This window comes from Ursus americanus, chromosome 7, assembly GCF_024610735.1.
Source record: "Ursus americanus isolate L20-20 chromosome 7, mUrsAme1.1.p, whole genome shotgun sequence".
NCBI classification, from domain to species: domain Eukaryota; kingdom Metazoa; phylum Chordata; class Mammalia; order Carnivora; family Ursidae; genus Ursus; species Ursus americanus.
In genome coordinates this window covers 34,391,184-34,535,362 of record NC_142133.1, presented here as the reverse complement: position 1 = coordinate 34,535,362, position 144,179 = coordinate 34,391,184, and the positions used below count along the sequence as shown (strand labels likewise).

General features: G+C 39.5%; 3 protein-coding genes and 1 pseudogene across 3 annotated transcripts; 1 reads left to right on the top strand and 3 right to left on the bottom strand.

Annotated features, from left to right (window-relative positions):
- Nucleotides 1-4,133: 4,133 nt before the first annotated feature.
- Nucleotides 4,134-14,693, bottom strand: PROKR1 (prokineticin receptor 1). The gene is made up of 2 exons (XM_045788396.2): nucleotides 14,173-14,693; nucleotides 4,134-5,512 (listed from the first exon to the last, which is right to left on the bottom strand). The coding sequence occupies exons 1-2, from the start codon at nucleotides 14,655-14,657 to the stop codon at nucleotides 4,816-4,818; spliced, it is 1,182 nt and encodes a 393-aa protein (XP_045644352.1). The 5' UTR covers nucleotides 14,658-14,693; the 3' UTR covers nucleotides 4,134-4,815.
- A 29,161-nt stretch (nucleotides 14,694-43,854) lies between these two features.
- On the bottom strand, nucleotides 43,855-125,302 carry APLF (aprataxin and PNKP like factor). The gene is made up of 10 exons (XM_045788141.2): nucleotides 124,999-125,302; nucleotides 111,189-111,260; nucleotides 102,104-102,276; nucleotides 95,237-95,384; nucleotides 94,792-94,927; nucleotides 87,491-87,675; nucleotides 73,284-73,639; nucleotides 72,501-72,626; nucleotides 53,871-53,917; nucleotides 43,855-44,373 (listed from the first exon to the last, which is right to left on the bottom strand). The coding sequence occupies exons 1-10, from the start codon at nucleotides 125,092-125,094 to the stop codon at nucleotides 44,168-44,170; spliced, it is 1,545 nt and encodes a 514-aa protein (XP_045644097.2). The 5' UTR covers nucleotides 125,095-125,302; the 3' UTR covers nucleotides 43,855-44,167.
- Nucleotides 96,562-97,503, bottom strand: LOC148109668 (small ribosomal subunit protein uS2 pseudogene; annotated as a pseudogene).
- A 232-nt stretch (nucleotides 125,303-125,534) lies between the features above and the next one.
- FBXO48 (F-box protein 48) lies at nucleotides 125,535-130,142 on the top strand. The gene is made up of 4 exons (XM_045788140.2): nucleotides 125,535-125,622; nucleotides 126,261-126,404; nucleotides 127,432-127,773; nucleotides 128,217-130,142. The coding sequence occupies exons 3-4, from the start codon at nucleotides 127,468-127,470 to the stop codon at nucleotides 128,376-128,378; spliced, it is 468 nt and encodes a 155-aa protein (XP_045644096.1). The 5' UTR covers nucleotides 125,535-125,622; nucleotides 126,261-126,404; nucleotides 127,432-127,467; the 3' UTR covers nucleotides 128,379-130,142.
- The last annotated feature ends 14,037 nt before the right edge of the window (nucleotides 130,143-144,179 follow it).

Genomic DNA, 144,179 nt, shown 5'->3' with positions numbered 1-144,179 from the left:
GCGTGGGTTTGGGTTCAAATCTCCGAGCTTCATTCACTCCTCGTGTGACCCTGCGCAACCCCTCTGAGTTGAGACTCAATTTCCTCATCTGTAAATGAGTGCCGTTCGCCCTATGGGGGAGGGCGGCTGTGAGGACGGTCTGAGACATTCCTGTGCCCTGCTTGGATCAGCCCCGACACATGGAAGATGCTCCTGGCTGCTAGTTTTCAAGTCAGCCAAATTTCTGTTCAACAGCTTCCCCTTCCAAAGCCCTTCACTGATTCTCTTCCTAATCGCGAGCGACATCCCCCACCCCATCCTACAGACCTGTTTCATGAGGCTAGTTTCTCTCTCTCCGGATGTCCCTGTGTTTTTCGGTTTTTCGGTTGCCTGTTCCAGGGATGACAATCCCTTCGTTGTGTGAGACGCCTACTCCCCCCCCCCCCCAGATCCCACCCCCGGAAAAAATCAATTTCTGTTTCCAGGAGCAGGTGAAACAGACATATCTCTTCTCCTATGGAGTATTCGCCCTCTTGCTTCTCTACACCCCACTCACCCAGTTCAAGTCCCCTCTCATCCAAAAAACTTCCACATCTCTGTCCTCACCGGCAGCAGCAGGAGGTAGGCGTCTGATGCCAAGGAACCCTCCTGAACACAGAAGCCTGCCCTCTGGCTCTGACGTTCAGCAAAGCATGGCTTCTCTCTTGTGCTTTGCTGGGGCAGGGCGGCGGCTCTCGTGAACAGCCCTGTATCTTTCCTTTTATATTCCCAGGCACCCTCAAGTGGGCAACGTAAAGAAAGAGCAGCAGTAAACGTCTTTTAGCAGTTCTTCCCTTAAAATCTCCTGATCTCCCTGTCTGTGCTGTGAGTTCCCGGGAATAAGATGAGCTAAATCTGGTTTGCAAAGGAACCAGGAATGTTTCTGCTTAACTCCTTAAGGGTCTCCAGAGAAGGGGCTGACTAATCACCTGAAGGATTCTTGGGAAAGATCCTTCCCTTCCAAAATTGATGTTTCCTGCACCCATGAAGGCTGTGGTAGAAAAACCCTGGACCCAGCCTTGGGGGCCTTGGCATCTAACCCTGGCTGTCATGGTGACCAGCTATGAGAACTTGAACCTCTCTTCTCCAGTCTGGGGTTCAGCTTCACCAACCGTAAAATGAATTTAATATTCTCACTTACGCTCCAGGCAGGAGAATTGGATTCATTCTTTGTGGATCCATTCCAAAGTGTATCAGATTTTTCAAGAAACAGGATTCATATTTAGAATTTTCTGGCTATCTCACAAATTCTTCAGCATGCTTTTCCATAAGCACAGAACTTGTTTCGTGCTTGAGGGCTTGCCATGGTGACTGCCACCTTGCCATGTTTTAGTATCTTTTTAAAAAAAAAAATTTATTTATTTGAGAGAGAGAGAGAGAGTGAGTGAGAGAGAAAGCACAATCCAGAGGTTGGGGGCAGAGAGATAGAGGGAGAAGCAGACTCCCCACTGAGCAGGGAGCCCAACACGGGGCTCGATCCCAGGACCCCAAGATCATGACCTGAGCCGAAGACAGATGCTTAAACATCAGGCCACCCAAGCGCCCCCGTTTTAATGTCTTTAAGAAATTATTTTTAAAATGTGTAATCATTAGGCAAAATTTCCAAAAGCTTTGTTGTAAATCTGCCCTTCTGTTTTGCTTTAGTTAAGGAAATGGTTTGATTTTACAAAATCACATCTTTATCCTTGTGTATATGAAGATGTGCACATCTCTTTGCATATCGGAAGTGTGTGGAGAACAGCAAAGAAACACATAAGCACCAGTGGGACCTTGCTGGGCTTCCCCTCAGCTTTTGGAGAGAACATCAGCTGGGCAGACCACCACTCAGTTCAGTGAGTCAGCCACTCATCTGAACATGGTGTGGAATCTTACGTTCATCTCCCGGTTCATTTCGCATGTGCAGACATTAAGCCTATTCAAAGGGTTAGCCTGAGCTTATGTAAGAGGCATAAACGGGTCCTCAGATTTCAAGTCTTGGCATTCAGATGCTAAAAAGCATTAATAGTTTTACCAGAGCAGACTTATAGGAAGCAGACATAAATCAGAGAAATCTCTTTAGGACAGAGAAGAGAAGTTCGAAGGCAAAAGGAGTAGGAGTTAGCTCCGTTCTCACAATTGCTGTGATCATGGAATCAGCCTGTATTCAGTGCTCACTGAAAGAAGCACCACACCAGAACTGAGGAGAGGGTGGAGAGGAGGGATGAAAATTATAGGCACACTACGGTCTGTGATTATATATGTACAATTCTTTATTTCGCTTGATCACAACACAACACTTTCATTCACTGTAAAATCACGAATAGACACAACATCTAAAAATAATACAGACGGTTAAGTAAGTGAAAAGTTGATATATTCTAGGCTGAAAAGCAAAAAGAAGTTTGGTTGTCACACATAAAAATCTCCTACTTAATAGTCGATTCTTGCTTAGCGTTTCAATGGAAAAGGTGAACAGAACAACAAATTATGTCCTTTTATTATTTTTTGGTCCAAAGCTAACGTTCCCGATTTTAGAATGTGATATGTAATTTTATAAGAAATAAGAATTGCCTTCCAGGGCATGTTGGATTTGGGCTAATAGTTTAATCAGTTTTCATTCTCTGAGAGTATTCCAATTGCAATGTAGAATAAGTCTGCTGGATGGTCAATAGGAAGAAATAAATATGGTTTTGAATGTGTCTTCCAGGGAAATACAGTAACTATTTAAAAAATGAACTTTGCTGCCAAAAATAAAGAGTTGACTGTATTTGGAGGGGAAACACCATACAAGTGTCAGTTAAATAGCCTTAGAAATGCGCTGCTCTAGAATTATTTGAGAAGAAAAGGACACGTCTGCTCTTTAGGAATACATACTCAGGAGAGTAAAAAAAAAGATTCAGAAACAGTATCACATTGCCCAGACTCATGCTGGCTGGGAACAGGCACAGGAACATGGTCAACACTTCCACAATTATTAAGATACTGTGATTCTGAAATTCCTGAAACCCTGAACTCACCTTCTGACTGGAGACACTCTGCCATTTCCTGTTATACTTTTGCCACCAAATTTCACTGCCTTGTTGTACCAGCATGTTGTTAGGAACAAAACACTTATAGCACGGCTAAGAGAGGCAAAGGAATAATTCACACAAAGAATAATGCAAAGGGGGAAATGGTAAGGTTTCTAGAAACATAAGCCAAGGTGACAAGTTCTTCCTTGTCAGGCACACTACATGCATTATTGATCCATTCCTTTGTTTACTCGTGTGGCTGGAAAGAGTTTACCCACATATTAACTCACTGGTTCTTCACAACCACCTCGTCAGGAGATATCACAGGTATTATCTTTGTCCCCTTTGAGAAGCTTTACCAAGGGTCACACAAGCGACAGAGCCAAGGCTGGATCAGATCTTCTGGTTCCACAAGTCCAAGTTCCAAAATTTGAAACACCAAGCAATGAGGGTGCACCCTCAATAAGCCTGTGGAGTCACTGAATCTCACTGGGCGCCCACCACCCATTCGTATGTCCCTGTCTTTCCTGGGTGCTCAGGGCTGTATCACCAACCTTCACCACCTGCCACCAGATCACATGGCTTCATTTACACTGAGGAGTGGAAATATGGTGGGTTATCTGTCCCAAGAGTACATCCATTTTAAAAGAAAAGCAAGTCTTATTCCAAAGGATTAATAACTGTGATGGGTTTCAGGCACTCGTAACAGACACATCTTGCCCTCAAATCGTAACAGTGAGGGTGAGAGCTGGTGGAAATGGAGAATGGCTGACCGCCATATCCATGAGGTGTTGTGTCTACTTTCAAAGACTCAATGTTTCATAAGCATGGATACAAGAGAAGGAAGAAAAGAAGGACTTAAGGGGAATCCTAATTGGTCCAAGCCAGAATAACTGAGAGGTAGAAGCAGTATCATCCTTTGACCTAGAAAATCTGAGCTCCTGCCCTGAGCCTCCCAGGCTCTCAGAGGTCTGCCATTTGCACTTCTCCCTTTGGGATGAGAAGTCCATGGAGCCAAGAGAACATACTCATCCTGAGCCTAGGCCTTCCCTGGAGCAAGTCAAGATACCCAGAACCCCTTAATACCTTGACCAAATGGCTTCCAGGGTCTATGTGGCTTCTGATGATGATGACCGTCACCATGTATGGCCACAGCCAGAAACCCAAGGGGTAGCCGTGGAGCAGTGCTGAGGAGGAGGTTTTGGCCAGAACTGGCCCATACAAAGTTGGGTGTCTATGTGCATGCACGTAAGGCTCCTCACAGTGAGAGTCAGGACCAGAGATGAGAATAGAAGGGTTGAAGAAAGAACCAGGAGCCTGTTTTGTATTCTTGTTCCAACCCCACAAATGTCAAGAGTAAACTCAAGCCTAAGGACAATTCTAGAGATGGGCTACATCAGTATCTGATGAGTAGCTGAGATGGTCAGGGACCCCATCACCCTACAAACACATGTACCACAGTCCTAGACTCCTACTTGGGTTCCCTTCTGGAAAGCCTCTCATTTCAGGCTCTCTGCACCCCAAAATTTTTCTTGGCTTGATCCCAATTTCTTTCTGCCAGTTAAATGTTGTCAACACATATGGGTTTCACCAGTGCCGACTCTGCGCAAATTAGCCATTCAGTGAATGTTGGCCCCTGGGGCTGGTATCTAGTCACATCAGTTTTAGAAATTCTGAGCTCCTGGAACACGGCGTTCACTCTGCCCTCTGCAGCAAACCAAGGGTTCTCGTTGATGGTGTGTATCCCAGGACACCGGTCAGCGTCCCCAGGCTCTGTCTTTGTTTAAACTTGGAAGGGTCCAGCAGGTTATTTCAGTCGGATGCAGTCCACCTCCTCGGTGGCCGGCAGCCCCGTGGTTTTCAGATCCAGGTCTGCGCTGGACTTACTGCCTTTGTGGGAAGACTTCCAGTGCAGCAGCACGATCTTCTTGAAGTACTTGACAGTGTTGTTCTTGACGGTCACGAAGCACAGCGTGTTGATCACGCTGTTGCTCATGGCGATGCACTCGACCACGTAGAAGGCCGTGAGGTAGTGCTTCTCCTTGACGAACACGGCGGGGAAGAAGTCGCGCACGATGGTGAAGCCGTAGAAGGGCGCCCAGCACAGCACGTAGGCCGTGAGGATCCCCATGAGCACCAGCACCGTCTTCCGGCGGCAGCGCAGCCGCTTCCGGATCTGCTCCGTCTGGAAGCCCGGCACCGCCTTGAACCAGAGCTCGCGGGAGATCCGGGCGTAGCACAGGGTCATGGTGACCACGGGGCCCACGAACTCGATGCCGAAGATGAAGAGGAAGTAGGACTTGTAGTAGAGCTGCTGGTCCACCGGCCAGATCTGGCCGCAGAAGATCTTCTCCTGGCTCTTGACGATGAACAGGACGGTCTCCGTGGTGAAGTAGGCCGACGGGATGGCGATGAGGACCGACACCACCCACACCAAGGCGATCAAGCCAGTGGCCGTTTGATACTTCATCCTGGGTCTCAGCGGGTGGACAATGGCCAGGTATCTAGAACAAGGACAGAAATAGGGTCAAGCACGGTGACGAGGACGTTCTGGGTGATGATATTGTTTGGGCAACATTAGAAGGTGCGACCGAATGGTAGGTGTGGACGAGAAAAAACGATGTGGGCTCTCAAGAAAAGCAGGCTTGAGAGCACACCCCAGTTCTACCCCTTCCTAGCTGCTGCAAACTCGGGCAGGTTTCGTTTAATCTCACTGAATCTCAGTTCTCTTACCTGCAAAAGTTAAGTTGCTTGGTTGTGCCAATGTGTACGCAATTTTTTGGCACAGTTTTAAATATGATATATACTCAATAAATGGTAACTATTATTAAATGTGGTAGTAATGCCTCCCATTGGTTTCTGGCCTGGCACTGTTCCCAGGTCCTTCCTGTTTCCAGGGCCATTCATCCTGATAACCCCACCGTTTAGAGCTAAGAGGGCCTGATAATTCCAAAGAGTGTCGGGAGAACTTGCCCTTTCCGGTGGAAGCAGTAGGCAAAGTTTTGTCTTCATTCCACATTTTTAAAAGTATTGCTCTATATGCAAAGGTGACGGAAGAGCGCGTGACCATGTACCTTATATTTCAGGTGTAAAAATGGAGCCTGGAGACAGATGAATGACTCTCTCAAAGTCATATACCCCAGGACCCTTGATAGAAAACATTTAACCCTATCTCATGGTTGATGTGAAAAATCAATCAAGAATATATATGAATGTATTTTTTTAACCACAAAGCACCAGACAGTAAAAGATATTGCTTTTGTTCTTTCCCCAAAAACCACACTGCTATTGCCATAGTGGTCCAGGAACGAAGAGAGAGCACTTTCTGGGGGATGTGAGTCATTTGTGTGGTATGAAAGCCTCCTTCCCAGAGAGCTCTGGTTTCCTGGAAGACTTTCTGTGTCTGGCAGGGGGTAGAAGTTGGAGAAGGAGCAAGATGGAGAGTGAAGTGGGCGGGAATGGCTAAACAATGCTGGAAATAAACACATTCTCACGTGTCCCTGGCTTATCCCAGGTAGAGCCAAGAGCAAATGTGAGAGAAGCCTGAGGGAAAGCCAGACTGACTCTATTTCCTTTGAAACCAATCCCTTTGAGGTCATCGTTCTTGGGATTTTGATTGGAAGAAGAAGTTCGTTCCTATTTTTTTTTCTGATTATATTCCTGCCGTTTGTGTCCCTCTTCCCCCAAACACAGGCAGCCAACACCGAGTGTCATTTGGAGAGTTCGCGGGCGTGAGATTGCTGCTCTCTTGTGGAGATGCGAGATGACGTTGATGGGTTGGGTCCGCTCTCTGTACACCCAGCTGGCTGCTTGAGTGCTCTGCCACCGGCAACAGTCCCTGTCACTCTGGCCAATCTTCCGGGCACTGAAGGTGGAATGGGACTGTTGGCAATGAGCCTGTCAATGCACGTGTATGGGCCCTTCATAAGGACGGCAGTGCTCCCACTATACAGAGTGCACCAAACTCGCTCGGATTCGTAACAAACACTAAGAGTTAGTATCTTTGCTCTCACTCGCTCCCTCCCTCTTTATCTGTCCCACCATGTTCTAGTGATTACTCCGTCAAAGAATATTTCTATACTATATGGATTTTCACTATATACTTCTATCCCTTCCTTTCTCAATGGCAACTTCCTCAGTCTCTGTGATGTTTCAAGGTCAGAGTGTTTTTTTTCAATGAACAAGCAGGAGAGGATGCCGACCTAGGAGTCAGAAGACCAAGAATCTAATTCCAGCTTTGCCACATACTTGATAAGTGAATTTGAGTCATTTTTCTTAGCCCTGTGGGCTCAACTTACTCATCTGTAGCATGGGAATATCACCTGCCTCGCCAGCCTCACAGAGATACTGCGCGGCTCGTTAGACACTGTGAGATAGGGCAACTATAGGACTCCATAAAAATCTGCTCTTTGCTCCTTTTCCTGCTTCTGTTCTTGCTGGGAACTGCACCCCCACGTTACACACGCCTCATAATGCCAAAAGTATATGTCCCCTTGGAAGGGACAAGGAGTTAATGATTTCTTTAGAATAGATACCACCTAAGGAAAGACCAGGTGAGAATGACCCGACGAAGCCATCATATGCATATTCCAGACCACCAGCTCCAGACATCTCAACGCGAAGACCCCCGGCTCCAAGGAGTAACATGTGGGCCCTGGTCTTTGTTCTAACCAGTTCCTGGATGCCTGGGAGGACACGTATACTAGACCACAGTCCCCAAGAAAAACCCCAGACCTCGAACAAAGGAGAGATTTTCTCCTTTCCTTTCTGAGTCTCCCACTCTGTCCCTGCACTCTCTCTAAACCTTCGGTAAACTGCTTTCACCTTGTGCTGGCTTGTGTTTGCTTTCTATCCAGCGTGCAGCCAGGGACCCTCTTGGCTGGTCCTGCGGGACCCTCTCTGGGTCCTCAGACCCGGTCTGCTGGCACCAACTGCATATAAACAATCATAGGCTTCTAATTTACAAGAAATGGTTAGCAACCTAAAATGTATTTTTTTCAGAGCTATTCTGTATAAGTAGCAATTTTTTTTTTACCTGTTATTGGCAAATACTTCATTTTCAAGTTCTCTGCTACTGTCTGTTTTATTGGATCTCTTTATCTTCACATCAAAATTAATCTTCAGGGTAACCTGGGACTCCCCATCGGATGTTTATCCCATCCTGGCTCTCTCGGCCTTCACCCCGACTCCATCCCCAGGGTCAGCACTAGGAGCTGTGCAAGAGGCCCTCCCAATACATTTACCAAAAGGAAAATTGCAAAACTGTTTCAAGGATTGCCAGCAGCCTCGGCTGTGCTAAGATCACAACTCCGGAACTCTAGCATAGTAATACCTGCTTCTGTTCGTAAAGCAGCTTACAATTCACAGAGCATTTTCTTAAAGACTTTATTTATTTATTTGAGAGAGAGAACAAGCAGGGGGAGTGGCAGAAGCAGACTCCCTGCTGAACAGGGAGCCGATGCGGGACTCGATCCCCGGACCCCAGGGTCATGACCTGAGCCGAAAGCAGACGCTTAACTGACTGAACCACCCAGGCGCCCATACAGAGCATTTTTAAATGCACTTTCTCATTACATATCCCCAAGTGTATTGAATAGGTAAGAGAACAAAGATGGCCAGTTCACAAATGAGCAAGCTGAGATTTGGAGAAGTTAAATAACCTGCCAAAAGGCCACACAGCTAGAAACCGACACAACCATGATGCAGACCCAACCATATCTCGCTCCGAATCCAGTTGGGTCTCCAATCCCCCTCTTGTCCCCCTCCCTTTCCTATCAGAGCAAGCAACACCCCTTCTTCCTACCCTCCGGGCATCCTAGCAGAATCCTGCCATCCTTTTTCTCTTTTCTCTCTATCACAGTCGGTTTCTACCTATCAATGTTCCAAGGGGTCGGGCAACTGGCAGCAACTTTTCCGTACCTACGCATATGCCCTTGGCTTGCCCTATGTGTCTACCAGTATAATGGCTCAGGTCCAGATCCACTTAGAGCCAACATTGCCCAGAGCACAAAGAATGAAGGCTGCTGGACAAAGAAACATCCAGGCAGTGACTACGTGATGATGGTGGGCTGGGTGATTAAGCAAAGTGTATTTGGGCTCCCTCCATTCCCGAGGACCCAGCCCCAGATCAAACCATGGAGATGATGCTTGCAGCAGCTTCTAGGCCATTCATGAGATGATCAGGGAATTCAGAACCCGCTCCTCGGGCCAGTCAGCCCCATCAATGAGCTCACAGGACAGCATTTGTGCTTCCTAAGACTGAACACAGATACCCAAGCCTTAGCTGGCCCCGTGCAGACGAAGACAAGAGTGGTCAGTGGGCAGGCCGGCTGGCTATTTCCTCTGGATTCTGGGTAAAGAAGGGAGTGTCCCCCGGTGTCCCACATGCTCCGGGATCTATGCATTACACACTGAGGCCAGTGCAGGTGTCTCCACATCGAAGAGGGAACCCAGACCTTGGGGGACAGAGTCCTCTGATTATCTTTTTCAGCTCCCCGCTCCATCAGGTCTGACTTCTTTACCTAGATTTTGAGATCTTCTGGAATATGACCCTATCCTTTCTGATTTTGACTTTGCTTCTGTTCCTTGCCCCCGAGGATCCCACAGACCTCCCCAAGGGACCTCATACCTCAAGCATTCCCACGTCTTTTGCAAACACTGCCCTACCCTTGTGGAAAACCTCTCCTGTCCTGATTGTCATTTGCTGAAGGCCAGTTAAAAGTCCACCTCCTCCATGAAGCCTCCTTTGACTACTCTAGTACACAATGATGTCACCCTTCCGTAAATTTCATGTAGGATTTATCCTTTACTTTATGTTCTGTCTCTTAAGTGTTAGTTCCACCATCCCCCTCCCTCTCCCCGGGATGGTAAGCTCCTGGAGAGCTCAGCTCTTTTTGTAACTTTTATAACTCAGTTTCTTTTGTAACTTTTTGCTGTCAGTGAATTCTGGGCACCTAGGATTTTAGTAAAACTTCACTCTCAGCAAGTGCTTGGCCCTGGATGAATAGAAATGTAACAAGCCATCGTGACAGGTCTCAAAAAGATGGCAGCCTCTTTTAGAAAATAGGACATAAATGTGTTTACCTAGCCTGAGATTGAGAGGCCGTTGGGGACTCAATAATCATAATAAAAGGCGAAGGGATTTGAGCCTATTTTGTAGACAATGGAGTTAGTAGGGGTTTTTGAGCAAGAGAGGGGAGATGTGTACGAGACAGAAGATTAATTTAGCTGCAGCCCTGCTTTCTTCCCTCAGGCCACAGGAGCCTTTTCTCTGTTCTTAGAACACTTCATGTTTGTTCCTGTCTTGGGGCCTTTGCACTGATAATTTCCTTTGTGTGGAATGCGTTTTCCCCATCTTCACACGGCTGGCTTTTTTTTTTTTTTTTTTCCTTCAGTGTTCCCTTAAAATGCCTTCTCCTCAGCGACACTTTCCTGACAACGACGTACCTGGAGCAGCTCCCATCCTCCGTCCCTTTCAGTGTTTGTCTTTTTTGTTCAGAGCATTTCTGAAATTATTTTTGTTTGTTTGCCTGACTGTTATCTCTCTCCACTCCTGTGGGTAAAAGCCCCACGAAGGCGAGGAGATGTTTTTCTCCTGCCCCGTGGTACCCCCAGTGCTTGGACGGGTCTCTGCCACATCATAGTGGCTCTACAAAAACCCGCTGTTTGGGGGCGCCTGGGGGGCTCGGTCGGTTGGGAGTCTGCCTTCGGCCCAGGTCACGACCCCAGGGTCCTGGGATGGAGCCCGACATCAGGCTCCCGCTCAGTGGGGACCCTGCTTCTCTCTCTCCCACTACCCCTGCCCCCTGCTCGTGCACTCACACGCTCTCTCTCTCTCTCAAGTAAATAAATAAAAATCTTTAAAAAAACAAAAAGGAAAACAAAGACGCGCTGCTTGGATGAATGAGTTTAGCACAGACTGTGCGGGGAGGAGCGGTGGCAGCTCGGCAGAGCCAAGAGACACTGAACCGAGGCAAGGAGCCCAGGCAGGAGTGAACAGGGCGGAGGTGAGGCGGGTAAGCACTGACAGGTCCTGTAAACCAAGGCTTGCTGGAGGAAGGGAGAGAGAGCCGCGACAACGGAGTTGTGCTAGTGTAGCTGTCTACGAGAACCCTGGAACCAAGCTCAGAAACAGAGAAGCTAGAACGTAACTAGTTCTGTTCCGCTGTATCTTCATAGCTGCGTTTCTTAGCAACCTTGCCTTACCTTTTTTTTAACATCACATCCTAAAAACAATCACTTCAATGAAAATGAAGAGGTTAGCCACTCGAAAAGTTTCATTAGTTTACTTGGGTTTGTTTTGTTGTTCCCGGAAGGGTTAATTTAAGAATTATAAGATCCACTGTTCGCTTTTGCTTACTCTGGTTTAAGTCTTGTTCTAAACAATTACATACTTGCTTCCTTTAATCCTTTCATCCTCAAGGCAACCCGCTACCTTAGGTTTTCTTATTATTCCCATTGTACATATGAGAAAACTGAGGCAGAGGGATGGTTAAGAACTCACAGGGGGATGGGGTGCCTGGGTGGCACAGCGGTTAAGCGTCTGCCTTCGGCTCAGGGCGTGATCCCGGCGATCTGGGATCGAGCCCCACATCAGGCTCTTCTTCTATGAGCCTGCTTCTTCCTCTCCCACTCCCCCTGCATGTGTTCCCTCTCTCGCTGGCTGTCTCTATCTCTGTCGAATAAATAAATAAAATCTTTAAAAAAAAAAAAAAAGAACTCACAGGGGGCCCTGCCACTAACAGGTGCTGCAGCAGGGGTCTGAATCCTGGCAGAATAACCACTAACGCAACCCCTGCAATTTCATTAAACAAAAATAAAGGCACTTTCATAACTGGAGTGTATTTGTTAGATCGAGATAAAAATGAGTTGCCCCAAACTAACCAAATAGAACCTGAAATTCCCTGATTAAATCCTGAACAACACACAAGGCCAGTCAAAAATCAATGAGGTCCTGGGGCGCCTGGGTGGCACAGCTGTTAAGCGTCTGCCTTCGGCTCAGGCCGTGATCCCGGCGTTATGGGATCAAGCCCCACATCAGGCTCCTCTGCTATGAGCCTGCTTCTTCCTCTCCCACTCCCCCTGCTTGTGTTCCCTCTCTCGCTGGCTGTCTTTATCTCTGTCAAATAAATAAATAAAATCTTAAAAAAAAAAAAAAAATCAATGAGGTCCTGTTCCACAAAACTGAAATTAGATGGTAAAAACACATACAAATACTTTGAAGCAAAGATCACAACATCAGTAAAGGAACTTCACACCTTGGAGCAGCCCGTTAGGTGGCCAAGGCCCCTGGATGGCCTGTGTAGGCAACAGCGCTTTCCTCCAATGTCTGGCTTTAAGTCTCCAATCACAAACCCACCATAAGCCATAACAGTCCCACGTGCAGGGCATTGTTCTGCAATGAACCTTTTTATTGTATCTAAATTGCATTACACAAACGCACACTGCAAGAGAAATGCCTGCAGGATTTCAGACAAGCTGAGTTTGGTATAAATGTAGGAATCGAATGTGAAAAAATGCAATAGATGGAGGTGGGTTGATTGACACAGACATCACCTCTTACATGTTCAGAATAACCCCATGCCCCTTAACTTATCCTGGCCTCTGTCCCCCTTGAAGCCACTCCCTCCTGCCGTGTGACCCCTTCCCACAAGTGGGCCCCTGCATCGTAAAATGGATCTCGCCCAGGAAACAGGGGCCTGCCCCAAAGCAGGCACTAACCTACCCCACTTCTAGTGGCTGAGAGCACCCCCTCTGCAAAGATGTCTTGCTGGAGTGAAACTTCAGGGAAGGACCCTCTATGTTTTCAACCTCTACTTTCAGAAAGGTCAGAGACAAGGTTCCTGGAGCTCCTCCTGGAGAGCCCTGAAAGGGACTTAGGGACAGATACTCTGCTTGACTGTCCTCTTCCTGATTCACCCAGGGTCTGTTCCTGGGTGGCTAAAATGGCGTGGAGCTCCCAGACTCCTGTGGAGGACCCTGGCCAAAGTAGCCCTCTGCAAGGATGAAAACTCTGAGCACCTTCTTTCTACAGGTGACCGAGCCGGGACTCCTCGCCATTCCTTCCATGAGAAAGGAGACGAAGGCCCCAACCTTTAATGCTTTTAAAGCCAGATTTCTTCTTGAGAACAGGTTGACTCCCTGTCTTGGGTAGTGGCCTGTTTTCAGGTTATCCAATCTTTGGTTGCTCTGCCTTTGGCTTCAGAAAATAGGTTCTATCTGCTGTGCTCTTCCCTGGAACACTGCCCTGGGAGGTCCTGATGGCAAGGGGCAGGCTAAACTCCACCAGAGCCCTGAGGCCACGAAACTGGGAGGGCATCTGGGCTCCAGGCTCTCTGGGTTCAGGGAGAGAGACGGGCTGTTCAGATCCAAGTACATGGAGGCCCTGAGCCTCCGGGCAACTGTCTCTGGACTATACCATGGTGCTTCGTAAATGAGAGTAAACCTTGGGCGGAGGGGCTTGCAAAGATTGTCCTGGGGGAACAAAACCACCCTGGTCCCTTAGCACAAGCGATTGTCCTAAATGAAAGGACTACACACAACAGAAGAAAGATTTGCATAGACTGCTCTTACTGGTTTGATTTACCATCACCAGAAACAGGTCTTCCATACCGTCACATGCAAATGTATGCAAAGGAGCAAACTGATTACGCAACAGCAAAGAACACGTGAAAGTATGTTATCTTTTTTTCTTTTTGTTTTTTTCTTTTTCTTTCTTCTATTTTGTTCAAAACAAATCATCAATCTTATTTTAAAATCAACTGGTGTTGGGGGCTGGGGGAGGGCTGCTTGTACTTTGAGAAAATCTTCCTCAGGATTTCCCAGTTGACTCAAGAGGTACCCGCCTGGAACTCACACTTGTCCCCCACACCTCCTCATGCCTGTCTGTGTACCCCCAGAACTTAAGCAGTACATCTAGGAGCATGTCCAGAGCAGAGGGGTCAAAGCCTTCCCACTGCTCGGCTCTAACGAGCTCTACTTCCTCTGTCTGCCCACAGCTGGAAAACTAGCACTCTCCTTACTATCCCGCCAATGGGCCCACTTTGACCCCCCCCTGCATCCGCATGGTGGGGAACAGAGATGTCTCTCATCAGTCCCCACCTGCTGTACAGGAAGGGGCAAGTCCAACGCCCCTTTGCTATTGTCTCTGTGCCGCCTTACTCACCTGTCGATGGCGATGGCCAGCAGGGCGTTGGTGGAGACGTAGAGAGACACGGTCCGCAGGTAGTTGACAGAGGCGCACATGACGTGGCCGTGCTCCCAGGACAGCTGGCGCACCACGTAGTAGTCCATCTCGAAGGGGCAGCAGACGACGGCCACCAGGAAGTCCGAGATGGCCAGGTTGGCAATGAGCAGGTTGGTGAGGCTGCGCAGCTTCTTGTAGCGGGCCAGGGCCGCGATGAAGACGAAGTTGCCGATGCCACAGACCAGCATGATGCCCGCCAGGGCCATGCCGATGACGATCTTGGCAGCAAAGAAAGTACGGGAATTGGTCACATCCTCATCTTCATCCGAAGGCATATCATAGTCACCATAGCTGAAGTTGAATGGCAAGGAAGCAGCTTGGGCTCCATGGGGGGCAAGCACAGGAAGGAAGTTGGTGGAGGTGTTGGTGGCGTTCTCATCCGTGACCCCCGTGGTGATCTCCATCTGGCCAGGCGGTGCTCTGAGCAACCCTGCTTAGAATTCCTCTGAGGTGGTGTGTGGGAGGCTGATGTCTTCTCCCCTCTCTGCTTACACTCAGCTCTCCTTTAATGAGTTAGAATGTGTCTGCCGGCATCTTGGGGTAGAGTATCCGAGCTCCATTCTAAGCCTTTGAAAGACATACAAACAGTTGGCTACACATGTGAGCGAGCTGGCCAAATTTAATACCATCCTGTAACCCAATCAGACCCACGAGCCACCTGCTCAGAACGAACACTGAGTGATGGAGTGGAAATAAAGGAACCAGGGAGAGAAACAAATGAATAAAAACCACATACCCACTCATTCAGGGAGGGCTGGATTGCTATAGACACAACCAGGCACTGGCTCAATTTATTTCATCTCCATTGAAGATCTGAAATGTTGCAAAGGACCAAAGTTGAGTGGGGGAAGTTGAAGAATGGAAGTGACCTGCTCCAAACTCTACTTCTCTTCCGAACAGCTTGAACTTAGTCTTTGTGAAATTGTCCAGTTCTGTGGCTTAAAAGAAATTATTCTGAATGTCATCAGCCATCTATGAGACAAGCCTGTCTGCTCCCCAAGCTGGTCTCTTTCCTCTGGCAGAACATGGCTCTAAAATCCCAAAGCCTACCTGGCAGCCCCCTTTCCCCTCTCCTCCCTGGGTCTCCTGCCCCATGTCCAAGTCTGCTGTGACCCTATAGTCAGGCACAGCATTTAACAAGGCCTGTCCCCAGACAGAGGCTTCAAGGTTGAAGTCACTGCCTAAATCACGGAATGGCTTAGCGAGGGGGCTCTGGAGCAAACCCTTCCTTGACTGGTGGTGTGTCCTGAGGTAAAGACTTAAACACTCAGAGTTTCAACATCTTCCAGGCAGTAGATCAATAACATCTGTAAAGCAGGGAGCTCCCTTGAGAGGGAGGGTGTTACACCCCAGGACTGCAAAGAATTACTATTGAGTGTTCAGGCCTCCTTAGTCAGCCACAAGGAAGGGGAGGGGAATCCTGACCCAGATGACCGACGGCAGCACATGGGGAGGGGGGAACTGCACTGCTGGCTACCCAAAACCAGGAGGAACCCCTGCCCTCTGCTTGCAGTCCCAGGCCAGCCCAGACCCTGCAAACATCAGACCTCGTTGCTGAGATGTAGGAAGGCTGGGGTCTGGAGAGCATGTCCAATGTCCCGGAGAGGGCAGGCAGGCATGGGAAACCCGAGGCTCCTGGAACCCGGAGACACCTAGCAGCCCTTGTACCCTGGGAAAGCCTGCCGTCCACACTCCTCATTGGTGAGCTCTCCAGAGCCTGTCTTTGGGGGACCCGGGGTAAAGTCATTCTGCGCCCCAGTGAGGCCCAGCCACTACCTGCCTCTCTCCCCCAACTCCTCACCCCCATTTTTCTCACATTTTTCCCTTCCTCTGAGCCATCAGTTCTGTCCCGCTCAGTCCCTGCCCTTTGCCCCTGTCAGGTGTGAGCACAACCGTGAGCTGAAGGTCAGAAGGGGCCGAGTCTTGGGGTCCCCACAGGTACAGCTGCAATCCTTGGTGGGATAGTCCTCACCCCTTTCAGGCCCCGTGTGTCTCCGAGGCACGCCCCCCCCCCCCCCCCGCCCCGGGGTACTCTCCAAGCATGCTACCTGGAAGGCTCCAAATCAGGTTTTTAAAACAAAGGGTAATAAACACTTCTCCAGGCGCGGGGGGTGTTGGGAGATTTAGCACTCGGGAGAAATTGTCCTGCGATCTCTTCTTTTGTATTCTTGCCTCTTGAAGAGGAACCCCATTCCGTTCCCACCCGGTGTCCCCTGGGGCCCTGGCGTTGAGCGCTCGCCCCCTGGCCAGACCCGGCGGATCACTGGAAGCCTCTCTGCAGCCCCTGCTGAGAAGCCCTCTGGGGCTCCCAGCTTTTTCCAAGGAGTCGCGAAGGCTACTCCAAGGGCAGAGGGACGGGTAGCCCGGCTCCCGCGAGGAAATGAGCGCGAAAGCAAGTCTCTTGTAAAGCCTTCTCCCCACTCAGGACCCCTGCACCCGGCGGCCGCGCCTGCAGCGTGGGGTCCTCGGAGCATCTCTCCGGGAGTGAGCGCTCGGTACCTGCGGCATCCCGGCGGGCGGACGAAGTCCCGGTTCTGTATCCGGGCCCGAGGACACGAACTGCTGCTCCCTGAGGCCCGCAGGGACCGCACCGGTCCCCTCTCTTCCTCCTTTCCTCCGGCTTCTCTACCGGCTCGGGAGGGAGTTGCGCTCGCGCCACCGCCGCAGATCCCAGGAACGCGGGCCCCGAGGCAAGGCCACCCCCGGCCCGGGCCCGCCCCGCCCTGGCGCCCCCGCCCCCGGTGGCCGCGGGGAGCCCAGGGCACGTCCAGCTGATTAGAAGAGGCGTGCTCGGGCCGAGTCCGCAAGTCTCCCGGACGCACTGGGGGCCCGGCTTCGGGGAGGCGGAGGGGGCGGGGGGCGGGACTAGTCACGTCGGGGTCGCTGGGCAGGCGCGCGGCTGGGGACCCGGGAGTCGCGCCCGGGCGGGAGGGTCGGGGACGCAGAGACTGCAGCTGGCGGAGAGGACACGCCGGAGGCAGCCGGGCCCGGGCGGCGAGCGCTCCCCGCGCTCAAGCTCCGGAACAACCGCCGCGGGCAGTATCCGGGCGCTGGCGCTCAGCGCGGAGCTCGGCGCGGATCCGAGCCAGGAGCACCAGCCGCCCGCTGTGCCCGCCCCGGGGCCCGGGACTTGTGGGCCGGCTCACCTGGTCAGCTCCCGCCGCGGGAGAGGGCGGACACGGCCGGCTTAGCCGGTGGGATTTCAAAGAACCGGCAGGAGCCTCCCCTCCCGCCCACAGCACCGCCCTCGCTGGAGTCGCAGGGACCGACCTAAACCTCGCTCCCTCGGGCAAGCCCAGCTGCACACCAGGGTCAGCCTCTGCTCCGCAGCCTGCCCTTCTGTGTAACAGAGCCTCAGAGAACTGCTTTCCCGAAAGCAGTGAAGTGAGGGGCTGGGGACAGTGTGGATGCCGAAGAGAGGAAGGAGTCCCCCGCCCACCCGTATCTGTCCAGAAGAAGGCTAGGATGACCAGAGCCAACTTAACAGAGCACGGATCTCCTTCAAAAGTCTAGATTTCTCAAAAGTTAAATACCCTATCATCCAGAAGTTTCACTTAAAAAAAAAAGGCAGGAACTCAAATTCTTGTACATCAGTGTTCACAGCAGTATTATTCACAATAAGTCAAAAGATGGAAACAACCCAAATGTCCATCAACGGATGAACAGGTTTTGGTTTTTTTTTATACATACCTGAGAATACATGTTTTTTTAATATACATACCTGAGAATATTTCTCATCTTTAAAAAAAATAATGAAGTACAAGTGTTGGTGACGATGTGGAGACATTGGAACGCTGGTGTGCTGATGGTGGGAAGGTAAAATGAGACAGCCACTGTGAAAAACAGTATGGCAGTTCCTCAAAAGTTAAAAAATGGAATCGCCATAGGATCAGCAATTTCACTTCTGGATATACACCCAGAATCATTGAAAGCAGGGTCTCAAAGAACTACTTGTGCACCCATGTTCACAGCAGCATTATTCACCACAGCCAAAGGGTGGAAACCGCCCAAGGATGCATCAGTAGATGAATGAATAAACAAAATGTGATGTATACAATCAACGGGACAAGTCAGCCTCCGAAAGGGAGGAAGTTATGACATATGATACAATATGGATGAAACTTGAGGACATAATGCTAAGTGAAACGAGCCAGTCACAAGAAGACAAATACTGTCGAATTCTACTTATATGAGATACTGAGAGTAGTCCAAAGCAAAGAGACAGAGTGGAATGGTGGTTGCCAGTGGCTGGAGGGTTAAGGGAAGGGGGAGTGACTGTTTAATGGGTACAGAGCTTCAGTTTTGCAAGATGGAAAGAATCTTGGGCATGGATGGTGGTGATGGTCGCACAATAATGTGAGTGTGCCTGATTCGCTGAACTGTACACTTAAGGATAGTTAAGATAGTAAATGTTATGTGTATTTCACCACAATAAAAAAAATGGGGGAGAGAGGAATGAAGTATTGATTCATGCTACAATATGGGTGACTCTTGAAAACATCATGTTAAGTGAAATAAGTCAGACATAAAAAAACCAAATATGATTCCACATATGTGAGGTAGCCCGGAATAGGCAAGTTCATAGAGTCAGAAAGTAGAATGGTATGAACCAGGGGAGGGGGGATGGGAAGTTACTGTTTAGTGGATATAGAGTTTCTGTTTGAGATGATGAGGAAGTTCTGAAGATGAATGCACTTAATGTCATTGAATTGTGCACTTAAAATAGTTAAAATGATCTATAGAATAGCTCATTAGCGAGGCATCCAAGGTCAATCCCAGTTTGACCTCCAGTTGTCCACAATGGAAAGGGGGCTACTCAGGTTCCGGATCTCTACTCTTCTTTGCCACTATCAAGCCTCAGGCAAGTTCCATAAACTTTCTGGAGCTCCTTTCTTCATTTACAAAATGAGTTGAGCTTACATTGGGAAGTCACTGCCAGGTTCCAGCACTGTGTACAGTATCTTCTCCCAGGGCCCCTATCCTTCCCCGAACCCCTTCTCCTGTCATTTGCACAAATGTCACAACGCTTTCACTTCTCTGAGTCTCATGTCTCCTGGGACATGGAACATGGTAGCGGTTGAGAGAATGCCATATGGAGTCACCACCTGCCTCCTTTCCACCTAGCTCTCTACACAGGAGCTGTGTGTCCCTGGGCAATATGGTAACCAAAGCTGACCTTTCTCATTTATAAGGTACAGATGGCAATAGCTCCTGTTGCATAAGGTTGTTGTGAGGATTAAATACAGTAAAACAGGTAAAGTGTTTGACACAACGCCTGATGCTTAGCAGGAACCTGATAAATGCCAACCGTTACTATCACTCTGATTCTTCCCTATCTTGCTCCATGAGATCTTAACCAACCAATTTGCTTTCCACTTTGCACTGTTACCTGAAGAGGGGCTATGTCTCGTTCCTTTTTTGAATCCTTTCTTGCAATATTTCTCAGGCTTGCCTGATGATAGAATTTTCTGGGGTGCTAATTAAACATACTGATTCCTTGGTCCCACCCCAAACCCAGGGAAGGGGCCTAGAAATCTGTATGTTAAACGAGCACCCCAGGTGATTCTTATTATCAAATAAATCTGGGAATCCAGGGACTTAGTTCAGAGCCTGGTACAGGATAGACAAATACTGATTTGTCATTTCACACACATGTGGGCATTCCATAGAGCAAATGTCTTCTTGAATCTATTTATCTCTACTCAAAAATCAAATCAAAGCACAGAGTTATCTGTTTCAGTTACCCTGAAACCAGCACCAGAAAACAACAAACATATATTATCTCACAAAGTGTCTGACAGTCGGGAAGCTGGGAATGGCTCAGCTAGGTGGAGCCAGGCTCGGGGTCTGTCACGGGATTGGAGTCAAGCTGTGAGTCAGGGCTGCAGTCTCATCTGAAGCCTCAGCTGGACGGAGGAGTCAGTCCCAGTTTCACTCATGAGGTTGTTGTCAGGCCTCAGTTTTTCCCCGGCTGTTGCTGGAGACTTTGGTTCTTCATCATGTGAGCCTAGTGTAGGCTGCCTGAGTGACTTCACAACTTCGTAGCTGACGCCCACCCCCCCACCCCCACTTCCGTTATATGTTATTCAACACTAACAACAACCACAATAGCCCTGGTACAATGTGGGAAGAAACCACAAAAGTGTGTGAATACCAAGGGGGGGGGGGTCACTGGGGACTGATTTGGAGGCCACCTTAGGGACTGGTTACCATGCAAAACTTCAAATTTTCCTTTCCCCTTCAAAGACCTGACAAGGAATGGTGTGTGAGTTTAGTAATGATATTAGCCACAATGAAGACATTTTTGAGCTTCAGAGTAGGGAGGTCCTGCATAACCTCTGGAGTTGGAGGACATAATTGGGATGACTTATTGGCCAGGACACCCATGAAAGAAATGAAATAATGGAAGTAGATACAGTCTGGTAGGTCATATTAGGAACTCTCTTGGAGAAATCAATCTCTACGTGTCAGTTTTTGCCAAAGACTTCAAGAGATCTCCCTTCCATCTGAGAAGCAGACATCCACCAAGGGCCCTATATTAACAGTTTGTCTCTATGGCAGAATTAAACCAGGGTTACCTTAGCTTAGAACAAAATATGGCACTAAAAAAAGTTTTTGTTTTTAAAGGGGGGGTAAGGAAGGAAAAGAATTAAGAACAAGATCTGGAACTCCAATGGTATAATTTTTTTCTTCAAACTTGCAGCCCAAGGATGCCAACAGCCCAGAAATCTTTCTTATGATTACAGTCTACTGCCAAGAGGGGCAAAAGTGCTTTGCGTCATCCCACATACAAAAGAAGCCACAATATCTGAGAGAATTTGCCATCCCAGCGACCCCTCACCAAACAAGATTAAACAACTTATTTGAGAAGCACTTTCTTTGGAGATGTCCCTCATGCTTAAATAACATCCTTAGGCTACTTTAGATTTCTTTTCTTTCCTATTCCACTAGCAAGAGCCATCCAAAAAGTCCTCTGAACTCTCATTTCATCATTTTACTCTATCTTTCTATCCTTTGGTTGACACATGTAAGTTTTTAATGTCTTGGGGCATTTTTCAGCCATGTACCCCCTGTGAGGCTCTAGGAAATACCACATAGAAACTCAGGCCAAGGAGCCCTCAGAATTCATTCAGTGAGCGCTCTTAGGTCGAGCAAGGAGCAAGCAGATGCTTAGGAGGGAAGCCCACTAGCCCAAGGAACAGAGGGGGATGATTTCAGAGCCCAGACTGGAATCCCGGTCTCCTGACTTTTGGCCCCACCCTCCATCTCCAGCGGCCACACTCACAACACCTCCCACTTGCTACCTGCTGTCATTTGCCCCTCTCTCCATGCTGCTTGGCTCCATGCATCCTTGGCTCCCGTCGCAGTTCATCCTGGCTGGCAAATTTACTAAATCAGCTTATTTTCTGCTTTCATCAGATTTGTTCTCTTGGCACACACTCTCGTCCAGTGCCACGAAAAAAATCAAGGATTCCTGGAAAATACCCAGAGCTGGCTCAGAACCCATCCTGCTTCCTTTTCCAATTACCTCTGCAGCACTCAAGCCAGCAGTGTTTGACGGGCTTCCGAAAGCCCACTCAGCGGGTCGTTCAGACTCTCTCTGCCCTTCCTCCCCACTTCCCCAAATCCCTCAGGAGGAGACGTGAAGGAAGATTCAGGTAGATACAGAGACATGACCTCATTCTTGATGGAAGCCCAAACACTTCAAAGATGTCAATTCTTTCATTAATTTCATTAGTTTAACACCATTCCTAACAAATTCTTAATGGTTGACCAAACTATCCCTATGTTTATTTGAAAGAATAAATAGGTAATAACATTTAAGAATTTTTTTGAAAAAAGAAGAGTAATACAGGGAAATTTGACCTATTAATATTAAAATATTATGAAGGTTCAAGAAGACAGCACCTGATGAGCTTGAGCGTAAAGTGTGGCCACTCTTGAGATCTAGACATGTCGTGACGTGAAGTCTGATAACTCAGTGAACTCCCCAATCTGGCATATTTCACATCGGGATGGGGGAGGGGAGAGCTGAGGACAAGGATGGAGCTGGTGCATGGTATCTGCCTTAGACGCTGGTCTTCCTGACTGAGCTCCACGGTGATAGGCTAGAGGCAATGGGACTCTGAGAAACTGGTAGTGCTGGCTTGGGGCCCCCAGTACAGAGTGGGGAAGAAAGACCTTCTCTCCTTGTTTGAGAAACATGGCCTGGTTCTAAGGCAGTGAATACCACATGGAATGTCACACTGTCCTCGTACCCTGTTTCACCTTCTGAGACCTTGACGTGGGTCCTTTCCATTAACATGGTGTTCTCTCAAGAGAAATAGCACAGCCAGGCCCCCAGAGTCTTTATGGGTGGATGTGTTGAGGGGTTGGGCAGGAGGGGAAGAATGCGAGATCTTGAATGACAGCCCCCCTCACCCCAGAGACTTCCAGAAATAAGGGTCTGGGATTTTCTGCCTTATGCAGATGGTGGCAGGAGTCAGTTATATCTTTATGTGAGTCCACTGTACCCACAAGTTAGGGAATCCTGGTGAGACTGGAGTTAAAGGAGAACACATTACAAAGGAAGCCACCCACATCCACTATATCACCAAGTACAGCACTTAAAGATCGTGATTTGATGTTTCATAGCCACTGTCTTACTAATACTCCCCATTAACATTCTTTGATACAAAGAGTTCACTTTTGTAATTTCTTCTAAGGAAAAAAAATTGAAGGAATATTCATAACAGTATGAAAAAATAATAAAATGTTACAAAGACCCCAACTCCAACAAAATTAAGTATCTATTAGTTTCCTACGGCGGCCATTACAGAGTGCCTCAATCTAGGTGACTTAAAACAACAGAAATGCCTTCTTTCACTGTTGCAGAGGCTAAAGTCTGAAATCAAGGTGTTGACAGGGCCAGGTGCCTCTGAGACTCTGAGAAGATCCCTTCCTTGCCTCTCCTCAGCTTCTGCTGGTGGCCAACAACCCTTGGTGTCCTTGGCTTAAAGCTGCACCACTCCAGTCTCTGCCTCTGTCCTCACATGGCATGTCCCCTGTGTGTCTCTGTCTTTGTGGGGCCTTTTCCTCTCATAAGGACACTAGTCAGCCTGGACTAGGACCCACCCCAATGACTTCATCTTAACTTGATTTTATCCGCAAAGCCCCTATCTCCAAGTGAGGTTACGTTTGTAGGTACTGGGGGTTCGAATTTCAACCTATCCTTTGGGAGGACACCATTTAACCCACAACAAGCATATTACGATACATATATGTGTGACAACGCTATGAAGCTATCAAAAATAGCGCTGTGATATGAATCTATGCTGCTAGAAGTCAGGATAGAGGGGTAAATATTACTCTCAGGGAGGGGAGATCCCTGAAAGGAGCCATTTGGAGGGTTTTTGGGTACCATTAATATTCTTCTTCTTTTATGTTTAGCTGGTTACATGGCTATGTTCTGTTGCTAAGAATATATCCAGCAATACGCTTATGAAATGTGCACTTTTCTGAATGTATAGTATATTTCAATGAAAAGTTAATTAGGACATAGTGCCGTGAAAGTATATTGATTGACATGGAAAGATAGTCATGATATATTACTGAATGGAAAAAAATCAAGTTACAATACCATATTGCAATATGATTCCCTTTGGAGGGGAAATGCATGCACACATCTATTGAAGAAAATATCTGGAGAAACAAAGCAAATTGCTAACATTCAACTCAGAGTAGAAAGAAAATACAAGTTTTTCCCCCTTTATTTCAATTACTCCTTATTCTAATTTTTTAAATGAACCTATATGATTTGTATTATGCTTTACATTTCATAAATTAAAAAAGAGTGAGTTAATCAATAAAAATGAATAGGAGATTCAACTACTAAAAGGGAAAATTATTAATTTAGATCTTTATCTCACACTATATTCTAAAATGCAATATGGGAGGATTAAACAGTTGAATTAAAAAAATTTGAAACTTAAAAAAATTGATAAAAATTTATCTGATTTCAGAGTAGTGAAGGCTTTACTAAGCCAAAAAAAAAAAAAAGGCAATCTCCCAAAAGAAAAGCTGAATCGATATTTATATTTATTTCTACATTAAAATTCAAAACATTTGAAAGAAAAATCATAAACAAAACTAAAAGATAAATGTCAAACCAGGGGAAAATATTTATGACAAGTGTTGCAAAGAAAAGGTCACGATTCTTAATATATGAAGTACTATTACATTGTAATAGGGGAAAAAACAAGTACTTCAGAGGAATAATGAGCAGATTACACAAATAGGCAATTCACAAAAGGAAATGTCAACTAAAAACAATGAGATACCATTTGCCTATCAAATAAGCCAACATCACAAACTAAAAATTGAAATTGGATCAGTAGCTCACTTTAAGAACTCAACAAGCTCTCTAACTTTGGAAGAATCTTGAGCTTTCTGAGATTCTTCAGCCCTCCTGCGTTGTATCTGGAGTTGCTTTGTAATAAATACGGGCTGATTCCGTTGATTTCACACAACCATCTTCTCCTCTGCGGATTCTAGTTCTGCCTGACAGTTACCTGAGCTGCAGCCAGAACAGACACAGGCACAGGGCCAAGGAGATGACGTCATTCGAAGTAAGGGCAAGTGTCAGAGTACTTTGCTCCCTATACCTGGAGAGAAACCCACAGGAGAAGACTGAACTCCAATTATACCTCAAAAATGTGTGGTTAATCTTTTGCATGGTTTATTGAATAAGTTACAATACTGTCTTATATTCCGACCATTTTTAAGGGTGTGTGTGTGTGTGTGTGTGTGTGTGTGTGTGTGTGTGGTGGGGAGTGGGAGACAAGGGTATGCATGGCAATGCCCAGAAGCACTTTATCACCAACCAAAAGCCAGAATGTAGTAACACAGCCGACCTAATGAAAATGTGTTTAATGTTGATTAACCTAAAGAGCATTTGGGGAGGGGGCAGTGACAGGAAGGGCAAATACCAAGACAAGGGCCTAGGACTTTCTGCACAGTAGGTGAAGTAGAATGGAAGCCATCACTTAGTAAGCAGGGCTGGAGAAGAGTTGAAGGCACTCAGACAGCAATGCCACCTTGTACGGCAGCACCTTCTCTTCGACTCCACGGCCTCCCCATCCGCCCTTCCTGAGCGATGCCGTCCCCTCCCGAGCTCAGCGGGTGACTAGAGCTGGTGCTCACTTGCACCTGTTCTCTGTCTCAATCTCTCTTTCTCCCTTCCCGAATCAAATACTATTCTCAAGAACAAGGGGATATACAGACATACATATACACAGAATATATATACATATAATGTTTAATTAAGAATAGTACATGAAGTATATATTTTCAGTATCTTTAAGTTTTGTCTAATCACAAAAGTAACATGTTTTGTCATTTAAAAAAATGTAAACCATATTAAATCTAGAAAGCAAAAATTGTCACATTTCCCTTTATCCCTAATGCCATTATTAGCTGTTGGATAGAGATACTTTCCTAAATATAAGGTGTTTTAAAATAACCTTACACAGAATTCGTTAATGTGATAGTAACGTATGTTAATGTATATTTTAACAAATAGGGTAGGCTATAAAGTCACAAATGTTCAGAATATCCGCCTCAGTGCCAGAACACTAGTGAAACATCCTAAGGTGTCCTCGGTTTGTTAGCGTACTGTCTATGTATACGTATCAAAGAAACCGGGTGGAAGGCTGAACAACCGTGCTTTGGTAGAATTCCAGCCTCAGATTATCCCCCCACAGGAGCTGGTCTCTTGGAACCCATGAGGACAAGACAATTACGCAGTTCCTCTGCATCTCAGTCATACCCAGGCAGGAAATGGATGGGCCTTTGGGTTGGTGGCAGGGAGGCACAGACAGGCCATATGGAAGAAGTTTGCTGTGGTTACCTCCCTGAATCACTAGCGGAAAGTGAACTGGTCTTCGAGAGGCAAAATGGTTGTGTGGCCAGACTTCCTCCTCCGTCCTGACCGATGATGGGAACAACCATGAGAAAAGCCTTGGCAGTGCGTGGGAGCCCCCTTCAGTCTTGGTCCCAAAATGAGAAGAGAGAGCAGACCTGGATCTTTCCCACATGCTTGGAGCCAAGTCCAACCCAGCCCGGCAGCATTTAGCAGAGCCACAGCCATAGACCCATGAGTGAAACAGAAATGTTTCTGGTTTAAGCTTCCAAGTTTCAGAGTTATTGCACCATCATTGCTGCAAAGGCTGATTAATATAGGCCGTACTGGTTTACAAAGACAAGAAGCGTGGAATGCTGGCGTATCCAGAGATACTCCCAGAGACACCATCTAGCTCAGGGCTTGTATCAGTTTGCTAGGGCAGCTATCACAGAGTAACACGAACTGAGTGCTTTAAAAAACAGAAATGTATTGTCTTGAAGTCTTAGAGGCTGAAATCCAAGATCAAGGTGTAGTTAGAGTTGCTTCCTGCTGAGAGCCATGAGGAAGAACTGGTTCCTTGTCTCTCCCCACCTCTGGTGGTTTGCTGGAAGTCTTTGACATTCTTTGGCTTGTAGAAGCATCACTCCAAACTCTACTTTCATCATTACATGGTGGTCTCCTTGTACGCATGTCTGTGCCCAAATGTTTCATTATGAATGAAATCTTTTAATAAGGATACCAGTCTTATTGGATAGGGGCCCACTCTTCTCCAGCATTACTTCATCTTAACTAATTATATTTGCAATGGCCCTATTTCCAAATAAGGGCACATTCTGAGGGACTAGGAATTAGGATTTCAACATATGAATGGGGGGCGGGGGCAGGGTTCAATCCTTACCAGTGTTTTTTATGCTTGTGTTCCTTGAATCAGGGAAAGAAAAGAGCCCAAACATCATTATGGATTACCTTACCCACCTCGTGCCACTGGCCCCTTTGTAATGATTCTCATTTTGAGAGGAATGAGTTGTTCACGACATGGTGTGTGTTTGAGGCTTGTAAGTTCTGGAGCTAGGATGAGAATCTTGGTATGTTGATATTAGAACATTTCCCCTATTCCATTCTGCCCTGTTGGTGGTCAGTGATTCAGGGAGGTAACCAAAGCAAACAGAATAAAGGAAACAGCCAGGTAGTGGTAGAAAAAGAACCCCACCACCATACACATTCAAATCACCATGAACTTCACCTGCTATTACTAAGGCAGTTTCCAAGGCATGAAACCTCTGAAGGAAATGAACAGATCAGTGGTAGAGGATAGCTTTAGCCATCAAAAAAAGGGGTATCCGTATCCTTGTCTAGGAGATTTTTATAACGTGAAAGTAAATTTTTACACATTTGAAATGTCTCATTTTATGGAAATTACAAAAACTGACCCAAAAGGGGTATAAAACACAGTAATTATAGATAAACGAGAAAGTAAAGTTCTCCTCTTTAAAGGGACCAAACCCAGATTTATGCAAAAGTTGAGGAACTATTGAATTGTTGAGGAACAGATGATGGAAAGCTCCCCAAATATTTGCCCATCGCCTTTATGAACAAAGATCAAAAACCTTTGATAAATATTAGCAGGAGAATCATAAGCAGGATTTATTCCAGAATACAAGCATAGTTCAATATTAGAAATATATTATGTAATTCATTACATTAATAGGTGAATGCCAAAAAAATATACTTGGTAGATGCTAAAAAGTATGATAAATTCAAAACCATTCTTTTTAAAATTCTTTATAAGCTATGAATAAAAGTAAACTTATTTAACTAGAAACCTGTTTACAGAAGAAAGCAGATTCAGTGATCAATAAAATATCATGTCACATATTCTAAATGTTAACATCTCCAAGAATTACTTAATATTTTACTCCCCTGGACCAACTCTAGGATCTCTTTATAGGTGCTTAGTGTTTGACTCCTTTGGAAAAGATGTTCTGGTGCCTTCTCAAATACTTTCCTGGATAAATATCACGTGTGTTATCAAGGACCTTTATAAATTGTGACCCAAGTGCCACTCTCATCTTCCTTTCTGAGCATCATGGGTCTTACCTTTCCTGCTTTATGTCGTGAGACCCTTCTCATCCTTGCTTACCCTCAGGCAATTCTTGAAGAGCTCTTAGATTATGCTTACATTATATATATATATATATATATATATATATATATATATATATATATATATATGCATAAAGGACCAAGCTATTATTCTTGTTTCCTTCATTTCTCCCTCTATACGATTCTTCAGATAAGAAACAGAAGTTTCATTTGTAAAATTCTTTTTGAGAGAGAGAGAGAGAATCTCAAGCAGGCTCCAGGCTCTGTGCAGAGCCAACAAGGGGGCTCAATCTCAGGACCCTGAGATCATAACCTGAGCTGAAATCAAGAGTTGGACACTTAACTGACTGAGCCACCCAGGCGCCCCTTGTTTATAAAATTCTAATGCCATGATTTTTTTTTTTCTATAATGGCAGTAGGTCCCATACCTCATCGTGAAACATCAGAAGCACTCCCATTAAAATCAGGAACAAGATAAGGATTCTGGCTGTCATTTCTGCTACCAACACTGTCCTAGAAGTTCTAGCTAATTTAATACAATGAGAAAAATTAATGAGGTACAAATATTGGAAAAGAATGGGGGTGCCTGGGTGGCTCCATTGGTCAGGTCATGATCTCAGGGTCCTGGGATTGAGCCCCAAATCAGGCTCCCTGCTCAGTGGGTAGTCTGCTTCTCCCTCTGCCCCTCCCCTCATTTGTGCTCTCTCTCTCAAATAAATAATATAATAAAATCTTTTTTTTTAATTTTTAAAAAGAACAAACAAAGCTACCATAGTTTGCAGATGACATCATTGTTTGACTAGAAAATCTCTAGAATATGTGAAAGAAATATTAAAACTAAAAAGACAGTCCATTAAATTGGGCTAATCAAAGATCAGCACAGGAAAATGGAGTAGTTTTTGTGTTTACAGCAATAGCAATAACCAATTAGAAAATGCAAAGAAAAAAATATTCCATCCACAAGAGCAACAATAATTATGAAGTACTTAGAAACAAAAGTGACAGGAAATATGCAAGGCCTATTAAGAAAACTAAAATGCTAAAGGACATAAAAGAAGAACAAAATAGATAGAGGGGCTGGTATGTTTCTGGATGAGACTGAATTTTGTATGTTAGCAGTTCCCAAATTAAATTATAAATTTGGTGTACTCCAATTAAAAATCTGAAAAGAATTCCTTATTGAATTTGGAAATCTGATTCTAAAGTCTATCTCCACAATAGCCATGACAATTCTGAAAAAGAACAAGGAAGGTTGTGGTAGGCAGCTTCTAAGATGACGCCCAATGACCCCAGCCATTCAGTATTCATGCCCTGTGCAATCCCCTCCCCTCGAGCATGGGCTGGCCCTACTGCCTCACTTGTAATAGATAGAATATGGCAAAAGTATGATATGTGTCACGTCTGAGATTAGGTTAAAAAAAGACTATGGCTCCACAGTGGGCATGATTTCTTGACGTCTAGAGCCAAATAGCTGCCATATTGTGAGCAGCCCTATGGAGAGGCTTTTGGGACAAGGGACTGATGTCTGGCCAGTAGCCAGTGGGGACCGTAGGCCTGCCACCAGCCACATGAATGAGCTTACAAGTGAGCCTTGAGACAACCCGAGCCCCATATGACACCTTGACTGAAGTCTTACCAGTGATCCCAACCCAGAGGCTCCCAGCTAAGCCACGCCCAGATTTCTGAACCCACAGAAATTTAGAGAAATAAGTGTTTGTTGTTTGGGGCAACATTTAGGCAGTAATCAATAATAACATACCCAGAAATATTTGATCCCTTTATTTAACCGCCACCGCCTCAATCTCATTCAGCTTCTACTGAAAGAGAACAGAGGAGTCATGGGCTCTGTGGAGTCAAGGTCCTATGAGAATTAGGCTCCTCAGGACTCCTACTAACTCCCAGGGAGCTAAACGGAGGAGTTTTGTGTAGAAAAGCAGGTGCGTAATCAGAAGGGGGAATGAACCATGAGAGACTATGGACTATGAGAAACAAACTGAGGACTTCAGAGGGGAGGGGGGTGGGGGAATGGGATGGGTCGGTGATGGGTAGTAAGGAGGGCACGTATTGCATGGTGCACTGGGTGTTATACACAACTAATGAATCATCGAGCCTTACATCGAAAACCGGGGATGTACTGTATGGTGACTAACATAATATAATAAAAAATCATTATAAAAAAAAAAAAAAGAAAAGAAAAGCAGGTGCGTGGAAGGAATGGCCTGAAGGCTGCCGCTCCGGCCCAGGGCAATCATTAGCCTCCTGTGTTCACACCCACGCGGGGGAGGGCCTGCGGCCTCACGGGCTCAGCGGCCTGATTTTGCAGCCAAATGAGGCTGGTGCACCTTCTCATAGTGTTCTCCTATCATTCCAGCATGGGAGACGGAAGAGTAAGATCAGCATTTCCGTTCACAAACTTAAAAGAAAGAACTCTAACTCCCATGGGGTCTTGAAGAGGCAGAGCCCAGGAATCACCTGCTGTCCCGGGTAAGCTTCTTGGGCAGTGATGGAAGCTGGGTGGGTTTGGTTGGTCGGTTAAAGGAATCAAAGTAAACATTAATTACATGCATTATCGATCGCCACATAAAAATTACCCACATTTAGCAGCTGAAAACAACAACATTGACCCTCCGAAGTGCTTCAGAGCCTAAAACGCTCCCCGCAGGCCCCGGCAGCTCCGCGCACACTGACCGGTGTATTCATCCGTGAGCGGCGTTCGGGCCGCGCTCCGGCGTCAGAGGGGCGGCTGGAGCCTCGCGCAGAGCGTGAGACGGCCTCCGACAGCCTGGGCTGCCATTTATTGTCTGCGCGGTCAACGTGCACCCCGCTCCCGCTCCCTGCTCAGCGGGGCGTCTGCTTCTCCCTCTGCCGCTCCCCCTCTCTCTAAAGTGAATAAATACAATCTTTCAAAAAAAGAAAAAGGGGCGCCTGGGTGGCACAGCGGTTAAGCGTCTGCCTTCGGCTCAGGGCGTGATCCCGGCGTTACGGGATCGAGCCCCACATCAGGCTCCTCCACTATGAGACTGCTTCTTCCTCTCCCACTCCCCCTGCTTGTGTTCCCTCTCTCGCTGGCTGTCTCTGTCTCTGTCAAATAAATAAATAAATAAAATCTTAAAAAAAAAGAAAAAGAAGAAGAAGGGGAACCTGTGGCAGGAATCAGTCTTATCACGCTGGTCACCTGGTCACCTGGGCAGGTTGCTCACAGCCTGTTTGTGGAAGACATCAGAAAAATGGGAAGTTTTAAAAATTTACAATATGGGTTTAAAATTTCTTTTGTAATAGTCTCCCTGGTAGCAATGAACTTACAGAAAGGAAAATACTTATTCTCATTTTTTTTAGGGAAGTCGATGATAAATGTCCACTAGGGGGGCCGTGGTGATATCACTGACCACGTGAAAACAAGAAGATACATACCTGCTGAAAAGCATCAGCAAGAGAATTAGAAATTATTTGAAGAAGGCTGCGGAATTTGCTATGTCCGAATGCAGACGGTGCGTTTACTGCGTGCTGTGAGGTAGGTCACATGACCGGTCTTCTAAGTTAACTTAACTCCGCTTTAATTCAGGTTTTTTGGTCTGTGCAAACAAAGGAAGCAATAGCTATGAGAGTTTTGGCTCCATTTATACAAGAAAAATTTTATATAATCATTTTATATAGATGTCTTCACATGATTCTAACTGAAAGTCAGTTGAGCTGATTCCAATAATGGTTTGATCAGGTTTTTTCAATATTTACAGATTCATAGTAAAGCTTTAGGAAGTTCATTCTGGCAAAGGCAAACATTTGACATTATAGTAAATGTTATTATAAATTCAAGTAATAAGTTCAACATTGATGACAAATTATATGGGGGGTGTGTGTGTGTGCATGTGTCTTGGTAATCAGAATTTCAATGAAGCACAGTATTGTGGTAAAAGCGATGTTCTTATTAAATAAACTTATGGAGCAGAATTCTATCTCCAGAATTAGTTTTGTTGCACACATAATTCAATATTACACTCAAACTTCAATATTTTACAAAACCGCATAGGAGCTACAGTTGTCAACTTTTATAAATATTATAAATATACATAGAATAACAGAATTTTTAAAATTAAGTTACTGCTAAATGCAAAAAAAAATGTCTTTAGCTTGGCAGAATGTTCTCTACTTTCTGTTATCAATCAGATTTTAGAAATGTTTGTGCCTTTGAAGAACAACTTTGTCAATTAAAGTTGTATAAAATCTTTTAAATAGGCCCTCTAAACTTTGCATTTTGAGTATAAACCATTTCAGATCTTCAAAGTATTCAGTGACTATCACACCAAAACAGCTTAAATTTTAAAGCTTTTAGAAAATTACAATTACTGAAAACAAAGCTTATAAGCAGAAATATTGAAATTTATCCCTATAAAAGCTAGAGGATCTAAAAAATTTAAGTAAGAGTTTTAACTGATATTCTCTAATTGTGCCGTGGAATGTCGCTACTTGTAAGAAGAATGTCTTTTTTTTAAATTGTGACAAAATACATATAATATTTACCATCTTAACCATGTTTAAGTGTACATTTCAGTAATGTTAAACACATTCACTTTGTTTTGCAAACAACAACTGCCTACTTTCCACCTCTTCCCATCTTCTGGCAACCACCATTCTGCTCTCTGTCTCTCTGAATTTGACTTACCCTACTCCCTCGCCTAAGTGGAATCATAGAGTATTTGTCTTTTTGTAACGACCTTATTTCACTCAGCATAATGTCTCCAAGTTTCATCCATATTGTAGCAGGTGTCAGAATTTCCTACTGCTTTAAGGTGGAATAGTATTCTGCTATCCATATATACAACATCCTGTTTATCCATTCATCCGTCAGTAGACATTTGGATTGCTTCTGCCTTTTGGCTATTGTGCATAATGCTGGCCTCCAAACGTCTTTGAGACCTGGCTTTCAATCCTTTGGGTAAATCCCCAGAAGTGAAATTGATGGATCAGATGGTAATTCTATTTTTAATTTTTTGAGGAACCACCACGTTTTCAACAGCAATTGCACCATTTTACACTCACACCAAACAGTGCACAAGGGTTCCAACTTCTTGGTGTCCTCACCCACACTTATTTTCTGCGTTTTGTTTTTGTTATTTGTTTTTTGAAAGTAGCCATCCTAGTAGGTGAGAGGTGATATTTTCCTGTGGTTTCCATCTGCATTTTGCTAATGACCACTGATGTGCGGCATCTTTTCATATGCTTGTTGGCCATTTGTAAATCTTCTTTGGAGACATGTCTATTCAAGTCCTTTGTACATATTTTAATCAGGTTATTTGTTTTTTGTTGTAGAATTGTAGAGGTGCTTTATATACTCTGAGTATTCACTTCTTATTAGATACAGGATCAACAGATATTTTCTTCCATTTTAGAGAGTGCCTTCTCACTTTGCTGGTTATATCCTTTGATGCACAGAAGCTTTACAATTTTTTTTGCTTCACATTTTTATGTAGCCCAGTGTATCCGTTTTTTATTTTTGTTTCTCGGGCAGCTCCCCACCTGCTGGGTTGCGCCCACTCCCTTGAAGCTCCCCTCCAGCAGCCCCCTGCATGGCACAAAGCTGCTGCACCACCCAGTCTCCCCCAGTAGAGGGCGGTGGGGAGCAATGAGGAAACCAGGAAAGGGCAGGTTAGGGCCAGAAAATCAAGGCTACAACTTGAGAACTATTTGTTCCTATGAGCCAGCGTAAACAAAGACCTTAACAGAATATGAAAAATTTAGGCGGTTCAAATGAAATAGGTTTCGGAGGCTCTTGAGAGCAGCGGTCTGCTAGAGCCTTCATTCATTCCCTCAGAAACAAACATGCCCTCTTTGGGGTGACACATGACGCAGAGAGACAAAGCTCGGCACTCATTACGCTGTGTCTGCAACTACCAGCCATCCTCCAGAAGTCCGCTGTGAAGTGGAATGTAGAAATAACACAGGTAATCAGATCCACAGATTGCTGGGATGATGCAAACACATTATTCTCTCCAAATTAAAGCACTTTATTCGCGTCCAGAGCCTGAAAATGCATTTTCTCAGTAAAGGTCAGGAAAAGCAAACAACTGCTTGAATTTAATTAGCAAGCCAGCTGTCAGTCACTGGCAGTGACAGAGGCAGGAAGACATTTTGAGGCAGGAAATGAGCTAACATTAACATGACAAGGTCCTTGCATCTTTAATCATGAACTCCTTTTGCAGAAATACTTGATTTGCCACTGAAAGAATGACACCAAGTTGGCATATATTTTATTTCCTGAGTTCTCATTCTTTTAAATAGCAAATCTAGCAAACGAGAACTTAGTTCACTGAGAGGAGGGATTCAATAGGGCTGGTCACTGTATTAATCTGTCATTGTCCATTTTAAATTAGTGCCCTGAAGCAAGATGGAAGCACAAGATAAAAATCAGACCTCTTGGCACTTCGTTTTGTTTATAAGTTTAGGTGTGAGAGGACTGGTTAAGGCATCAGGTGAACCGGTTCTATCCTTGAACACACCAGTATTAACTAGGGGCAGCCTCAAAAGGTGGAAGGGACTTGGTAGGTTGGAAGGGAATTCTTGAACTATTGACCTAGAGTGAATGAGAAGTCCTCGGTCACCTGCCAGCATTCTTAGAACCACCCGCTACTACTAATTTTTACTCTGTAACTTGGGAGAATTCGCTTAAACTCTCTAATCTTCAATTTATCAATTGCAAAACAGGAGTAGGACACTCAAAAGAGGGGATTACTAGCGATGGTCTGAAGGTGGAAGCAGCTCTGGGTGATTTTTATGTTCTTTCTGCTTGTCTGTTTTCTCTGATTTTGTAGAGAAAAAAACCCCTAAGGACTCGAATTCATTATAAAACATTAAGTAAATACAAATCTCCGAATACCTAGAGATACTACTGCTGCTACTACTAAATAAATATTTTTTAAAAAGTCAAAAGAAAGAAAAAGCTCATATTCACTAACTTCTTCCTCTGGAAATTTAGAGAAACATTTATCCTACCTTTGGAGAGGAACTATATTTCATTTCTAGTAGATGAAAATCTCTTCTTTATAGTAGAATACCAGCTAATAAATGGGAAAGGAGGGGCGCCTGGGTGGCTCAGTCATGAAGCGTCTGCCTTCGGCTCGGGGCGTGATCCCAGAGTCCTGGGATCGAGCCCTACATCAGGCTCCTCTGCTGAGAGCCTGCTTCTTCCTCTCCCACTCCCCCTGCTTGTGTTCCCTCTCTCTCTATCAAATAAATAAAAATAAAATCTTAAAAAAAATAATAAATGGGTAAGGAATGAAAGAATTAGGAAATCACCATTTTCTAATCCCCCCAGTGTAATAATGGATTCAGGTAAGGAACCATCAATAGATCCTGAAAAGCATCATCCCACAGACATTTTGCAAGTGAGAAAACATCGCCTTACCATGGAGACATTAGGTGTCACCCACCAATAGTGGGATGGCTTAACACGTGCTTCCTGAAGCAATGTTTTTGCCAAAAACGTTTTACTGGATCTAATCAGGCTCTGACTCTAACTCCCAGGATACAGGAAATACAGTGGATAGAGGAACATGGTAAATGACACCACAGTAAAATAATGAGATAAATACAAAATGTGGGAAATTCTACCTTGTCTCTTAAAAAAAGACAGTGTTCTAAAAAGATAGCTGGGGACCACTCTAGACCTAGCATAAAGAATCTTAGCTACCACAAGCAATGCATGAATCTTGATTTGATCCTTGTTTCAAAAAAAAAAAAAAAGCTCTAAAAGATGTATTTAAGACTATTGGAGGAATGTGACTATGAACTAAATTTGAATATTAGATAATATTAGGAAATTATTGTTAATTTCCTCAGCTATGATAATTGTATTTTGATTCTGAGGGAGAATGTTCTCAATTGTAGAAGATACATGCTGAAGTATTTATAGTGGAAGGGGCATAATGATTTTAGCTTATTTTCTAATCGTTTTGTTTATAACACATACACACAGATAATGCAAATATGGTAAAAGTGTTCATTACTATTGAATTTGGGTGGTGAGTATGCAAATACTCATTCTGCTACTATTTCAACTTTTCTGCATGTTTGAGATTTTTCTTTAAAAATCTTAGTTCAATTTAAAGAGAAGAAAACATGGGGATGATTTCTTAAATGACAAAAGAAAGTGATGAATAGCTCTATCCTAGTTAATCTGAAAACAAAAGAATCCTGTTAGAAAATATTGATTATTTCAAGTTGACCTCATCCTTTTAAATTTTTAATTTTGTTTGTGTTTTATCGTGTATATAATATATTAATATAGTGGTGCATATAAATACTTTATAGCAAGGATTTACATAAATACTTGATATTTACATAAATACTTGATATGAAGAAATATGCATGCTGAAAATTTCCTGCTCATGCACTGTGCATCAGTAATATCTGGAGACTACTTCCATGCCCATGGTTTCTCATGATTCCAGGTCAACTTTTAAACTGCCACCAAAGCAGGTAAAATAATCCGGTTGCAGGATTACAGAGCAGAGAGGAGGTAAGCAGAGTAAGCAGTTAGGATTTGGTAGGGAGGCTTCGATCAGGATTGAGTGGTTTTTGGGCTCCCACTTAAGCATCAGAATGTTAGAACTGTAGCTGCGCCAAGATTGAGTAGAGTTGGAGCTTTCTCGCCTGCATTTCTCTGTCTTCAAAGACTTTCACTTTGTCTAGGGGAAATTGGGAGTCTATGAAATGTAATCGAGATGTCTCCTACAGCAGGGCTCCCCAGGCTCTGACTCTGGCTGCAGTGTTCCCTGGAACAGCACAATGATCTTCTGGGAGAAAGTAACAGGTCGCAGTGGCAAGCAGATACAACCTCACTCCTAGCAGTGTCCTCCAACCCACACATCCTACAATAAGGAGGACAGGTTGGTGTTGGGAGGAGGCTGGAACTGTGGCAAGATTGGAGAATGCTGTACTGGAGGTCTCAGATCTATGTGAGACGCGTTTGGGTGTTATATTGCTGGTTACCATGTGGCTCTTTGGGTAAAAGAATCTCCAGAGTGGCCACCAGCAGACAGACTTTTTCTTTTTTCTCTCCTGTGAGTGCCAGATTGCAGGTGCTCAGACTGCTGAGAGTGGGGCTCTGCTCCTGGTCTAGGAAAGAAAATAGAAAATTGGAGGTGGGCAATGGAAGAGAGGGAGCAGGAGATGGCCTAGAGGTCAGAAGATGTCATTCCCCTGTAAAATATCCTCAACAGATTTCCATAGCCAACAGCGGCCTTTCTCAAATGGAATTCTGATTTTATAGGATGTTTATTAGGTGAGGCTCAAAAAGGAGTATAGTGGCGATATAAGTTTGTGAAATGCTGGATTAAGTGGGCTTCTCACTCAGAGACACAGCATAGCCTTGCATAAGCAAAACTATATGCTGAAATCTTCAAAATTGGGTCAACAGTATTTACTGTCTCTGAAACTTATATAAACATGATTTTTTTTTTTTCTGGAGCATTCTGGAAATTCTAGAATATCCATTCACTCTTTCATTCAACAAATACATGTTGAGTAGCTGTAACCGTGGCAGACATTGTTCTTGGCACTGAAGATGCAGAAATAAACAAGACAATGTTCTTTCCCAAATAGAGTTTATATTCAAGTGGGATGGCAGCAAGTAAACAAACAAAACTGGGACCATGAAGTAGTATAATAAGGGCTATGAAAACAAAGCAGGGAAAAGAGACAGAGAATGGTGGGTTGAGGGCTTGAGGTGGTGGCTATTTTAGATCAGTAGTCAGAGAAGGCTCCCTGCAGAGTGATATTTGAGTAGAGACCACTAGTGAATGGCAGTGGCCATGTGAAGATCTAGGGGAAGAGTATTCCCCCTTCCCCCCCCCCCCCAAAAAAAGAGCATTCCCAACACAGGTAAGAAGTACAAAGGCCACAGGGCAGGAGGGAGCTTGGGGAGTTCCGGAAACATGAAGAAAACCAGAGCGTTGAAGGTAGAATGAGCAAGATGGGGAGGAGGGGCAGAAGACCAGGAGGGGTAAGAGACCTCTCCCTTTAGTAGAGGTAGGCAGGAGCCCATCAGGAAGGGCCAGGTCATGGGAACGTCCAGGGAAGAGGTGAGCAGATGCAGACTGTGAGCTAGAGGGCAAGTTCCTGACATTCCCTTCTCCCTCTAACTCCTTCAGTGAACCTTATCTTTTCATCCCTTAAATAGTGACACTCAAGATCTTGTCCCCAACTCTCTTTTCCCTGATATTACTCACTCCTTTGGTGATTGTGGTGGACATGACTAGTGTTCACTCTATCTGCTTCTCATCTTTTCTGGGCACCTCTTTCAGTGGGCAGGGCCATGTGCCTGCTTTTGGCCAACAGCCTGTGAGCAGCAGTGATGAGCTCACTTCCAGTCTACAGCACTGGATTCGCAGGGCCTAACCCCCCACTTTCTCTATTCTCCTGGCAGCCCTGGTTAAGAAGGTCCCAGGTTCCAGATAGTGCAACTACAAGATGATGGAGCCTCTGAAAATCTGGGATGTCAAGTTGTCATGTGGAAGACAGTGCCCCAGAGAGTCACAGGAAATCTTGGCATAAGAAAACTTTCCTTTTGTTAAATCACTGAGATTTTAGGGTTATCCCACCATAACTAACCTAACTGAATGGTACACTGATATAATGGAGTGGTTCTCAAAATTTTGAGCCTTACAACTCCTTTTACTCATAAAGATTATTAAAGACCCCAAAGAGCTTTTGTTTATGAGGGTCGTATCTATAGTGACAAACCATTTTGGAAATTATAATTGAGAAATTTAAAATATTTATTTACTAACTCATTTAAAAATAACAAACCAGGGCACTGGGGTGGCACAGTCACGTTAGTGTCCAACTCTTGGTTTTGGCTCAGGTCATGATCTCAGGATTGTGAGATTGAGCCCTGTGTTGGGTTCTGCACTCAGCAAGGAGTCTGCTTGAGATTCTCTCTCCCTCGCTCTCTGCCCCTCCCGCTCGTGCTCACTTTCAAATAAATAATAAATAAATCTTTTAAAAAATAAAATAAACAAAAAATGTATTTTATGAAAAACAATTCTTTTTTTTTAATTTATTGAGCTGAGTGGCATTGTTTTACATTCTTATAAATCTTTCTAATGCCTAGCTTAATAGAAGATAGCCGGGTTCATGGATCTACTCTCATGTTGTTTTACTTAAAGTATATGGAGAACTATGGACTCTGAGAAACAAACTGAGGGCTTCAGAGGGGAGGGGGTAGGGGAATGGGATAGGCTGGTGATGGGTGGTGGGGAGGGCACGTATTGCATGGTGCACTGGGTGTTACATGCAACTAATGAAGCATCGAGCTTTACATCAGAAACCAGGGATGTACTGTATGGTGACTAACATAATATAATAAAAAAACATTAAAATTAAAAAATAAATAAATAAATAAATAAAGTATATGGAGAAAAGTAGGCCTTACACAGATAAGTACTTGGGAAAGGAAGGAGTATTTTAATAGGCTTTTCAGATAATTATGGATATTATTTTTGATACATCATCAAAAATTAGAAAAATGGTAGCTTCTGAAAGGTTAGTTACAATATGTAGTCTGAAACTAAATTAATGGACCATACAGACACTGTTATATTAAATTCAATTGGTCTTACGCTTTGAATAGATTTTACCCATGCCTGATTTTGTAACATATACTAGTCATTTAGAAAATATTGGCTTGCTCACTTCTGCAGCTCTTCCAAATGTCAACACACTTCATTATTTATATTACCATGATAACAGTTTTGAAAGCTTTGGGAAGCTATCAAGCTCACAGTGACCAATACAGATTTTTTCCAAAATTCTATTTTTTGCTTGAAAGCTCAAGTCAAATCACAACAAATACTGTTGGTTGTTTTCCTTGAAAAACAGGCTTGCTTCATACATTTTTGAGGAAACATCTGCCAAATACTCAAATTGGAATAAGCATAGCATATCTACCATGCTACTCATTCTTTCAAGTAAAAATTGTATTCTATGAAAAAATCTACTAGTTCAGCTTCCAACTCCATCATACAAAGGCTTTTCCTCAAGATTGAGACTATATTTCAGTATGCAGCAAGACGGGATATTTAGATTATAATCCAGCATTCCCTTCTCTGACTAGTCCCATTCTACCCACTGTTATTTGACAGACTGCCTCATTGCCTTTGTAAGCTCTGTGACTGGAGACCCCATGTCTTCTTCTCCCTTGTAACCCCACAGTATGTCGTTGTTCCTGAGTGAATAGATAGCCAACCTCCCGAATAGATTGTAAGCACGTCAACACAGGGATTCGATGCCGTTCTGTGCTAGACAGGGTCTTGGGCACAACAGAACACAATGGAGTAAGTATGGTTTGCAGACTGGCAGGAGGAAAATACATGCACAGACACACACACACACCCCATTATGGAAAGAGAACTTAATAGGAACAAGGTGGTCTCGCAGAGCAGGGTTGGATGCAGCACGTCAGTGTGAGGTTCCTCCCACCACAGGCCGTGCTGGTGACACTGAACTCTGCACACATTAATTGGAAGACAGTCACTGTCTATTTATTCTCAGCTTTATGTCACCAACCTTGGAAAATTATGCTCACAATCTATTTGCTTTCATGACATGAAATTAATGTTTACAACCACTAGGATCTTCCAGTTCTAGAAACCAATAGTACTGACAAGGCCATCGTCAACCTGGGGCAAAAACAGAATCAGTGTCTGGGTGTCACTGAAAAATCTTCACATCTCAGCTTCCCAAGTTCCCAGAACCTCCCCCCCACCCCCAAGAAGTCAACAAAAAACATTTGCTTTCAGAATTCAGCACATTGGTGAGAAATGTCTATGTGACAATTTTGGGCTGAGATACAGTTTAAATTCTGTGAACATCCACGATAGGGAGACCTGGTGCCCATACACTGTTTAGGATGGCAATTATTTAAAGAATCAAGTTTTTGTTAACATTGCTCTTAAACCCACTGACAAGCTAATGTCGTCAGTTTGCCCTCTCTTTTGTAAGTCTCAGATTTAAATATAGTCCAATTCCAAGTGGCAAATGCTCGCTACACTCTAGTCAATTAAGATATATATTTATAGGGGCGCCTGGGTGGCACAGCGGTTAAGCGCCTGCCTTCAGCTCAGGGCGTGATCCTAGCGTTATGGGATCGAGCCCCACATCAGGCTCTTCCGCTATGAGCCTGCTTCTTCCTCTCCCACTCCCCCTGCTTGTGTTCCCTCTCTCACTGGCTGTCTCTATCTCTGTCGAATAAATAAATAAAATCTTTAAAAAAAAAAAAAGATATATATTTATATATTATACTGAAGAGTGTCTTCGGGATGATTACAGAAGCCACATCACACTATCCTTTAAAAACAGCTATCATGAGGAGCACCTGGGTGGCTTAGTCAGTTAAGCATCTGACTCTTGATTTCGGCCCAGGTCATGATCTCAGGGTTTTAAGATCAAATCTGAAGTTGGGCTCCACACTGGGGGTGGAGCCTGCTTGAGATTCTCCCTTTCCTCTCCCTCTGCCCCTCTGCCCCTCTCCCCCTCTAAAAATAAAGCAACCATGAGCTATCACATTATTGTCAAGAACATATTCTGATTAAATGTTTTTTTCTTTCTGAAAGACTAGTGTCACCACCTTTTGCACTCATTTTTATAACAGCTTTATTAAAATACATAATCCTCAGACCATAAAATCTGCCCTTCGAAAGTGTACAAGTCAGTGGGTTTTAGTAGATTTACAGAGTTGTGCAACCATCACCACTAATTCTAGAACATTTTTAACAATCATAAAGTGACCCTGTATCTATTAGCAGTCACCCCCTGTCCCTGACTCTTCCAGCCCCTGGCAACCACTAATCTACTTCCTATGGATTTGCCTATTTTGTATATTTCATATAAATTAGTTTATACAATATGTGGCCTTTTGTGGCTGGCTTCTTTCACTTAGCACAACCTCTTCAAGGTTAATCCATGTTATAAGCACGTATCAATCCTTCAGTTCTTTTTCATTGCCAAAAATATCCCGCTGTAGAGATATGCCACATTTTGTTTATCCATTCATCAACTGATAGGCATTTAGGTGTTTCTACTTTTTGTTATACCAATTTTGTTTATATTTATTTATTTATCTTTTAAGTAGGCTCCATGCCCAGCGTGGAGCCCAATACAGGACTCAAACTCACAACCCTGAGATCAAGACCTGAGCTGAGATCAAGAGTCAGATGCTTAACAGACTGAGCCACCCAGGTGCCTCTGCTTTTTGACTATTATTAATAATGCCTTTATGGACATCGTGTACAAGTTTTTGTGTGAACATATTTTCAATTATTTGGGGAAAAACCTATGAGCGGATTAAAAAACCCTTTAAGGATTGAGTCAGTGCAGAGATGAAAATAAGTTCAAAGATTTTTTCATAGGTCTGTCAAACCCCCAAGACTAAAGGGAATTAGAAGGGACAAATCAGTTCCTAAATAACAGAAGCAAAGTCAGAATAATAGGTAATAATAGTCTAAAGAAATATTTATCTTGTCCTGGCCAGTTTAAGTTAATTTTAATATTACATAATTAACTTCAAAAGACATTCAAAAGCACTAAGAAAACAATTATAAATCTGTCTTGCCCTTTTAAGATTTAAATTCCTACATTCTCTTAGAATAGAAAATATCAGTGTTAGATAAATATTAGGATACTTTCGGTTTAGCGATTTATGATTTCAATACTATGCCTACTGTGGTGTTCCCACACCCAACTGCTATTAAAGATTCTAAACTGTATTTCAAAAATTCTAAGTCACCTAAAATGAAGAGTATTACAGGGCCTGAAGTAGTTTGAGAACAGAGATACATTTCGTAAAACTGGAGAATAAAGGGTTTCTTCTTGAAATAAAAGCCCAGAATCTTGAATACTAGCAGATAACTTGCTGCCTTCATCTGAGGACAAAAGAACTAATGTAGGAGCGCCTGGGTGGTGCAGTCGTTAAGCGTCTGCCTTCGGCTCAGGGCGTGATCCCGGTGTTTTGGGATCGAGCCCCACATCAGGCTTCTCCACTGGGAGCCTGCTTCTTCCTCTCCCACTCCACCCCTGCTTGTGTTCCCTCCCTCACTGGCTGTCTCTCTCTCTGTCAAATAAATAAATAAAATCTTAAAAAAAAAAAAAAAGAACTAATGTAATCTGAGAAAATGTCGGTTAAAAATCATTTCTATATCTTTTAATGTAAAGACAGAACACTGAGAGTTAAAATAACCATGTAGGACTTTAGTTTGAAAAAGAAACTGTCAAATCCCTTGGATTTTTCTACTTTAAAATTCAGACAGAATAAATTACAGCTGTGGGGCACAAAATAACATTCCCTGCAGGGTGAACATTTCTATAGTTTAGTTGAATATATTTTCAGCATCCACTTTATACTAATTTCCCTAAGTTTCAAAGAACAAAAGTAGTAAATGAAATACTAGAAAAATAATAGCCATTATATGATGGCTGTCACTTTCTGAAGCCTAGTTCTGCTTGAAGAATTACTTCAATAGCAATAAAAGAGGCATGCTCTCCCACCTATGATGTAATTTGCCTGGTTCTGCTTGCCTACTATTCTATAAAGATAGAATCTTTGGAAAAAAGAAACAAGGCCAAAGTGTTGTGCAACCTATGGCTTTTACTTTTTATTATCAACACACAAAGTACATGAAAAATATCAATTATTTCTCTTTAACTCTCTGTCTGCTTCCTATTTCCAGATGCTTTAACTAGGATAGAAAAAGCAAGGCAACAAAGCAAATCCCATCCACTGCATCGAGGGCTGACAGAGCAGTGTTTCATTTGCGAAGAGTCAAAAGCAAAGTCATAACCATAAAAAGAAGGAAAACAATTATCACTTAAGTGCCTCCTTAGTACCTGAATTTTGTCCACAAAGAATAAATGGGAGCCATATAGTACCACAGAAAAAAGTTACTTTTTCCTTTTCATAAACTTTTTTGCCTCTTTCAAAAGCTCTTCCACATCTTCCTTCTCTTGGTCTTCCTGTCCTGGTTCCCAGTCAGAATCTTCATCTGTCGGCTCATACTCTTCTTCCTCATCATCTAGAAAGCTGTCATTGAGGTCGTATTCATTGGGCTGCCCAACATTATCACTGTCTTCATCTGATATGCTTCTCACTGAAAAAAAAAATTGGCACACGACGTATCAACTGGCACTCAAATCCGGGAGTAGAGATAGCTAACTGTAAAATGTCTTTCTCTGACAAGAATTAATTTTACTTAAGACATCACTAACCACTACAAATTCTAGAAAGGGGGCTAAAATTACTTTTTGTTAGAATTCTAACTTTTCCTTTTTGTAAAAAAAATATTTTATTTATTTATTTGAGAGGGGGAGAGAGAGACCACACAAGTTGGGGGAGAGGCAGAAGGAGAGAGAGAAGCAGACTCCCTGCTGAGCAGGGAGCCCGGCATAGGGCTCGATCCCAGAACCCTAGGATCATGACCTGAGCCAAAGGCAGACCCTTAACCAACTGAGCCACCCAGGTGCCCCCCAGAATTCTAACTTTTCCTACTGAGGTTCCTGAAACTAAAATGTCCTATGAGAATCATAATAATGGTTCCTTAATAATATTATAATCATATTTGTGCTACCCTACCCTCAGGGTGGTAGAATATATTTTTGTCCAGTTATTTACTGCCCCTCCCTGTGATATGATTATATTTAACTAGCCCCACTGACATCACACTTGGTCAAAAAAAAGTGGGTGGACATAGTGGAAATAGGAGAAGCTTTAAGCGCTTTTCTGTGGTTCTGCTGCTCTCATTTTCCCTCTGCCACGCTCTCCTTCACGTCCCGCTCGGGGCTGATCCTTCAGCCCGCATTCCAGGATGAGAACACACATTGGACAAGGCCACAGCTAATAAGCTGCTTAACATCAAGGAGAAATATACCTATTTATTGTTGCGAGGCACTGAAATTTGGGGACAGTCTGTTATCACAGTAAGGCCAGTACAATTGGATTAACACGCTATGTTTGTGATCAAATGAGAAAATATGAGTCTAAACACTTTGGAAAGTTTAGTTTTATAGATCTTACAGTTCACGTTTCAGGGACTGTGATTACTGAAAATATCAGGACTACTATGGTAACAGCCATTAGAGTTTATAGATTTCTAAATAATATTATACAACTAGAATTATAACACTAGAATTCTTTGGTCTCCAAATCCACTTCTTCCCTCATCCCACACTGTTTTATCCTCTTTCCATTGCAAGCAACAGGCATGTTATAAAATAAGCAGTGAGAGACTCTAGGACGATGCAGAACATTTAAGAAACAAGCAGGAAGATTTATCTGGAAATCCCTGAATGGCAGGGGACAGTCCCTGTGATGAACACCACATGTATGGGTTAAAAAATTATTGTTTGCACTTCTGTATATGCTTTACTTAACTTCTTCCTAAAATGTTCATATGCAATAGATAGATGTAACTTAAACTCAAGAAATTTGAGGAGGAAGAAATGAGGACAAAAAAAAAAAAAGATACTTTATCTGTACTCTCAACTCTCACAGACCAGACATTTACATTTTTCTTAATATCGCCATTCATTTCCAGAGAAGATTTGAGACAGCTTATAATAATGAGGTCATAAAAAATACAAATAAAAGTAGAAACTAAGAACATAAAAACCAGAATGTTTCATTTTGAACATAATTATTATAAATTGAGCATCAGGTTTCTACCTGAGTTTCTCCAAAGCCAAGGCTAAAAAGGCTACATGATGATTTGCACAGTTCTCATTCGCGTAAGAAGCACACCAGTGCCTTAAGGGAAATCTATGATTGTATTTATCTGTAAACATTTCTTATCTCGTGTAAGCATCCTGAGGGCATGTTTTATGTCTAGCTAATCTCAATTTCCCATAAAACTTGTATGATGGGAAACATTTAAAACACATTTTGAGGGTAGTTTGCAGATGGCAAAGAAGGGAGGAGTGAAGACCATCAACACCTCCGTTTTTGGCCATTCTGCTTTGGAAGTATCTCATATATAAAACTAGTGACATCTCAGCAATGTGTTTCCTTTCAGAGTCCGAAATTGCCCTAGCAGATTTATAAGAAAAACATATATAAAGCTGAAACAACTTCAGGTTCTTCTCCTGCTTTATTTGGCTGTTCCTTCTCAGGCTCCTTTGCCGGCTCTTCCTCATCTTCCCAACCTCTGAATTTTGGAGTGTTGAAGTTTCTGGCTGGGACCTCTTCTCTAACACACTCCAGTCTTACATCCTAAGCCTTAAGCACCACCTGAATTCCAGACTCCTTTATCTCACTGCCTGTGGAGTCTCTCTACTTGGCATAACAAACAGGCATCTTGAAACATCATATTCCCAGAACACAACTCTTGATGTGCTTCACCAAAATCTCGTCATTCTCTTACCAGTCTTGAGTATATCACTTCTCCAACCTTCCAAGAAACCTTGGAGTCATCCTTGAATACCCTCCACTGAAAACCCAATACCCAATATGTCGAGAGATCCTACTGGCTCTGCCATCAAAAACTATCTGCCACTTCTCACTATATCTACTCCATTCTCTGGTCCTCATATCATCACCTTCTTTTTTTCAAAAAAATTTTTTAAAAGATTTTATTTATTTATTTGACAGATAGAGACAGCCAGCGAGAGAGGGAACACAAGCAGGGGGAGTGGGAGAGGAAGAAGCAGGCTCACAGCGGAGGAGCCTGATGTGGGGCTCGATCCCAGATCGCCGGGATCACGCCCTGAGCCGAAGGCAGCTGCTTAACCGCTGTGCCACCCAGGTGCCCCTTTTTTTCAAAATTTTTAAAAAGATTTTATTTATTTATTTAACAGAGAGAGCGAGCAAGAGAGAGCACACGAGCTGGGGGAGCAGCAGAGGGAGAGAGAAAAGCAGGCTCCCCACTGAGCAGGGAGCCCAATGTGGGGCTTGATCCCAGAACCCTGGGATCATGACCCGAGCCGAAGGCAGACGCTTAACCGATCAAACCATTCAGGCACCCCCCCATCATCTTCTTTTTTCAGTCAATTCCAATGTTCACCTAACTGGTTTCTTGCTTCCACTCTTGTCTGTTCTCCATAGAGAAGCCAGAAAACCTTCTAATAGCTTTCTATCTCACTCTGAATTAAATCTGAAGTCCTGACTTGTAGGTCCTGGCCTCTAAGACCCTACACAACTGGTCCACTGCTAGCTTTCCTGATCTCATCTGCCACTCCTTCCTTATTCTCTGTTTCATGTCTACCCTTTTTCTACTGCTCCTTGAATAGGACAGGCAGGATGATCTCCAGGGCTTTTGGAGTCACCATTCCCCTTGCCTGGCATATTCTTCCCTCAGATAATCACCTGTCTTGCTCTCTCCTTCAAGCCTCTGCTCTAATGTCAAATTATCAGAGTCCTTTCACCATCCTATCTGAAATGGCACCTGTCCTCCACCACACACACCCATGCCATTCTGTCCTCTTACACAACTTTTTCTTCTTAGCAGTTATCACTATATGACGTCATATACTTGTTTACATGCAGTTGTTTACTGCCCACCTTTGTAAAATTCTACGAGGATGACGCTTTGCACTATTGTATCCTCAGCTCCTACAACAATGCCTAACACATAGAAGACAATATATATATATATATATATTTGTTAAATATATGACTGGATGAACAAATGAACAATTTACAGATCAGCTGCTGAACACCTTTAGTTTTACAGAAACCTTTCTTATAACCTACACTTTTAATCACTAGCCTGTCAATATAATGAATTACACTAAAGACTTTTATCTAAATCCTGCTAATGAAGGGGCTTTACGTTTCAATGAACCCTGGAAATCTTTAGCAACTTACGAGGCAGGCTTATTTCTTGAGCAATAAAATCATGCTATTTGTATCATCAAATAATTGTTTATATCTATCAAATCCTCATTTACATAAACATCACATTCATATGATTCTTTTAAATAGGAGGTTCAGAATCTAAAAGAAACCATCCATAACAGAACTCCATGTAGTTGGTAGTCAGATTTCATCCATTTTACTTCACATGAACAAGTATTTTGTGCTTTAAGTAAAAGCACCTGACGGGCCAACTCATGACAAAGGCAAAGTCAGCTCTCTGTCCTGTGTTAACAGCACCATGTGGACACTTCTTAACAGGGTAGTGAATGCTGACATGTAATTATCTTTCTGGAATCAATCACAATGGATCCTCTTCAGCAAATTCAATTAGTGACTTTAAATATTCCACAATGTAAATGCCATTTAGATGGGAGTTTACTTTTTTTTTTTTTAAGATTTTATTTATTTATTTGACAGAGATAGAAACAGCCAGCAAGAGAGGGAACACAAGCAGGGGAAGTGGGAGAGGAAGAAGCAGGCTCATAGCAGAGGAGCCTGATGTGGGACTCGATCCCATAACGCCGGGATCACGCCCTGAGCCGAAGACAGACGCTTAACCGCTGTGCCACCCAGGCACCCCTACTTTTTTTTTTTTTAACTGCTGAAGGTGTTTTTAGAAAAATAACTGTTTCTGCCTTTCAGCGTAACTGGGTTATTCAGATAGTGAAAATTGACTTACTTGGAAAATGCTTTGAATAAGCATACTTGATCTGAATCATTACATGATTTCCTGATCATGGGAATAAACTCAGGAAGCAAGCTTCTGAACTAAATATGGCTAGCACCTAACCCAGCAATAAAATGCCTGTCTTTGGCATACAATTAAGTTTTTATGCAAAAGGGATGTGAAGAACTGAAAGCAAGGGGGAAAAAAAAAACCCACGCGTATATTCTCTAACTGGGCAAGCTGAAACATATAGTATGAACATCTGGATTTAAAGTGACAAAACTAGTAAAATTCACACAAACCTTGCTAGTAGCACTGTTTGTTATATAAAAATTTCAAAGAAAGCTCATACAAGGAAGCTTGCTGGTTAGAGAACCAGGCAACATTCATGAGGAATCCCATCAGAGACGACCACAAGCCAAGACTCCAGTATTGTACAGATAATGTTGTGGTTGGCGAAAAGCTTATTAAAGTGCAAAAATAATAAAAGGAGAAACAGCAGGAGCTGTTTAATTTTTTTTTACTCAATAACAAAACATAATTTTTATAGTGTTATTTTTTTGTAATTTCCACAGAATTAAATAGCATAATTGCAATTTTGAAAAAATAAGTGCCTACACATAACATTTTCTTATATAATGACTAACTGATTTGAAATATAATTTTTTTTTAGAGGGGGAGAGAGAGAGTGTGTGTGTGTGTGTGTGCAGGGGTAGGGGTGAAGGGAGAGAGAGAAATCTTAAGCAGGCTCAATGCCCAGCACCGAGCTGAGGAGGAGCCTGACACGGGGCTGGATCTCACAGCCCTGAAATCATGACCTGAACCTAAATCAAGAGTCTGATGCTTAACCGATTAAGCCACCCAGACACCCCTGAAATGTAATTCTTGAGTGTGTCTAAGAAATCAGAAGTGTGCTTGTTTCTTCCAAATTAAGGTGAGCTCAGATGAAGTAAGTTTTTTTCCTCTATCTTCACCTAGAAGTTTCTTGCTGCTAGTGATTGCTGTTTTTATGTGGTTGTCCATCCCCCTCATCCAACAAAAAGTCTCTAAAAAGCAGCTGTGGTTTAAGAGAGAGGATAGACTGGGGAGTAGAAGCCCAAAGATCTAGGTCATAAACAAGCCCATAAACAATGAACAAGTCACTTAATTTAATGGCTTAATGGAATTTATGTTTTTATCTATGAGTCAAAAAATGTTGATTAAATTACTTCAAAAATCTTTCTGACTCCAAAGTTCTAATTTTAAGGCCAAAGTAGGAATCTTCATTTTCTCTACCAAACAGCGAAGTATATGAAATGAAGGGATGGACTGACAGTTTGACTGCACAAAACAGCACAGGAGAAATAGGTGGTCACTTATTTTTAAAAAACTGATGGTTAACACTGGACTTCCATCATGGAAAAGAACCACCTTTAGAAAAGTAACAAACCTTTTTAACGTGTTTAAAACAACAGCCTTTTTTGTATTCCCAAATCTCTCCACTTTCCCCACACTAAGCAGCAGTTTATAGAATCTCATTTAAGTTCCATTAATTTCCATAATAGCTTTCTAGAACTTTTGGGTTCTACTTCTGGAAGAAAAGTATATATAAGCAAATGTATGCATACAATTGCAGAACTAGAGAAATATTAAAATAGCTATCAGTAGATCATTCTAAATTTTCAGCCATGGATGGTACCAGTAGCCTAGAATAATGCATATCACATAATAATAAAAGCCAGAATGACTCCAATAATCAGATAATAAAATGCTGATGATAATTTTTTTTGAATATGGTCAACAGGTAAGGTAGCTAAGAAAGTATAAAACAAAATTTTCCTGGCATTGATTACTCCTGCATTCAGTATTTCGTGACAAAACCACAGCACTCTAAAAAAAAAGTGTGGAAAGTTAGTGAAATTTTAAACAAATTAGATACATAAGAAGCTTAATAGATGACAGCAGTTAAACCTACAAAAAAAAATACACTACATAAATTGTTACGTGTGTGGAAGAACTCTGTAGACAGAAATGTTTTAGGAGTGCTACAAATCAAAAGTTAAATAGTAAGGGGTGCCTGGGTAGCGCAGTCGTTAAGCGTCTGCCTTCGGCTCAGGGCGTGATCCCGGTGTACCAGGATCGAGTCCCACATCGGGCTCCTCCACTGGGAGCCTGCTTCTTCCTCTCCCACACCCCTGCTGTGTTCCCTCTCTCGCTGGCTGTCTCTCTGTCACATAAATAAATAAAATCTTTAAAAAAAAAAAAAGTTAAATAGTAAGAGTTTAATGCAGTTATTTTAACATTGGTATCATATTAAATTTTATTGTCTCATTGTGTAGTTATGATACCCCACCTCAAATTCAAGATGTTTAAATTAAAAACAACAACAGCAACTACCTGGCTTTTCCTCCTGATCTCTACACTCTGTAAATGTCATCCCTGGTCTCCTGATAAATAGTATTATAATTCTGAGTCATCCTTATTTCCTTTATGTCATCCCATTAGTTGGCAAATCTGACTGATTTTTCCTTCAAAATCTCACTTGTATCCAATCCTATCTTTCCATTCTCGTGGTGGCCACCCTAGCTCTGGCCCTTTATTCAACCGCCTAATACCCAGAAATCCTCCCCCACTCTAACTCAGGTGGTGCAATGTCACCAACTTGATTTGGATAAAATACTGCCTCATCATGACATGCCAAGGCACCCACATCTTTGGTCTAGTTTTCAAGAGCGTCTGTAATCTGGCCTTGATACATCCTTTTAGTCTCGTCCACGGTAACTACAGACACTCTCCATGTTAGTTAAACCGATCCACTTTCTAACTCCACACACCACTTACAAGCATTTTCTACCTCAATATCCTTCACTGATCTATTACTCACTTTGTACGGGGTATCTTCTACCTACCGACCACAAAGCTAAGAAACAAAAATGATTTAAATCCAACCACCTTAAAGACCAACTTAGCTTTAATTCCTATATCATGGTCTACCCTGATAAGCCCCAGCAGAAAGTGCTTCTTCCCTTTCCTCAGAGATTTTAGACTGTCTTGCCACAAGCATATACACCCAGAGCTGGTTCTCACAGATCTCAGTTAACTCTGCTCACTTGGAAGATATAATAAATGAACCAGTAAGTGTATAATAAATTTATATAAATGAGATAAAGATCATGGGTGATGTTAAACCTCAAGGATTCGGGAGATGAGAAAAACAAGGACATTAGAATTCAGGTTAGATATCTCTAAATTAAGAAATATAATGAGACCCCAACATTTAATTTAAGATTGGAAATACTCCAGACACCGTAATTTATAAGTTTTAGACTATGAAGAGTGTTCTGACAGTATCACCACATAACAACCCTTGAAAGTAGATTAAAAATATAAAATTAAATATTGGGATGCCTGGGTGGCTCAGTAGGTTAAGCGTCTGCCTTCAGCTCAGGTCATGATCCCAGGTTCTTGGGATTGAGTCCGTGTTGGGCTCCCTGCTCAGCAGGGAGTCTGCTTCTCCCTCTGTCTGCTGCTTCCCCTGCTTGTGCGCATGCTCTCTCTCTGTCTCTCTCTCTCTGACAAATAAATAAAATCTTTTTTTAAAAATTAAATTAAATGTTGCTTAAAAATATCTACACTTTTATAAAAACTGGCTTTCCAATGAAATGAAAACCTTTTCTTCAAAGAAGTTAGTTGTAAAAATATGTTCTTCCTTGAGAAGATTCCCTAATGATAATTCAAAAAGACTTTTCAAAGAAAACTCGGATTAAACTATGCCATCTGATGCACACTGATCGTTTTTAGGAAAATGGTTCTTATTTTTATAAAGATACAGATGTGTCAAATGCATTTTCATGGGACAGTGTTAAACTTTGCCAATAAAATATGCTTTAATCAACATACATTACATGACTCCCGGTAAAAAAAGTTTATTTAACCACCAGAAATGCTGTATCATTAGATACAGCCCCAGTAAAAAAAAGTAATAACCCGTAACATATAACCTCTATAACCTATTAGCTCAGATAAAATGAGTTGTGTCTGAAGTACTAAAGCACAAAAGTGTGTTTCAATGAGAAATTTAAAATGGAATTCGCTTACGGTGAAATTCCTTATTTTTGTCACTTGGTTACAAGGGGGTTGTGTTCATGCACATGCATGTACGTGTGGTCACAGCCTGCAGAATATGCATTTTCTTCTCTCATTCTGTGGGCAGAAATATTGTGTGCCAAACTGGCCTCTGCATTATGTAAATGATATGGAGAAGCCAGAATTTGTTAAAGGTAAAAAATATTTGGGTTTGGAACCAGGGAAAGAGAAGGCAGAATGGATGCCTCCACCTAGGACCGAAGGACATTTGATGGTTTCTTCTCTGGTATCTGTCCTCCCTCCCTCTCTTTCCCCCAAAACTTTAGTTTCTGTCAGGGATCTCTGTGGTTCTGGAGAAGGTGACCCTACCCTAGTTCCAGGGGTGGTACAAGCTCATCAGTAGTCCTTGTGATTCATTCAAGAGTAAGAATATGATCTAAACCAGTAAAAGAAGTGAATTTCATGATTTTTCCTAGGAATAGTGAGAACTAAAGCTGTTCATCCTCTCTCTCCTGAGATGTAAACATGGGTGCTGAATAAGGATGCATATAGTCCCTTTGTGGGGGGAAGAGCCAGTCTTAGGATGATAATGACTCCTCTAAAGACAGAATGATGAAAGGAAATTGGGTCACTGGTGACATTATTGACATTACTAATGAGTCAAAACAGTAAATCTTGTCTAAATTCATCACCACTTCTGGATTTTTCACTTAAAGAAGTCAGTAAGTTCTCATTATCACTTAGGCTAGTTTGAGATTTTGTTTTCGGATACTGGCCAACGAAAGAATTCTAAAAGATACAAGGATAACTATATATTGTGCAATGAGTGTAGAAAACATTTGGTATATAAAAAATTTACAACTTTTTTTAATCTAAGAAAAATCATTAAAATCAGAAAATTCATAGAAGCAGACATAAAAAAATTCACAAAACTGGAAATTGTACGTAGGTTTAACAAGAGACTCATTCGAAGATTTCATTTTGTTTCCTGGAGTAAAATTACTTACCTGGAAGTGCACTATGTCTGTATTCTATCTTGTGCTGGGGATTCTTCCTAAAAAAAAAAAGGAGAAACCAAAAATAAGATCTAGTTTTCCAATCACTAAAAATTAGTAGGACTATTTAAATTAAACTAGAACAACAACAACAAAAAATAAACTAGAACACTCACTAACCTACAAATAAAATTAGGTCCAATAAGCCTGTTATTGAAAAGCATTTTGTTGTTGTTGTTAACTATAGTCACCATCTGTACAAAGCATCTGCTTTTTTTTTTTATTTTTAAAAATTTATTTATTTGAGTGAGAGAGAGCATGAGCCAGGGGAAAGGCAGAGGGAGAGGGAGAAGCAGGCTCCCCACTAAGCAGGGAGCCCGACATGGGGCTCGATCCCAGGACCCTGGAATTAAGACCTGAGCCAAAGACAGACGCTTAACCGACTTGAGCCACCCATACGCCCCCAAAGCATTTGCTTTTTAGTTACAACATTTACTAAGTGCCTATTACATGCCAGGAATATTTCTAGATGCAAAGATATACTGGTGAACCAGACAAAAGTTTTTCCCTCATGACTTATGGAGAAAAACAGTATGAGATGAAGTACAATATATCATATTCCCAAAATATAACATATTGTATTTCTAAAATGTCAATGCCATTTATCACATATATAAAAATACAATGTATAATAGTGTAAAAAACACAGAACACAAAATATCAAAAATGTGTATGTATGTGTTTGTAATGTCTAAAAGGATACTTTTTTTACAGTCTTCTTGAATCCAAGACAAAAGCATCTAAGTCATGTCTCTAAAAATCCCCAATTGTTAGGAGAAAACAGAAAAGTCAATTTGCATTGAGAAATTTATATGACATATTCCAAAGTCAAATAGAAACTACTGTTTGGATATCTATTTTTGATTATATGTACCTATGATCTCTTCTATTATTTTATTAAATGAATGTTGGGACATGCCATATATATATGACATATATGTCATATATAATGTATGTATATGTGTATGTGTGTGTGTGTGTGTATATATGAATGACATTCTCCAGATAATGCAAAACTGCTCAGGCAGCAAAAATCCAAAGTAGTAACTGGTCGATCATGACCCACTTGATGGGTACCCCTCTTGGGGGATTAACACAGGAGAGCTGGGGTACATTGACAATAGGTATGTGCTGAGGTACACAGCTCATACGACGCTGTTGCGAAGATTTGTGAAGAATACAGAGCAAGTCCTTAGTCTAAGGGCAGGATAGGTTGTAATTAATGTTAGCCACTGACACATCCATCATTGGTTCAGTAAATGGTCATGCGGCACTAATTACACGTCAGGCTCTATGTCAGGTATCAGTGACATTTCTTATTGCAAATATCTCTTCTTTTGGGGATCACTTTTCGTATTCTGCGAGCATTAACACACAGTACAAGACTGCAACCACACTGTTAATTAGGGCCATAACTCAACAGTTTTGAAAAGTGGAAAAAAGATTCTACAAAAGATTGTGTATTTGGGATAATTAACCCAAATCTGACCTTTTAATGGAAAAGACACTTCAAAGTTGAGAGAAAGAAACTGGACAACTTCAATGTGGCCAAGAGAACTGCACATGAACAAAGCCACAGGGATAATCTATGGGAAGACTAAACATGCCAGCCCAGCTCACTGACTTGTTTAATTCAGTCTTTATGAAAATGCAATTAATGCTGGACGTCAGGGGAGGAGGAACAGAAACAAGAGGGACATTAATACCAAAGTCATTCTTCATCGATAACCTAGAAAAAGACTGTTGGTCATTTGAGAGTATTTTTGGTAACCTTTTAAAAAATCTTTTTTGTGTGAGTATGGTAAAATTAAATACACCGCTAGCTCTTTGTTTTGAAAAAAATGCCAAACCTACTGAAAAGTAGCAAGATTGGTACACTGAAATTCCATATACCTTTGCTGAGATTCTTCAAGTGTTAACAATTCCATACAGATGCCACATTGTTGTTATTATCATTACTAGTTATAGTCTTCTGAGATTTAAAACCTTTTTCTCCTTCTTTTTAATATATGTATTTTTTTAGGTTCCAAGCAGTCCTAACTTTCCCCACTTTGCCCTTAATAATTAAGAAAAAATATATTGAACAGTTAAATATGGTCTTAATTGTTTGCTACTAAAGCCTCTTTCAAAAGCTGCTTTTAGAAAGTCTCAAGTAAGTGAATGTCCGTCTTTAAAATTAAGTACAGAAATAGACAGAGGACCTGAATAGAATTTTTCCAGTGAAGACATGGCCAACAGACCATGAAAAGATGCTCACCATCACTAATCATCAAGCAACTGCAAGTCAAATCCACAATGAGATATCATCTTACACCTGTCAGAATGGCTAAAATCAACAAAACAAATAACAAGTGTTGGTGAGGATGTGGAGAAAAAGGAACTTTTGTGCACTGTTGGTGGAAATGTGAATTGGTACAGCCACTGTGGAAAACAGCATGGAAGTTCCTAAAAAATTAAAAATAAAAATACCATATGATCCAATAATTGTACCACTGGATATTTACCCAAAGAAAACAAAAACATGGGGCGCCTGGGTGGCTCAGTCGTTAAGCGTCTGCCTTCAGCTCAGGGCATGATCTCAGGGTCCTAGGATCAAGCCCTGCATCGGGCTCCCCGCTCAGGGCATGATCTCAGGGTCCTAGGATCAAGCCCTGCATCGGGCTCCCCGCTCAGCAGGAGCCTGCTTCTTCCTCTCCCACTCCCCCTGCTTGTGTTCCCTTTTTCACTGGCTGTCTCTCTCTCTTTCAAATAAACAAATAAAATCTTAAAAAAAAAAAAACACCACTAATTTGAAAGGATATATAAACCCCTTTGTTTACTGTAGCTTTATTTATAATTGCCAAGATATGGAAGTAACCTATGAGTCCATCAATAAACAAATGAATAAGGAAGATATGGGTGTGTGTGTGTGTGTGTGTGTGTGTGTGTGTCTGTGTGTCTGTGTGTAATATTATATAGCCATAAAAAAGGATGAGATCGTGCCATTTGCAACAACATGGAAAGCCCTAGAGGATATTATGCTAAATGAAATAAGTCAGATTGAGAAAGACAAATACTGTATGATTTCACTCATATGTAGAATCTGAAAAAACCCAAAGGAATAAACAAACAAACAAAAGCAGAATCAGACCTGCAAATACAGAGAACAAACTGATGGTTGCCAGAAGGGAGGAGAGTGGGAGGATGGGGAAAATGGGTGAAGGAGAGTGGGAAATACAGGCTTCTGGCTACGGAATGATTAAGTCACAGGAATAAAAGGCACAACATAGGGAATATAGTCAAGGATATTGTAATAGCTTGTATGGTGACAGATGGTAGACACACTTGTGGTCAGCACAGCATAATATATAAACTTGTTGAATCACTATGTTGTACACCTGAAACGAATGTAACATTGTGTGTCAACTACACTCAAAAAAGAAAAAAAAAGTACAGAAATGGAACCAAGGAGTTTGTAACAGAGACTCAAGTAGTTTATACATCAAATACCAGTTAAAAGACTGCTGATAACAGATGTCAGCACCAGAGAGACTGAAAGTGAGAATAACAGTTTTTAAAGGCAAATGGGGTGAGGGAGGGGGTACTGATTCAACCTTAAGGTTGCAGAAGGTGATCCCCCTTCTCTATTATCTTGAAACACATCCACAATGGCGCTCACAAACCCCACCTGTATAATACTGCCTAAGAAAAAGGGAAACCACTTCAGAATAAAAGATAAGGAAAAAAGTTTTACACCTATATATTCCCAAAAGGAAGAGTAGTAAAGTGTATTTTGAAATTTTGTACTCAGAAAAGGAAAAAATTTTCAGCTCCATGGACAGATCTTCATCCGCCTTAGAGGAGGGGGAGTGTTTCTTTGAGGCTCTGATAATAGTTTCCATCCTATCCTAGAAGAACTTGCTATTTTCATAAAAAGACAAGTGTAGGGGTCCTGGGTGGCTCAGTCAGTTAAGCATCTGCCTTTGGCTCAGGTCGTGATCCCAGGGTCCTGGGACTGAGCCCCACATCAGGCTCCCGGCTTGGCAGGGAGCCTGCTTTTAGCTCTGCCTGCTGCTCCTTCTGCTTGTGCTCTCTCTGTGTCAAGTGAATAAACAAAATCTTAAAATAAAAAAAAAAAAAGACAAGTGTAAGACTGTAATGGAAACCAGATGAAACTAGTCGATTTGGTACTTTTCCACATTTAGAGGCCAAATTTCCAATTTTAAACAAAAGTATTATTATCAGTACAGTTTTTGCTTGAAAATGAAGAAAAAATACCTTCTGTGACAAGTTCAAAAGTTTTCTGTTTATGAACTTTAGGATGTATTTCCAAGTATATTTTCTTTGTTGATAAGTATAACTCTCAGAATAGACAGACTTCAATAGGAAAATGAGCCAGAAAAGAAAAGAAAATATATCACATGCAAAAGCACATACTCGAAATAAAGATAAATTTTAGACACATTTTGTTTATGTAGCAATTTAAATGTTTTTAAAAAAATCAGTATTCTGAATCTTAAATTCTTAAATTATGTCCTTCTTCAAGGTGCCCCATAATCTCAGTTCCAATCTTTATTTGCAGTTCCAAGCCTTCGTTTCTACTCCGGGAGAGTGGTTTTTGATTCTTTGCCATCAGTAGGTACTTGCTCACAGCCTTTTTGCCAAGAATATTCTTCCTACTATATACTGCCTAAGTTTAAATCATACCTCCTTTAGGAAGGCAATTCTGATAATCACTGGGACACAGCTCTAGAATATATTGTCCGTATCTACTACTTGGTACTCACTACATAATTTCTTATAGTGTCATCTAAATTTTCAACACAAATATGTGTGTGTGTGTGTGTATTATTTCTATCCTGTCAAATGAGCCACTAGAACTAGAAGCCATGGAGTTTTCCCTGCAACTTTTAACATCTTTTATAGCACCTTTCACAAGGCAGCATTCATCTGTTAGTTCTAACACATTTATCTATTAGAATGGAGATTTTTTTTAAGGTAAAAAGTTTTTTTTAATTAAGCTTTACATGAGTTTCCAAAATGGTGGAATATTTTATATTTTCCTATTTAATAAGAAAAAAAAGAAACTGTTTTTGCTAACTTTACTATTATTTCTTAAAATAACTGTTGAAAGGAACTTGACAAAATATTGTCAATATTTTCAATACAAACTGAAGTTTAAAATTCTCATTGGCTGGAGCACAAAAAGCAGTTTCTAGTAATTTCTAGACTGGTAATAAGTGTTTTTGAGTTCATGTTAACACTTAATATTTTTATAGTAATCCTAATCCACAGATCCTGATGTTTTCAGAACCATCCTTTGAACGCTATCCTTTGAAAGGCAGTTTTTCTACTGGAAATATGCCAGAGAATGCCTATTCTCATTAGGTTGAAAAGACTGCCAATGTTCTGAAACTGCTTTGTATTTACACTTACAAAGTTAATAATCAAAGTACTCACTGAATCTTTTTATGCAAACCTAAGACTAAAACATGTTAGAATTTCCTGCCATTAACAATTCATATTACTTCCCCAGGAAACAGTGAAAATGTAACAATCATATTAAGCAGACTCCATTGCAGTCAGGTTCCTGAGATACTGACTGGCCAGACACTTAGCTCTAGTCAATCAATCATGCAAGGAACACAGAGTCCTTCACAAATGCTTAAGAGACAGATGCCACTATGTCTTGGATCTGTTCTCATCTGGCTGGTTGAACTTTGGATCACTGGCATTGCTATGGAAGGGGCTCAGGTTTCAGGATCAGAAGAGCTGATTATGAATTCAAACTATACCTTTTACTGGTTGTGTGATTCATGGCAAGTCCTATAAACCAAGTCACCATTTATTCATCTGTGAAGCAGGGATAATACTGCTTAGCTCACACAGGGTTGTTCCAAGGGTTAAATGAAGTAATACGTATAAGCACTTGTGGGCTATTAAGTATATTCCATGTGTCAGCTATTTTTATAGAAACAGAAATTAATTTTACTTTAAGATAGCCAACTATGTTTGGAAACTCTGTGTGCCAGTAAAAGTAATTGCCAATTAAAAAGTGCATGTGGACTGAAAAAAAATAAATTAAAAAAGTCTATTAAATAATAAAATACGGCAAAATAAGTAATTGCCAATTAATACTAAATAACTGAATTTTGTTTTTAATAATACATTTTATTACGATTGAATATTTTCCCCATCATACGTCACATATTTATGGAATATTTTCTTTTTTTTTAAGATTTTTTATTTGTCAGAGACAGAGAGAGGGAGAGAGCACGTGCGCACAAGCAGGGGGAGAGGCAGGAAGAAGGAGAAGCAGACTCCCTGCTGACCAGGGAGCCTGATGCAGGACTTGATCCTAGGACGTCTGGATCATGACCTGAGCTGAAGGCAAACGCTTAACCGACTGAGCCACCCAGGCATCCCTATGGCATATTTTCTAACATTCACCTGTGCATATCTCATTTTCAAAAATCAGTCATTTCATAACAAGGCAGAATGTCTTTTTCATATAACCCTGGGTTAAGGCTAAGTGGCAGTTCTGTGCAGCTCTTTGGGGGCATATAAGCATTTGAAATAACTTTCAAGGATAATGCCAAATTCTACCCAGGACTTTTTCATAATAATGAATGGAAATACTTACTCAGAGTTCATTCATAGAAGATTTACATCCATTTTTTTCACAAATGGCATTTTCTGTAACTTAGCAGGCCTCAAAATCCTTTCTGAGTTTTTTTTTTTTTTACAATACTAATAATTATTAATGGTAATCTTGGGTTTCTAAACATAAAACTATATACCCATAACCACACCAGGGTTTCAGGAGCTGTTATATTTTAAAATACACATTTTCAAAAAAAATTCTGATTTTAATGATATTGGTATTAGAATAAATACATATCCGAAGGAAGAACACTCCAGGAAGAGGAAATAGAAAATGTCTATAAATTTGCTAAGGCCCAGAGGTAGGAAACAAGCTACAGTATTTGGAAAAACACACAGATTTGTACAGCTCAAAGAGAATGAATGAGAAATAAAACAGTAGGAAATGAAGTCAGAGAAGGACTTGTAAGCTATGGAATGGAATTTTGTGGGAAAGTATTGGGAGATTTTAAGAAAACATGATACCACTTAATTTTAGAGAATTATTCTGGTTGCTTACAGAAAATGAATCACAGGAGGGCAAGAGGAAAAACAAGGGTATCAGTTAAGAAGCTCCTGCAGTACTTCAGAGGTAAGAGGTAGTGGTTATGACTAAAATGGTAGAGGTAAGGGAAGAGAGAAGTGGTCAGGGTCCTAATATATTTTCAAGGATGAAATGGCAAGGACTACTGAATGAGTGATGTGAAGAAAAGAGAAAAATCAAGGCTCTTTCTAGGTTTGGGGCCTAAACACTGTGTGAATGGTGAAGTCATTTACACAGGGGAGAACACTTGGGAAAAAGCTGTTTTCATGAGAAAAATACAGAGTTCTGTTTCAGATGTATTAAGTTTGAATTACCTATTTTACAACCAAGTGTATGAGTCTGGAACCACTTAATTGAATCAGATGCCCTCAGGAATAAGAACAGAATAGAGAAGGGCCTCACTCCGGGAGCTGAGCCCTGTGGCTCGGTGATCATTACAGGTAGGGAAAAAGAGGAGGCAGCAAAGAAGGCTAAGGAAGAATAGGCCAGGAATATAACCAGTCTGGCTTTATGGACATGAATAAATTGCTCTCTGCCCTGGATATTGCCATTATGAGTGTAGGACCCTGAAACACAAATGATCCAATCTCTGCGTTTCCCATGTTTTCATGAGGAATTGAAGCCCAGGAAAATCAAATGACAAGCAAAGTCATGCTACAGAGTCAGTACAACCATCTAGAAGCCAAGGCTGCCGACTTAAAAACACATTATCTCTCTACCATAAAGAGCTACCTAAGGATTAACTAGGCAATGGTAACAAGAACAGAATCATACTTTTTATTTTTGTTTAATTCCAAAGATTTAGTAACTTAATACCAAAACTTAACACCCAAAATTTTAAGTGAACCTGAAGTACTATTTTACATCAGCTATAATAGTGACTAGCATGTTGGATGCTCAATATTTGCTCGGTAAATAAGCGATCATACTATATTTTTGTTTTTATCACAAAATAATTTATCTTGCATTTTTGAAAGTCAACATCTATTTTATTTTATTTTTTTTTAAAGATTTTATTTATTTATTCGACAGAGATAGAGACAGCCAGAGAGAGAGGGAACACAAGTAGGGGGAGTGGGAGAGGAAGAAGCAGGCTCATAGCGGAGGAGCCTGATGTGGGGCTCGATCCCGTAACGCCGGGATCACGCCCTGAGCCGAAGGCAGACGCTTAACCGCTATGCCACCCAGGCGCCCCTCAACATCTATTTTAAAACCTAAAGCAAAAACATGAATCCTATGTTATCAAATATCTAAGTTTCAAATTTTAGAGGAAAAAGAAGACTTAGTAAATATGGTCTTTATTAAATAATAAAAGAGTAAACCAGCATAAGATAATAGAAAGTAGCCAATTTGTTAATTGAACATCATTACATTTACTATCCATGCCAAAAGAACTCTGAAACTTCTTTTATACATGCAATTAATACTAAACGTAACAAAAATAATCAAATTTCTCATTATGAAAATAGATGCATATTCAAATATGCAAATAAAGGAGTAAGAAAAACAAAACCATAAAAGACATTCCAATACATTTTTTTCAAGGCTACATAAACATAATTGATGTCGTTACTACTATTTCTTTTTTTTTTTTTTTAAAGATTTTATCTATTTATGTGACAGAGAGATAGCCAGTGAGAGAGGGAACACAGCAGGGGAGTGGGAGAGGAAGAAGCAGGCTCCCACCGGAGGAGCCCAATGTGGGACTCGATCCCGGAATCGCGGGATCACGCCCTGAGCCGAAAGCAGACGCTTAACGACTGCGCTACCCAGGCGCCCCCCTTACTACTATTTCTAAATGAAGTTTAAAAAAAATTATAGCCAAGTCTTATGTAAAACCGCATAGGTAAGCCTGTGTATGTAGTCTAAGATAAGTTCTTCTAAGATGATATTCTTACACATGATTAAAGAACTGCAATCATGGCAGACAATGATAGGCTACTTCCTCTATATGCAGACCTATAAAAATGGATTAAGATTCTAACAACTTTGGTTACTCTTAACTATAAATAAAATGACTGGGACACTTGGGTGGCTCAGTTGGTTAAGTATCTGCCTTCGGCTTAGGTCATGATCCCAGGTCCTGGGATTAAGCCCCACATCAGGCTCCCTGCTCAGCGGGGAGCTGCTTCTCCCTCTGCCTGCCACTTCCCCTGCTTGTGCTCTCTCGCTCTCTTGCTCTCTCTCTGATAAATAAATAAACAAATAAAATCTTTAAAAAAAAAATGATTGATGGCCTCACATGATTGATTCTGGGAATTTCAACTACCAGACAACTACAGTTTCCCTATTAAAGCCTTTTTGCCTCAAATACAATAATGTGGATTAAAGTTAAACACACATTCCTAATTTTTATGAAACAGCTCCCAAAAATCAGTACCTTCTGGTTTGAAGTGTGCATCTGCACATATGATCAATTAAGATAATATTGCAATAATTTGGAACACTTTTCAAAAAATAAAAGAGGAGAGGTGCCTGGGTGGCTCAGTCGACTGAGTAACTGACTCTTGGTTTCAGCTCAGGTTATGATCTCAGGGTCCTGAGATCAAGCCCCATGTTGGGCTCCAACCTGGGCATGGAGCCTGCTTGAGCTTCTCTCTCTCCCTCTCCTTCTCCACCCCCGCTGACTCATGTGCACATGCGTATGCACTCTCTCTCCCTAAATAAAAAATATAAATAAATACAAAAATAAAAAAGGAAATAGCGAAAAATTTTAGATCATAGCTATAAATTTGGATCAGCAAATAATGAAAGATAATGAATTTACTTACTATCAAATACACTTTTTAAAAAATGAATTATGCTTGCTGTAAAACACTGTGTTCTTTCAACTATACAGATCACGTTGCAGATTCATTACAGTGAGAGCCCTTACAGTTGATAACTAATACACTTCCTTACGTCATCCCTCTTAGAAGGTATTATAATTAAACAAATAAAAAGTAGGTCATTGGCTTCCAAAAAACATCAAGGCACCAACATTTTAATTTGCATAATACATACCTGCCTTAAGTTTTTAAGTCCGAGGCAATGTATGTGAGTTTGACTTTACATTTTTATACTAAAATGGTTGAAGATGGATTCCATTCATTTTAGTGTATACATATTCTAAAGTTAGTGTCTAATTTAACAAACAAGAACAGGAGTAATGCACTGAATAAAATCCTATTACACACCAGAGGAAGTGAATGAGTCAGAGGCAGGCACAGCAATCACTGGGTTATATTAGACATTAAGTATCTAATGTTCTAATTCAGACAAGTACCTTAAGCTAATCAAATTCATTAAACTGAGCAAGTCTTCGGATAGACTATAGTGTACGGCACAAAAGGAATAAATCAGATTTATTAATGGGAAGATACTTAAAATGACAACATTAACTAGTTCTTTCATATTACCATTTTTTCAGGTTGATTTAATTTTGTGAGGCTTAAAAAAGTATAATGTCAGAAAATTTTAGTAATGCCTGTAATCTAGAAAAGAATAAAATTTAAGAATTAAATACCTTTTTTAAACATCAACCTCTTAAACGGGTTTTAGGAATCTTTATTTTTACTATAGTATGCATTTAATATGTGATTCATATCTGTTTTTCTGTTTTACTCATGGGAATGAATGGCCGAAAATGAAATATATCCATATATGTGTACTTTGGTGTTTTCATATTTGTTCTATCATGATAAAAGCTTTGACCATAGACGGCAATACTTGGAAATACAATACAATATCATATAAATTTAGGTAGCTGACGTAGTAAAAAACTGAGATTATTTAGTGTATTGTACACAGTTGAGATCATCTATATATTTCGAAAAGAGAAACTGAGTTGCACACATTCAAGGGATTAGAAGGTAAAACCGGAAAGCAAAAAAACCCCAAAAAACAAACAAAAAAGCAAACACAAAAAAACAACTCAGTATTTCACTTGAGAGACTGTTTTTACTTGAGAATAATTCTTATCCTGTTTTGTATAGGCAAATTTTCAAAGATAAAAAGCAAACAAAAATGTTTCAGCCATAAATTTCATCTCCCTTCCAAATGTGTCAACCATGATGGAAAACAGGTTTATCACAGCTCTACTTTTAGAATATATATATATATTTTTACTTTTGTAAATATAATAATCTCTGGCTGATTTTTGTGGGTTATTTTATGATCTGCAAGACTTCAATGTTTTTCTTCTGTGGCTATAGGAAAAATCTAGCATGCATTTACACAAAAACTTGCTTTTAAGCAAACCAAATTAGAACATTTTATCATCCTGATACAGTAGGCTTATATTCTAGCACTATAGCAATAAAAATCTTGTCCCAAGATGGAGTCACTCCTGCCTAGGGTGCCATGTCAGTAAACCAACACTTAGATAATTTTCAAGTCCCTATAAATGCTCTATTTGACCAAAAACACAATATATCCAGTCTGCCAATCCCCAAATACCACACCAACTCTGGGCTCTATACTTACTTCTTTGTTTTTTCTCACCTCAAATAAGGTTGACTCTGTGGCCCCAGCTAATCAGATATTTTCTATTTTTCTCTTCCTTGTTCTTTATTCTTTATCCTCTAAAAGCTACCCACCTTCCAACCCATTCTGCATCCTGGGATGGAGCCCACTGTGGGCTCCTTGCTCAGTGGGGAGTCTGCTTCTGCCCCTCCCACTGCTTGCATAGTGCACACATTCATGCTTGCTCTCTCTCCTTCTCTCAAATAAAATCTTTTTTAAAAGATGATATATTCTTGCAAATCAAGATTGTTAAAGAGTAAATTGCTAAAATTAAAGTGATGTTATATTATGATCAATGACATATCTACTAGATGTTTTTTGCCTAAATAATAATAATAGTATGTCCAGAAAGGGTATATAAATACATATCATGCTTCCATAACTAAGGTTTCTTCTATTGTTTTGATGATCTGAAAAATTCACAATTTCTTCAAAGTAACTCATTTAGAGCTTTTTTTTTTTTAAACTCCAAAATATTAACTTTGCCATTTGAATAAAAAACAAATACTGTTAATACTTTAGAAAACCATGAATAAGGGTGTCTGGGTGGCTCAGTCAGTGAAGCGTCTACCTTTGGCTCAGGTCATGATCTCCAGGTCCTGGGATTGAGCCCCCCATCAGGCTCCCTGCTCAGGGGGAAGTCTGCTTCTTCCTTTCCCTCTGCCCCTCCTCCATGCTAGTGCTCTCTCTCTCAAATAAATAAATAAAATCTTAATAAAGAAAGAAAGAAAGGAAGGAAGGAAAGCAAGCCAGCCAGCCAGCCATGAATAACAATGGTGGAGTCAGGCCCTGCCACAGAGAAATGTTGGAATGGAGGAGGGAAGAGACTTGGTTTTCATCTCACTGGCTTTAGAATCTTAGGCAATTCATTAACCTTTCTTGTTCCCGTTCCTTTATTTGTAAAACAGTAGTCAGAGTAACCGAACATATTTAACATTCTCCAAGAGTCTCTCTGAACTGTAATTAAAATTAACAAAGGAAAAAATCTCCAGATTTCATCTCCAAGTTCAACCAAGACACCAAGCAGCTCAACAGATGAAAAAAATACACTTTATGTATATGTAAATATATTTAGATCTAGATCTGAAAGTTTCTATTAGCATATGTGGGTCACTGGCATTGGAGTAATTTCTCTTGACTACTCACTACTCTCACCTCTCTTGAAGAGACTGACGACATGGAGGCAGCAATTTTTGACATTATTTTGACAGTATTGACATTTGATTATTCTTAGGAAGGTTTTGTATTTTACATTCATTCTTCTCAAGAATAAGCACATTTGGATTTTGCTTCTGGGAAGGACACAGGACATAATGGCAGGCCAATATCTTAACAACTAGGAAAAAACCCTGATAAACTGTGAAACCTGTTTTTATGACAGAATTGTGGGAGTAATGAGAAATTTGGATTATCTAAAATTCCACAAAGAAAAAGCCCTTTCTACGTTAGCTGACAATCACTGGCTGTTTTCTTTGCTAGAGTTCCTTGCCAATTCTTGGTGTGGGCTGAAGAATAAGATTTGAGTCACCTGGAGGAACTCTAGTTGAGGAAAGAGAAACCTGTAGAGCTTTTCACGGTCTCGTGCGGTTGTCATGACAATTTGAAAACTAAAAGAACCCTAAACACAAGGCTGATTCTTTCCACAAAATATCTGCTGAGTTCCTGGGGAATATGAGAGGTTTAAGGTCTGTGTGTGAAACTTCAAAATGGTAAAATCTCTAATTTATGTCATGTTTCAGAGATGAAGTCCCACTAGGGAGAAAGGATCTGCAACAAACACATAACTAGTCTCCTCTCAAGAAATGTGCCATATTTTAGGAGGCAGGGGAAGTAGCCTAATTGGCTAAGCTCAGACTATCCAAAGGGAAGAGACAAGAAGAGAGAGACCTGCTTTTCTGTCAAAAATCTAGACAAGTCATGTCAAAGGAACATGGACAAACCAAAGGCAGATTGGGTTTTATTAAAGTAATAACCTAGGCATTACTTATCCAAATCTCTGACTGGACAGAGATGACTAGCCCCTATCTGCCAAACAAGGTGGGGGGGGGGCTCACTGGTGGAAGATAACATACATAAAACACAGTATCTGAAATTATGAACTCTGTGGATAGGTTTATCAGCAGCCTAGACACATGAGAAGACAGAATTACTAAGCTCTAAGACAAGCAACAGCAAATGTCCAAACTGAGGCACAGAGGTAAAAAAAAAAAAAAAAAAAAAGAATGGAAAGAATAAAACAATGTATAAGAGACATATGGGACATGGTCAAAAGACTTAACATGGTTAATTTTAATAGAAGAATGAGGGAAGAGATAGAATGGGGCAGAACAATATCTGAGAGATGAGATAATAGCAAAGCGATCTCTTCAAACTAACAAAAACCACAATCTGCAAAAAAGCTCAGTGAACCCCAAACAGGAAGAATGTCAAAAAACTCATGCCTAAACACATGTTAGTTAAACTGTTGAAAGTAAAAGCAATGAGGGGCGCCTGGCTGGCTCAATTGGTAGAACATGAGACTCTTAATCTTGGGGGTGTGAGTTTGAGCCCCACGTTGAGGGTAGAGTTTACTTAAAAAAAAAAAAAAAAGCAATGATAAAAATCTTAAAAATGGCCAGAGGAAAGGCATGTTAATTTCAAAGCAACAGTAAGACAAACAAGTAATTTTCAACAGAAACTATGGCTGCATGAGTCAATGGAACATCTTTAAAGTGATGGGAAAAAAAGCAAAGTTGCCAAGCTAGAATTCTATACCCAGTGAAAAGAGCCATCAATCAATCAATCAATCTGGACATATTCAGACATGCAAAAGATGAAAGAATCCTTTCCCATAAGATTTTCACTAAAGAAATACTAAAAGAAGTTCCTAAGCCTAAGAAAATGACTCCAGATGAAAGAATAAAACTTCAGAAATAAAAGAAGGCCACCCAAAACAATAAATGTGTCAATAAATATAAGACAATGCTGATGCTTAAAATCTAAGAAAATAATAGCAATGCCATACAAGTTAACATGTGTAAAAGTAAAAATATATGACAGCAATATTTTTTAAAAAGGGCAGAGGAGGAAGTAAATGGACTTAAACTGATATAAGATTACTGTTCTGTTTCAGAAGTGGTAAAAGAACCAACTGTACAGTAGACTGTTACATGTCAGTGATGTCTATTAAAATCAAATACAACTACTGAAAAAAAAAGAATATATAACTAAAAAGTTAATGGAGGAGAAAAAATGGAATGAAAAACATTTGATCCAAAAGAGGTCAGAAAACAAATAAAGGGACAAGGAATATATGGGACAAATAGAAAACGATAGTAGCAAAATGGCAAAATTAAACTTTAAAATATCAGTGATTGTATTAAATGTAATTGGAGTAAACAATCCACTGAAAAAGCAGGCTGGATTAAAAATAAAATCAGTGAACCGGTTATATGCCATTTGTAAGAGACATGCTTTAAATATAAGGACAGAGGTTGAAAATAGAAGGATGAAAAATATTAGCACACAAACACTAACCAACAAAAGGTGGAGCAGCTGTATTATATCACGCAAAATAGGAGCTCTATTTCTGGTAATGACAGAGGAGATCATATCAGACCAAACCTCCCACAGGTAACAATTACACTCTGTTAAAAGTATAAAAACAATCATCTTAAGGAAATGGATAGCTACCAAAAGCAGGCAGAAATCAGCAGAGAGTCCACACATGGAAAAAGGGAGCAGCTCTGAGCGAGTTTCCCATTTTTATGGCTTTTCCACTGAGAACAGACCACAGCTGGTGCATTAAGAAAAATTGACAGAATTACGAGAATAGACAAACCTTATAGTGGTTTTATTACAGTGGAGATTCTCACATTCTTTTCTCAGTAACTAATAGAACAACTGCAGAAAAAATCAGCAAAGATAATTTATGAACAACCCTAAAACTATCTGCCCAAATTGACTCTTACAAAACCTTATTCCCCCAAATCACAGAATATATATTTCAGTGCACATAGTATGTCCGACAAAAATAGACCATCTGCTGGACCAAAACCAAATCTCAATAAATTTTAAACTCTAAAAAATGTTATATGACTACAATGAAACTAAATTATGAATCAATAATACCTAGAGCAATTTCTAAACATTTGTAAATATTAGACAAAGCAGACTTTACAGCAGGAAGCATTTTAGAGACTAAGAGGGACATGATATTCATAGGACCAGATAACTTTTATAAGTTTTGGAACTGATATCTGATCAGGTCTCTAGCAAACTACCAATTATTAGGAAACATAGAACATACTGAATCATAATTTGATAATGCAGTCAGCAAAATCCAGACAATCAGACACTCCTCAGAACAAATGGTCACTTTCTTCAACAAATACATTGCAAGGGAAAAAAAATGAAGAGGAACCTATTGATTAAATAACTTAAGAAACATGGCCACCTTTTGCCATATATGGATCTTAAGTGGATCCTAATTCAAAGAAAAAAAAATTTAAAAGAAAGAAAGAAAGAAAATAAGTAATTAACTGTAAGAGGATTGGGATACCTGACAGTATCTAAGTGATATTTATTTAATAATGGTGTCATAGTATATTTTTAGAAAGTCTTTATCTTTCAGTGATATACCCTAAGATACCTATGAATAAGATGGGATAAAAAGATACAATATCAAGGGTTTACTTCAAAATAATCTAGGCATAGAGGTAGTAGATGGAAGAGAGGGAAGTATAGACGAAACAATATTGGCCAAGATTTGACAATGAGTTATGTCTTCATTGGCACTTGTTCTACATTTCCCCCACTTATGTAGATGTATAAAATTCTGCATTACAAAAGTTCCCTAAAATATTCCCTAAAAATGAAAAGGTACATGGCCATTGTGCCACGAGCTGTGAAAGGCTGTTTTATTCTAAAAAGATAGAGAGAGATAGAGATTCACATTTGTTCTACAAGTAATCTCACTCAACATTGCTTCATCAGTACTTGGCATTTGATGATTCTTTGGAAAATTTTGTTGAATGAATAAACGGGAACAAGGAATTAGTTACATCAAGGGTGTGTGTGTGTGTGAAATTTTCCTAATTAATCATGATACTGAGTATTTTTTCTTAAGTTTATTCACCATAAGGAAATTCACCATTTCCCTTTGGACAAAAAGCCTGTACATGTCACTAAGAGAAAAACAATAGCAATTCGTATGTCTTCTTTCTGTATTCTGGATATATGTTTACTGTCAGTTATGTGGTTGCAATTTTTTTTTTCTCACTTTGTAGTTTATCTTCACTCTCTCAATAGTGCCTACTGATGTATAAAAAAATCTTAATTTTAATGTAGTCAAATAATTAAATGTTTTCCATATTAGTGATTGCTTTTTATATCTTGTTCTAGAAAACAATACCTAGTCTGGGATCATGAAATAATGTTTGTTTTTGTTTTTTTTAAGATTTTATTTATTTATTTGACAGAGAGAGAAACAGCAAGCGAGAGAGGGAACACAAGCAGGGGGAGTGGGAGAGGAAGAAGCAGGCTCCCAGCGGAGGAGCCTGATATGGGGCTCTATCCCAGAACGCTGGGACCACGCCCTGAGCTGAAGGCAGACGCTTAACGACTGAGCCACCCAGGCGCCCCATGAAATAATGTTCTTATACAGATCTTTAAAGCTTTATTTTTTTTTTTTCCTTTCACATTTAGTTCTATGATCCATCTGGAATCCAGTTTTTGACTATGGTGTGATATAGGGTTCCAAATTTCCTTCTCCAGATAGATATCCTTACCTCAATAAAATTAATTTTAAAAATTTATACTTTTATCAATGCCTGCAATGCTCCTTTTTCATGAATATGTCACCTGCATATGCATAGGTCTATAAGATGTTCTCCTGGAATGAAACATAGCAATTTTCAAATAATAAGGCACAAGGTTTTCGATTTTTCTTTCCAATGTCAGATGATTATCCTGCCTTCTTATTGAAAACCACAATCATAGAAATAGTGACAACTTCGAACAGACCAGTAGGTTCAGTAAACTGTTCCAAATTTATCTAAGAAAGATGGCTGTCTGGAATTAAAGCTCTCTAAGATTGGAATCACTTCTTTCCTTGGTAGTTTGATTTATTTCAAGTTCATTCATTCATTAAACAAAGTTGCAAATACAAGGATAAAACAGTCCTTGCTGTCAAGAAAGTTTCTTGACAGGGGCGCCTGGGTGGCACAGCAGTTAAGCGTCTGCCTTCGGCTCAGGGCGTGATCCCAGCGTTATGGGATCGAGCCCCACATCAGGCTCTTCCGCTATGAGCCTGCTTCTTCCTCTCCCACTCCCCCTGCTTGTGTTCAGTCTCTCGCTGGCTGTCTCTATCTCTGTCAAATAAATAAATAAAATCTTTAAAAAAAAAAAAAAAAAAGAAAGAAAGTTTCTTGACAGTAAGTTACTGTCTAGAGGAGATGGCATTCCAGTCTCGTAAGACAAATTCTACTATGCATGATACAGACAGGAAAAAGATGCTATGAAAGGAAAGAGAAGGTGCTCTTCTTTTAGGATCAAGTTTCATGTGTTGGCAAAAATGGCAGAGTGGTAGCACTTGAGGAAAGTAGAGATAACATCCTGAACTGATTTATGTCACGCTGAGGAGTCTGGATAGATTGTACGATGGGGTAGCATCAACAGCTTTTCAGTTATCTGATTTGCATTTTAGAAAGTTAGAAATGAGGAATACTTTCAGGCATTTACAAGGTTAATAAATTTAACAATTTATAATTATCTAAAAGAAACATTATAATCCTATTAACAAAATGAAAACCTACTATCTATAGAAGTATAAAGACTAAAAGGCTTGAAGTGAGAAGTTGCCTGCAATTTCTTCTGAATACACAACTGAGGTTAAAGAGAAAAGGAGGACAACCTATCATTTCAGGGGTACATACCTATAACAAGATGCTCCATAGGGACATTCAGGCCGGTCATCAGCCTCATCCTGACACATGACTTGTACACCTCCATAATCGCTATCACCAGGGTGACTGAAGTGTTGAAAATGAACAGGATTCTTCCTATGAGGGTGGCAAATATACTGTCAGAAAAAATAATTAATAGGGTATACTAGAGGTCTAGATATACTACAAAAAATAATTAATAGGATATAGCAGGAAACCAAGCAATCCACATCTAAGTATTCCAAAATTGAACCAATGTGCTACATTGTTAAAAATAGAGCTCATGACATCTGGCTGGTACAGAACTCTCATGGTAGCAAAACAGAAGCATCATGGTGATTCAAAAGCACAATTAGAAAAATATAAAGGAAAAGCACAAGGATAGTAAGATGCCTTAACCACAACTTACAATTCTCTTGAGTTATATACTACAACTATTTATCTTTCTAATATCTTTCTAATCTTTCTAATATCTAAATAAGACATTAAATAAGCAGACATTTAGGTCTGGGTGATTCAATTCTCAAGTCTGGATTCCCTAGTTCATGTCCTTGCTTAATCAGCATGTCTACATATGACACATTTAATTCCCCCACTTTATCTTGAAAGCCTCTAGCAAGATTTGCAGGACTAAATACTGAGAAAGTGTAAACCAGTACAAACATGATAAAGCTCCTAACCTTTAGGCCAATGTGTTTTACTAGGCTTTTAATACACATATACTACATAGCCACCTGCTATGGAAATAACGGAATTCCTGTAATTTCATTTTACCTGTAGCAGTTTGCCCCATACATGCAGGATGTCCTCTTGATTTTGTTTTCTTCAGAACTTTGTGCAACTGAGTCAGTTGCCTTTGCATGCAAAGTTTCAGAATTGGAGAGATCAGAGCTGGCCTCAGGAGGAGATCCTTGAGAGTCCTCATGGAAGGACTTGTCCTGGGCACCCAGGTGACTCTCAGAACAGCTCATCACCTCGCTTTCTTTACTTCGTGTTCCTTTCACAATACTTTTATGTTCAGGAACCTTACCAAGTTCCTCTATTGGGATTTCACTTCTCTGTGTCCTAGCCTTCATATCATTCGCCTCTGCATTACTTAACATGATTGCAGAACATGACTTTGGCACTACCTACAAAGACAAATCAGAAAAAAGATATTAGAAATAAATGAAATATGTTTTAAAAGAAATACGTAAACTTAAGCAAAAAGGCATGAAACTGCAAGATTCATTCAATATATGTATTTTTAAAACTTTAAGATTCACATTTTAAAGTTATTAAAAATGCCATTTTCCATGTGTGTAATTTGGTAACTTTAAAACAATCTATAGTTATTAGAAAAGGAATATACAGGGGAGCTTCCTGGCTCAGTCAGAACAGCATGTGACTCTTGATCTCGGGGCTGTGAGTTCTAGCCCCACACAGGGTATAGAGATTACTTTAAGAAAAGAAAATCTTTAAAAAAGAAAAGAAGAAAAAAAAGAAAATATACACCTGAATCAAACCTTTACAATCACATCAAACATTCCCTGAAAAAGAACCAGAAATATACAAATGTAACATAAGAGAATACAACTTCGCTTCCATTTGAATATAATCTTTCCCCCAAAAAACTACTAGTCTTTTAAACTTCCCATTCAATAAGTGTCATGCTCTTAACTTGCACTGTCTTTATAATTTCTGTTACTGCAATACTTTATTTCTACCCTCTAAATATAATCATGACTTTTTCTCTTTAGCTGAATGGTAAAATTGCTCCTCCCTCACACAGAAAAACTTGGATGAAGCTGTGTTATGATAAACTCAGGAAATAAATATGATTCCTTTGGAGTGGTCTGAATAAAAGTTTCAGTTTAACCAAAAAGGTGTTTTGAGCCAGGTAAACATTCTCATTAGCACTGCAGAATCTTTTTAATATGTACTTGCCACCAGGACAAACAGTAAGCCTATTCATATCCTATTAAAAATGATTTCTGGGCGCCTGGGTGGTTCGGTCGTTAAGTGTCTGCCTTCAGCTCAGATCATGATCCCAGGGTCCTGGGATCGAGCCCCACATCAGGCTCCTTGCTCAGCGGGGAGCCTGCTTCTCCCTCTCCCACTCCCCCTGCTTGTGTTCCCTTTCTCACGGTGTCTCTCTCTGTCAAATAAACAAAATCTTTAAAAATAAAAATAAAATAAAAAATAAAAATGACTTCTTAATTACTTAACTTCCTGTGGAATGGAAACATAGCTCAGATAAACCTCAGTCCTCCTGGTAACCACTACTAGGATGTGATGACAACATAACAGGTATACATGAAGGTTCAAACCCATTTATAACCAAGGACTTATGTATGCTGGCTGCCATCTGGGGAAAGCTGGTTTTGATACCACTTAATATTCAATGGCTCACATTTCCTGAGAAGATAGTAATTAGCATGACTTCTTTGGGACTAATTACTTAAATGTTTTGATAGTCTTTTCTTTTCTCTTTCTTTCTCTGAGAGACAGAGAGAGCGCACGAGCCGGGGGTGGGGGCGGTAAGGGCAGAAGGAGAGGGAGAGGGAGAAGCAGACTCCCTGCTGAGCAAGGAGCCCAAAGTGGGGCTCAGTTCCAGGACCCTGAGCTCATGACCTGAGCCGAAGGCAGATGCTTAACCAATTGAGCTAAGCAGGTATACCTGATAGTCTTTTCTTTTTAAAGAAACTAGTATATAACTTTAAAAGGCTATCCAAACTGACTAAAGACCTTGCAAAAGGAACCTAGTTCTTACTCTGTTTTTGTACAGTAATAAACAACCTATGGGAAAAACAATTTGGCTACCTCTGGGAGCTAACCCTCAGCTGGTGATATTCATGCCACACCTCTCTAAAACACATACTCTTTTCTCCCAAGCTGCTCAATTACACCCCAATCTCATCTCCCTCCACCATAGGACCAACTGACACGTGCCAGGGACTGGAACTCTGAGGTGGGAATGGGGCAATCCTGACCCACCTCACCTCTTGGCAGTTCTTCACTGGGTCAACTCACCAATTTTCTTTTTCCCTGTTTAGGTAGAAACAGGGCAGGTTAGCAATCCCCTGGCAAAGCAAATGTCCAATAAAATGCCAGTCTCTTGTTCCTGTTGGCATCTCTAAACTCCACAGTGAATTGTCTTAGAGTGCCTCTCTCTTGGTTTTAAAGAGAGAGAACATAACATCTCCCCAGAAACAGAGCACTCCCCCGAACCTTAAAATCTTCTGCCCTCTAAGGTTTCTTTGTATAAAGCCTGGGGGTAGGATGGCGAACCCTTCTAATACCTTTCTATAAGCCTCACAGGGAAAGGCTTGATTCTCACTGCTGGGGGCTCCTTTCAATCATGAGATACTTATACTTAGTACTTTTGTCCCCAGCTTTGGGCCTCACAAGCAGTTTGGGGATAATAGGGTAAAAAAAAAATCCCACTCAACATCCTATCAATTATTATAAGGAAAAAAGAGACACAACTAGGGAAGCAGTTAAATAAATTAGAATCCATTCTTACCATGAAACACTATGCAAAGGTTGAAAATGAATAGATCTCTCTCTACATATAAGAACTTTATTAATCAAACAAGAATTATATATATATATATATATATATATATATATATATATATATATATAAACACTATGATTCTATTTAGCTTCTAAAAAAATCCCTGTCTGCCTATGTGTGTGTTTACTTGTATAAATTCAAATAAAAAGGTTTAGAAGGGTACAAAGAAAATATTAGTAAGGCCAATGGGATTGAAGGATAAGGCAAATCAAGGTTTCCACTTTATACTCCACCAGCTCTAACATTCTATTTTTTGATAACAGCATGCCTTTTTTTTACCATTTAAAAAAAATAGAAAAAAGACCAAATAAAATAAAAGATAAGAAATGTTTAACATTATTTCAACTCCCTCTACTGTTTTTTAAAATCTTCACAAAGAATATGTTTAATACACTATTTATTCTAAAAGAGAAAGGAATGATAAAGTCACAGACATCAATACTATGGATCAGGTGTTCTCAAATATATTTTAAGAGGCACAAAAGCTGGAATTCATAATGTCCTTTATGGAACTTCATGAAATATTGATACTCACTAGACCCTTGGCATTCAAGAATTTAACATTCATGGTTTCAATTATTTATAAAGGATCCCAAAAATCCATTACATGCAGTAATTTGTAAGTTTGCTGAGACATAAATTTGTCCTGTGCCAATTACAAAGCTCATGAGCCAGAGCAAGTCACTGAACTGGCAAGTGAGGGAACAGAAAAGATGGAAGGTTCTCTGTACTTGGAAGAAGCAGGAGAAAGGCAGAGAGGTCCATATTTTATAAGCACCCACACCGCCTAGATGAAAAGGTGAAGAATGAAATGTGGGAGGCTGAAGATTCATGATAGAGAAACGGGGTTCTCTATACTATAAAAATATATGCTAGAGGCCTCAGGGATCAAGGAGCATGTAGCTGGTGTAAGGTGACCTTGCTGCTTGGTAATGGCTGGAATGTACTATTAAGATTATTAAACTGTTAACTTGCCCAGCAAGCCCTCCCTTGCCCTTGAGCCATCTGAAGTTTTAATGTACCACAAGGGACAGGCTACAGAACTTCTGCCCAATACAAGTTCACTGAAGTAATTTGCTGCTCCTGGAAAGAATGTCTGTACTAATAAGTTGCCTTAAAAGTCCTGCATTAGTCTCACTAGCACCCACATACTAACAATTAAAAAATCCCAACCTCCAGCCCCACCTTCACTCTTGACCTTCAAACTTACATAGACATTTCTTCCTTAATATCCTATGCACCTCAAACTCAAAATGTGAAAACTGAAATCATCCCCCTGTATTCTGTACCAAAGTTTCTGCCAACACAACTTCTCCATTCATTCTGGCCAGAAACTTGGAAGTCTATCTTTCACTCATTCTTTTCCCTCACTCTGCTCAGATCCAAGCCACAAGTTCTGCAGTTTTGTTTCTTAAATATCTCTCTGACCTAATGCCTCTGTGCCATCCTCAATGCCACCAACCTGGATCAGATTCTCTTTAATTCTTGACTGAGATGTCATTTCCTCTCTCATTCCTCTGTCTTTTATTTTGTTCTCCTTCCATCTCTCCTCTAAAGAGCTTCCAGGATTAACTCTGTGGCCAAAATCCTTTCAAAGTCCTCCCTCTAGAACTGGTCTCCACTGCCAGCTCCGTCCTCGCCTGGCTTTACACCATGAATTCTAAGAACAATAGCTCCCAGCATGCTGTCTGTAACCTCCTCTGCTCCTGTCCTTCCTGCCCATCTACCTGGATGGATTCCTTCTTCTACATCTTCTGCCCCTGGTTCATGCCTACTCCTCTTCTGTTAAGATTCAGTTCAGATCAGTTCTTTGAGGATCCCATCCCTAGGAGTTGGCTTAGGCAGCCCCCAAAACCCCCAGAAAAATCAATGTGGTCTCAACACTATTTCATGGTTTTGAATCATGTTCCCCACAGGACTATGAGCTCCTAATCAGCTCTTATTCACATTTTATCCCAGATCTAACACACTGCCTTGCATGTAACAGAAAGACTGCTTGTGTGTAATGATTATTAGAATGATCTTTGAAGTTAAAAAAAAATCATATCTTGAATATTAGTTCAGCTATTTCCTAACTTTTGACTTTGAACAAGTTGACTCCAACTCTCAGAGTCTCAGGTCTCTTGATCGGTAAACTGGGGATATTATCAATCAACTTTCCAGAATTTTCTAAAAATTAAATAAGTATATCTTAGTTGTGGGTCTAGCCCATAATAAGAGTTCAATAAATGGTTGTGCGTGTGTGTGTGTGTGTGTGTGTGTGTGTAAGTTGTTTTAGTTGATAGCATTATCAATGCCATTATATCACTACTACTTGTTTAATGAATGCTTGCTGAATAAATGAATGAATGAAAAGATGTTTCTGTGGGGCTGATGACAGACATGCCATAAATGGTAGTAAATAGCCAATCAGGGGCACCTGGGTGGCTCAGCCGTTAAGCATCTGCCTTCGGCTCAGGTCATGATCTCAGGATCCTGGGAGAGAGCCCCGCAACGGGCTCCCTGCTCAGCAGGAAACCTGCTTCTCCCTCTCACACTCCCTTGCTTGTGTTCCCTCTCTTGCTGTCTCTCTCTCTGTCAAATAAATAAATAAAATATTTAAATAAATAAATAAATAGCCAATCAGAAAAGCAAAGGATGCAGGATTCTTTGATGTAGGAAACCAATACTGCGGAGCTCTGGGGCATACAGCCTTAAGAGATGGCTGTGCAACAGGAGTTATATTCTTCATCTCCCCTGCTATTTTCATGAAGAAATACGAGTAAGACTTCATGGCAGGCACGTGCATACAGAGAACAGCCAGCGCACTCACGTCGGCAATTATTAGCACAGCTGCATATACATACAGCGCAGGCAGCAAAACTGGAAATGGCTCTCGCTGCCAAAGCCTCCACCTCCATATACTCCTATACTCTAAATGCACTGTTGGCAAGTTTGCTTCCAAATAACACAGATCTAAGAGAACTCTCTCCTTAGCCCTGATTTTTTTTTCTTGAGAAAGAGCGTGTGTGTGTGTGCATGGGAGTTGGGAGAGGGAGAGAAAAGGGAGGGGGAGAGAGAGAATCCTCAGCAGGTTTCATGCCCAGCCAAAGCCCTACACTGGGCTTGATCCCACAACCTTGAGATCATGACCTGAGCTGAAATCAAGAGTCGGACGCTTAACCTACTGAGCCACCCAGGCGCCCCTAAACAACACTCCAGTGCGGACGTACATCCATGGGCCACACACATTTTCCCGCCTCTATGCCTCTGCTCACACGGTGCTGCTCACTGACAGTTCTCCTCCTCACTAACCCCATTTGCTAGCATGCCAGCCATCTTCCAACATCTAACACAAAAATCTCCTTCGAAGAGATTAAACAAGCATCCTTCCCCACTCCTCAAATATACACCTTCCACCAAACAATAATGTAACATACACTAGCCAAGCCAAGGTATCTAGTGTGCTCAAGACGATGAAGATACTCTTCAAAACATCACCCCACCCCCAACCAGCCTTCAGGAATAAACCACCTTTTTGGTAATGCCTTAAAAACTTTATTGAACACCTAGGCCTTTTGATATTCTGGATGACTTAAAAAAAAAAAATCTTTCGGAATAGCCCTGTTTGCAGTCTTTCAGTTGGAAGAAAAAAATGGTACATCCAAACAACCAATAGGGTACAGGACACTCTACAATCAGTTGTTTAGATTTATACTGCCTGAGATAAACACTTGCCAAATTATTGGTTTTACCAAATAAATCACTATAGCACTCTGATAAGACAGAATAGCCTTCATCTTCAGGATACTCTAAATTGGGTATTTTTCTCCTCTTTGCATCTCTTTAATATCTTACCACCTGAATGGACTTCTGGGCAGCTCAGGGTTAACTAGCTAAGACTCCCACTGTGACTTAGGGACTCATGACCCCTGTAGCTAGAACTAGAGGTCAAGATCATTCCACCTGCCATATCACCTACTACAATCAGTCCCAAGGCTCAAGTAAGGGCATATTAATATAAATACCCAAAGACTTAAATATTAAATTTAGATTTGGGTCAGACAAACACAGGGGGGTGGAAATGGAGATAAGATTACATTATTATAGGGGCGCCTGGGTGGCACAGCGGTTAAGCGTCTGCCTTCAGCTCAGGGCGTAATCCCAGCGTTCTGGGATCGAGCCCCACATCAGGCTCCTCTGCTGGGAGCCTGCTTCTTCCTCTCCCACTCCCCCTGCTTGTGTTCCCTCTCTCGCTGGCTGTCTCCATCTCTGTCGAATAAATAAATAAAATCTTTAAAAAAAAAAAAAAAGATTACATTATTATAAATTGTTAGCTTAATGGGCCACCTTCTACAATGTCTAGTCAAGCCTATCAAAACAGAAAAGCAAGATTAATTTTCCAAGATGGCAGAGGAGTAGGAGACCTTAGTTTTGTCTGGTCCCAGGAATTCAGCTAGATAGCTATCAAATCATTCTGAACACCTGTGAAGTCAACCAGTGATCTAAGAAAAGAATTGCCGCAATTCTACAAATAGAAAAGTGATCACTTTCTGCAAGGTAGAAGGTACGGAGAAGTGAATCTGAGGTGATATATGGGAAGATAAACAGCAAGGGGAGGGAGTTTCCGTAAGCTGACTACCAGGAAGTGACATAGCAGCGGAGTGCAAAATTGGAACTTTCAGAAGTCTGCTCCTATGAGGGACATCCCTGCCAGAAAGGCGTTCAGGTGATGAAATGGGACAGAATCCTAGGGGGGACAGTGTGGTCTCAGGATCCCCAGGGTCACAGAAAGAATGGGGGTGCCTGAGTGTGGCAGAGTCCCCAGGCATCAGAGCGGGGAAGCCAGCTGCAAAGAGTGAGCCCAGGAGTGGGCTCTCAGCTCACCTTGATCCCCAAACCAGATAAAGACCCCACCAAAAAGGAGAATTACAGACCAATATCCCTGATGAACATGGCTGCAAAAATTCTCACCAAGATACTAGCCAATAGGATCCAACAGTACCTTAAAAGGATTATTCACCACGAACAAGTGGGATTTCTTCCTGGGCTGCAAGGGTGGTTCAACATCCACAAATCAATCAATGTTACATACTACATTAATAAATGAAAGGACAAGAACCATATGATCCTCTCAATAGATGCAGAAAATGCATTTAACAAAGTACAACGTCCTTTCTTGATTAAAACCTTTCACAGTGTAGGGATAGAGGGAACATACCTCAATATCATAAAAGCCATATATGAAAAACCCACAGTGAATATCATTCTCAATGGGGAAAAACTGAGAGCTTTTCCCCTAAGGTCAGGAACACGACAGGGATGTCCACTATTACCACTGTTGTTCAATACAGTACCAGAAGTCCTAGCCTCAGCAATCAGACAACAAAAAGAAATAAAAGGCATCCTAATTGGCAAAGAATCAAACTCTCACTCTTCACCAATGATGTGATACTCTATGTGGAAAACCCAAAAGGATCCACCCCCAAATTGAAAGAACTCGTAAAGGAATTCACCAAAGTGGCAGGATATAAAATCAATGCACAGAAATCAGTTGCATTTCTATACACTAACAATGAGACAGAAGAAAGAGAAATTAAAGAATCAATCCAATTTATAATTGCACCAAAAACTATAAGATATCTAGGAAGAGGCAAAGGATCTATACTCAGAAAACTATAGAACACTCATGAAAGAAATTAAGGAAGACACAAATAATTGGACAAACATTCCATGCTCATGGATTGGAAGGACAAATATTGTTAAAATGTCTATGATTCGTAGAGTAATGTATACATTCAATGCAATCCCCATCAAAATACCATCAACTTTTTTCACAGAGCTGGAATAAATAATCCTAAAATTTGTACGGAACCAGAAAAGACTCTGAATAGCCAAAGGAATGTTGAAAAAGAAAACCAAAGCTGGCGGCATCATAATTCTGGACTTCAAGATCTATTACAAAGCTGTAATCATGAAGACAGTACAGTACTGGCACAAAAACAGACACATAGATCAATGGAACATAATAGAGAATCCAGAAATGGTCCCTCAACTCTATGGTCAACTAATCTTTAACAAAGCAGGAGAGAATATCCAATGGAAAAAAGTCTCTTCAACAAATGGTGTTGGGAAAATGGGACAGCCACAAGTAGAAGAAGGAAACTAGACCATTTCCTTACGTCATACACAAAAATACTCAAAATGGATGAAAGACCTAAATGTAAGACACGAATCCAACAAAATCCTAAAGGAGAACACAGGCAATAACCTCTGTGACCTTGCCCACAGCAACTTCTTGCTAGACACGTCTCCAAAGGCAAGGGAAACAAAGGCAAAAATCAACTATTGGGACTTCATCAAGATAAAAAGCTTTTGGGGCGCCTGGGTGACACAGTGGTTAAGCGTCTGCCTTCGGCTCAGGGCGTGATCCCTGTGTTATGGGATCGAGCCCCACATCAGGCTCTTCCGCTATGAGCCTGCTTCTTCCTCTCCCACTCCCCCTGGTTGTGTTCCCTCTCTCACTGGCTGTCTCTATCTCTGTCAAATAAATAAATAAAGTCTTTAAAAAAAAAAAAGATAAAAAGCTTTTGCACAGCAGAGGAAACAATCGACAAAACCAAAAGACAACCAACAAAATGGGAGAAGATATTTGCAAATGTCTTATCAGATAAAGGGCTAGTATCCAAAATCTATAAAGAACTTATCAAACTCAATACCCAAAGAACAAATAATCCCATCAAGAAATGGGCAGAAGACACGAACAGACATTTCTCCAAAGAAGACATACAAATGGCCAACAAACACGAAAAAATGCTCGACATCACTAGGGATCAGGGAAATACAAATCAAAACCACAAGGAGATACCACCTCACACGGGTCAGAATGACTAAAATTAACAAGTTAGGAAACGACAGATGCTGGCAAGGATGCTGAGAAAGGAGAACCCTCCTACACTGTTGGTGGGAATGCAAGCTGGTGCACCCACTCTGGAAAATAGTATGGAGGTTCCTCAAAAAGTTAAAAATAGAACTGCCCTATGACCTAGCAATTAAACTAATAGGTATTTACCCCAAAGATACAAATGTAGTGATCCAAAGGGGCACTTGCACCCCAATGTTTATAGCGGCAATGTCCACAATAGCCAAACTATGGAAAGAGCCCAGATGTCCATCAACAGATGAATGGATAAAGAATTGTGTTATATATACATAGTGGAATACTACTCAGCCATCAAAAAAAGACATCTTGCCATTTCCAACATCGTGGATGGAACTAGAGGGTATTATGCTAAGCGAAATAAGTCAATCAGAGAAAGACAATTATCATATGATCTCACTAATATGTGGAATTTAAGAAACAAAACAGGGGATCATTGGAGAAGGGAGGGAAAAACAAAACAAGATGAAATCAGAGAGGGAGACAAACCATAAGAAACTCTTTTTTCTTTTAAGATTTTAAAGAGAGAGAGCATAGAGGGAGAATGAGAGGCAGAAGCAGACTCCCCGCTGAGCAGGGAGACCAATGCGGGGCTCGATCCCAGGACCCTGAGATCATGACCTAAGCTGAAGGCAGATGCTTAACTGACTGAGCCACCCAGGTACCCCAAGAGACTCCTAATCACAGGAAACAAACTAAGGGTTGCTGGAGGGGAGGGGGGTTGGGGTAGCTGGGTGATGGACATTAAGGAGGGCACATGGTGTAATGAGCACTGGGTATTATATAAGACTGATGAATCACTGAACTCTGCCTCTGAAACTAATAATACACTGTCTGTTAATTGAATTTAAATTTTAAAAAAGGAAAACAAATAAAATAAAATGCTATACAGTCAAAAAAACCGCAAACAAACAGAAAAGCAGATGGGATTTCAAGGTAGGGACTCTAACTCAGATTAAAAGGAACAGACAGCAGCTGGCTGGAGGACACTCAGGCCTCTTGGTTGGTCTGAAACTTATGTGGAACAGTAGTCAGCACAGCAAGGTACAGACTGAGGAGTCTGGCTCTAGGCCAAAATCCTATATATGATCCTTCAGGCCCAAGCTTAGACAATCACAAACACTTTGGCTGGCAGGCCTCACAGGGGAAGCTGCCCTCCCCACATCAGACATGGTCCACAGCCAGTGTGTTACAGTTTTCTAGAGGGAGTTGCAATCAAGGACTCAAGCTTCACTGGACCAGCCATGCTTATGGTGCATTCCTAGCCCAGGTGCCTCCATCCAGAGGCCTCTCTGGTAGGTATGGAGGAGGGGGGCGCAACTGGCTTAGGCCCTTCCCAGGGATCTTCACTAGATCTCCCTACAGGGGGCTTTGGCTGAGGCACTTTTCTGTACTTTGACTCAGTATCTTTTCACTCCTAGCTCTTCCTCTTCTCCTCATCCTTGTCTAGAAAGAAGCAAAAGCCTTTGGTCCAGGGCACCTCAGTAGTTAGAGGATTCTCCACACCTGTGCTGCTGACTCTTGCCAAGTGCTGTTCCATGGGACAAAATGGAACACTGGGGAGCCAACAAGTCATTTCCCCTTTTGCTTGTACTGTAGCACTAAGTGAAGAAAAGCTTGAGTTACTTTCAATTTGGCTCTGTCCTAACTGATCACCTTGACACCTGATTGCTCAATAGAGGCCAAGTCAAAACAAGAGAACCCCCTCTAGATGCATGAAATTCTGGAAGTCCCTTCTTCCTTACATCTGCTCTTTCACCTCATGGTATATCCCAAGTGTTCCCAACCATTCCAAACCTCATTTGTTAGGTTGATCTCGACCAACTTAAAAACTACCAGTTTCTGCCTTCTCTGAATTTATCCAGATCTAACTATAGTATCCCCCTGCCCAAAAAATACTACAATACCTACTATTTCTTTCTTTCTAGACCCCCTTTCCTCCATCTGTCTAATAAATGGGTGTATACATGACCCAGAAAGGGGTAATGATGCTACTTCATCTCTCTGAGCACTATGAATGGTCTAAGTGGAGATTTCATGATCCAAGTCCTTAGAACTTACCACAGAAGCAACCACAGAGAAACTCTAATTTTTCCTCTTAAGTTGAAAAACGAGATGACATGAGCCTTGAGCTACCAGTAACCATGCTGTACATAATGTGAAGCAAGCCCGCCATCAGCAGTGAAGGATGATTTGAGAGCCGAAAATGGAAAAACCACAGACCAACATGATTTTGATTAAGTTCCTTGTCCCAGCTGGTCTTTATGATCTATAGTTTCTGTTGTTTTCCTTTCCATTCTGGACATTGAATTATTCCTCTATCTTGGTGTGATAGTCATCAGAGATGACTGCCAACAATTCCTCCCATCCCTTTTTACACAAATTACTCCTGCCATCAAGCAGTGGAGTTCCTATCCCCTCCCCTTGAGTCTAGACTGGCCTGGTAACTTGCTCTGGCCAAAAGAATGCAGCAGAAATAACACTGTACCAGTTCCAATCCTAGGCCTTAAGAGAATAGTTGCTTCTACTTTGACACCACTGGAATCTAGCTGTCAGGTGAAGATGTTCGGCCTAGACAATTTACTGGTTACATGGAGAAAGGGAGGCCCAGCCAGCCACCAGCCATTCGATCAACCCTTGTGGAGACACTATTCGTGCGAGTGAAGGCATTTCGGATGCTCCAGCCTCTGCTGAGTTCCCAATTGAATGCAGCACAGCTCAACACCAAAAAGGTGTCACAAAAGAAATGGCCAACTGAGCCCAGCCAACCCATAGCATTGTAAGAATAAAACATTGTTAAGTTACCAAATGTTAGGGTAGCTGGCTTCCCAGCAACAGTTAATACGCTTTATAACACTATTTGCTTAAGTTGTTTCAGTTAGGCTTCCTTCTGTCGTTTATAACAGAGACCTAATTAGATTATGTAAATTATGTAGATTATTTCTTTAAAGTTAGTAGATTCAAGCACCCTCATGTTCACTCCCAAACTGGACAATTACATAACCCATAAGGAGCTGCAGAAAGATGTAAGAGAATTAATGAGAAATATTATGGACAATTTCAGAGCAATTATCTTCATGACCAGACATTAGGAGAGTCACAAAATTGTAGGCAGTCTAATCTGTGTGTCATCAAAATCTCACAAATATCTCCAATATCTTGAGTCTATTTACTGCTCCTCTCTGCAATCTATCAATTAAGAAAAGTGTTTCTTAAGTTTTACTTGTCATTGCCAAACTTGGGTAATGGGTTCGGATAAACATAGCAAAATATGTATACTACAGATTTTCTTCTGAAAACAAAACAAAACAAAAACAAAAACTTCTTTTTTGAAAAAAAGAAAAAATCAGTCATATTAAGTCATAGAGAATAGAGCATATTAGGGCTCAAAGTTAAACAACTTTTATCTCAGTAACTTTTTATGGTCAATACATGTGAGTCAGAAAATGTTTTGTTTTCATTTATTATACCTGACTCCATAAGTAAGCAAAGGAGTTGACCCTATAGGAATCAAACCCCACTTCCCCACCTAGAAGAAAGGAGCCAGCGAGAAGCTAGATCTTTTCTAATGGGAGAGGAGGCAGGAGCAAAGTGAGTACTAAAAGGCCCAACGCTCCGGAAGAGCTGACAGCATTTCAAGCATCCCAGTGTACACTATTCTAAAACCAATCCAGCTCCTTTGGCTCCCAACTGACACTAAAAAGATGAAGACCCATGGAGCTTAGCCATAGGTCTGTAATGATCATGAAAACTATTACCTAAAGCCACCCCTCTCTGAAGAGGAAAAATACTTGACCTTTCTGCCCTAGGCTTGCTCACTCATTTGCTCTCTTTCTCTCTAATTCTCTTTTTTTAAAGGCATCCAATAATAGGCCCTATTTTCATTAAGTACCCAGTGTTAAAGAATGCTTAAGTCAGCCAAACCATTCTAGTGAGTTAGCAAAAACTGAAAGAGGAAAGAGAAGTTTTCCAAATACTGTAAATTAGCCCAGAAGTAATCCTGCAACAGGCTAGTAAGAACTAGCCTATCAGTTGTTCTTCACAGGTACCAAGAAAAAGGTGGTTACATGTAGTCTTGAGAATGACTGATAACATAAAAGAAACCAGGTTTTCAGAATGGAGGAACCAATTACAAACAGTCAAGTGGTCTCCACTTTTTTTCCAGTCTGAAAACTTCTAAATTAAATAGATTTGTTTTCTACAAAGCAAGTACCATATTAATTTTAGTAAGCCAAAAAAATCTGAGCTAGTTTTTATCGTCATAAGCTCAGTAATAAAGAACTTTTGGTTTTTCCTTGCTGTATACAACATATAATTAATTCTTATCTAGAATACTTGATGAAGAAAACAAATGATCAAATAATATTTTTTTTACGATTTTATTTTTAAGTAATTTCTACATCCAATGTGGGGCTTAAACCCACAACCCCCAGATCAAGAAACACACTCTACCAACTGAGCCAGCGTGGCACCCCCAAATAATAAATTCTTTTTAAAAATCACCTTGGATGAAATGATAGACTCTTCCTGATCAGCATTTTTGCACTTTTTCCCTGTGTCTTGTTCTGCTGATGTACTTTCTGAACTTCCTGATGAAATTAATCGCTTTCTTCCTTGCTGTGTTATGTTTACTTGAGTTTCATCTTTGCAGATTCCGTCTTTTCCACTTCCCTGGATTATATTATTATCTTCAACACACAATGAAAAAGAAGAAAAAAATTATCTCCTGTATCAAATGTCAATAATCCATTAAAAGAAAGAAAGAAGAAAAAGGATAAAAGGGCAATTAAAAGTAAAGTTCCATTTAGATTAATGCCAACTTGAAAACACTTATTTGCAAATCTCAAAATAGTATTAAGCAGCACTTTGGCCAGGAGCTCCAGCCCTGGAGAGAGCCAGGCCAAGATGCTAATATGAACAGGTGCCATCCTTGAACTGCTTCACCTTGCCTCTCTGAACTCTGGTTTCATCATCCCAAAGAAGGGAATTATAGTAATAACTCATAGGGTTACTAGGAGTAAACAAGGTGCAATATATAAAGTATATAGCGGAATACTTGATATGTGTTAAATATATATTTTTTATTTTAGCACTCAATTTCTCTAACAGGAATTTAACATATAGCATCCAATGAATTTGACATACAATTATTGAGCCCCTAACATCCACAGTGAGGAATGCAACTTAATAACAGATTAAGAACCCAAAATAACCCAAAAGTGAGAGTCACCTCCACAAACTTTACCAATTTAGAAAACAAGTCTCAATAACAATGGACACTGTACCCCATATAATATTTACCCAAGGTTCAACATATTTGGCAAACCTAAGTCAGTATTATATTTTGTGAATAAATCCATGATCCCTCTAATCAGAAAAAAATCTACTCTTTTTAAGAGGACAATCTTCATGTTTAATTATCTGTCTCCCCTACATTCAAATGACAACCTCACGAGAACAGAAACTTTATGTGTCTTATTCACTGTTCCCTCCCAGTGTCTCCAGCACCTAGAAATGTGTCTAGCATAAAACTGGTGCTCAATAAATGTTTAACTAAATGAACTGTGAAACAGAACTGGTCCAAAGAGTCTCTTGAGAGCCTGAATATAGGTATGTAAGGCAATCCATAGTCACTAATGTTCTAAAGCAAGGTTTGGCAAATTTTTCTATAAAAAGCCAGAGCGTAAATATTTTAAGTTCTGTTGGCCATATAGTGTCTGTCACAACTACCCAACTCTCTTTGTGGCGCAAAAGCAGCCATAGGCAATACATACAGGGATGAGCACAGCTGTGTTTTAGTAACACCTTACTGACAAAAACAGACAGCGTGCGGGATTTGGCTCATGGGCTGTGGGCTGCTCAGATCTGCACTAAAGGATATTCAAGTAGTCTGAAATAACAGTCCTTCATTAAAGTCAGGAAAGAAATACTGTCCATATTATTTAACAGGAAAACCAACGGAACCAATATAAACAGATTGTATTTACATAAGAAAGTTAAGAATAAACTATTCAATAACTAAACTTTGCCTAAATTACTTAAATATTTGCTTCGAATCTCAATTAGGAAGATTTCATATCATTTTAGAAACTGTCAGGACTATACAGCTTCATGCAGCAAATGTCCAAATGCTACAACAGATATGAATTAGTCAAATCAAGAGAAATAATCAACTAATGGTACTGCTTACTATACTAAGAACTAAAAATGTAAATTAAGTAAGACAAAGCATCTGCCCAAATGGCAGTTTACCATATTCCAAGTGTCGCACATGTACATAAAATCATAAAATTAGGGGTGCCTGGGTGGCTCAGTCAGTTAAGCATCAGATTCTTGGTTTGGGCTTGGGTCATGATCTCTGGGTCATGAGATTGAACCCCAGCTCGGGCTCTGAGCTCAGCAGAGTCTGCTTGAAATTCTCTCCCTCTGCTCCCCTCCTTGAGCACGCTCTCTCACACTCTCTCTAAAATAAATAAATCTTTTTTTAAAAAATCACAAAATTAAAAATAAATATTTAAAATATTCTTCAAAATTCCAAGTTCTCTTCCAAGGACCAGAGCTAATTTCTTTTTGCATAGGAAGAAGCCATTTTGATAGTGTTGTAAAAATGCTCTAGAGTAAAGAACATAAATAGCTTAATTAGTTCACAACAATCTTCAAATCCGCATATCAAATATTTTTCTAAATCCAGAACAGGTACAGTTAAATGACTGCAATATAAAAGAAAATCTGTTAAAACAAATCACTTTATTTTTAATATGACTAGTTGCATTTACTTATATGAGTTATTACACTAACAATATATGAATGATAGATAGCTCAACTATACACACGTCATTACAATTACATTCATCTAACTTTATCCTCCAAAAGAACCACCCTAACAGTTATATTAACAATTTGAAGCGTATCCTTCCCAACTTGCTAAGGTTAACCAAATATACCTACAAATACATATATGCAAGCACACACAGAACTAAAACTATAAATGCTATTATTTTTGTGGGATAAATACGTAGAATTAGAATTTGTAGATCAAAGAGTGTTGTATATTTAAATATGTAAGAAAGACTGGCAAAGTAGTCATATATTTAATGCCTGTAGTATATATTCTTCTGTAGCATGTCAAGTACTATATCCAAAATTTCTCAGTTTTATCTTCCTTTTTGTTACTAAGTAAACAAGTATTAACCTTCTGTGTTTTATAGGTGTGACAGACAATATCTCCCAGTAGGTTTGTCAGTCTGCTACTTGCCTCTGGCTTTGTTTATAGTGTCTTCTGCGCACAGTTTTTTTTCATTTTTAACCTGAATGCACCTGTCAATTTTTCCCTGGTGGTTCCAGGCTCCCTATCACCTTAAGAAAGCCTCCCAGAAGTAATAAAAATGTTGTTCCCATATTTTCTTTAAATGCATTAGTAGTTTTAATTTCTACATTAAGATTATTGATTCAATAAAAATTTAAGAATATGATATGAGGTACTGCTCTAATATTATTTTCTTTCAAATGGAAAGCTAATTTTCCCAACATCATTTATAATAATAATGCATCCTTTCCGGGGCGCCTGGGTGGCACAGCAGTTAAGCGTCTGCCTTCGGCTCAGGGCGTGATCCTGGCGTTGTGGGATCGAGCCCCACATCAGGCTCTTCCACTATGAGCCTGCTTCTTCCTCTCCCACTCCCCCTGCTTGTGTTCCCTCTCTCTCTGGCTGTCTCTATCTCTGTCGAATAAATAAATAAAATCTTTAAAAAAAAAATGCATCCTTTCCCTATCAATTTGAACTGATAATTTTTAATATATTGACTGTATGTTAATTTGATCTGTTTCTGGGTATTTCATTCATTTTTTTACTAGTCTAACTTACCTATTCCTATGTTAGAACTATCAACTACTAAAAGTAGGAACCAGGCCCAGACTGTGATATAAAAAGATTCTCTAAAGGAACAGGTACTCTTGTTATTCAAACTGTCTTTGAGCATATATGGGAAAATCTCCTAATTCATTGTATACAATACCCACAGAGCTCAACGCTAAAATCTGACATAGATGGCACACATGGAAGAAAATACTAACGACATTTATGAATACAGACACAAATGTTCTAAACTAAGTATCAGCAACTCTGATCTAACAGAGCTTAAAAATAATAACTCATCATGACAAATTAGACTTATTCCAGGAACCCAAGCATGGTACATTAGAAAATCTACCAACATCACTAATTACACTGACACATGAAAATGCAGGACTACTTCTTTTTTTCCTTTTTTTTTTCAGCCCCGCCCCCACCCCACTGCTTGCCTATGCCCTCCCCTACCTCCACGCCCACCTGCCCCTTTGCAGGACTACAACTATACCAAAAAAATTTGTCAAAGAATTCAATAGTTATTACTGAAGGAAAAATAAGAAAAAGAAAAAAGAAAACATCCTAAATATGATCAGAGTATCAGAACTGAATACCAATCATTTTAATGCTGAAATACTAATAGAATCCTTATTAAAATTGGGAAGAAGATAGAGATGCCAATTTTATCCATTTTTAATTAAAATTTATAGGGTCTAGTTCATGAAATAAAAAAATTTAAAGGCAGCAGATAGAGTAGAAGACCCAGCATTATCGTAATTTTGTAGATACGACTGTAGAGCTAGATAATTGGGAGACTTAAAAACTATTAGAATTAATCAGATAATTTAGCAGCGTTGCTGGAAATAAAGTAAACAGAATAACTAGCACTTTAAGTAAAATTCAAGCTACAGTCAAATTAATAGAATGTTAGTTCAACATTTATCGTCTGTATTGAGTGGTCGTCTGGAAAATATTCAGAGTACAAAATTAAATGCAAACCAAATGATTTGGGGACTACTTTAATCTTTTTCAGCATGTGTCACTTTTCATGTCTCCATGTTGGAGGGTTAGAAGATGGGAGAAGAAGCGTACTACAGAGTAGAATGATTTAAAAATTTAAAAGCTTTTGCAATCTAGCAGGAATGTCATAGCCCAGGAATTATGACTTGTCCTAAAGCCTAGAAGGCTAAGGGAACAGAGATGACTGGAAGCCAAGAGAAGAGAACAGAAGCTCTGAAAGCCCATGCCCAAATATATTCACTTGCAAATCACTAAGGGACATGGAGAAAATTTTAGCCCAGGCCTTAGAAACTCATGATTAACATCCAAGGGCTAGTATCTGGGGACCCAGAAAATAAACTAGAACTATATTGGCTGAAAAACAAAAAGGACAGCCTGATCACAGCAAATATTCAGATACATTTAAGGATTAAACCAACAGTTAAACTGAGAAAAGATCTAGAAGAGAATGCAATGGCATATTAAAACAGAAAAGAATAAAAACACCACAACATAGAAGGGGTAAGTTTAGGCAGCTGTATAGTGACACGGCTCAGCGCATGGGCGTTAAAGTCAGACAGAGCTAGGTCTCAATTATGGCTCTGGCCTTTATTACATGATCCTGGATAAGTCATTTAACATCAGTTCATGTTATCTGTTCTGTACTTAAGGACACAAAAGTTTCTAAAATATCAAGTTCATCAGATAATCTAAATAGATACCAATGAACAAAGTATAGTACTAAAGCTGCAAAAGACATAAGAAAGTAACCTACTTCTAAATGAGTCCGAAATGCATCCTAGAAATTGATTTTTTAAAATCTCTAGCAATGGTCTATTGACCTGGATGATTTATTACTTAAACAAACAAATGAAACAACACTACTAATAATGTACATGGCAGAAGAAGTCAAATTAGTTTGATTTCTAATTAGCTGGATTCAAGTACTAAACTGTCCTACGTGTTACTTCTAACTCTTTCTGTCTCTAAAGGAATCCTGTAACCTAAGTTTGCTCTTACAAGTATCCCCAAAGTCTGCTTATGAGAAAGAAGACATGCCAGAATCCAAAGACTTTTCTATCTTATTTTGAAGCTTTAGCATTTTAAGTACACCGTGTATTATATAATATTCTTGTCCAAGTCAATGGCAGATTGTTATCCTTTGCATTTTTAAGGTGAAGTACTCAAAAAGTTGCTTCATATTTTACATGGTACATCTGGCTAGTGAAAGTTAATAGTTATTTTTAATTTGAAGTAAAATGTATTTCGGGCGATTATAACCAATCTGATGGTGGTAGCACAGAAGCAGTCACCATGCAGAACAACTTTGAAAGAAAAGGATTTGCTTGCAGGAAGGCAGTTGACATTGGTCCAATTTTTTGTCAATTAAAGATATTCTTTCTACACTAGAGAAACTGGTCTACTGAGAGAAAGTGCCTGCCCCCTCTCACGACCATGCACCACTCCCCATTTTCTTCCTGCAGATTGAGGAATTACCACGCTTAATGAGAAATGGTACTGATAAAAATGTTACACATGTAATGATGGGTGGTGGGGCATTGAAAACCACTATATTGGAATAAAACTCTTACCAGGAAATCTTGGGTTTATACATGAAAATTCTCCAGATTACATCTCTCACAATGTATAATATATAACCTACTTTTCCCAAGAGGCCGCTCTGATCCTACTAAATTCCAAACTAGAATTAAATAAGGAATATTTTGTATATAACGTATGTGACCAAAATCTTGAGACTGTGTCTATGACCACTATGCCGAATATGAAAAGCCGTGAGAGCACTAACGTTCAACTAGAGTACATATTCAATTATGCTCAGGGTAAAATGGCAGAGTATTGTGACTGAACTAATCATCCCAAATAAAACCACTGTAAATTTTGGACAAAATATTAAAAAAAAAAAAAAACAACTATCTGAAGGCACTGCAGAGTGATGGAAAAGGGAGAACTGGAAAAATTAAGTATAACCTGTGAGGTTTGTGAATTTGTGGCTCCCCGCTCCTCCCACCCACCCAGGGCATTTCCCAATCCTTACTGGTTTAACTGGTCAGAGAACACACTTTGAGGCTTACTGGAGCAGGTGGGAAGTTGGGGATAAAATGCTGGGAGGAAGGAAGCCTCAAATTGAACCAAAATTTACATATAAAACTGCCCCAAGTCCTTCACTGGCTGCTGAGCCACACGGGGGAGGAAAAGCAGCAGCCGGAAGCTGCTAGGACTAAGCAGAGGCTGTGGCTGCCGACCACAACAGGGGAAACAGAGGTCAGGGCCCGAATAAATTGCCTATTAAGCCAAATCGATCACTATTAAAACAAAAAAATATTTACTCGGAGGAACATAAAATAAAAAATCTCTACAATATAGCATTCATAACACCCCATATACCATAGAAAGTTACTAAACCTGAGAATAAACAGGAAAATGTGACCCACATAAAAGAAAACAAGCAGTCAACAAAAACTAAACCTGAGATGGCTACAAAGTTGCACAGAAAAGACTAAGACAATGCAGTAAATATTTTCATAATCTTGAATCAATGGGAATGCCCAGCAGCTGACATAAATCACTGTGGTATCCGCCATGACAGTGGTCCTCTTCTGTGACTCCTCCAGCACATAACAGTGTGTGCCTGGCAGTTTTTTATTTAATTACATTAATTCAGAAAGTTCTAATTGTACCGACCTTTTATCACTGACATGACACCAACAGGTATGTTTGAAAATTGACAGTAAAATAAGTCCAGCACATAAATCAAAAGGTAATTAGCAGGATAGTGTATGATAAATGACATAACATAATAGCTTGTTTTAAGTTAGACTTCATGTACACGTCTAAAAAAATGTTAGGCTAAATAATACACTTACACAACCACTAGTCTATCTCCATTTGTTCAGAAAAACTTCCAAATTCTGCTTAATGTTTTTGAAACAAAACCTACCCGTACCACTGCTGACTGGTGCCGAACGGTTTTGATCACTGAGATTTTCTGTTAACATCCATGCTGGAAGGATTCTTCTCCTCTGTGCAGGGTTTGACTGTTGCTTACTGAGGTCTCTACATTCACCTAGGAAACACTAAGAAGGCACCTATATATTAATTACTAAAAATAATCATGCAGCCTTAATGAAATCGTGGAATTATTTACTTTGCAGGAAACTACCATTAAAAACCTATCTGCAAGTATGGACTGAATTACTCAAATTCTCAAAGAAAGAAATTTTCTCTCTATTAGTTGTCACGGTGGACTAGTGTGATATCCTGTAGAGCTTACCCTAAAAACAGCAATGCCAGTAACACTGTCATGATATGGATAATTTCAGTTGTCTTTTCTCTCCTTGAAATAAGGAATATGTTACAAATGGATGAGATCTTAAATTTCTCACCTCACTATTTGCAGAAGTGGTTTGGGTCTTAGCTATTTCTGTGCTTCTTTCCAGCTGTGGGGCACCAGTTGTCTCATCAGGTGAGTTAACTGAGAAAGATTTTGGTGTTTCGTTCAGTATATTACCTTCATCAAGCATCTGACTATTTCTATAAAATAAAATTAAAAAATCATTTAAAGCACTCCTATTATATTATGTCATTATAAATGTGATTCTCCCAAGTACCTCTAACTAATGAATTGTGCTCCTTTTCTTGGCCTTAGCAAGACAAAAAAGCAGATGATTAGCATAGTACAATAAAATATATAGACTAAAATATGTTCTTCATCTTCTGCTCATTGTATCAGCATAAAATACATTTATCTCTTCAAGTGATCAGCCTAGAAACCACTAGCTATTTATGAGATGGGTAGCAGCCACCTCTCTTAAGGCTTAAGAGCTAGGTACTGACTCAGTATTTGTCCAGATAGCCCATAAAAGTTAAGATCGCCACCCGGCACCCAAAGAGAAAATGCAAACTGCAAGAGTACCAGAGAAGCTTTTGAAGAAAAAAATAAAATCCTGATGTCATGTTCACACGTAGCTGCTACTGGAGTTCTGGCCAGTACAGCCTTTTGCAAAATCTCCCCAAACCTGCAGTCCAATCGGAAGCTAACTGTTCTGACACAGGAACATCCATGGTCACGTGTAGAACATACTAGCAGAACCAACTACCTCCCACCTGCTGCAAAGTGCAGTAAGATCATCCAAAGTTGATGATTATTCATTACATATACATAGAGACAATCCAACAAATGTACTTTTTTGAACATTTGAAAATATAAATGGAAATACTACTCAGAAATAAAAAGGAATAATCCACTGATATATACAACAACATGGATGAATCTCGAAGAAGCCAAACACAAAAGGCTGGACATCATATAATTCCATTTGTACCACCTTCTATGCTTTTGGTGTTTTACCTAAGAAATCACTGCCTAATCCAAAATCACAAAGATTTATACCTGTATTTTTTCCTAACTTCACAGTTTTAGCTCTAATATTTAGGTCTCTGATCTATTTTAAGTCCATTTTTATATGGTATGAGGTATTTGCAAGTGGATATCCAGTTGTCCTAACACCATTTGTTGAAAAGACTATTGTTTCTCCCATTTAATTGTCTTGGCATTCTTGTCAAAAATCAGTTGGCCATAATGGAAGGACTTTATTTCCGGACCCTCAATTCTATTTCACTGATCTTTCTTCGTGCTAGTACCACACTGTCTTCATTACTGTAGCCTTGTAGTAGGTTTTGAAACTGGGAAGTGTGAATCCTCCAACTCTTTTTTTTTTTTTTCAACTTTTAGAAACTATTTATTTTTCATCAACCTTATTTCCATTTTGTTTGTTTTTGTGAAAGAGCATCTTAAGACCACTCAGGGGTTGTTCCTACCCATTCAGTGGCCTGAGAAGTGGGAGCTGCGACAATCTTCAGTGGCGAGCTGAGCGCTCTAGTCTTCAGCAGGGAACTGCTGAGTAGACACAGAGGGCACCTGCACGCCTTCAGACCAGTCTGCACTTCTTGTTGAGCAGTAGTGAACTCAGGAGCTGGAGCTGTCCTTTCACCCTGAAATCCCTCACTGGTCATAGCTTTTTCAGCAACAGCCTGCTCTTCCTTTTCAATCTCTTGAGGATCTCTGTAGAAGTAGAGATCAGGCATGACCGCCCAAGGGTGTTCACAGGAAATGGTACCATGTACACACAGAACTTCCGCGCTAGCATCCACCACATCAGACCCACTATTGAGCTCCCTTGTTGCAAGGGATGGCAATGTCCACATAGTGCAGAGGAGAGTCTGTCTTACATGGAGTGATGGTAGGCAGGTTAACATAAGATGCCTCTGTGAGGGGATCAGTAATCACCAGAAGCTGCCTGGATCTGGTTAGTGAAGGTTTCCGGAGTGAAGCAGCCAGCAATAGGAATGGCTCCAGTTGTAGCAGCAAACTTTAGCACAGCTCGCTGGGCAGTATTCCTGGATGAAACGACACTGACATCAACCGGGTTTTCAATGGCAACAATGGCACAAGCTGCCAGCAGAAGCTCTTCCCAGGTTCTATTCGGATTTATGATGTAGATGCCATCACTTTTCCTTTTTAGATACACTGCTCCATTTGGAAGTCAAGGTTGGTGCCAACAAAGTGGGTTCCTGATGCAAAGAATTTGAGGACATCCTCCTCCTTCATTTGCGGGACATCAAGCGCTCCAAACGTTGTGCAAGTTTCCCTTTAAGTTATGACACGAATTCCTCACTCCAGCAGGAAGCTTGTTCTGGTGGCTTTGGGGGGTGCTACGTAGACCGTAGAGCATTCATGCAGAACAACACCATAGGGGCCCCTCCCTGGATAGTGCAGAAAACACTTTTCTTCTTTTTAAAGACTATTTTAGCAATTAAGCTATTTCTTAAAAATATAATCCAAATTAAATTTAAATATAAATATTTTTTATTTTTAATATAAAATATGCTACTAACATAAATGAACTGGATCTAGAAATAAGTTTTAAAAATCATAAATGAATTATAAACACGCATATTATCATACTGTAATGGTATTTTCATAACTTTATTGTTTTGTTCAAAATCAAAGTGATTAAAATTAGCTTTTTATATGAAACCTAAAAATTAAGAACTTTAACAATTTAAAAAAAAAACTTTGTATGACATAAGGTATACTATACTTTTCTCAGCAGTGTCTTAAAGGAAATAATCTCCCTAGGGAGACAATGTTGTACTTCTTCATCAGTGAAATTCAGATACAAAATTCAGATACAAAAACAAAATGTTATACAATATTTCATTCATGTATCCAAGAACCCAACACTTAAGGAGCACCCACTGTTAGGGAGGCAATAAGAATGCATAATTAATGTTAGTGCTTCTGAATGAAATATGCCATAATTTAATTAACTAAAATATAAAACTTTCATTTTTTTAAATTTGGTTTTCTCTTACTTCGACTTCTCAAAAAAGTATGGGTTTTGGTATTTCTAGCAGAATAATTTCACAGAAATACTGTGAGAGAATATACAGAAAAGAGTGAGAAATGAACAAACTGATGAGAGCTATGTGAACAGACCCATACGCTCCCATGGAGTAGATTATAAATGGGACTTCTTATACAGAATCTATCTACTACATGAAAACATTATGACATGAGTAAAATGAAAAGCGAAAGAAACGGCAAGCTTTGTTTTCTCAGGTTTTACTGTTGTTGTTTTGTTGTTCAAATCTTTCTTATATTCACAACGGGTTGGAAGAAAAAATTTATAATGGCATCAGGGACCCAACCACTGCCACAAAGCACATAGGTTTTTAAAATATAAAATAACACAATTAATTTGGTTACCCTAACCCAGGCACACAATTACCAAAACATATGCAAATTATTTACTACCTCTTTCAATACATAGCTTCACAGCAACAGTACACCAGATAATATGACTCAAAATAGCCTTAAAAAGTACAGTGCTGGGGGCGCCTGGGTGGCACAGCGGTTAAGCGTCTGCCTTCGGCTCAGGGCGTGATCCCAGCGTTATGGGATCGAGCCCCACATCAGGCTCCTCTGCTATGAGCCTCTTCTTCCTCTCCCACTTCCCCTGCTTGTGTTCCCTCTCTCACTGGCTGTCTCTATCTCTGTCAAATAAATAAATAAATAATCTTAAAAAAAAAAAAAAGTACAGTGCTGCTGAAGTGGGTTATATTCTTACTTTTACCAATACTAAAAACACTCAAAATTCAGTCATCCCACGATCTCATTTATTTAAGGTACAACACTGGTCTTTCACATTAACGGGACAAGCTTGTCTGAATGGATATAAATAAAATTTTTAAAAATATAAAGTTGACATATAATACTCTAAATGGTTTTATACAAATGTGCAATGTTTTCCTGATTTAAAAAAAAAAAACTATATAATTCCACTGTGGAAATTTACTGTAACAAAAAAATTAGTTCTTTATATTCCTCATTTCAACAGCGGTTAAAAAGAACATTCTTTCTACATGGGTGATAAGAGAAAAAAAAAGGAAGATATATGTAAAGTTGCAAGCAACAGTTACTGAATTTCATTTAACTGAAATCAAAAACCATTTCCTCACATAATTTCTTTTCATTTACTAGTTTGAAAAATTGTAGATGTGATTTATAATTACTGAAATACACAGATCTGAAGCACACAATTTGGTCAGTTTTGACAAATGCATACATCCATGTAACCTACACCCTTATTGCGACGCAGAATATGTCCATCACCACAGAAAGCTCTCCTGTGTCCCTGGAAATAACCACTGACTGGATTTCTATCACTACAGATTCGTTTGCTTATTATAGAACATAATCTAAACGTCATAACACAACAGGAACTGTTTTGTGCCTTGCTTCTTAGGTAGATACCTCAGGATTTTCTAAATCCACAATGGTCATCAGCAAATATCTGAGGGATTTTACTTCTTTGTCCTGCCTTCCTGGACTGGCTAGGACCTCCAGTAAGTGTGGAATAGAAGTTGTACAAAATGGGGGCACCTGGGTGGCTCAGTCGTTAAGCGTCTGCCTTCGGCTCAGGGCGTGATCCTGGGGTTCTGGGATCGAGCCCTGCATCGAGCCCTGCATCGGGCTCCCTGCTCCGCTATGAGCCTGCTTCTTCCCTCTCCCACTCCCCCTGCTTGTGATACCTCTCTCTCTGGCTGTCTCTCTCTGTCAAATAAACAAATAAAATCTTTAAAAAAAAAAAAAAGAAGAAGAAGTTGTACTAAATGGCATCTTTGTTTTGTTCCCAATCTTAGGGAGAGAACTTCTAAAACTTGACTGTTAAGTATGTTTTTGATAGAAAGGAAGTTTCCTTCTTTTTCTAGATTTCTCAGAGGTGTTGTTTTTTTTTAATCACAAACAGGTGTTGAATTTTGTCAAAACTATTTTTATGCATCTATTGAAATGACAATTCTTCAATCTGCTATAGCAAATTGGATTGATTTTTATCTCATAAATCCACCTTGCATTCCTCAGACAAATTCCACTTGGTTATAGTGTATTACCCTTTCTACAAATTGCTGGATTTGACTTATAAGTATTTTTTATGAGCATATTGGTCTAGTTTTCTTTTAATGCTACTGTCTGATTTTGGTATGAGGATTATGAAAGTTTCTTCTTCTATTTGGGGAAAAAAGACACAATGTTGGTATTATTTTTTTCTTGAAAGTTAATAGAATTCACTAGTGAAGTTCCTTATGGAAAATTCTTAAATTGTGACCTCAATTTCTTTAATATAAAATTCACCTAATTTTCTATTTCTTCCCATATTAGTTTTGGTAAATTATGGTTTCCCAAGAATGTATCCATTCATTTAGGCTATCAAGTTTGCTGGCATAAAGATTTAAATAATATTTCTTCATTATTCTTTTAAGGTCTGTAAAATCACTACTGATACACTCTCCTCCATTCCTGATATTGATAATTTGTGTTTTTTCATTTTGTTTGTTTGTTTCTTGGTAAACCGTTTTAAGTTTACCAATTTAATTAATCTTTTCAAAGAACCAACTTTTGGCTTTGTTCACTTTCTTTGTTATTTGTCTGTTTTCTATGTCACTGATTTCTAGTCTTATTTTTTTTCCTGTCTGCTTTGGGATTAATTTGCCCCTTCTGCCTATCTTCTTAAAGTAGAAACATAAATCATTGGTTTTATAGCTTTCTTCTCTTCTAATACAGGCTTTTAATATAAATTTCCCTCTAAGAATAGTTTAGCTTCATCTCACAAATGTTTATGTTGTTTTCAGTATTATTTTGTTCAAAATGTTTTCTAATTTCCCTTGTGACTCTCTTCAACCTAAGAGTTATTTAGAAGTGTGCTGTTTAATTTCAAATTTTGGGAGATTTTTCTATTTTATCGTTATTGGTTTTTTTTAAGTAACCTCTATGCCCAACATGGAGCTCGAACTCACAACCCCAAGATCAAAAGTCGCATGCTCTACCAATTGAGCCAGCCAGGCACCCCTATTGTCACTCTTTATTAATTTAATACTACTGTAATCACAGAACACATTCTGTATACATTTGTCCATCTACTCCTATAAGTCCAGTTTACGTAGACTATAATTTAAAAGTTGAAACAGTGGCAAATAATCTGCTAAGGACTGCCTCAACAAAACTAGTGTATTAATATTAACTTTACATTAGATGTTTATTGTAAACATCTGTTTCCCAATTCTGTATTTTCTGTCATTTTTATAAGAGGAGTTATATGAGTGTAGTCTAAGCCAGAAGGATTAATACCTTAATAAAATTTAAAAAGCTAAAAGAATATATTAAGAAAATGTAGTTGGTTTCAAATTACCTCTCCTTGTTACTATTAAATGGACAATACATTCTGAACACAATGGTAAAAGACACCACATATGCGAGCAATCGCTATTGAGGTGTAGGTTTCCAATGTCAAATGTTTTCTAGAGAAACACACATAAACACATACACCACCCACACCCCATGCAATTCCTTTACTGCCAACATAGTTTAATCCTAGAATGGTTTTTACTGAAGCATTTGTGGATGGCTGAGGAATTAGGTTACAATTACCATTTTTTAAAATTTTTTATTTAAAAAAATTTTTTTAAGATTATTTTATTTACTTGACAGAGAGAGAGCATAAGCAGGGGGAATGGCTGAGGGAGAGGGAGAAGCAGACGTCCCACTGAACAAGGAGCTCGACATGGGGCTTGATCCCAGGACCCTGGGATCATGACCTTAGCTGAAGACAGGCGCTTAACTGACTGAGCCACCCAGGTGCCCCTAGGTTACAATTGCCATTACTTAATCTCATTTCATCAGGCAATCTTACCTTAAAGTACATTCCATTTCTGTTTCAGAGTGTGTAGAGAAAACACAGAAAATGTATTTGTCGACTAGCAAAGAAAAACTGTCTCCAGGATTCAACCAGCGCCATAGATTTCTCTTCAATGGTAGGAGCTGGCTCTTCTCGGAAGACTGATAAAAACATGGATTTGTGTGTATCTAACAAATAAAAAAAAAAATACAGTGATGTAATTCTAAATTATGAGAAAAGTACCACTACACACGAACTGATTCAAAATTTGAGTATCGAAACAATTTCATTACAAACTCAGACTTAAAAGTCTAATAAATCTGGCATTTATAAGTACAATAATTATTATCTATACATAAAAAAGGAAAAAGAGGGGCGCCTGGGTGGCACAGCGGTTAAGCGTCTGCCTTTGGCTCAGGGCGTGATCCCGCGTTCTGGGATCGAGCCCCATGTCAGGCTCCTCCGCTATGAGCCTGCTTCTTCCTCTCCCACTCCCCCTGCTTGTGTTCCCTCTCTCGCTGGCTGTCTCTATCTCTGTCGAATAAATAAATAAAATCTTTAATAAAAAAAAAAAAAAAAGGAAAAAGAGCTAAAATATACCTCCTACTTCTGTAGGAATCAAAAGAAAAGGCAAAGTTATCAATTAACTGGCTAAAGATATTTCTGCTTTGCTTAAGAGGTTCAAACATTGGAAAGAGAAACATGAAAAATAATTCTCAGTATGGAAACTGAGTCACCCAACTTTCATATCCATACTTCACTAATCCCTTGGAAATGGCTAGCTTCTTTTATACTTATTTTCCTCTAGTAAATTCTCACTATGATTAAAAAATGAGATATTATAGGAAGAGAGACTTTGATCAAATCTCTCAAGCAAACAACATAGCTTGTTTCGATTGTTTTTCCTCCTCACCTAGGAGTTTTCTAACATAGACTAATATAGAAAAGGGAGCATTAAAACAAAAACTGCCAATAAAAAATAAGCATTGCTGCCTACATGCCCAAATTAAAAAAAAAAAAAAAAGACAATGTTGAAAGCTATAATGAATATAATCTATCCAGTTCTGGCAACTTAATTTCATGAGGATCTGGCCATAAATCCTTCCTGTGTGTATCTGTGATTGAAACCATTCTATTTCCTTTAAATCTGTTAAAAGAAAGGAGTGAAATAAAATTTGGAGATAAAGAGTAGAAATAGAAATTAAAAACAGAGACTATACAAATTTGGTAGGCAATTATTTTATAGGTCAGACTTATTTTACAAACTACACACAAGACTTCATAAGAATGGACATGCAATGGAATACCATATTTATGTAATATCATATTGCTGAAAAGAACTGTGAATGTTTGATTTTTTAAAATCAAGCTATAATTTATTTATTTATTATTATTATTTTTTAAAGATTTTATTTATTTATTCGACAGAGAGAGAGACAGCCAGCGAGAGAGGGAACACAAGCAGGGGGAGTGGGAGAGGAAGAAGCAGGCTCCCAGCAGAGGAGCCTGATGTGGGGCTCGATCCCACAACGCCGGGATCACGCCCTGAGCCGAAGGCAGACGCTTAACCGCTGTGCCACCCAGTCGCCCCTATTTTTTTAAAGATTTTATTTATTTATTTGACAGAGATAGAGACAGCCAGCGAGAGAGGGAACACAAGCAGGGGGAGTGGGAGAGGAAGAAGCAGGCTCACAGCAGAGGAGCCTGATGTGGGGCTCGATCCCATAACGCCGGGATCACGCCCTGAGCCGAAGGCAGACGCTTAACCGCTGTGCCACCCAGGTGCCCCCCAAATCTGTAATTTAAACTTAATGTTTAGAAACCTTTCATCACGCTATCAACCATCCCTAAATTCTCTCTCAAGAGTAGCTCTGGCTCATGGCTAGAGTGTTCGAGCCATGATAAACCACCAGGTTCTGAGCTTGTGCACACGACTGGGCTTGGAAACTGTCCCCTGTTATTCCTCGGACTTTTAAGTGAAGCCTCCCCTTCCCTGAGTATACCACAATCATCAAAGTCAGGAATGCTGAGTAGCAGGAGGGACAAGAGTCGGGACAGAAATATCCAGAGCTTCTGTCTGAACCTTGAATATTCTATAAATGAGGTTTGCTTCTAATAGACTAAGATAAGACTATGCTCTTATTCGTAAGTATTTTAAAGAATCAGACGAATCTCTAAACAACATTAAATAACAATAGTCCTAAATCTTCGAAGGCCAAGATGTTAAATACAAAGGCATAATATTCTAAAAGTAGAAAAGGTAAAATACTTTTTAAAAAAGGAAACTAAATACATTCCTTTAATAAGGCATCACAAACCCAAAGTCAAAGAAACATTCATTTTCAGTACTTTTTATTCAGTTAAATGTACTTAACATTTAAATTTTAAGTGGTGAAATATTAGGTATTTAGCAAATCCAAAGAGAAAGTAAATCAATGTATGTGGTCCACCATCATCTTTTTCCTAAAACTGTTCATACAAGGGATTCCAGAACCAAGAGCAAAAATGACATTCCTGTAACTAACCTAATATTTGATCCTATAACTTAAACCTAAAGAAATATTACTTATCGAGTAAGTTTTTAAAAGCTATGTCAAACTATTTTTAATTCAGGATGCCTGGATGGCTCGGTCAGTTAAACACCTGACTCTTGATTTTGGCTTGAGTCATGATCTCTGAGTCATGAGATCAAGCCCTGTGCTGGACTCCATGCTGGGCCTGGAGCCTACTTCAGATTCTCTCTCTCCTTCTTTCTTTGCCCCCCTGCCCCTTCTTCCTCTATAAAGTAACAAAAACAAAAGCAACTATATACACTTCAACTAAAAAGCCACACAGACATGAAGTTCAAAACAAAGGGTAGTTTTTTTAAAAGTTATAAAGTAGACAAAAATCTAGTAATATTAATAAACAAAAAGGGAGAAGATCCACGCACAAATTTTGGAATGAAAACAATGACATAGAACACATAAAGCCTGGTAGAATACTACAAATACTTCATGGCAATGGATTTGTAAATATGGCCAAAATTGACAATGATCTTAAAGAATATACACCAAACTGACTTGACAAAAAAAAAAAAAAAAAAGAGTGTGTGTGTGTCTTTTTGAATTAGACCTATATTTTAAAAATCCAATCAGTAATTAAAAATATTTCTAATCTCTCTCCAAACAAGACCTAAATGAATTTAAAACTTTTCTGAATATTCAAAGTCTTCTTGAGACCAGAAAAAGATGGAAAGTTCTCTAGTTCCTTCAATAAGGCTAAGTTAACTTTGATTCTAAAAGCAGATAAGGACAAGCAAAATACTGGCAAACCCAAACTCACAGTGAATAATAGGTATGAGCCACCTATATGAGAAGCATAGTTTTGGGAAGTGCCTTTTAACATATCCATAGGATTATAAGTGCATACATTATGCTATGATTTTAGAAGTGGTGCAAAGGATGTATTATCCCTGAAGAAATGGAACAAAAATACAAATCAGTTTTCCACAGCTTTCTCTTATAATTATCATAAACATTAAAAGATTGATGTGTACCACCTCAAAAAGTTCCACTTATTTTCAATGTTTTCTTTTTTTCAATTTGGAAAGCATTCTTTTTTCTTTCTTTCTTGTTCTTCTTGTTATTCTTCCTTTTTTTTTTTTAAGAATAAGCTGTGGAAGAGCTACTGTAGTATTTTATAGCTATTTTCCAAGTACAATCATAATTTCATAGGAAGAAAAACAATCATAACTCGGAAATTTTATTGCGCCAAAGAAAAAACACAGTCACCCAAAGATGAATATTTTGAGGATTAACAACAAGTGGCAAAAAACATATCTAATCTTTTACAATTTATATGTGGTTATAAAACTACTCCCTCAATCATCCAAAAACCAAAAAGAGTAAGATTTTCTTAAAATGAAATAAAAGCATTGACAACTACGAATTTACCCAGAAGACATAACTAACCACTGGTGATGCAGTCATTTACAGACAACACTGTCGCTTTGCTTTTATAAAACATTTTCTCCCTGCTGATACCAGACAGTAGATTAAATTTAAATGACACACAAAAAAGCTAACATCATCTCCTCATGAGCTAACATTATCTCCTCATGCATTATTTCCAAGAACTGCTGAGAGCTAGAGCCTTTTTTAAAAGGAAATATTAGAGAAAAAAAGACAAATTCATCCAATTTAAAAGTACAAATTAGTAAATGCCCTAATCGCATTCATCTATCATTGTCAAAGCTACATTTCTATTTGATTGGATTTCTAATTTGAAGGAAAGCAGAAAAATATTTAATCATTTAAACATAATTTGGAGGACACAGCCTACAGAAGGGATTGTAACAAAACATTTGCTCTAATTCATTTAAATAATTTTACAAAAACTTTTTAAAATAAAACTTCTCTCAAAATTGTATCACAGTTGTATATATACAAGCTGCTTTAGCAGATCAATTTATTTGTGACTGATTAGAGAACAGAGAGTAAATGATATTTAGCACACATTAAGGTAAAATGAATTAGAAGTCACTCATCTATCTCATTATTTTCAAGACCTTAACATTTCTATTCACAATTAAAGTCTGTTTAGAATTTTTCTAAATTTCTCTAAATCGCATCTGGAAGGTACAACTAAGTAAGCAGCTGAGTAAATAAATATATCTATTTCAAGGAGATAGGCCTTTTTGTTGAAACTACATTAACATAAACAAGAAATCAAGCATTACATAAAGCAAAGGACCTATACATACATCACCAAGTCCAAGAAGCAGTTTTCCTTCAACTGGTATGGTGTAAATAATTCATGGAATAAAATTCAAAACCCAATGAAATATTGTTCTACAAGAACCATCAAATTCTAGTACTAGAGTTGGACATTTCCTTAAATATAAATACACTTTTTCATGTCTTCCAACGTTTGGTAGTTTGGCATTACAGAAAGAGCTGCGTCACACTGTACTATTCTCTACGCCTTTTTCATGTCATAAGGATTCCATTATAATTTTTTGAAAACATAATACATGTTAGACATTATGTGTGGACCCAACACACAGTAGTTTCAGAAAAAGTATATTAACTTTTGATGTCCCTTTTGAGCCTTTCCCTATCCTAGTCTCTTCTCAGTTCCCTCAGGTTATTATACCAATTGTTGTGTTTATCACTTCTGTAGGAAATTTTTCTTTATGGTTTTACCACCTAAGCTTATGACAATGAATACAATGTTTATTTTGTAGAATTTTTAATATTAATTTTAATTAACTTAATTAATTTTAATTAAGTTTCTTAATTTTAATTTAATTTTATACTGTATATATTCTTCCAAGTTTGCTTTTATCATTATCATGTTCCTGACTCCAATCCATATTTTTCATGCTTTCACTATAATTTGTCTTCACTGTTGTAGGATATTTCATTAAATGAATATATCACAATATATTTATCAATTCCATTGTTGATGGAAATCTATGTTGTGTCTAGTTTTTTGCTATGATACAAGCAATTTTGCTCTTCAGGTTCTTGTTCACATCTATTGGTACATATATGTGTGTGAGATCTGGCTTGTAAGGGATGCATGCCTCAATCTTTAGGAAATACTGTCAAGCTATTCTCCAAAGTGACTGCAACATTTAAGCTCCCACCCAAACTTTATAACTATTCTTCTTGTTCTACATCCTCATCAACACCTGAAATTGTTAGACTTTTCACTTTTGCAATCTGTTGGGCATTAGTATCTCATTGCAGTTTCACTTACATTTCTCTTTTTTTTTTTTAAAGATTTTTTATTTATTTATTTGACAGAGAGAGAGACAGCCAGCAAGAGAGGGAACACAAGCAGGGGGAGTGGGAGAGGAAGAAGCGGGCTCCCAGCAGAGGAGCCTGATGTGGGGCTCGACCCCAGGACTCTGGGATCACGCCCTGAGCCAAAGGCAGATGCTTAACCACTGAGCCACCCAGGCGCCCCCACTTACATTTCTCTACTTAATAAGAGGGCTGAGCACCTTTTTTCATGTTTACTAAGCAGTCAGATTTCCAATTCCAGAACATGCCACTCAAGTCTTCAGCCCATTTTTCTATTGGACTATTTATCTTTTTCACATTGGTTGAAGGCATTTGCTATATATTTTAGATATCATTCTTTTGTCAATTATATGTATTTTAAATAACTTCTTCCTGTTACATTTTTCATTTTCATTATAATTTTTGATAAGCAAAGGTTCTTAATTTAATTGGGCTTTTTTTAGATTTTATTTATTTGTTTGACAGACAGACAGAGCTCAAGCAGGCGGAGAGGAAAGCAGAAGATCATGACCTGAGCCGAAGGCAGATGCTTAATTGGGGTTGTGTCTATATTTGAATGAAAAGTTAAGCATCTTTATTAAGCCAATTTGGAAAACATTCTAGTTTTTAAAATATAAATGTCCTTGATTAACACTGAGAAAAAATATAAGTAAGTTTTTCAAAATTTATGCATTAGTAAAAATGATGGTTTCCCAAATGGCCTACTTTTGATACATAAAAAATTTAATGCCATGTAACTTTTGTTTTAAGAAGGGTATCTTCTTAGCACTGAGTAAACAAGAATGTAAAAAGAAAATCTAATAGTTATTCAATTGTTCACAATTCAGTTGACTGATTTGCTTACAAATAAATGTACTGAGTTCTCAAAATGGATCATATCATTGTCTACAACTCTTCTGCTACAACAAATTTTTCAGAGGTTATTTGAAACAAAAGTAAAGCTTCAGGGGCGCCTGGGTGGCTCAGTCGTTAAGCGTCTGCCTTCGGCTCAGGGCGTGATCCCGGCGTTCTGGGATCGAGCCCCACATCACGCTCCTCCGCTGGGAGCCTGCTTCTTCCTCTCCCACTCCTCCTGCTGTGTTCCCTCTCTCGCTGGTTGTCTCTCTCTCTGTCAAATAAATGAATAAAAAATCTTTTAAAAAAAAAAGTAAAGCTTCAAAAAATCAGGAATTACAAGTATTAATCAAGGATCTGTCTTTATAAGTTCCATAAACAATACTCTTGGCTTATTGATTTATTTTCTGTGATATATGTACATAGTAGGATTTGAATCCTAGTAATGCAAATCTAGAAAGTCTATAAACCTACTTGCAGGGGCTGATATTCACGGCTTTGGTATCAAAAATAACTAGAAATCTAATCATCAAGGACTATTTAGATGTTACACTTTTCCAAAAAGTAAGGACTCACTAGAAGTTCTTCATTTCATTAACATGAATGATAGAGTAGTAAATCTAAATACTGTAGTATTAAGTTGTAGGTATTCCACTTTAAGAGACACATGTATTATTTTCCATAATTACTATTTTGAAAAAAAGTAAATATAAAGTAATGATATGCTCTATCAGAAAAGGCAGGATGGGAAGTTAGAGATTCCTATATTCTCTTCCTTAATGTGCTTCAGTAACAACAAAAATAAACTTGTTTATTTTAGGCCATAGTTGGTCATTGAAATGGTTTTAGAAATTAGGTGCTGGAGGGGGAGCCTGAGTGGCTCGGTTGGTTAAGCATCTGCCTTTGGCTCAGGTCATGATCCGAGGGTCCTGGGATGGAGTCCCACATTGGACTCCTTGCTCAGTGGGGAGCCTGCTTCTCCCTCTCCCGCTCCCCCTGCTTGTGCTCTCTTTCTTTCTCTGTCAGATAAATAAATAAATAAAATCTTTTAAAAAAAGAAATTAGGTTCTAGGAATAACATAATTTTTTTTTAATTCATGATATCTCCACTTTAGAAGTGTCATGTATCGTTCTCACTGCAGCATTTATTCATACATTCATAAATATGAATTAAGCACCTACTATGTGCTCAGCATTATGTCAGATACGAAAGATACAAAGATGGGTCAGTGTTCCTATACTCAACAAGCTTATGATCTAGTAAGTCTCATCTAAGAGGAGGATAGTTGGAGAGGATTCAGAGATGAAGAGCTGATGGTAAATAAAGGGGCTCTCACAGGAGAGGTGACTATAGATATCAGCACTTTTCAAGACACGAAGACAATGCGGAATGATACACAAACCTTTTTTAAAGTATTCAATGTTGAGATGGGGTAAATTCAGCTTTACTCAAAACTTTTCCAATACTAGAATTAAAAGGATACTTCTCAAATTTGGAAACAGTTCAATATAGGATAATAGGGGCGCCTGGGTGGCACAGCGGTTAAGCGTCTGCCTTCGGCTCAGGGCGTGATCCCGGTGTTATGGGATCGAGCCCCACATCAGGCTCTTCCGCTATGAGCCTGCTTCTTCCTCTCCCACTCCCCCTGCTTGTGTTCCCTCTCTCGCTGGCTGTCTCTATCTCTGTCGAATAAATAAATAAAATCTTTAAAAAATATATATAGGATAATAAAAGTACTTTATGTGTAAAAGAAAGAACGAATGATACCAAAGGCAGTTGTATAAGATGAAAATACATATAGGTTTTAAAATGTTACAAATTAATGAATTTCATTCCATAATAATTTTACTGCCACAGCATCTAGTCCAAAACAGATGGACCCTCATACACGTATTTCATTCTCCTATACAACACGTTGTGCAAATGGAAAGGAATAATAATATAGTACATCCTCAGAATCTGATATCCCTACAATACATCAGTGCTTAAACTATAAAGCAAGCAAGTAAAATTTTAGCCCTCAACAAGAACTTTCAAATTAAAATTATTTATGCAACCCTAAAGTTGAACAAGGTCTAAATTTTAGAAATATTCAATTCTACACACAGAGGTATAGAAATCTATTAAAATACAACCCTGTAACATTTAAGAGACTTCGGTCACTACCTCAGCCCCTCAAAACAAACCATTATAAAGTTATAGAATCTTATTTGTAATATCCAGTCGTAACGTATTCATGAACTGGTAGTCCCCTTTCACTACAATTCTAAGTAGGTAAATGTAGCACAGCCTTACAGGAAAATAAATACTTTAGATAGTTTAGATCTTTATCTCCCAATTATACTCTGGAAATAAGAAGGATATATTCTGACATTCACTATTTCCATAACCTTAGAAAATAAGCCACTTTAATCAGGAGCTGGGAAAAGGTAAGAGGCAAAAAGTTAAAACAAGTCATGAGTAACATATATACCGGTTTGATTCGAAGCTGACCACCGACCACCTCAAGAATTGCATGTCTTCTGGACACTCTCTTGTCTGTTATCTACAGGGGGGAAAAAATAAACATTTCAAACACAGCTACCTCCATAAAAAACAATAGTAACAACCACACAAACCCATAGCAATGTTTCTGAAATTAGTAGGTTAGATATGAAACAGTCACTCAGCAACTGTGTATTAAAATGATTGTCCTCATTGAACAGATAATGAAACAACTCAGAGATTAAGGGACATGACCAAGATCATAAGAAGAATAAATGGCAGAGCAGAGACCCAAACTTGGAATCGAACACGTCCCAAAACCTTTCATGATAGTTTCCATTCAAGATAGACATTTTGTGGGGATTCTTATCAATAAAATTCATAAAATGAGAAATAAATCTATATATTGTGTACTTATTGGGAAACCTTTCAAATACAAGAAATACATAGTATGTGATGATGACAGAAGGATTTAAAGAGCAGCACTCTGGTAAACATCAAGGGGTGACTACAAGTTTTAGGGTCAGGCAGACCTGAACTGGAGCCCTAGGGCCATCAGCAGTAGTAAGAGAACGGGAAGGTGGGAGGGGGAGTGATGAAAACCAAATATTTACAGAGAAGAAGAGATTATAATTTATATATGTGTGTGTATAATACAATATATACACATATTAATATCATATAATAACATATAATGAATATATTTGCTTCCTGTTTTGAGCCAACAATGTTCTACTTATGCTCACAAGCACTTCTGCATACCAAAGTTTAAAAATCATTTGCACTTTAAATGCTGAAATTCCCAAATGAGCCTTCCCTTCAAGGCTACAAACACAACAGTTAAGACTGCCTTTCTTATTTGTGGCAGATACATAATGAAAACATTTTAAGCACAAACTTTACTTAACACAGTAATTATTTGGCCCATCTCTTGATCACCTTAGTATCTATCACTTCAACTCTGATGTTATCCACCTCAGGACCAAAATTATCAGTAAAAACAGACTACAGCAATGCCTAATTCAATTAACCCAGTCTCACAGCAGAATGAATGCCATGTATGTGTATTTGCGACAGCTACGTTTAATTTTTAGAACATTCTCTAAAGTATCTTAAAAGTGGCCCATTTAAAATATATACACTGTTGGCCACAATGCTAGTTCAGAAAAGTAAATATAAACTAATAATCTATTCTATCAGAAAGGAGAGAAGGAATTTGGAGGTTCCTATCGTGTGCCTTGTGGGCCAAAAACAGCAGTTACCTGATAACCCACTTTACCATGTGCATAGATTTTATCATTTGCATAGAAATGTCACTTAAATGTTGAGATTCACCATAATACTGCCATAGCTATTATTCACATTTTACAAATTTGGAAACTGAAAGTCTAAAGAACTGAAGTAACTTGTGCAGGCCACTCCTCAAGCAGGTAGCACTCCAAATCCATACTCATTAATAAAAATAAATATGTGGGGGAAATTGTCATATATGATTCTTTACCTGCATATAATCATTCAGAAATAGTTTCAAGAAAAGAAAATTACTCTGTGTCAGGGAGTAAGAAGCTTCTCATTCTAACTTGGGTAGTATGATCTCATTGCTTACTTCCGTAATACAAACTGATTTTCTAACCAACTGAGCATCAGACCGTCAAATATAAAACCATGGCATGCAATGATGGTTCCTGTAACAGTCCAGCTTGGGTTTCTTTCTTTTTCAAACCATATTTTTGCAGGAAGCAATAACAGACTTTTCTTATCTCAGTCTTTCTTTGAAGTAGGCTTTCCTGACAGGAGCGTGAAAAAAATATATGAAAGCATAACATGACCTCTAGTGGACATATCATTCCACAACAATGTAACTTCAGGGCAAGCTGTACATTTCTACAGTATACCAAAAAAAAGGTGTTTTTTAAAGAGTTTTAAAATAAATATTATTTGGGCATGTAGCTAGAATAGTGCCTTTTAAACTATACCTCTAAATAATGAGTAAGTTACAAAATAATAATTCATGTACTCTCTGCAGGAAGCTTAAAGTTTTAACAAATTATCATTAGAGCTTATTTTAATTTCAGGATGGGTGCGGGGTGGGTAGAAGGTAGAGGGTATGTGGAGGCTAGGTCATGAATAGATTACTCTAAAGATCTGATGACCTGCTTTATTAAAGAGAGACGACTGTTCCTTGTGCAGAGTAAATATCCACATATTCTTACTACTATATTAACTGTAATAGCAATTATTTATCAAGACCAAGGAGCTATTCTATTTATTATTATTAAATTACTAAATTTATCTTATTTATCATGTATTATCTTTTTTAATCTTCACAAAAGCTAGAGAAGACACTATCATCTTTATTTTATAAGTGAGAAATGCAAGTACGGAGGGGTTAAGCAACTACTTAAAGTTCCATAGACAATAAGCAGTGGGACCAGGACTGGAACAGAAGGAATCTGATTCTAGAGACAGTCTTCCTTTTAACATTGTATTGCCTCCCTTATTATCATTACATAAAATAGAATTTTTTAGATTATTTACCATCAGCTTAACTGTTTAAATTAGAACATACTAAAGAACTGGAAATAAGGTAGAATGATTATTTAATAAGCAAACAGACATTCTGAGAAAATCAAGCCCTAATTAGAGCCCCAGAAAGTCTTCAGGTTTTCATTTGGTCCTATTTATTCTAATGTCATACCCAAGTCTAACAAGATGTGTTATCTGAATTCCCAAGTCTATGGCCATGCCTGAATGCACCCAATCTCGTCTGAATTCCCAATTCTCTACTCACAGTAGACAATAAAGTGGATAGTGCTTAGTAGGTGGTGCATTGACAAGGGAGAAAAACGACTGCTGTTGGTCTGCAAGTGGAAAGACAAAAGCTATAGAAAAGTAAAGAAACCCAAAGACTCAAAAAGACTGCACTGGCTAGAAGCTATTGAGACTAGGGACAAACGGCATAACATACTTCAAAAGGTACTAAATACTAACCTGAGTTTACTTACTGATTACCCTGTCTAAATGAAAACTTCATTTGAAAGTGAGACATTTCACATCTTAGAAAGCCATAAAAAGAGTTAAAATAGAGGAATTCCAATTTCCTATCAAATAACTGTAGCCACCTAACTACTAATTGCACCATATAAAAAATCAGAGATCAACAAATAGAACAAATAAACCCACCTATATCCACATCTAAAGCACAACTAGGAGACAGAGATGACCACAGACTTAACTCTACATGTAAGAGGGGAAAGAAACACCGAATGCAACCAAATGCTGAAACAGAAAGTCAAGTGACAACCGGGAGGCAAAAAAGAGGGAGTGAGAAGCTAGGAGTAGTGGGGCAGAGATAATATCACTCCTCAAAATAGTCACACTTGATTGGGAAATAATGAAAATATATCACACATCCAGCAGTTCAATGGCCCAGCAAAATTGGGAACAATTTGGGCATCAATATGAATAATGATAATAATGGAATACAATACACTTTAAATACGAAATAATCCATGAGTTCATACTGAACTCAAGAAAGGGGCTGGGGCTAGGTCTGGGAGGAAGAGCTCTCATTCATAAAAGAATGCCAACTAATGAAGAAGAAATGATCGAACCAGAAAATCACTATTTTGTAACTACCAGTATAATAATTGACTCAGTAAAGGATTGATGGATGTTAACTTTCAGGTGAGTGCTTGCTGGGAAAAAGAATATTCCTGAAGTCTCAAAGTATAATTGCACAAATTACTCACAAAGGGAGTCCGACAGACACCACCTTCCCAAAGTGACCACACAACATCATCAACAATTTCAAGGCGCCTGGGTGGCTTGGCTGGTTAGGCCTCAGACTCTTGATTTCGGCTCAGGTCATGACCTCAGTTGTGAGACTGAGCCCCGCATAGGGCTTAGCATCTGGCTCCTCGATGCGTGTGGAGCCTGCTTAAGATTATTCTCTCTCGGGGCACCTGAGTGGCACAGCAGTTAAGCGTCTGCCTTCGGCTCAGGGCGTGATCCCAGCGTTATGGGATCGAGCCCCACATCAGGCTCCTCTGCTATGAGCCTGCTTCTTCCTCTCCCACTCCCCCTGCTTGTGTTCCCTCTTTCGCTGGCTGTCTCTATCTCTGTAGAAAAAATAAATAAAATCTTAAGAAAAAAAAAAAGATTATTCTCTCTCTCCCTCTCCCTATGCCTCACCCCTGCTCGCACACACACATGCGTGCTCTCTAAAAATAAATAACCTAGAAAATGTAGTATATGATTGTTAAACAACATAAATGACGTATAATTTTATTTACAGTCATTTCAGTAAAATTAATAAGTCTCTTTCTATTATTTTTTTTGACCTCTTTGTTTTAGACTAGGCACCACAAACTGGTTCGCTTTGAAAAGTATATGTACCTTCCATCTCACCATAGTCCCCAGCACTCCCTATAATCTTCCACTGAGCACACTTCACTATTGCATACCTGGCCTCTGCAAGCATTTGAATTTGCAACTTCAGATTTAAACTACACCTACACTTTTAGATGCCATTTCTTCACATGTGACATTGTGCACCAGATGCTACTAGTTGCTTAATCAATAGCTATTAATTTCTTCTTCCATACTAATATTTATTCCAGTTTTATCTAGGATAACAATGTACCCATTCAAAAATATCCGAATGCCCAGAATTCCCTGTAGCTATGGATGGCCAAATGACAAGTTCTAGCAAAGGATATAAGAGAGTGTATTAACCACATCTTCTAGTTTCCACATCTAATGTTTTGATATTTGGCATCCTGGACTAAGGAAAGACTACCTCTCCCAGGGTTCTGGGCTTCTTAGAGACAGTACATGACTCACCGGCAAGTATACCTTTCATATGCAAACTAACCAATCCGAAGCCTGTACTCCCAAAGATGGCTTTACCTGGCTCTTAGGCTGCCCCAGTCACCCAAGGGCTAGGCATCAGACAACTAGAGGCAGCCCCTACAGCTCAGAGCCCCATAAAATTATTCGAACTAGACCATCCTACACCTGCTTACTTTGCCTTGCCCATCCATTGCTGAGAAAACCACTGGAAAGGCTTTCTTGCAGTTCCCCTAGCTCTGCCTTCTGCCTTCAACCAATCTCATGAGGCCCCGCATGGCACTGTGTGCCCTCCTTTCTCTTGGTAACTGTGAGTAATAAATTATCTTTCCAATGCCAATCATCTTCTGATCTGTTGGCCTCACCATTCCTGAGCAAAACAACAAAATCTACATTTTAAAACAGTGGAACTTCTGGAAAGATTATTGTCTTCGTGATAACCAGGAACAGGCTCAACTGGCATGGACTTTTTTTTGTCCTCTGCCTTTCTCTTTTCTTACTGTGTAAATGGGACACTTCAAGGTACAGCAGCCATCTCATGACTGCAGGTATGAAAGTCACCTGCAAAGGATGAAAAAGGAGGAGAGCAGAAGAGCCCATTCCTTGAGTATCTGCACCGGCCCTGGACTGACTGCCCCTGAGATTCTCTTACACAAGAAAATTTGATTAAGCTGCTGTTTGTCACATTTCTGTTACCTGTAGCTAAAACCAATTATGATTAATATTCTCTTACAAAAGAAAATTTGATTAAGCCAAAACCAATCATGATTAATATTCTCTTACAAAAGAAAATTTGATTAAGCTGCTGCTTGTCACATATCTGTTACCTGTAGCCAAAACCAATTATGATTAATATTCTTTACTCCAACAACCATTATACTGACACTGGACATCTAATAATAAATTCCTTTATGTTCAGCTAGTCAGAGAAGGAATATTAGAAAACAGAAAAGCTAACCAAATTGAACATTCAAGCCCAAGAATTTTTTTTAATATTAAAAAAATTGCATAGCATATGGTAGGAGCTGAAGAATACACAGGCTAACAGGTAATGCTGAAATCACCCTTATCCTTTGCTTTTTTCTAATATTTTATTTATTTCTTTGATGGAGAAAGAGAGAGAGCATAAGCAGGGGGAGCGGCAGGCAGAGGGACAGGGAGCAGGGACACTGAGCAGGGAGCCCGATGTGGGGTTCGATCCCAGTACCCTGGGATCCTGACCTGAGCTAAAGGCAGACGCTTAACCAACTGAGCCACCCAGGCACCCAAGCCTATCCTTTGTTAACAACAGATAAAATGATAGCAATTCTTCTTCAGATAACACAGAATAAACCAACCCTTTTTACTTGAATTCTTCATATTGCTTCTCGAATGGGGACAGGACTCTGTTTTTGTATATCACTTTTGTATCGATAAAATGTTTCCCTAGAGAAATTTCTGAATATCACAGATGAGTAAATATATCTCCTAAATACAATGTCCCCATGTAGCCTGGCTCCTATAAAAATAAACAAACAGAGAAGAGGCAAGATCAGTTTTTTCTAATAAAATTACATAACACATGAAAGACTAAGATAATAAAAATTTTCGTGCATAAAATACTTTATAACAGTGCTGTCACACAAGATTATCTGGTTTGCTCTATCAACAACAGACAAATAAAAAAGTGACAAATTCAAACTTTTGTGGTAGAGAAAAATAAAAAACCCTCTAGTATGGGATTTGAGCCTCTATTATGAGAAAATGCATAAACCTAAAGAAGCACAGGATCTATTTCAGACATAATTTGCATAAAATATTTTCCTCAAACTTGTGTGTGGCAAATAAAGAAAATCTAAAATTAAGACTTGAATTAAGTAGAGACTAGTTACTGTAGTCTGCGGCCACACCACCCTGAACACACCCGATTGCATCTGATCGCAGAAGCTAAGCAGGGTGGGGCCTGGTTAGTACTTGGATGGGAGACTGGATGTAACCCAGTTGACAAACCATAAAATTTTCTTATCAGAGTGCTTTCCAGTTATCAGATTGAGGACGCACTCCAGAGCTTAATCAACACCGAGACTCTGTCATAACCTCATTACCTAAACAGGGCAAAAGTTAGTTGATACAAAGTGTTTAATATTATTGCACTTGGAATGTACCAAAGTTCATTATACTAACAAAGGGCAAGTTTGAGGAAACATACTGGATTTTCGACAGAGGCTCTCTAGACAGATTCCAGTAAGCTCTCTTCAAAAGGTTATTAATATACTGGATGTAAAACGGTCTTTGAAACTTGTGAAATACTTTCCCGTAAGACTAATGGTATAATATTAGTTAGGTTATCAGGCTACCTCATAAACATCTATTTAATACACAATACTGATGAAATATGGATCACTTAGATTTTAAAAAGTAAAATCCAATACCTTCTGAGCTCCTAAGTTAAGGTTGCTGAATTATTAGCCAATATAACAGAACTGTGCTGACTTGATGCCACTGAAATCTCAACTCACCCAACCTGTTTGGCTTGCAATGCTACTTGCAAAGTGAATGCTATACAAATATGAGAATCATCCTTATCATGAATACATTATGACAGAGGCAACATAATGAGTAAAAACAGAAGCAGAATTTAGGAAGACAAAATTGGGTTTAAATCCCCACGTGGGACTTTGGTAAATTAATGTTTCTGAATAGTTATTTAATTCAGTTCAGCAGACATTTCTGAAAGAATTATTCTGTGACAAGCATTCTTAGTGTGTCTAGAAGTGGTTTCCAATTCTGATTTCGCAACAGAATCATCTTCAGAGTTTTAAAAAATACAGATACCCAGATGTTACCTACGGAATCAAATTACCAGAGGAAGGAACTCAAACAGAGGTATGGAGGCATGTGAGAAGATGGCATATTCAGGCTGAGCAGTACCTGGGAGACAGTTTAGACTAGTGACTGATTTAGAAATAAATACATATGAAATACATATGAATAAATACACATATGAAAAGTAATTCACTATACACCTATCAGAATGGCCAAAACTCAAATCACTGACCACACAAAATGCTGGTGAGACTGTGGAACAACAGGAAATCATTCACTGATGATGGAAATGCAAAATGGTATACCCACATTGAAAGACAGTTGCAGCTTCTTACAAAACTAAACACACTCTTCCCATATGATCCAGCAATTGAGCTCCTTGGTATTTTTACCCAAATGAACTGAAAACTTATGTGTACACAAAAACTTGCACGTGGATGTTCATAACAGCTTTATTCATAATTGCCAGAACTTTAGAGTAAACGAGATATCCTTCAGTAGGTAAATGGATAAACTGTGGAACATTCAGAAATGGACTATTACTCATCACTAGAAAGCCATGAGAAGACATGGAGGAATCTTAAACACACATTACTAATTGAAAGAAACAAATCTAGGGGTGCCTGAGTGGTTCAGTCGGTTAAGCATCTGCCTTTGGCTTAGGTCATGATGCCAAGGTCCTGGGATTGAGCCCCGCGTTGGGCTCCCTGCTCAGCAGGGAGTCTGCTTCTCCCTTTACCTCTTCCCCCTCTGCCCCTGCTTCTGCTCTCTTTCTCAAATAAATAAAACCTTAAAAAAAGAAAGAAAGAAAGAAAGAAACCAATCTAAAAAAAGTCTACATATACATACTGTGTAATTCCAACTATATAATATTCTGGAAAAGGTAAAGCTATGGAGACAGTAAAAAGTTCAGTAGTTGCCAAAGGTTGGGAAAGGAAGAAAGGACAGAACACAGAGGATTTTTAGGGCAATGAAACTATTCTGTGTGATACTATAATAGTTTATATGTGTCATTACACATTTGTTAAAACCCACAGAATGTGCACCAAGAGTGAACCTTGGTGTTAAACTATGGACTTTGGATGATAAAGACAAGTCAATATAAGTTCACTGAATATACCACTGTGGTACAAGGTGTTGATAGCAAGGGAGGTTGTGTGTGTGTGTGTGTGTATGTGTGCGTGTGTGTGTGTAGGGGGAGAGGCAGAGGTGCATATGGAAACTCTCTGTACTTCGCAATCAATTCTGCCATGAATCTAAAACTGCTCAGTAAAATAAAGCCTATTTTAAAAGAGAAAGATGCATCCTATATAAAAGCAATGTCTGTAAAAGTTAAAGGGGAAAGTGATGTCATGTGATTATCCCACAAGCCTAGTCAGCCCTTATCCAGTATGCAGTATGTCATACACTTTCCATCGCAGAGCCAGGAAACATCCTCATACACCCAATTAGCTTAAGGGTCTTTCCCTCTCTACCTACCAAACTTCTAACTGTCCAGACACTTCAAAGTCAGCTCAACATCACTGAGTTCATGAAATCTTCCCTGACCCCTCATCTTAACTGAGGGTTCCTTCCTATACCTCTCTGTACCATGGAACATCCTTTTCTGATCAGCTCATGATACTGAAATAAAACTTTTAATTAATGTGACCTTTCAAAAGTCAGAGGTTATGTCTAAAAATCCAGATTTCTCACTACTCCTGAAAATAACAATAGGGCACTGTTACCAGGTAGGCATGGGGGTGGATAGCAGGGACCACATTACGGACTGCTTTCCTCGTGGCCTTCCCAAAACTGAGGCGGTTGTCATCTATAACACTGCTGTGATTTATTTACCATCAATCCTGTTCTTCTTACTCCCCCTGATTTCACTCACTCAAGGTGCCTCCCTGGCTCCAGTCCCCATTTGAGGTTGCAACCACTGTTTAGTTACCCGTTTTCTGTCTCTCATACCTATGAAACTGTTTTTTGAGAGTAATAACTTATTTCTCTTTCATCCCTCCATTCTGATATATATTCAACTATTTTATGAATTTACTAAACTATTAGTCAATAAAATAGAAAAAGGCTAACATTTAATCCATCATCAATGTTGCTCCGCACACTTTAGCTGTTGGTAGCACTATGCTTAAATTCACTTCAAAATTCTATATTCTTTTCACACCTAAGTTACAAGTAGGCTCTTCCTGAGGGTTGGAAGAATGAAAAGCAGAGACATGTAAAAGGAAGAGATCATGTGCTTTGAAGGCCTACCATGTGCCAGGCACTGTACTAGGCTCAATAATGAAGGTGGTTGCGGGGGGGGACGGGAAGAGGAGGATATCTAGCAGCTAGGAGTGCTTGGCACATCCCTAGGGACCAGGTAAGATCAGCAGTCCAGAACACCCAGCAAGCTTCTGCAACAAGCAGAAATAATACAGAGTTGCCAGGCCAGAGTAGTTACTGGTTACCTTGTGTAAACTTTGTAGGACACTTACAGCATTCTTACAAGTGGTGAACTGATGCCAGGAAAGAGTCTATACTACAGCCCCTGACTATCTCCACCCACAACTGAGGGCCTCTCCTCTTTTCAGTTAAAGCAGTCAATTCCATTATACCTGCCATTAGGAAGACTAACTAGATAGCTACGTTGTCCTACTTCCTTGGAGGAAAAAGATCAGAAAGAAATGTGTCAAATAATCCCTACCAAAACAGGAAAAGGAAAATCTGAAATCAGAAATAGTAGTTTTCATTTAAGAGTATAACCAGCTTTTTAAAAAGAGTATAATCAGCTTTATTTAAGAAAAACCATAAAGCAAATAATTTGGCTTAAAGGTTCCTTGAGATGCTGTACTATAAGTCCTTTTTTAAAAGTAAATTTTTTATTTAAGATAATTGTAGGTTCACAAATAATTGGATGATACAATACAGAAAAATCTCTTCTACCATATCCCATTTTCCCCAGTGGTAACATCTTACAACACTATAATACAGTATCCCAACCAGATATTGATATTGATACAGTCAAGATACAAAACATTTCCATTACCACAAAAATCCCTCATGCTGCTGTGTTATAGCCATAACAATTTCCTCCTATTCCTTTCCCTTCTTTTAACTCCTGGCAACCACCAATCTGTTCTCCATGTTTATAATTTGTCATTTCAATAACGCGTAAATAAATTCAGGGGCGCCTGGGTGGCTCAGTCGTTAAGCGTCTGCCTTCAGCTCAGGTCATGATCCCAGCATTCTGGGATCGAGTCCCGCAGACCCCCCCCCCACATCGGGCTCCCTGCTCAGCGGGAAGCCTGCTTCTCCCTCTCCCACTCCCCCTGCTTGTGTTCCCTCTCCCGCTGTCTCTCTGTCAAATAAATAAATAAAATCTTTAAAAAAAAAAATTCATGGGGCACTTGGGTGGCTCAGTCGTTAAGCGTCTGCTTTTGGCTCAGGGCGTGATTCCTGCGTTCTGGGATCGAGCCCCACATCAGGCTCCTCCGCTGAGAGCCTGCTTCTCCCTCTCCCACTCCCCCTGCTTGTGTTCCCTCTCTCGCTGGCTGTCTCTCTCTATGTCAAATAAATAAATAAAATCTTTAAAAAAAAAATTCATATGTAACCTTTGGGATTGGCTGTTTTCACCCAGGATAATTCCATGGAGATTCATTCTGCTGTAAAACCTTTAATTGGTGTAGATCATAAAACAGAATTACAACCTAGTAAAGTAAACAAAGACTTTGGGTTCACTGATGACTCCCACTAAAGCAAATGGCACAAGAAAATTAAATTTCACTTTGCTCTGTTATCTATAAGTGTTTTCTTATAAACACTGTAAAGACATAAAGACATTCTTATCAAATTGTTTCACCACCAAGCCCATTTTACACATTGGAATTATAAACCTTTATGCTTGTACGGTCACGAAGGCTTGTGAAACTTGTCTACAAAAAACATGACTTGTTAAGTGGGTTCCAAAATCATCATTATTATTAATCATTATTATTAATCATCACATATTACTAATTAATCATTATATTATGAATAATTTACAATGAACTTCCTGAATTTTCCTACTTTAACTGTCTTTGCTCTCTCACACTACAAAAAAAGCCTCACTGGAATTGCTGCTGTTTGAAACAGTACCCTCATGTTGAGTTGTTTTAAGATTTTATTTATTTATTTGGGAGGGAGCCGGGGACACAGAGGGAGAGGAAGCAGCAGACCTCCCACTGAGCAGGGAGCCTGGCAGGGCTCGATCCCAAGACCCTGAGATCAGACCTGAGCAGAAGGCAAACGCTTAACGGACTGAGCCAACCCAGGCACCCCCCTCACGTTGAGTTAAGCCACTGCAAAGAAAGAAACATGTCAGTTCCAAAATCTTAAAAACCACAGGCTGATTTTTTATTTCTTCAAATTCTTAATTCAACACATTTAGGGCACTGCTCATAACCACTTCTAATATCTATCAAACTTGGATAAGAGAATCTCATCACTGAATGATTATTTGAAAAGGAGAAGCAAAATTCTGACCAGATAAGACTTTCTACTCCTTTCTACTCCTTACCATCTTGACAGAAATCAAGTTGGTTCATCTCACATTAGCAAGCCTATAATACAAAGATCAAGCTATAAACAACGAAAGCGTCTGTAACTTATTCCCATGTTTATAAAACATAGGCCTAAAATTCATTGATCTTTTAACCAGATCCACAGCACTCTGTACTGGTGATACAATTTGTTAAGTAAATCAAAACTCAATTATCACCAGACATAAGATTTCTAGATGAAGCACATACTCTGTAAAATTTCATATACCGGGGGGGGGGGGGGGCAAAAGGGGGGGAGAAACCTCTCAGGCAGTTTTCTCAAATGTTTGTATAAGTTAACAAACTATGGAGAAAAGTAACAGAATGTTATCTAAACATTTAAGTAATTATTTGTCCCGTAAAAAAATAAACAGCACATAAACTTCAACTTTCTCAATAACCTTACAGCATATACATATATGCACAAAAACACATATACACACACCGCTTCAGGACTGACCTCCATGTGGGAACCCCCAACTACCACTCCTTTTCCTCTCAGAGAAGGGTCCTAAGGCTAATACCAATGGTTCCACTTTGACACTTGAGGTAAGCTAGGATAACAGTCCACCTCTCTACTCTCTGGTATTAGCTCACTGACAGGTTTATCTCCAGAGCCCAAGAGAAAAATCCCAGATGGCAGAGACCCACATCTCATTCATCTTTGTAACCCACAGTGCTACCATCTGCAAACGTACTGCACAAAGTAGGCACTAAACAAGATACGCTGTTAAAACAACAATATATGTTTTAGGTAGAGACCTATGAAATTCCAAAATGCAACAGGAAAATTTTCTAACTCCTAAACATCCTAAAAAGGGTGGAGAATATATAGCTTAGTGCATTATGTGTCCTAAATCTTATGTGTGCCCTCTAAATAACCACTCTATGGCTCCATTGTCTCATCTGAACAATGAAGATAATAAGAGCACCTAACTCACAGGATTTTGAATGGGTTAAAAAGTTGGTATAGGTAAAGTCCTTAGATCACCGCCAGGAACATTACACACTACATAAGAGTTAGCTGATATTACTGAAAAAGACTATTACAATAAAAGTAAGGCTCATGCAGTCCGACAAGAGGCCGAAAGCTTAAAAGAAATTATCTAGGAAAGATAAGTTTAGAGGTTGGCAAACTTTCCTGTAAAGGGCCAGATTCTACTATAAATACTGCAGCTTTTCATGCTAAGAGACAATATCCTCAACCCTTGGGCCAATTATTCTCCCTGAAAGGCTAGGAGGCTTTTTGTTCGTTTACACTTCACATTTTGAAACTTAAGAACCATTCTTAGTACGAGGGCCCATACAAAAACAGACTGGATTTGGACTCAGGGACAGAGTTTACCGACCTCTGGCTAAGACTGTAATAATGACAATACAAGTCAGTGCTTTTTAAAGGCAACATAAGGAAACGTTTGTGAGTTGATTAAAGTTGACTGAAAAACGTGCTGCTCCCAAACTTCTAAAATCCAGTCATGCAGGGCCGGCGTGGTGGGGAAGCCAGAAACGGGGAGCAGGGCTTCAGGAAACAGCGAGGACCTCGCACGGCTCTCCAGGTCCGGCAGAGCCCCCTGACACACTTACTCCCAGCAGCGGCCCGCGGCCGATCACCGTCTCCCCGGGCGCCAGGGCCACCCGGGGGCCGCCGTCCTGCGGCTGCAGCTCGAAGCCCCCGGACATGGCGGCGAGGACTACACCCCTTCTCAAGGAGACGGTCCCCGCAGCCGTTTCCGCCTTCCATGGACACGCGCGGGGCCTAAGCAGGCCCTCAGAAAAACGCAGGGGGAGGGGGAGCACAGGCTCCGCTCGAGCGTCTCCAGGCCTCGCGCAGCCGAGGCCCCAGCTCTGCGTCCGGAGTCCCGCCTCCCCTCTCCGGCCAGTGACGCGCGCCGGGATTCCTCCAACACTATGCCTCAAAATTATTTTTTAAAAGCCCGGGTTAACCACCCCCCCGCCCTTTCTCACCGCCCACCCGCCGTGGAGGATGCCGGACCTTGTAGTCCGTGGCGCCTCCTTCTCCTCTCTGGCTGAAATAAGGCGCCCTGGTAAAACTACTATTCCCAAAAGGCAAGGCGCGCTCCTCTCTACGCCTGTGCGAAATCCGAGTCAGCAAGGCGGGGCTACAGTGGGCGGGACTGGAGGGACTATGGCGAAGGATTCGAATTCCAAAGGATTTAATTCGCCGGAGGGGCTACCGCGGCACTGGAGGTAGGAGGGTCTTCCCTTCCAGCTGAGGTCTGGACGGCTCAGCCTCTGCTCAGCCCCCTGGAACTGCGGTGACAGTCGGCGCTGACGGTTGTTATTTGTCGCCTATTTGTCATTGCTTCACGTTCTTTGGACCCGGACTGCGCGAGACCCTCAAGGAGGGTGGCTCAGTGGGATGTAGAGTCATTCCATCCGATCTTCGGGGTTGGTCTGCGCTGCCTCCCTATCCCTCCCTCCCTGTGACACCTGAAAGGGGGCGAGCTCCTACCTAACTAGAGGGGTAATTCAGCAAAGTTTAGTTCATAAAGAAGGGGCAGAAGAGGGATAGTTTTCCAGGTATCCAGGCAAAACTGGACTTAAAAGATGGCTAGTGGGAGTTTAAGAACCTCACCAAGGCACCCCCACTTGTTAAATTCAAAAAATTCATTTGCCTCCTGGAGAAGAACCGGAACGAGGACGCATTTTATTCCCCGTTGAGATTCTGGGAAAAGTAACAAACGTTTAAATGCACGGTAATGTTCTCTTAATATGAGATTTTTTCCCCCAACAATATGGTAGTTTGGCTTGGTTTGTATTGATGGTGAGAGAGATGAGTTGCGTGGCAAAAACTTGCTCTTGACTCATGAATTTGTTTCTATCAGTTTTCTTTCTTACTTCCCCAAAACTTCGAGAGGAAGTCCTCTGTTGAACAGAGACATTAGAATTCTAACCACCATAGCTAATTCGGATCATAAACAACCAAATGAATGGGAGCAACTGTGGCCTTGGCAAGTCCAGAAACATAGGTGAGTAACATGTCTAGAAAGGGGAATAATCATTAGCTGAGTTAAAAAGAAGTATTTAAGAAATCCCTCCTCCTGCACTGTGACATACCCCCCATTATAAAAGGAAGTGCAACATGGAATAAACAGATTTTAACTAATATGAGCTGTCTATATATGCAAAAATAGCTCCGTGCTTTCAACTGATTTTGGAAGCCTACCCATCTTTAATTATATGCTGTGCCTCGCTGAATTATAAACATTGTTTATAGTTGTTGGTTACTGTTGCCTTATGACCTCAATGACCACTGTTCTTAGTTCATAATTATGCACGTAGGATAGCTTCAAGAGGCCATTTCTAAAACACCAATCTTATAACTGAACTGAATATTTGAGACTTTGTGTCATTATAACCTGTACTTCATCCTCTTGTCCATTTTTAGATAGTATTTATGTCAGTTGTGAGCACCTACCCATTAGGTACAGACAAATAATTATATAAACTACAAAGTCCATCAGGTTTATGATTAAGTCACAAATTGTAGATGAAGAACTTACTGACAAGGCATCAGTTCCCACAGACAAGCATTTAGGAGTTTAAGAGAATCGAATCATACACATTTTCAGAAGTATTTTCAGCAAATGCTTGGAATCAAATATGTTCCCACAATAGTTGTTTCTACTACTAAACTCAAATTATAGTCTGTGAAGAACCACTTCTCTTTTTTAGATAATGTTCTTTGGGAGCAGAAAAATAAATGTTTAGAAACAAACCCATTTACTAAAAACATTTAAAAAGAAGCAAAGTAACATGTGTTGAGTGCCTCCCATGTGCAATTCAGATGTGAAGCCAGATACTTTACACATAATCCCTATTAACCCTCGTAAGAACACACAGGAGAAACTGCATCAGTGGCCCCATTTTACAGATCGAAAAACTCAAGTCAGGAAAGTTAAGATTCTTTAAATCACACCCAGAAAGTATCTGGCTCAGAGTAGGTTCTATAGTCTGATCTGAAGAGACTGAGCATGTTTAAACTTTGCCTTTTAGGTTACAAATGAGGATAATTTGCTAAAACATCAAGCTATGCAGAAAAACTCCAAGAGGAACAATAATTCAAGAGTTTCTGGCATAGAATTGAATTCTGTGGATGCTGAGAAGGAAAAAAAAGAGAGTCAAAATAACTTTGTTGAACTGCTGCCACCAGAAGTTACTTTTAAAATTTTCAGTCAGCTAGACATTCAGAGTTTGTGCAGGGCTTCAGTAACCTGCAGGAGCTGGAATAACACAGTAAGAAACAGTGACTCCTTGTGGAAACCTCATTGCTTGACTCTAAGAGCTGTGTGCCAAAGAGAAATAGACGATGATCTAGAAAGTGGATATTCCTGGAGAGTAAGTTTAGTCTTTGTAGTCTGCAGTGTTCTTGACAATATAGTGGTAGGTCTGAGCCAACTCTACCTTCTGCATGAGGAGGTAGGATTTCGTAGCCAGAGAGGCATACAGAGTGTGTTGGCTTTTGGAGTTGAAGTTGAATTATTATTCTTTTCCTGCAAACCACACCATCCCATCTACCCTTTTATATTTTTTTTGAATCCTCAGTTTAGGCATATTCTTCTTTAGGCATATCCAAAACTCACAGCAAACTCTGTGGCTCACTTTGCATACGTACACATGTACATATGCCCCCCCCACACCACATATTTATTAGTATATGTGTTTACCAGTGTAAATACTTAACCTTCTTTTCAGCCCTGTCAGTCAGCTCCTCTAGTTTTAGACAAACTCACTGACCAACCACCTACTACATCCTTTAACATGATGATTTACCTTTTCAGGTAATACTGCTGAGGAATTACCAGAAGAGTAAAGTGAAACACGAATGGCTAAGTGGCAGATACAGCAACATATGTTCTCCTCTGAGCCTACCAGAAAAGATCATGTACCCAATGGATGTAGATACATGGGGGGAAATTCTAGAAGCAGAACTGGAAAGATAAGCCGAAAAATTACAAAGATCTTGTAACTTTGAGACTTTGAAACTAAAATGACTCTTAGGTTCATTTTTTTTGTTTACCATTTTAATGTTTAACATTTAAAAGAAAGCTAAGGAGAAAATATTATGAAAGTCAAACTTTGTTTTTATTCTGCACCTTCATAAAAATTTTTCTGGTTTTATTTTAAGGTGGAAAAATCATGAAATGTTGTCTATGTAGGAAATACAATACTGATTGAGTGATCTCAAACTGTATTGCTTCATGTATTTGTATCAGCATATTGCAGTACTTTAATGACAAGAGAGTTTGATTGGTATTTTCCACTGAATAGTAAGTAATTCAAAACTTCAGGAAACCATTTGAAGAAACTGATTAGAGATTCATTCAGTAGTAGACACAATTAGGCTCATAACTGGAAGTAGACATCACTACCTAAAGGAAGACTACCTAAATGAAATTAATCACAGTACGTTTAAATGTAGAGTTTAATACATTTGTATTTCAATAACTTTAAAATGTCCATTTCAGTGGAATCAGATTGAATTGTCAAACACTGACCCCATCTTAAAATGTGTTAACCTTGTGATTTAGTTTAAAATTAACCTGACCGGAAGGCTAAAACTTGTGGGACTAAGATTCCCATTACTTGCCTACAAACCTGAAACTGTTCTCAGGGACACATGGAAAGTTTCCAAACACTTGAACTGCCAACACTGTTTTCCTTGGCAAAAGCTTTCTTTCTAACAGCCTAATAGCACCATCTAGTGTACTACTCGTAGATAGTACAAGGCAAAGGACTTGATCCTTTTTGTTTTCCTCACATTTAAAAGAAAAAAATCTGTATATTATTTTAGAGAACCCTATATATCTGACTTGTTTAAGTTTATAGCTCTCCAGGAACCTTCAGTTTAACTTTTGTTCTCTTTTTCTTAAAAGTAGATGGTATAGTACTTACTATACCAGATTGTTCATTCTGAATTCTGTGGTCAGCACCATAGTAAAAAGTGTCTACAAAACATTTTAGTTAGTATGACATTTTCTTCTTAAATTGTGCTCTATAGCACAAAAAAGAAGAATCCGGGAAACCCGTATTTAACAAATAGACACAGTATCAGAAAGATGCCTCAGTCTATACACATTCCCCTTGTTGGATCAAGCAGGTGAGGATCAGCTGGAAGGGGCCTTGAAGATCAGGCAGTGCAGTCTCTAGGACTAGTTGACAATCCCTTCGAGAGGAATTCCTCTCATCTTCCCACCCACCTAACTCTCATCTTGGCAAACTCTTGTATAAATCTTACCCTCTTGACCTGGAAACAATCTCTAGATTGTACCATTCTAGATTAAGTGACCTTCAGTAGAGTTCCCGTAGTTCTTTGTACATACCACTCATAAAGCTGTCTACTACATTAAATTGTCTGTTTTATTTGTCTGTCTCCCCCTTTAGACTGTGAGCTTCTTGAAGGCAGGGACCATTTATTTATTTTTATGTTCCCCAAACCTGGAATATAGTAGGTATTCCATAAAGATTTGTTAAATTATTTCTTTATTATTTATTTTAATCCTACCCAGATGGTATAATAAAAATAATTTGCTATATTGTTGGTGGACAAGACTGTACTGAAATGCTATGTACAACCCATAAGGTAGATGGAATGCTTACTATTAATGCAAATATATGAATAATTGTTTTAGTCTTCTCAAAAGCTGTAAGAGGGAAATAGGAAAACAGAAATGTTTTGTTTTATGTTTTGGAATAAACACTTGAAAGTAAACTTAACCCAAAAGTATCACTTATTTTTAATTATTGGGTCACCCCAATGAGTTTTAAGTATTATTTTGCAAGTTATATGAGTAATCTTGAGTTTGGTTGTTTTTAGTACTATAGCATTAAAATTATTTTATATAATAAGTTATAAGCCATGATCACATTCTACACAGAAAGGAAAGTTTGGGAACTTAATGATAAATTTTATGGTATGGGCTTAGAAGGAACTGTACATTTATCAGACCAAGCCATTAGCATCTGAGAACATGAGTGGGTGGAGAAGAATGGAGGGAGGGAGTGCTCTTACTCATAGATAAAACAACATGTTACATAGACACAGTTTGTTACAGAGGCAAGCTTGTTGGCATAGAATATTAAGGAGTTTCCATTGTTATTCAATATTTAATCAGTTCAAGATCTAGTATTTTTTTAATTTAAAAACCTTTCTTTAGTTTCCTTCTAGTCTATAACCCAATCTTAGGCCAGGACATATCATCAATAAAATCTATATGAATATAAACTTTAGACCTTAGAATACTCAAGTAAATAAAAGCCTAATTTGAAAAATATACCCCTAACCATTTTAATTTCATCTTTGCTTTGATTTCATATAATATCTTCTCTCCAAAACTTCAAATGCCCTAATAATATTAACAAAAATAAGGTGAGTAGGAACATCATGGGAAGAATAATACATAAGATGAAAGAGCACACATTTTTATTTACAGTAGAATTGAAAGACCAAAATCATCAAATAGATGAAATTAGATCAACAATGGAGAAAGTTGATTGATTATAATAGCCAACATTTATTGAGTGCCTACTCTGAACCAAGCATAGTGCTTATATAGGGGATACTATTACTCTACATCCTTTCTATGGATGAGGAAACTGAAAATTAGAGAATGATCTTATCTATCTAGTTCATCACCACTCCCCAGCACCTATGAGTATGTAACATGTAGTAAGTGCTCAATAAATTTTTATTGAATGAATTAAAAATGTAGATTGAGCAACTTGAATGAAAAAGCCAAGAATGTTCCTCCAACTTTTTATTTTGAAAAATTTCAAACACACAGAAAAGTAAAAATGTATGACAAAAAAAATCTTTTGTATATGTCACCTAGATATAACAGCTGTTAACATTTCCACACTTCTTTTATTTATTATTTATTTTTGCTGAAGCATTGGAAACTAAGTTGCAGACATGACGATGCTTTACCCGTAAATACTTCAACATGCATCTCCTAAGAATAAGTACCTTCTCCTATATGCAATACCATTATCGCATCTAAAATTTTTATATTGATTCAATAATATAATCTAATTTACAATCCCTGTTTAACTTTTCTTAATGGCCCCCGAAATATATTGATTTTTTTCCAATTCAGGATCCAAACAAGGTTTACAAGTGCATATCATTTTTTATGTCCCCTTGATCTCTTTTAACCAGAAGCATTCCTCTGCCTTCGGTTTTGTTTTTCAGAATATTGACTTGTTGGGTTTTTTTTTAAGAATTCAGGCTGGTTTTCTTATAGAATGTTCTGTAAATGATTTGTCTAATCATCTCTTCATTATTTGATTCAGGGAAAACATATTTAGCAATTATATATAGGTAGAGGTAATAGGCTTCTTAATGTACCACATTAAAAAGCACATAACGTCTGATTGTTTTACTGTGTGACAAAGTAAGTCTGATTATTTGATTGAGGTGGTAATCATCAAATCTCTCCATTCAAAGGGATATTTTCCCATAGAGTCAAAATTTCTTTTTTCAAGAACCTGTTTCTAGAGTATTCCCCTTTGACTAACCCTATGCTAAATGCTTTATGACATTTTCTTACTTGATTTTCATAATTAGACTTTCAAAGAACAGAGGAAATCATCTTCAAGTTATTTTTCAGTAAATCTAAATATCAATGTAAGATGTAAAGCCACTATTTAAGCCCAAATCTCTTTGATTTCAGAGACCAAGTTTTTAACCACTAGAGTATATAGCCTTTTATAATTTTGACACTTAGTCCTTACATTGAAGCAACACGAAGGACTAAAACTAACAGGGAACACCTCCCATACAAATATCTAGAAAAATCAAAGGAAATCAATATTAGATATATAAAACTTAACATTTCTGCTAATAGTAAAACAGTTAATTCTAAGCCTTCCTACTTAGGACAACTTGAAAACCTCGAGCAAAAAATTTACTCTACCTGAAGACATCATAGAGCTAACAAGATAGTAAAGAAATATTGGACCAGTTTCTGGAAAAATAAAGAGAACCAGAGAGGTAACCCCATGATTAAGATTAATCTTGCCATGGAGCATTTGCCAATTTCTGCAAGAGCAACTGAGAGATTAAATAGATTCTGAAAGTCTTTCAAGACTATGAGGACAATGAGTGGAATCTAAGACTTACGAAGAGTAGGGTAATGAGGAAACCCTCTCCTTAGTAATTTCCCTCTTATAGTTTGGGACCCAGAAGGACTGCACCCTAGGAAAGGGAGTGGCCTGGAAGTACATAAAATCTCACAAGAGAATCATGCACTTTCAAAACACCTCATCTCTGAAACTGGCATGTGAGGATCCCAGAATAATAACGCCCTAGACACCTGGCAGAAGCAAAAAAAAGTCCTCCCTGGAGAAAGAGATCAACATTATAGGCTTCACATTATGTCTGGCAACATTTTTTAAAATTAGTGTCTGATGCATACGCACATACAGACACATATAAATAAGGAGTCATGACAACATGAATAAAAACAGACACAATAGAAAAAAACCCACAGTTGGAGTTATCAGATGAAGCCTCCAAAATAACAAAGCTTGAGGTAATCAGTGAGATAAAAGATAGGCTGAAAATTTCAACAAAAGGACTGAAAATAAGATAAAGAGCCAAATAGGAATTTTACAACCAGAAAGAATGACGTATTAAAGAAGCAATGTTAAACAAGCGGTCTGCAGATTAAACCCAGCTGAAGAGAGGGGAAAGCATTCATGAATCTGAAGACAGGAGCAAAGAAAATACCCAGAACAAAGTAAGGCAAAAAAAAGAATGAAAAATACAGAAGAGAGGACAGTGGGAAAATATTAATGAAGTCAGAAGGTCTACGGTATGTGTACTTAGAGTCCAAGAATACACAGGGGGGATACAATGAAGCAGAGGCAATTTTGAAGCGGTGACAGCTTCGAACTTTCTAAAACTGATGAGAAACCTCAAGTCATAGATTCAAGAAGCCATACTATCTGCAAACATGATAAATAAATCATATACTCGCTAAACTGTAACACAGTATATCTGCTAAAAATTAAAGACCAAGAAAAAAATGAAAGCAGCCAAAGAAAGAGGAAAAACCACCTGTAGATGAGCAATAATTAAATTGAATGATTTATTTTTCTTAACAAGAACAAAGAAATGTTATCTTCAAAGAAACTTTCAGAAGAAGCAAACCACCAACCTGAAATTCTGTACCCAGAGGAAATACTTCTCAAGAAAGAAGGTGAAGCAAAGACATGCTCAGGAACACAAAACCTTGAGAGAATTCTTCATGAACAGACTTCTATTCAAAAGATAAAAGGAATATGTTCCCAGATTTCATCTGGTTCAAGTATAGGAAACACTAGAGAGCAAGAAAAGTGGTAAATATGGGGCTAAATCTCAATGAATAGCAAGCATGAGACAATAATGAAATACAGAGTGAATTAAAATATAGGATAACAATGACATTTAAGTAGGGAGGACATAAATGGGATTAAAATTCAAATTTATTGCATTGTCTGAGAAGAAAGTAAAAAAGCCAATTAATGTTCTGCTTTGGAAAGTAACGGGTATGTGAAGTAATCTCTATGGTAAACCCTGGAGGAATTGTAAAGAAATATATAGCTACCAAGCTAATATGTAACTACCAAGGTAAAATGGAATAATTTTTTTTAAAAAAATCGATGAACACAAGGGAAGACAGAGATAGTAACATAGAACAAGCAGAAGAAATAAAAAATAAGTAGTAAGAAAATGGGAAATTTCAACCCAAATATATCTGTAATTACAGTTAATATAAGTAAGTACACTAAATGCTCTAATGAAAAGATAAAGAGACCAGACTACATTTTTTTTTTTAATTTGACAGAGATAGAGACAGCCAGCGAGAGAGGGAACACAAGCAGGGGGAGTGGGAGAGGAAGAAGCAGGCTCATAGCAGAAGAGCCTGATGCGGGGCTCGATCCCAGAACACCGGCACCATGCCCTGAGCCGAAGGCAGAGGCTTAACCGCTGTGCCACCCAGGCGCCCCCAGACTACATTTTTAAAAACTATATGCATTTTATAAGATATATGTCAAAACATAAGGATACATAAAAGTTTAAAGTAAAAAGATGGAAAATTACATACTGTGCAAACAGCAACAAAAAGAAAGTTGGTATGCCCAATATCAGACAAATTAAACTTTAAGGGAAAATGCATTACTAGAGATTTTTTACAAAACTATACAAGGAAAAAAACCCAATTCATCATGAAGATTAATTTTTTTCTATTTATATGAATTTAATAACACAGGGGTGCCTGGGTGCTTCAATCGATGAATTTAATAACACAGCATGCACATATGGAAATAAAATTTAACTATAAGATGAAGTCAAAGAATCCATAATTACAGTGGGAGATTTTATCACACTGTCAGCAATTGATAGAAAAACAACAAAAGACAGTAAGGATATACGAGAGAAATTCTGCCTCAAATAAGTAGAAAAACCATAAAAAAAGAGAAAACATCTACTTAAAGGCATTGGAGAGCTGCCTCGGCAACCAGGGCTAGAGAGACCAAGATTCTGGAGAAGGATGGACCTGGAAAGGTAAGCTGATACTCTGCAGTTTTCTTTTCCGTGGAAGCATTTGGCAATTTCTGATATGATGCAAATAACTGAGAATCTGGGCTCTGTCAAGACAGAGGAGGGCCTTGGTGAGGGAGCAGAGCTGTGGGGGGTCTCAGGGGTGGGGGTACTGACTTGAGAGCTCACCAGAAGGGACGGGTGGAGAACGAAGTCTGACACATGGCTAGGTTTCTTAAGACATTTGCCAAATTCTGAATCTCTGCTGAATTGGAGGCCAAGAAGCTAAGCAGGGAGAGCCTTTGGGAAGCAGAGTGGAATTTCCCACCGTCTCACTCTGCTGAGAAGACCGTGATCAGAGCTGAGGACCCACCAGACACAGCAGCCCAGGGGAACAGACCAGATTCTCAACTTTAAGCCCCTGGAGGGTCTTACAAAAAGGGCTCCAGCCTCAATTCAGCTACATCCCTAATTTGATGAAGGTGCGCAAACCCCTCCACCTAGCAGAGGACAGGGGGAGCCCTCTGGGGGGGGGGGGTACATCGCCTGGAGCCTCTACAGCTGGTCTTACGCACTGTCTGCCTCCAGTAAAAAATGAGCAGGCTTGCGGGGCTGTAGAGAAAAGAATTATTGGGGCTAGAAAGTACAGTAAGAAATGTTACCAAACACCATCTCTGTGCAATATAACAATGCCCGGCAAGGAAGAAGGAGTAAGGACTACAAAGAGAGGCAGGGACTGAACGACACGGAAGAAAGTAATAGTGCAAAGCAAGGGATGCAAGTCAGGTCTCACGTAAGCCCAGTATCCTTATCTTCAGCCCTGCCGTAAATGAAACCCACTTTTTTAGTAAATCCATTTTGCATTTTCCAACACCTCCTAATCCCTGCCCAATCAGAGCAGGATGGGTGATAAAATCAGATAAAACAGAAGCTTTGCAAACCACTCCAATTACACTATGTTACCATAAATATTAAGTTGTCAGGGAAACATTTTTTTAGTAGCTATTTTCTGGGACTCCTTTTTCAGCTGTGGGTCTTCTGAGCTCTGTATGGAAGAAACTGGCTGCTAGTTTCCCAATTTGCTCATTTCAATTTAGTTTTAATATGACAAAGTTACGTATCTGATCATCACACAGTGAGAGCCTAGTTAAAAAAAAATAGATGGGCACCTGGCTGGCTCAGTCCACAAAGCATGTGACTCCTGATCTTGGGGTCATGAGCTTAAGCCCCATATTGGGTGTGGAGGCTACTTTAAAAAACAATAAATATTGAAAAATATATATATATATATAATCATAAAAGAAGCTTCCCCAAAATCACATTTGAAAATCTCTCAACTTAAAGTGGTGCCTGTGGTTTTATTGCTAATGAGTAGACTAGGCAGAATTTTCTGTCTTTATTCTCAGGTTAATTTAAAAAAAAAGGACTTTTACCATTGTCTTCCGATGCGTGGCTTATTGTTTTATCAATGCAACTTCCTTTTTCTCTCCTAGACTCCTTTGATTATATATATATTTTAAATATTTTAAAAAATTTTTTTATTTATTTGACAGAGAGGGAGAGAGAGCCAGAGAGAGAGCACAAGCAGAGGGAGCAGAAGAGGGAGAAGCAGGCTCCCCACTGAGCAGGGAGACGGGATGTGGGGCTTGATCCAAGGACCCTGGGTACATAACCCAAGCCAAAAGCAGACACCGAACCGACTGAGCCACCCAGATGCCCCTAATTATATATTTTTAAAATTTACTTTTTCTCTAAATATTTTGTCTTGAAAATTTTCAAACTTACAGAAAAGTTGAAAGAATAGTATAATTGTATGAACACCTAGATTACCCAACTGTAACCACATTTGCTTTATCTCTGTCTATACAAGGTTTCTAAACCTTGGCACTATTGATATTTGGAGTAGTTTAGGGAGCTTTCTTGTACCTTGCTGGGTGTTTAACAGTATCTCTGGCCTCCACTCATTAGAGGTGCCAGTAACCTCCTTCCTAAGGTATAATAACCAAAAATGTCTCCAGATATTGCCAAATGTCCCTGATTAAGAATCACTGGTCGACAATAAAACACATCACTTTTGTTGAGCTGATGTATTTGAAAGCAGGTTTGAAAGTCTCATGGTATTTTATCCATAAATACTGTAGTAAATATTCCCCAAGGACATGCACACACACTCCTACATAACCACAACACAATACTCACACCCAGGAAATACAAGCTTCGTACAATAATGATATCATCTAATACCCAGCTCAGGCCCAAATTTCACTCAATTGATTGCAGAAAAGTGTGCTTTCAAGCTTGTGAATGCTTGCCAATCTGATAGTGAGAAATGATATCTCAATGTAGCTTTTCTACTCACTTATTATGAACTTTTCAAACATACAGTAAAGTTGGAAGAACTTTTTCCCTGAGGATTTAATTTGCTTTTCTCTTGTCATAATGAAGTTTATAGGCTTAAAGGCACTTACGTTTTTTATGTGTATGAATTTTTGCCTGTCTCAGTTTTTGAATGCTTTATAAAAAAGGAAAGTTAGAGCTTTATCTATGATATATGTTGCAATTATATTTTTCCCAGTTTGTCACTTATCTTTTGATTTTGCTTGTAGAGTTTTTTTCATAAACCTTCTTATCAATGTAGTCAAATTTGTTGATCTTCTCTACTATTTTTTCTGAATGATGAGCATATTTTAAAAGGTTTTCTGACAACAAAATTATAAATAAATTCACTTAGTTTTCTTCTAGTACTAGAAGGCTTACTATGTACTTACTTTTTCCGTTTGGAGTTTTTCCTAAAGCAGAATGTATGTTATGGATCCAAAATTATTTTTTTCAAATGGCCATGCCATTGTCCTAATACTGTTTATTAACAAGTCTGTCTTTTCCCCAGGGATTTGAGTTGCCATTTTATTCATATCATAGTTTTTTTCTTTGACTTGGTTCTATTTCTGAATCAGTTATGTTCCAGATCTGACCATTTATTCATGCCATACTCTTTAAATTATGGAGAATTTATGGTGTTTTAGTATTTATTAGAGTTATCTCTCTTCATTTATCCTTCTACCCCCCTCCCAGGTTTTCCTATGTATGCATGTATGTTTGGGGTGGGGTTTTTTTGCCATGTGAACTTTAGAATCAATTTTCTGGTTTCAGGAAAAATGCTTGTTGAAATTTTACTGGAGTAGTGTTACATAAGGAATTATTTATATCTCGATGATGTCAAGTGATCCAAGACCAAGTAATATTTCCGCTTGTCTTTCAGGACTGTTTTAAATTTTTCCTCATATGAGTTTTGCACATTTCTTTTTAAGCTTATTTCCAAGTATTTTTATTTCTATGTTATTATAAATGGGATTTTCTCTTCCTTTATCTTCTAATTGATTATCATTACACGCGCACACACACACACTATTGATTTTTGTACCTTGATTTTGTAGCCTGCTAACTACTGAATTCTTTTGTTCATATTGGGGTTATTGTTGATTCTATTGGGTTTTCCAGATATATTGTCATATTACCTGCAAGTGGAATTTTACTTCTCCAATTTTTTTTTTTTTAAGATTTTACTTATTTATTTGACAGAGAGAGAGACAGCCAACGAGAGAGGGAACACAAGCAGGGGGAGTGGGAGAGGAAGAAGCAGGCTCCCAGCAGAGGAGCCTGATATGGGGCTCGATCCCAGGACCCTGGGATCAGGCCCTGAGCCAAAGGCAGATGCCCAACAACTGAGCCACCCAGGCGTCCCTTCTTCTTCAATTCTTATGCCTCTATTTTTTTTTTCTCTTGAATGAGTATACTGACTAATGTATCCAGTACAATGTGAAATAGTAATGGAGATTGTGGACAAAAATTTTTGCCTTGTTCCTTACCTTCACTGGGTTACCTTCAGTGTTCTTTTATTTCAACAATCCCTCTCTTTCTCTCCCATATGTATATATGTATATGTGTTATACATATATAACGTTATATATAATGTTATATATATTATACATAATGTTAAAGGACAATATATAATACTTACATAATTTATAATATATATTATATATATTGTATTAATCACATTAAAGGAGCATCCATTAATTTGTATTTTATCTAATACTTTTATTAGCAATGGTTATTGAATTTTATAAAAGGACTGTTGGACATCTATGATTTAAGTTAGACATTTTCACCTGAGAATGTTTAAGAACTTTACAAATATGTTATTATTCTACATGCTGTAACAATAGTTTCTTAGGTGATATAACACATGCATGTTTTCTCAGATCCAGGAAACCAACATTGAACCTCATGTTTTACAACCTTGAGAAACTAGATGAACAAGCTAGCTTTCTTCCCCAAAATTGTCTTATAATAATATCTTCCATTGATTAACTTTTACATAGCCATTTACTCATCAAATAGTCTTGAAAGCTAGTGTTTTAGCATTAGTATTTAAAAGATGCAAAAATTGAGATTCATCGAAGCAAAGTAACTTGAGTGAGGTCAAGCAGCTTGTACCTGGAGGAAGGGACCCTGACCCCAGGACCAGCCCAGAAGCTCCTTCTGCTACACCATCCTTGAGACTTGGTAGATGCTAATTAGCCGCCAGTAGAGGGAGCAATGTTTCCATTGAAACTCTAACAAAGTGCTTGTGTGTGAGAGGACAGTTTCTCATTTCAGCCATGTTAGCTGATTGGAAAATCTCAGAAGTCAGAATTTGTACCAACCTTTTTGTTGCAAATGACAGAACTGAAACTAGTCCTGCCCATCTTCTGGGCCTTTCCCAGAAGAGAACACTGGGTATAACTAAAAAATGACAAAGAGTTTTTCTAGCTAGAAAGTTAAGATGTCAGGGAATAGAACACTCCAACGAAAAGAATTCTCATCCCACTCTTCCCTTCATTCCTGTCCTGACTCCCCAGCAGGTTTCTATCTTGATTTCCACAAGCACAATAAAGAACATATGAATTCAATTTTGCAGTTTTTTTCCCCACAGAAGTATGTCCACGTCATGATTCTGTGCAGATGTTTTTACATAGGGGTATTACTTCATTTTTCATATGTTCTCCAAATTTTCAGCCCAGTGTCCATGGATACTGTAGTTCTATGATGTTGGGCTGTTCGTGTGAGTATATTCTACTGAAGTAACGGATGTGAGCTCTGAGGTTGTCACATCCAAGACTAGAATTAGATATTTATGGTTTAACAGTTTTTAGGTGTCAAGAAGTTTCTCACCCTTTTACCACATTGTTAATAAATTCTAGTCTTTTATATGAAGAGACTATAAAAGGAATTCATGAGAGTTGAAGACTCCTCTAGAATTATGTTTTTAGTTTCCCTTTGAAACTCATTTGGGCAGAAAAGGTGAGCCAGGGGCCTTAAGTAGTTGAACAAGGTAATCAAAGTTCATGTGCAAGATTCCATTTCATTTACAAATAAACCTATCACTTGTAAATTTTGAAATCCATTTCTTGGACTACATTATATACATTTATGGACTACTATATATACTACATTATATACATTATGGACTACATATATATACTACATATATATAGTATATATATATGTATATACTACATATATACATATATATGTATATATATATACACTACATATATACTACATATATATAATATATACTACATTATATACATTATGGACTACATATATATGTATACATTATATACATATATATGGACTACTATATATATTTTATTATGTATATAATATCCATAATCTCAAAATGGAAACCAAAATATGCTCAAGTATAATGTATAATTTTATCTCATATCACTTAGTTTTTTATTCTACTTTACTGACCTGCCTAAAGTACAGTATATTTCTGATATAAAAGTCACCACTCAAGATTAATGCCTATAGATAATAATTGCTACCCTAAGGTGAGTGCTCACTATGCACAAGATACCTTTCCAACAACCATTGGAGATAGTCCATTCCTGTATCTTCCCCTTATTAACTGTGTGTGCAGGTTATCCATGTCTTAGATTTTCATCTGTAATATGATTACAAAAGGATTCATCGCATGGAACTGTTATGAAAATCAGCAGTCATGTCCCATCTCCCCATATCCCCTTTCCCTGCCTCAGCTACTGCTTATCTACTTTCTGTCCCCATAGATTTGCCTATTCTTTTCATTTGAGTCCATTTTTTATAAATGGTGTGAGGTAGGGCTTCATTCTTTTGCATGCAGCTCTCTACTTGTCCCAGCACTATTTGTTGAAAAAACTGTTCCTTCCTCATTGAATGATTTTGGCACCCTTGTTGAAAATCACTTGACTATAGCTATATGAGTTCATTCTGGACTCTCAATTCTATTCCACTGAACTATCTATTCTTACTCCAGTACCCCTTTTTCTTGATTACTGTAGCTTTGCATTAAGTGCTGTCAGGAAGTGTAAGTCCTCTAACTTTGTTCTTTTTTTAAGATTGTTTTGACTATTCTGAGTCTCAGGAGGATAGTTTTTTAACCTTACCTTAGCTGGGGGAGTTTTCCACAAGGAGAAAAGAGAAAACTATCCTGGTGGGGGGGGGGAGTCTTCTGAGTGATTGGACTGTTTTTTCTGCCAATCTCAGCATGGAGTATATCTCTTTTGTAGCTAAAGTGGCAGAAGGCATTTAATAATACATTAATACTCAAGATATATTATCCCTCTGGTATTTTCCATATTACACACTTTTGTGCAGTACCAAATAAGAACAGAGATAAAGCAATAGAATTATTAACACTAGTTAGCAGTGATGCTCCAGGCTGAATCCTTCTGTTGATGAACAGGCCTGCTGTTGGCAATAAAGAGCCACTTAAGAGACTGCAGACCTTGGCAGTTTAGGCCATCTCTGCCCTCAGGAAGCTCTGCCGGGGACCCTAACCCCTGGGAATTACCTAAGCCCAGAGGTCACTCTGAGAGATCACTTTGAGTAACTCATATGACTTGTCAGCTTTGTTTCTTTTTAAGTAATGGAAGCTAATTCTTCCTGACCTTCATTCCGCAAATACTTGGGGATTTGGAGTTAAATTTAGCAAGGTTTAACATTTTGATTTTATGCACTTCCCACTTTAGTCTTTTGACACCTCTCTATTTTTATTCTCTGTATTTGTCCTTTAGCTTAGTTTAGCTTTGTTTTTACTTTTCACCGTATCTATTCTTGACTTTACAGTGTATATTTTATCCTTTTTTATTTAGCTCTAATATTTATCCTTAATCCTTGCTTGGCTATAGACCAGACTCTCCTCCAGGTCCTCCATTGGTTTCATAGTCAGTAGCTCCCCCTTCAATTCTGCTGTGATGATCCTATCTATGGCAGTCATGATGACAAGCCCCCGGGCTCTCAGTATGGAACCACGAGAGGCTTGGTGTCTAAATGAGAGCTGCTCTCTTCCTGCCCATGCCCAACAGCTTTCTTGGCTATGCTGGTTCACTCACATTGGCATGGAGCCTCTACCCAAGAGTCCCTTTCAGAATCTCCAACTGTGAGCAGGGAAAGCCACCATCCCTTCAATTTATCTGACTCTTCCCATTCTCTACACCAAGGGCCGAAGATGGACAATGACAACACACTTCTATTCCTCCTGATTCTTTCTCTCTGCCTTTTCCCACAAACCCAGAACTAGAATGGGCAGATGTCGACCACCACCTCCCCTTTCTGCGCTCTAGCCTTTCCACCTGGTTGTCCCAGAGAGAGTCTCTTCTCTACATTAACTCTATGATCTCAGTTTGCAAGACTTAGAAAAACGTAAGCCCTTTCTCTCACCCCATTAACTGGGTTTCAAGCATATCGTCTTGCTGTAAAACCCAAAGAATGTCAAAGGAGGAGTATTACTTTATTCTTGCTCTCACATCGCTTCTGTAACAGATCCAGATCTCCTCCAAGGCTAACCAAGAAAATGGTTATACACTTGGAAAGGCACAATTATACTGTTCTCTAAATATCACTCTTACATTTTCCTTTTTTAATTGGTTGCTTCTTTAATTTGGAACTAAAATATCATGCGTTTTCTTCCTCACTAAGCTGTCACTGCCAGGCTTGTATTTTTTGTTAAAGTTTGTAATGCAGAATTTAGTCTTAAATCATGTAGGTCAGAGAGATAATTATTTTTATTCATAATGAAATCAGAGGATCACAAACATAGGTACTTCGAAATATGGATACAATCTTTGCACCATGGTTTTTATACCTCGACTAGCCATTCTTAAGATATTTGTAAAATTCTGCTCCTCTGAAATCACTTGATTTCTTTTTTTTAATGCTCTTGTTTAACCGCATTTAGTAACTTTCCTTTGTAGCAATTTTCCCCACTGTCAATACTCAGTTAGATGGTAAAAAGAATAATCTTAGCTCGTTTTCATAAAGTTGAAGTCAGAGAACTTTTTGAAATTTAGCTCTTAGCTTCACAATTATACTTCATACCATGATTTCTATTTTTGGAAACTGACTTCAGTGTAGCAAAGTGGGTCAGATTATTTTCCACCAGTTGAATTTCCTTGACACAATTTCACTGAGAATGAGTAGATTACATGTGATATGTTTATGTCACCACCTATAAATGCCCATGCAAGGTTATATTCAGTATGATGTGTTGAAATGTCAGGCAAATGACCAAGTCTTTGATCTGATCTTGCCGGTTATCTAAGGCAGGGATTTTTTTTTTTTTAAATCACATAAAACAAGTTGGTTGCTTTGTTTTGTTTTCACATTTCAAGCAATCTCTTCCACATTTTGCAGAATCAAGTCATTCAATTGCTGCTACCACGTTGTGCAGCAACGTATAAGCAGAGCATAGAACTGTCTGGGTATTAAGCAATGGGGCCGGATTTAGCTCATAGCAATACATCCATAGTGTTTTAAATGATAATTTGCCTAAGTGAACTCTTTAATAAACTATAATTGCCACATTTTATTTTGAGGCTTCACTTTTTAACTAGCCCTTTTACTGATTTTAGAAATCTCAGTTTTAAAAAAAACTCCAGGCTTAGTAAGAGAAAGTACACAATGCATCCAACCAATTAGTATTTGTAGTTGACATCCAGGTGCCCAGATGGAGTAGAAAATGTAAGTGGACGCCTTCTCCTGTGTGCACCATACACACAGACAGTGTGGACTTTGGAAGAGCGTCCCTGGCACCTTTGCTTCAGTATGATGCTGAAACACAGGAAACAAATCAAGTAAGGGGACATTTGCATCCTTGCTGACTCACTTGACAAAGACACGAAACCAG

Excerpts from the sequence above, each read along its gene's own strand:
- PROKR1 (XM_045788396.2), bottom strand. The coding sequence starts at position 14,657 with ATGGAGATCACCACGGGGGTCACGGATGAGAACGCCACCAACACCTCC. Across the intron at positions 5,513-14,172 it reads CTGGCCATCGCCATCGACAG|ATACCTGGCCATTGTCCACC; the intron begins GTGAGTAAGGCG and ends TCCTTGTTCTAG.
- APLF (XM_045788141.2), bottom strand. The coding sequence starts at position 125,094 with ATGTCCGGGGGCTTCGAGCTGCAGCCGCAGGACGGCGGCCCCCGGGTG. Across the intron at positions 53,918-72,500 it reads TATGGAGCATCTTGTTATAG|GAAGAATCCCCAGCACAAGA; the intron begins GTATGTACCCCT and ends TTTTTTTTTTAG. Across the intron at positions 44,374-53,870 it reads CAGACATAGTGCACTTCCAG|TGAGAAGCATATCAGATGAA; the intron begins GTAAGTAATTTT and ends TTTTTTTTTCAG.
- FBXO48 (XM_045788140.2), top strand. The coding sequence starts at position 127,468 with ATGCAGAAAAACTCCAAGAGGAACAATAATTCAAGAGTTTCTGGCATA. Across the intron at positions 127,774-128,216 it reads AAAGTGGATATTCCTGGAGA|GTAATACTGCTGAGGAATTA; the intron begins GTAAGTTTAGTC and ends TTACCTTTTCAG.